The sequence below is a fragment of the Protomyctophum parallelum genome (assembly GCF_964188405.1).
Source record: "Protomyctophum parallelum genome assembly, chromosome: 5".
In the NCBI taxonomy this organism is placed as follows: Eukaryota; Metazoa; Chordata; class Actinopteri; order Myctophiformes; family Myctophidae; genus Protomyctophum; species Protomyctophum parallelum.
Window position 1 is genome coordinate 42,398,936 of NC_139702.1, and position 144,179 is coordinate 42,543,114.

The window sequence follows — 144,179 nt, forward strand, 5'->3', positions numbered from 1 at the left end:
TCACATTTGGTATCAGCCATTAGAAACAATGTGGAGTTATTGGAATCAATGGAGATGCAATTTTACACATTCACATTATGATCTTATAAACAATTTAGATAATTGATAGTTTACAAAATCTGCAAATACAAAAACCTGGGTTAGTACTTCAATCTTCCCACTTTGCAATTGGATCACAAATAAATACTTATATAAAACCATGCAAAATGGGAATGCTAATACTTTAACCTGAAATTTCTAACTTGAAACTTTTAAATTATTCCTATTACTAAAATTAGACTGGAAAATGATGGCTCAAATAGCAGCACCAGCCATAATCCCTTCCCTCTTAATATGAAAAACATGAAAGAGTGAGACCACTCTTCAAGGAGGTGGGTACTTAACCTGGTCAACTCTATTAGAAAAAATATTCAGTCAAGAATTTCCATGCAGGCAGATCTGAAGTCATGACAATTGAGGCACCAGACAGAGACTGACGAGGCTAGTTTTGTGCAGTCGTTTCTACTTTTGTAGTAATGTATCACCAGGATTAAAAACTTAATCAGTGCTGATCTGCAGCAATAGTTACAGATCAAGTGGAAGCAGGACTTAAATATTTCAATGCTTGATACTAGCTACTGATTCTTCAATGAAGGTAAGCCATATTCCATTGATTACTGTAATTGACACTATTAAGGGCTTAAACAATTCACATGAAAAAAAAAGCACTATTAGAATTACTTAGATTTTTACTAATTAAGTATTTGTGCTGTGGGCTTTGGCATAGACAGTATTTGTAATAAGAACAGTAATGAGGAAAAGAAAAGTAATGGGCTACTGTAGATAGATGTTCTCTTTTTGTTTACACTTTACAGCCTACATCTCTACAGTCTACAGGAGTTTCTCAATGTGTATACTATAATTGAAAACATATGAATACACAACATTACAGCCTATGGCTAATATTCCTTGTTTCCCTTGTTATTTTACCAGTAAGGGCAAGAAGCGACCTCGCCCTTCACATCCGCCTAGGTGACAGCAGACTGCTGGGCGAGCGCTGGCACTTTGGCATGGTGGGTCAGATCAACATATGGAATGAATTCTGTACTGGCTATACAGTATATGGAGTGTGTCTTGAGTGTACAGTGTACAGGGTTTGATGTGGTCAGATCAACATATGGAATGTCAGAACAGGTCAGCTCCATATGAGATCTAAGGGTGGCAGTGGGGGCAGTGTCTTGAGTGTACAGGGTTTGATGTGGTCAGATCAATATGGAATGTCAGAACAGGTCAACTCCATACTGCATATGGAGATCTAAGGGTGGCAGCGGGGGAAGTGTCTTCAGCGTACAGGTTTTGATGAGGGCACAGTTGGGGCCGGGCCTTAATTTTCGGGCCTGATGAGAACTGTAAGTGGCAGCGGGGGCAGTGTCTTGAGTGTACAGGGTTTGATGAGGGCCCAGGTAGGGACGGGCCTTCATTTTCGGACCTGTTGAGAACTCTAGTTTTTGCCGGCTGCCGGGCGCGGCTGCACTAATAACTTTGGGGCAGGCCCGTCTAGAGTTTAAATGGACAGGTATCAGTCAAAAGGGAGACATTGAAGAGGAAGGATGGATGGGGAAGGATCAACATATGGAATGTCAGAACAGGTCAGCTCCATATATGGAGATCTATAGGGTTTGAGGTCAGATGTAGAGTTGCTGGCCAATATTGATGACATCAGAGATCTCCATATATGGGCTTAATATTGATGACATCAGGGATCTCCATCCCTGATGATGTCACATGATGTCACGAGAGGTGACCAACCAACTGACTGACTGACTGACGGTTAATGCACGATTTCATAGTAATAATTTGTTTAAAAGGTATTCAAAAACATTCCTAGATGCTTGCCTTAACGGCTCAGTGGAAAACCTGACATTCCATGTCTAACATGGAAAAATCTAATCTTCCAAAGCATATAAAGTCACAGGGTCACTCAAAGCCCAGACACAGAGATCACCCGCCTGCCATGCTGTACTGGCATTTCCATGGCAACGAGGTAACTGTAAGTTATTGCCTTACTAGGAAGCAGAAAGTTCTGGCTGCGATAGAGTGTGAAGCTGTGTTCCAACAGTCTCTACACATTAAGGTGGTTTATTGACAACCATGTACTTGATTGATTGATTGAAGTATTTATTAACAGTTTGCAGAATGGGTACATTTCACATGAAAGCACAACTCAATACAAAGATACTGTGGACGACACACTGATTTACACTTGTTTACAACAGGGTCCACCATTTTCAATTCATCAGAACATTTAGAGACGTACAAATATACACTTCTATAGAACAGGAAATCATGTAAGTTGGTAACAAGGGAAAGGAAACATACAGTAAGGGGATTCAGATTTTACGGGGGCCAGTTTCGAGTACCTGTGTGACACCCAGTGGTGGAAAGTAACTAAGTACATTTACTTAGTACTGTACTTAAAGGACCACTTCACCACTTTTCAACTTATCTTCATATAATAGGTCCTCACTAATAATCATGATAAAATGGCACGATTATTTTCTACTCAGTCTCATAGGAGGGCTGTGGGCAGTTCAGAAACTGTCCTCCAGTGACATCATCATTAGGCAGATTTATTTTTAAACAAGATATATTTACAAAAATGTTTAGATTTTCATTATCGTGAGAACGATGGCTTCCACTTTTGCATTGCAACTTTTCAGGACTAGAAAGCCTGCAGTTTCTATTAGCTTGTATTCCCCATCGATGATGTCAGTGTAGGACGTTTTCTAAACTGCCCACAGCCCTCCTATGAGACACAGACAGAGTATAAAATATTTTCTTTTCATGATTATTAGTGATTATTGATTGATTCAGTACATCCTGTGATATTTTGTGGCCAGATGTAATTTCCTGGGGTCTAATAGGACTAAAGTAAATTTAATCTTTGACTTAATCTAATAACAACCTAAAACATGAACCTTGGTTGAAAAAAAACTAAAGCTAATTGTCCTTTAAAGGTAGATATCACTTCTTTTTTGTTTTGTTGTGATAATCCTCCCAACTATAGAGTGTGCTGATCATATAAGGAGTTCCTCCCTGTCCCTTAACCCCTGGGGTCAAAAAACCTTAGGTTTCGTTTTTGGCTAGGTGGCCCAGCCTTCATCCAATGAGGATAGAGAGAGGCCTTCCGCAAATCATAATCGAGCGGGGACGGGCCTTGGTGCACGTGTTGTTGGCCTGTTGCTGTCCCCCCACTGTAGTGCGTGCATCTGCACATCTTGTTATCGGGACCGGGGGGGTTTCCAAATCACCCAAATCACTGAATGCTCAAAACTTTTGCATTCAAACTTTTAATAGGGATTATTTATCTTGAAATGATACATAAACAACAATAGCCACTTTTGAATTGGCCTAAACTTTGTGCACCAGAATATGAGTTCTAATTTGAATATAATCTTTACATGAATATTCCCTGGTTATCTCCACCAGGCCGAAGGCATGGGCAGTGAGTATATTTTGTACTCCGTCCGTGTGTGTGTTTGTGTGTTTGTGTGTGTGTCGGTGTCCGTGTGTCTGTCCGTCTGTGGACAGCTAATCTCCAGCACCGTTGGCTTGATCGCAGTCATACTCTGCACACACACTCCCTGAATGCCACAGCTGAACCTCTGCCCCAAGGTTTTCACTTTGGCCTCTTATAGCGCCACCAGGAGGCCGCTTTGTGCAAAAAAAAACTTTGGACAGTACACCTACAGATTTTGTCCAAACATTACGCAAATTTGTACACAGTCTCTCTAGAGCCATTCAACGAAACGGGTCTTTCAGATTTTTCAGACTCCATCCTGATTGGCTAATATGGCTTCCAAAGTTTGCAAGAGTGCAAACTTTGTATGCACACTCCCTATAGGACAAGGAAAAACCTTTGCCTGGAATTTTTCACATCTGCTCTTTATAGTGCCACCAGGAGGTCGACATATGTAAAACACATTTTCTAAATATTACTCCTTTTTTATCCAAATTTCATGCAAATCGGTACACATGCTCTCCATAGTCATGTGATCAAGACGGGTTTGTTTGATTTCTCATAATCCATCCTGATTGGCTACAATTGGCTTATAAACTTTTCAGGAGTAGCCCACTTTGTACCCGTTTTGTACAAATCGCCACAACTCCTCAACGCAGCGTCCGATTGCGGTGAAACTGTGCATGCATATTCCCACTAGGTTGAGGAAGAAATGCCACTTGACAGTTTTCAAACCGGTGTCATGGTGGCGCTACAACAGGCCAAGTCTCACACACACACACACACACACACACACACACACACACACACACACACACACAAACATGTTTATATTACTCCTAAACATTTTGCCAAACATCACACACACTCCTGTCCTCCTGGTGGAGACCTTTTTCTAGTTTTGTTTTGCAATATAGCCTATAGTAGCCAAAAAGTGAACCCGGACATGTTGAGTACACCAAGGTTTATGTTACTGCTGGATGCTAACTTGCATAATGTTGGGCAATTTTCATAATTGGCATAATATGTGACCATACCATTAACAACCTATAGAAGGTAAAATATTCAAAATGTCATCATGCTTTATCTAGCATGTGATGTGTCAAACTAGGGGGTTTTCATGATGCTGAATCCATTCCAAGCATTAGTTTTGCAAAAAAACACTCATTAGCACTTGCCCAAATGTGCTGACATCATCAATTTGTGATGACGGCATCAATTTGTGATGACGGCATTGGCTGTTTTTAGCCCAATGAGTGTTTTCTTTTGCCAAACTAATGCCTGGAATGTTTGCATCATGAAAACTCCCTAGTTTGACATGTCACGTGCTACATAAAGCATGATTGATTGATTGATTGATTAAATATTTATTAACAGTTTGTAGAATTACAGTACATTTCAAGCACAAACTCAATACAAAGACTGTTAACTGTGAGTGGATGACCCAATTAAGCATTACACTTGTTTACAACAGGGTCCACATTGTTCAATTCATCAAAACATTTAGAGACATACAAATAGACACTTCTTTGTAGTTAAAGAACAGAACAGGAATTCATCATATAGGAAGCAAAGAGGGAAAAGATACATATACAGTGAGGGGAAAGGGTGGTGGGGATTCAGATTTTACAGAGGCCAGTTTCGAATTGCAGCCATCCGTAGGTGCCCTTTGAGAGCGGTTTTGAAGGAGTCAAGGGATTCACATGTCTTAATGACTGTTGTACATGGTTTGTTGCACTCCCTCTGGTGTTGTGGGTGTGGACTTCGTTTACATTAAGGAAGTATTTAGACAGGTACATGGGTATCTTAGTGGTGTATCGAATCTTGTGGACCAGACCCATTGCAAGATGCTGTACTCTGTCGTCGACCCTAAGCCATCCCAGCCTGTCAAAGTGGGCGTGAGGCCAAGTAGGAGCCTGACCAGTTTGTTTTGGGAGGTCTGGAGCCTTGTTTTAAGTGCCTTTGAGGTGCTGTGGTACCAAGAGGTGGATGCATAGTCAAAGAAACCTTGTACGAGGGCTCCTGTTAAGGTCTTCAAGGTGTTTTTGTTGACCAGTGAGGAGATCCTGTAAAGGAATCTTGTTCTTTGATTGACTTTTTTGATTATGTTGGTGGCCATTTTATCACCGGAAAGATTGGCCTCCAGGATGGAACCTAGGTAGGTAATTTCATCTTTCTGTGTGATAATGTTGTCACCCACTCTAATCAAGAAGCCATCTGCCTTGCTGAGATTACTATTTGATCCGAAGAGAATGGATTAAGTTTTTCCCAGGTGTAAGGATAGTTTGTTATCAGCGAGCCAGGTGCAGATTCTACCGAGTTCAGAGCTGAGGGTCTTTTCAACCTGCAGTTTGTTCCTGTCCGAGACCAGCAGTGCTGAGTCGTCTGCGAACAGGAACAAGTTGCAGTCACAAGCTGATGTCATGTCGTTAACATATATTAGGAACAGTAAAGGCCCTAGTATGCTTCCTTGTGGGACGCCACAGCTCACTGGGAGGGGGGGGGGGACAGCAGTGTTCCGTTCACCTCCACCATCTGTTCTCTCCCCTCCAGGTAGGATTGCATCCAGCTCACTGATGTGCTATCAAAACCAATAGCTTTAAGCTTGTTAACCAGTATGGAGTGGTTCACGGTGTCAAAAGCCTTTTGGAGGTCCAGCATGACCATGCCGCAGTACTTTCCAGCATCCACCTCGTGTTTGATGTGGTCGCTCAAATAGAGGAGGCATGTGTCAGTGGAGTGGGATGTTCTGAAACCAGATTGGAACTCGTACAGCAATTTATTAGTGGCAAGATACTTTTCAACCTGTTCATAGACTATTTTTTCCATCACTTTCGAGATGGAGCTTAGAATAGAAATAGGGCGGTAGTTGCCGGGTTCTAATTTACTCCCTTTTTTGTACAGGGGGGTTACTTTGGCCAGTTTAAAATCTTGGGGGACCTGTCCCTGTTTGATGGAGAGGTTTACTATGTGGGTGATGACTGGAGCTATGGAAATGGCTCTGAGTCTCTGAGAAATTTGGAGGGTATATTGTCATGGCCAGTGGCCTTTTGGGGTTGGAGGGCACTCAGTTTTTTAAGTACCTCCTCAGTTGTTACCATTGCCATTTTAAAATCATTTTTACAAACACCTAGGTTTTTGTAGAAGGCTATGATGAAATGTTTTGAATATTTTGCCTTCTATAGGTTGTAATTGGTATGGTCACATATTATGCCAATTATGAAAATTGCCCAACATATGCAAGTTAGCATCCGGCAGTATACATGCTGGGGACCCATACTAAACATTTCTAACATAAAACCTTGGTGTACTCAACATGTCCGGGTTCACAATGGGGCTCTATGGGCTGGCTACTAGACTAATAGACAGATTATGTTTAGTTCCCAATGATGTTACAGAAAATGGAACGTTTATTTCCCCACAGCCCACAGTAAAATATTGACATTGGCAAATATTAACAAAAACTTGGTTCTGTGGCTGGGGTTATTTGGTCATTTAATTGGTTGAAAATTAGTCAGTCATGTGATGTCTCTCCCAAAATTTGGGATTAAACTGTTAGTCCAGTACCTGCCTGTAGACCCTATCGCAATTTGGTGTTGGGGGAATTTCTCACTTGAACTGAGTCAATGGGTCCCTAGACATGAAAAATCAATGAGGTGCTTGTCCGCCATAGTGCCACGAATGGCGCAATGGCCACATCAAAAATGGCCGCCATCGGCTATGATGAAAATCCAACCTTTTTGTTTTTTAGTGTTTAAGCACATGTAATACATTCATTTTGACTAATTGTGGTGTGTGGAATTCATTTCTGATATTGTTTTGATGATTAGGGGTGATTTTGACCTTGAAAGGTCATAGTCAAGGTCATTTTGCTATTCCACAGACCTTGGCCATAACTTGTCCATTTTTAGGAGTAAGAACAGGAACAATACGTCTATTTCAACTAAATCTGACTCTTAAAATTAATTTCTGATATTGTTTTGACCATTAGGGATCATCCTGTCATTGAATTATTGATGTTAATGTCATTTTTCAATAATTCGATTATGATTCTTTAGTCGCTTTTACTATATATATTTTCATGATTTGTTTTCTTTACATAAACAAATTACATGGGCATGAGAAAAACAACAACAGCACCATATGTGCTGTGTGAATAAGCCCATTGTACAAAAGACTCTGTCCATGGCCCAAATGAGCCAATTCATTGCTATGGCAACCCCATAGTGGAGGTAAGTCAATATATCATAAGAATCGTTCACTTGATGGTACAAGCACCAAATTTGGTACACAAGTGCTTCAGAACCTACTCTCTCAGAAAAGTACGTTGTCCACTTGAAAAAACTAAATGGCCACCATTTTTCAAGATGGCCGCCAAATGAAAAGGGCCTTTTGTGGCAGTTCTGGACAACCGTGGGTCCGACCAACTCGAGACCGGGCACTGCACTCCCTGTGTGTGTGTGGAACGTGTGTGTCGAATTTGGTGAAGTCAGTGGGGCAAACGGTTCTCGGGTTACATGGATTACAGATGTACAGACACACACAGACTTGAATATATGTCAATGGGCAATGCCCATTGGGGTTTTTTTTAGATGATGGGTAAGAAGAGAGAGATGTGATGTCAGGTGGTGTGGGCTAAGAAGTGGTCAGGGCTAAGATAAAGTATATGAGATGTACAGTAAGTGCAAAGAGAGATGGTGAAGGAGGGAGAAAATTATTTGTACCAATTGACCAAACAGTAGACAGTAGTGTAACAGGTTAAGGTGAGTATAGAGATGGAAATGTTCTAGCAAGTGAAGCCAGTGTATTGAGAATATGGGACATATGTGTCAGGAGTAATTTGCCGTACGGTTGGAAACGGTGGCACTGATGAAAAGGAGGCACAGCTGGAGGTGGCAGAATTAAGGATACTATGGTTCTCATTAGGAGTGAAAAGGAAGGACTTGATCAGAAATGACTAAATTAGAGGATCAGCCCAGGTTAGAAGGTTTGGGGATAAAGCAAGAGAGGTGAGGTTGAGATGGTTTAGACATGTGAAAAGGAGGGATGAGGGTACATTGGGAGAAGGATGCTGAAGATGTAGCTGCCAGGTAAGAGGATGGCCAAAGACGAGGTTTAAGGATGCTGTGAGAGATGACATGAAGGTGGCAGGTCACAGAGGAAGATGTAGAAAACAAAACCAAAAGGGGTCCTCCCCTTTTCCCTGTGCGTGCACACACACACACACGGTACTGTACAGTACACTACAGTATATTACAGTACAGTATGGTAAAGTACAGTAACGTGCGGTACGGCATGGTACAGTATGATACCATAAGGTATGGTACAGTACAGTATGATGCCGTACAGTACAGTAAGGTACAGTATGATACCATACCGTACCGTACCTTACTGTATGGTATCATACTGTACAATACTGTACTGTACTGCATGGTACCATACTGTACCATACTGTACCTTACTGTATGGTATCATACTGTACAATACTGTACTGTACTGTACTGTACTGTACTGTACTGTACTGTACTGTACTGTACTGTACTGTACTGTACTGTACTGTACTGTACCGTACTGCATGGTACCATACTGTACCTTACTGTATGGTATCATACTGTACCTTACTGTACTGTACGGCATCATACTGTACTGTACCATACCTTATGGTATCATACTGTACCATGCCGTACCGCACGTTACTGTACTTTACCATACTGTACTGTAATATACTGTAGTGTACTGTAGAGTACCGTGTGTGTGTGTGTGTGTGTGTGTGTGTGTGTGTGTGTGTGTGTGTGTGTGTGTGTGTGCACGCACAGGGAAAAGGGGAGGACCCCTTTTGGTTTTGTTTTCTACATCTTCCTCTGTGACCTGCCACCTTCATGTCATCTCTCACAGCATCCTTAAACCTCGTCTTTGGCCATCCTCTTACCTGGCAGCTACATCTTCAGCATCCTTCTCCCAATGTACCCTCATCCCTCCTTTTCACATGTCTAAACCATCTCAACCTCACCTCTCTTGCTTTATCCCCAAACCTTCTAACCTGGGCTGATCCTCTAATTCAGTAATTTCTGATAATGTCCTTCCTTTTCACTCCTAATGAGAACCATAGCATCCTTAATTCTGCCACCTCCAGCTGTGCCTCCTTTTCATCAGTGCCACCGTTTCCAACCGTACGGCATGGCTGGTCTCACTACCATCGTATACATCTTCCCTCTCACTGGTAGCCTTCTGTCACAAATAACTCCTGACACATATGTCCCATATTCTCAATACACTGGCTTCACTTGCTAGAACATTTCCATCTCTATACTCACCTTAACGTGTTACACTACTGTCTACTGTTTGGTCAATTGGTACAAATCATTTTCTCCCTCCCTCACCATCTCTCTTTGCACTTACTGTACATCTCATATACTTTATCTTAGCCCTGACCACTTCTTAGCCCACACCACCTGACATCACATCTCTCTCTTCTTACCCATCATCTAAAAAAAACCCCAATGGGCATTGCCCATTGACATATATTCAAGTCTGTGTGTGTCTGTACATCTGTAATCCACGTAACCCGAGAACCGTTTGCCCCACCGACTTCACCGAATTCGACACACACGTTCCACACACCCACAGGGAGTGCAGTGCCCGGTCTCGAGTTGGTCGGACCCACGGTTGTCCAGAACTGCCACAAAAGGCCCTTTTCATTTTTTCATCTTGAAAAATGGTGGCCATTTAGTTTTTTCAAGTGGACAACGTACTTTTCTGAGAGAGTAGGTTCTGAAGCACTTGTGTACCAAATTTGGTGCTTGTACCATCAAGTGAACGATTCTTATGATATATTGACTTACCTCCACTATGGGGTTGCCATAGCAATTAATTGGCTCATTTGGGCCATGGACAGAGTATTTTGTACAATGGGCTTATTCACACAGCACATATGGTGCTGTTGTTGTTTTTCTCATGCCCATGTATTTTGTTTATGTAAAGAAAACAAATCATGAAAATATATAGTAAAAGCGACTAAAGAATCATAATCGAATTATTGAAAAATGACATTAACATCAATAATTCAATGACAGGATGATCCCTAATGGTCAAAACAATATCAGAAATTAATTTTAAGAGTCAGATTTAGTTGAAATAGACTTATTGTTCCTGTTCTTACTCCTAAAAATGGACAAGTTATGGCCAAGGTCTGTGGAATAGCAAAATGACCTTGACTATGACCTTTCAAGGTCAAAATCACCCCAAATCATCAAAACAATATCAGAAATGAATTCCACACACCACAATTAGTCAAAATGAATGTATTACATGTGCTTAAACACTAAAAAACAAAAAGGTTGGATTTTCATCATAGCCGATGGCGGCCATTTTTGATGTGGCCATTGCGCCATTCGTGGCACTATGGCGGACAAGCACCTCATTGATTTTTCATGTCTAGGGACCCATTGACTCAGTTCAAGTGAGAAATTCCCCCAACACCAAATTGCGATAGGGTCTACAGGCAGGTACTGGACTATGTAACAAACTGAATTTAAGAAATAATGTAATGCTAATGGCTCCATCACCTGGTAGATATTGGAATTTCACGTGTGGGTGAATATTAGGCTTGAGATTTTAGTGTCCCCTTTTGTCCTCCAAATTGCTCACTACTAGTATACAGGTAAGGATTGTGCTCCCTAAGTAACTCTCTACAGTATCATTATGTGACCCAAACCCAAATATATATTTGAAAGAGACAAAAGCTTTGTCTTTGTCTTTGCATGCTGTAGCTTTCCAGAAGCTGCAAGATGCATCTACGCATCTAACTCCACTTGACAAGGATTCTAGATAACTACATATCAAATTCTATAGCCTACAGATTATAGCTGGAAATCTATTGAGTTAACAGGCCTAGGATGTAATTGAGGAATTAAAGTCAAAGAAAGTGAAGCAGTAAGAGATCATATAGCTCAACTATTGATAAAGCATAGTCCCATAGTCCATAATCTCAAATGTAGTACTTAAATGGAAATGTTGAAACAAATTGATAGTCATAGGAGTGATTGAGGAGAACAGAAGAGCACTTTACATATATAGCAGTGTGGAAAAGAGCCACCAAATTGTTTTTGTTATGCTGTTAGATGTGAATGCTGTATGCCTTGGTGATGCTGCATACCATTCCATTTAGAGTGATGGCATTTCAGCTGAATTTGCCAACACAGCCTGCTACACTTCCTATTGGGGACAGGAATTTATTCAATCAATAACACAGTAGCTACAAATGCTTCTGTGTTTGTATAACCTTTGTATGGTGCCTTTGTTTGATGCCTCTGTCAGCACACTAAAACAAGCTATTCAGCATGCCTTTGTAATTTTGCAGTTATTTTGCTAAAAGTGTCATGTTTATGATTGAGTCCTGAAAAATCGTTAAATCTGTGACTAACGTGTATCTTTTTATAGATGGGGTTATACTTACTTTCGTGTGGGTGTCGTGCTGAAAATAGTCGATCTAAAATCTCACAACCCGCCACAGCTCCTTATGAGCTTGTAAATCTGCTATTTTCAGTACGACACTGGTGTGTAACTCAGACAAAATCAGACTTTAGGGTGAGTTAGTCTAAAGCAGTGGTTCCCAAACCTTTTAGCCTGTGACCCAAAAGAGAAATTATACATTCCCCCGGCCCGGACCCAACTTAGTGAAAAGTTTCATGCCGCGTTGTGAACTTGTAGATCTGCTATTTTCGCTACTTCTTAAACATTTGTGTTCTAATTCATGGAATTTCTTAGATTTTTCTTTTATTTATTCAATAAATTACTTATTTAAAATGACTAATTTGGTATTCATTCATGAAAACGTTTTGGGGAATGTCCCGACCCACTGTTCGGGAAACAGTGGTCTACTCTAGTCTAAAGAATGTGTGCAGTGTGTTAACTCATTTGTCTTTATCTCAATAAAGGTTATTTATGAAGCATCCAGGACCTTGTGACAGCCCATCGAGTATTGGAGTCATTTGGAGATGGAACGTGAGGCAGAAGACCCAGAGAACAATGGTCACCTGCTCACTTGCTCAGATTCAGATAGCTCCAAAGAATTGTGTGTGACAGAGTCCCCAGTGCAATCACACTATAGGGAAAGTGAGAGCGATGCAGATTATTCCGACGACCCACAGGTCACTGATATCCCAGAAAGTTATCCAGAGTCCCCAAAATGTCTTCAGTCACAAAGTCTGGTGTCTATATCAGAGCAGCAGGCTCTTTCTGAACAAGGTGGGAGTCAGGAGGATGATTCTTACCATGAAATGGATAACATTCATAACATTGAGTATCCTGACTTCAACACCACGAAAACGACACTGAACTCGCACTCTGCACGTTCTGACCAAGAGCCAAGAGCCTCCTCTCCCTCCGCTGATGGCCGTGGTGACGTGACCCCGGCCTTGACCCTGACCTCAGAACATTGTCAGGGTGACAGCAGGAGGCAGGGTCCTTGCTGGACTGGGGTGAGGGCCAAGGAGAACTGGACGCTTGACTCTCCAGAGGAAGGAGGGTGCAGCGAAGCACCTCCTGCTCCTATCTCCTCTGGAATGTCAAGCGAGGGTGCTGAGCAGGCACAGAAGTGGAACTCGGAGTCTGACACAGATCTGTGCAGACCTGAGAGGCACAGGGCGAGACGAGCACGTAAGTAGTTATATCCTCTAACCTAATTTGTTCAATTGGAGCACACACTTCTGTAGCCAGAAGCTGTGTGCTACTACTCAATGACAGCTATAGTTATTGTCTGATTTGTGTGCATGCTGAATAATGTATTTGTAGATATCCAAAATAAAGTCATTCTGGCACAACATAGCTTTATGTTAAGACTTTAAATATTTAATGTCTCCTCTACAGTAATGCAATTTATAATCTGGCAAATTGGAAGATTATTATAGGATATAATAATAATAATTAGTGCAAAGGACTGTGGGTGCTGGTTATTTTCATACCATAATATGGGGTCTGTTTGCAGTGGACTTACTGGGTGACTTCCCCCATAAGCTTTCATATAGTCAGTGGGACAAGAATAAAATATGACCATGCCTATGATGAGGCTGGCAGAAATGCATTTGACAGACACCAGCATGTGTCCCCCTGGTCTGTCACCCGATCCCTGTTCCACCCCTAAGACTCGACTGCAATGGAAAGTTAGCTGTTCACTTGCCTCATGGAACCCCCTTAAGTTAGCTGTAAGTAAATATGATGCTTTTATTAGTGTGCTTGCATCAGCAAGTATACTTTCAAAATTGTATTTTGTAAAAGTTCACTTATGTAAGAACCATTTAAAATGTTTCTATATTATTATTATTATTATTATTTAATAACAATAACATGGAAACATCTAATAATAATGTTAATAATAATAATGATCATTATTATAACAATAATTATTATTATAACATGTATACCATCCAGCACTGAAGGGACAATAACAGGTAATACATGGCACCTCAGATGTTCTGTGCCATATATACATATAATGTACATGGTAGCCATTTTCTGTTGGTTCACATTGAGTTGGTTCACCATAAACTGCCATGCCTATGTGGAAATTATTATATGATCTAATAATTGAGTTAGAAGAAACCACTAACTAACTACATTAACTACATGAGAACATTGAAGGACACACATTTCTATAATCTGTATCACTATCACATCATTAGTTCAATGTGTTCTAGAAGATGATCAATGTTCTGATGATTCTGAAGTATTTAAGTATTCTTTCTCTCTCTCTCTCTCCCTCTCTCCCTCTCCCTCTCCCTCTCTCTCTCTCTCTCTCTCCATCCCTCCCTCTCTCTCTCTCCTCACTTAGGTCACACCATAAGTGAATCAGAGAAACACATCAAAGAGACCAAGTCTAAATGTAAGCGCATTGCTCTGACTCTGACTGATGCACCAAACCCTCAAAATAAAGGAGCCTTGCTGTTCAACAAACGCCGTCAGAGGGTCAAGAAGTTTACACTCGTTAGTTACGGAACGTGCAGTCTTGACAGCGAAGACCAAACAGAGGAAGACGACACTGAGGAAGTCAGATCAGTCGGGTTGAACTTTGTGGCAACTAGTGATTCTGAGCCAGAGGAGGAGCGCTCTGTTCATCCCCGAGAGCACTTTTTTAATTTGAACTGGGAAGATCTTGAAGAAATGGAGGGACTGACAGAGACAACAGGAAAAGGGGTGATGATGTTTGCCAAGCGTCGTCAAAGGATGGATGAAATTGCATTAGAGAATGAGGAGATAAGACGTAAGGGCTTACCTGTGGATGGGATTATGCCTGAATATATAGATTTAGAGAATGCTTATGACACAGAACTGTACGTGCAATCCACCCATCAACAGAGTCAAAACTACACAGATGAAAGTATCAAGCAAAGCTTTCAATACCAAGAGGATGTTCAACAGATGAACCACTTGTCCAATGTGCCAAGACCCCTGGTGCCAAATAGAACTGCCAAGCCCTTCCTGGGATTTCAAACTCGTGCATCTGCCCCTGTCCAACCTTCCGGTGGCGTTGCTGGCCCGGTGACAAAGAAGCCTGAACTAAAGTTCAAAGTACCTGTGCCCATTAATACAAGTCCACAGGTCTGGTCCCCAACTGGAGATATTATAGCCTCAAGAGATGAGCGCATATCTGTGCCAGCTGTCAAGAGAGGTAACTTACCAGAGTCAAAGCGGCGAGGTACTAATAAAGCCGCCTCAGTCAAAGTCTCAGATCCTTACCTACAAAACAAAGGCGACAGGAGGTCTTATATTGAGCCAGAGGAAGATTTGTTTAGTTTAGGTGCTGAGGCTTGTAATTTCATGCAACCCAGGACTGTCAAACTAAAGAACCCCCCTCCGGTCGCCCCAAAGCCTACCATCTGTCCTCCTTGGTTGAAGAAGAGTCCTCCTCCTGAGCCCTCCTGTCACCCAACAAGAAGTCCACTTTCACCACCTTCTTCCAATCCTGCTGTGCCTCACACTCAGCCCCACCTGATGGCCAACCACTGGGCACCGGTCGACTCCCCTCCCCAGTCTCAACTTCAACCAACTATGACTAACAGGAGTCCACAGCCAGCTCGATCACCTGTGAGTATTGAGGTCCTCAGTTCAACCTACAGCTCACGTCACCCATCCTCACCCTCAAGGATTAAATCATCTGTTAACTCGGGTTCCTCTGGCCCACCGCAACTAGGGAACTCACACGTCCACTCGTTAAAGCCTGCATCTGTGTCTCCAAAGGGTCAGGCCTCTGACAGAGGTATTAGTGATGGTCCACCTCTGAAGGGAAAAGGTGTACAGTTGTTTGCAAAGAGACAATCCCGTATGGAGAAGTTTGTTGTGGATGCTGACACAGTGCAGGCTAACATAAGTCCAGTTCAAATTCAATCATCATCCCCAAACTCTTCACTCCCTAATTCTTGGAGATATTCCTCCAATGTACGTGCACCACCACCTAATTCCTACAATCCCATGCTTGCCCCTTTCTACCCTCCATCAGCAGCTAAACAGCTCCCTTCCACAAGTCCCAAAATTAAGCCCAAAGAGATCAAACAGAAGCCAAAAGCTCCCCCAAAGCACATCGACACTTTAGATGTGATGAGACATCAGCCATACCAGCTGGACTCCTCCCTTTTTAAATATGATGCACTTGCTGCGGACAAAGTTCCAAGCCCCAAATCATCTCCAGCACCAATATCTAAGGTTACTCCAACCCCTAAACGTAGTTCTGTTCATAGCCAGGCAAAAGCATCAACAAAGTTCTCTGGTCAGTTAAGTTCCCAATATTCTTCTACCCTCCAACATGCAAAATCTGCTGAGTCTCTCTCAGTTGACAAGCATCTTGGTGAAATGCCATCGGCTGCTCATCACATAAGCAAAAGTGAAGCAGCAAGTCCCCTATCTTTTGAGGACAGCTTAGCATCTTTTACTCCTGCATCCCTAATTGCTAGAGGTGCACGTCAAATGGCTCCTCGGCCAAAATTCTCTGCTAAAAAGCCAGCAGTAGCAAGCAAACAGTGGAAGCCTGTTTTCCTGCTGTAGTTGTTGCATGATCACACTTTGATAATGCAATAATGAGATGACTGCTGATGGCATGGATGGAAATAAATTGAGAAAAAAGATTCTACAGTTTAATGAGTTCAGGGTTTTTCACTGTCCAACTGTACATTAGGTCACTCTTCCAGAATTATGTTGAGAATTATATAAGTATATAGGCCTAATGTAAATTTATTTTATTTGGCCTGAGTAACTCGGAATGTCTAGACCACAGAAAGAAAATGAATGTGAAAGTATGTTATGGTTTAATTCAACTGTGTATGGAGACAGTTTCATCTAGCTAGAGATTAGCAGGAGAATGTTATGGATGTACAGTAAGTATCAAAGGAAGAAGGCGGAAACATATGTTTTCAAGTTACAGAAATCAAATCTGCACTTTTAATCTCCTACTTTAACCACATGAACCTTCCTAACCATCCCTATTCTGGGGGGGGGGGGGGGGCGAACATTTGGCAAAAATAGCAGATCTACAAGATGCGTTGTGAGTTTGTAGATCAATTATTTTCACCAAAGAGTTTTATTGTAGAGAGAAAACAGGAGGGGCCTACTGTAGGCCCCTGGGGGACTGCAGTTAAGTGCTTATTATTATCATTACTAGGGAGATGCAATAATGTTCAACAAGAAAATGTGAGGCATACTCACATTTTTTATTTATTTAAAGATTTGTCTTGGTAGAGAGACTTGTCCAGGTGTTGGATCTCTACCTACAAACTGCAAATAATTTAGACTATTTTACTTACATTTTATAATTCAGATATAGCGTCTTAATTTGTGATTTCAATGACTACATACATTATTCTTGGTAATAATCAAGTTCATACATACATTTATTTTTATTCTGGCCTCTGATTGTAGGATATTTCCTAAAAATAATTGAAAATATGATTTCCATATTTCTGATTTGAGGACAATGTGTATGTGTATTTCTGGCTAAATTGTATTTGTAATTTAAATGAGTGTGATTGGGGAGATATATGCACTTCTTTTTAGATGCATATAATTTGCAATTCCTTCAGTCTCATTCCAAACTTTTATGGTATAGAAACAACTCAGATAAGTAGCTTTTGTGGTCTTATGCATAGACTCTCACTACTTTCTTTCTTTTTCCTTTATTTATTCAGGGATGCCCATTAAGAGCAAGCTCTCTTTTTCAAGGACGCCCTGATCACAGCATATAAGACACAATACATATATAATGAAAAACAATAACAAACTTTAAATGCAATGTTTATGTGGATTTGTTTTCTCTTAATTGTCAGTTATGGCCAGTCATTTTAATTGTGAGTAAATTCACTGACGACATACATCCAAAGTTCCAAACCATAATTTAAAAACAGGTGTTCAATTGATGGTGTAAATATACCAACACAAAACGAATCCAAGATAAAAATCAGATGTCACTATCCTCCAGTCTGTCTTTCTGACTGATCTTTGTCTATTTCACTTCTTGTACACTGCACAATCACGCTATTAAATATATCCTTTATTCTGACTTGTGCGTTTCCTCTTTTCTGCATGCACCTTTGCTGTATCTTTCTCTACTGTGGTCTCATTCACTCATTTCTACACAGCACTCACTCATTCATTATTATTGCACAACTAATACATTTCCATATTTGCTTGTAGACTCCCCCATGCCTTCTGCAATAGCATCAAACATCATTCCCAGGATATTTAAAAATATTGTAAATATTGTTGAAGGCAAACACAATTCCAACTCTCCTATTCTTTCTGATTAATTGGAGTGATGAGAGTCTATCCTAGCATGCCCACCAGGCCACTGTGTGAAAGCTTGCTTTTACAATAGGAACCATGTGAAATCATACTGAATAATGATGTTGCACATAAAATATTTATAAATGTTTGTGTTGACCACCATAAGAATTTAAAGGGATATTTCACTTTCCAAAAAACTTTTGGTCATTTGATCGTCTACTCAAGCTTATGTAAACACCCCAGCTAGTTTTGAAGTTGCTCGATTCAGTATTTAATTATTTGATATTCATTTTAGCTGCCCAGCCCCCTTCCTATACAAACCCATTGTAACTTCTAACTCCATTTTAAACATGATAGATACATCGGAAACCCCCAACCTTTTTTCTGGTGACTGATACTGCCCAATACGTGAGGGGCTGTGATTTACTGTTTTCATTTATTTTTAATAATTGTTTTGGAAAAAAATGAGGCAACGCTGAAGGAGACTAAAGAATCAAAACAAATTATTAAAAATAAATAAATAAAAACATTAAATGAAAAACCACAGCCCCCTCACGTATTGGGAGGGCAGTATCAGTCACCTGATAAAAGGTTGGGGTGTTTTCGATGAATCTATCATGGTTAAAATGGAGGTTGAAGTTATAATGGGTTTGTATAGGAAGGGGGGGGGGGGGGAGTTAAAATGAATATCAAATATCTAATTATTGAACTATTGTAACTTAAAAACTGTCTGGGGTGTTCACATAAGCCTGAGTAGACGATGAAATGACCAAAAGATTTTTTGACGGTTGCTGGTAAGCTAAAACAAAACAAAGTGTGCAGAAATGGTTTCGATATATTGCTTATCTTTCACTATATATATATATATATATATTTATTTATTTTTTGCGGCTTACGCCTTTTATTGATTTTTGAAGGGACAGACAGTAGGCTGACAGGAAACGGGAGAGAGATGGGGGGATGACATGCAGTAAAGGCCGTGTCTGGTCCGGGAGTCGAACCCGCGGCACACTGCGACTGGATTACCAGTCCGGTGCCCAGACCGTTACGCTACGGCCTGGGCCATCTTTCACTATATTGTACTATTTATTTCCAATCTTAAGTTTCTCAAAAGCTGAACAGGTACATTTTGATATCGAGTTTATATTCATTGTCATTAGCATCAATATGATAATGCACACTATTTAGGGCATACACTAAGCTACAAACCATTTAGGAAATATGAAAATTGATTAACCACTTCACCACTTTTTAACCTATCTTCATATAATATGTTATATGTCCTCACTAATAATCATGATTTTTTTTTTGCTGTGGGCAGTTTAGAAAACGTCCTCCAGTGACATCATCGATGGGGAATACAAGCTAATAGAAACTGCAGGCTTTCTAATCCTGAAAAGTTGCAATGCGAAAATGGAAGCCATCGTTCTCACAATAATGAATATCTAAACATTTTTGTGAAAAATATATTGTTTAAAAAAATCTGCCTAATGATGATGTCACTGGAGGACGGTTTCTAAACTGCCCACAGCCCTCCTATGAGACACAGTCTGAGTAGAAAGAAATTGTGCCATTTTTATCATGATTATTAGTGAGGACCTATTATATGAAGATAGGTTGAAAAGTGGTGAAGTGGTCCTTTAAGTGGTTTACACATTGTGAATTGCAACAAATACATTTTCTGCAGGTGCCTTATGAACGTTTTTAAGCCATTGAAAATCTTTCACACAAAAAACACAAATATGTATTCGTAGGATGTTGTGATACCAGATGGTGGCAGCAAAGGCTGCAACATTAGTGTCTCATCAATCATATAGCATGTGGATTTCTTTCAGGGATTTGACAGGAGATATTCCCTGAGCCTACCCAGAAGGCTGCATTCTGTGTCCTCTCAAACATCCATGTCCCCTGTAAGCACACCTGGATTCCGGCCATCACTTGCACCACCTACACAGCGGCAAACATCTAGGCAAGAAAATACCTTCAAGCCTCCTTCGCCCTGGGAGGCAGCGTGCATCAGCCCTATTGGTTCAGTTGATGGTGCCTTTGCATTCCAGAGCCTCCAGTCTTCGATTGCCTCTAATGTCAAAGCTGCTAGCCAGCGGAGATCTCTGCCAGAGCCTCCACCTGAATGGAAACGCAGGGTGTCACTGGATGTACCCGCTGTTGGCAGAGGGCCTTATGGTGCAGCCCCGGCTTTTCAGAAGCCATCTATAAGCATTACCTTTCCATCAGAGAAACCAGCTTTGTATGGGCCTCCCTTTAGGCCAGCCCAGCCTCTCACGTCTGTTAATAAGGTACACATTCGACATAATGATAATGGGACATGGTTCTAGTACGTAAAGTACTAGTACAAAGTACTCTAGCTCCCTTGCTCAAAGAATGTATAGTGACACCAGATAGTCAAATATACGGTAGGATACACAATTGATATGAAAGTAAGTGACACATACAGTATGTATTAGGAATGGCCAAGTAAACTATGTTAACCCTGCAAGATTTAAACATGCAGCTGCTTTATATAGAATCCTACTGGTGTTGATGTGGACTGCATCGTTGGCATTGTTAGGTTTGTTAGGTTTATATGAATAGTAATTATCTTTTTTAATGTCCAATCCACATTGTGATTGTTAATTTGAAAAGCCAAATTGTGTGTGTGCGTGCATGTGGATGGGGGGGTGGGGGGGGGGGACCCAGAACCCAGAACCCAGAACCCAGAACTCGTTTGAATATATGAACATAACAAATTATGTACAGTTTGGGTAATGTGATTTAATAGATTTTGAGGTGTAGGCTACTTAGTCTGGGGCTGGGGGAGGGAGTTAACGGATGAGCTTGGGAAGTTGGGATGGGCACAAAATTAATGTTATTATTAGGCAGGTGGTCTAAGAAGCATTCCCTGGGGGGGGGATAGATAGATAGATAGATAGATAGATATCTGGGGGGGGGCAGCCTCAACCCCCCCCCCCCTCCTCACTTGTACTGGTTTCTCACTTGTACTGTAATATATACATTGAAAGTGTATGTTGTCACTATTTTTCTAAATAGCAACTATAGCTCATTTAGCAATGTGTGATTTAGTCGAAGGTGAACTGAATGTATGCAGAGGTTGCAAGATATGTGCAGAATGTTTGGTAGACTGATTTCTTAAAAGTGTTTTGGAGGTGATTCTTAAATATTTGACATATGACTAATATTTTACTATATAACAATATTGTATATTTTATTCACCTCAGCCATTATAGATGTTGCTTATCATGAATTTTCACTGTACTAGTATCATTATAGCATATATGATAATTAATAGTACTGCGTTGGGACTAAGTTACATATAATTGTATAGTACTGTGTTTCACTTGTAGTACTGTAGGTTATTTTTGGCACCTTCTGTTGACAGATAATTGCAAACAACTACCTATAGGAAGTCACAGAGCTTTTGTATACTTTGCACACTCTCCGCAGAAATTATCTATCTTGAAGTGACTGTTGTCTGAAGCTATGCACACATGATTTACAAAAGTTTAAGGTTTTAAAAATGGTCAGTTATTCAATGGATAAGCCCGGCATGGGTATGCATGTGATATACACTATTCATGATGGCACAAAGTGTGTCTTTTCAGTGTTTGTTACTTTATTATTATTATTATTATTATTTAGAGTCCAAATTTTAGACCACAGGTCAAAGTAAAAGTGAGAAGCATGACCATTTTTCCAAATCACCAGGCACAACTGAAACATAGAGGTGGACTGTTTGATTGTATGAAATATTATTGTATTGCACTTTATAAACAGAGTGAAATAAAACAAATAAATACCCTACAATAGTATAAAATGCTTAAATGCTTATATTTCCCCTTCATCTGAAGAGCAGACCAAGTACAGAGTCAAAAGTATAAGATTGTCTAAGTATAAAGCTATAAAGCTAAACATTTCGATTGTATACACTATGTACAGTAGTAGGGGTCCCACCCTGCTTCATCTCTCTCTCAGCTAAGGGATCTTTACTTTGGCCTGAAACATGTTGAAGACACCTGCATTATTATAGAATAAAGTGATATGGTTTTGGTTAGTGATGCAACTTGCTTGGGGCAATGATCTTCGAACTGTCAGAATTAAAACATTGTAGGGAGGGATGGATTTGCGAGTTATGTCCTTAAGTCGGTAATCGTGGGTACATTAACGCAACTTAACTGAAGAGACAAACACAAGATGAGGTTATGCCCACTGTGAACGTGGCACCTCTCTGCGTGCTCATATCAGCAAAATAAAGGTGACACAAGGGGGGCCGGGGCATGTCCTCTTTAAGGATTTAAAAGGTTAGGTAAATGAATGTGTTCCTGGAGGGCTTCCCTAGTGCCTTTGGACATGGGTGTTGTTCCTTCTCTCAGTATAGCTATCATTGTCCATTGGCGTTTGTGAGTGGCGTTGAGTGTTTGGCAGGTTAAATTTAGCCTATTGATGTAAGCTACATTCCTCTGACAACAGGCACAGAGACACACACACTCTCACAGTTTGGCTTTAGTGTCTGGTAGTGTGAAGAGCAGGGAAGATCATACTACCTAGGTTGACCCCTGAGCCCTCCTTGCCTCCCCTCAAGGATACAGGTTACATACTAGGGACTCCATCACAGGTAAGGTCTAGCCTCATGCACCTTACATTTTGAAGTATAGAATATCAATACAAATATCTATATACATTATACACTTATATGTATATATATATATATATTTGTGTAACTTTCAGGGCCATTATAACCACTTGAACTCCAGCATCCCTATTTTGGAGGGAAAGGCAAAAATAGCTAATCTACAAGCTCACAACGGGGAGTGTCGCGGCGATGCAACTCATCCGTTAGAAGAATAGAGAGTTTAAGTGAAATTACTGTATGCTGCACATTCATGATTATTACTGCTTTGAAGGTTCTTTGTTAGGATAAATTCCTTCTTTCAAACAGAAAATGCATTATGCATTTAAAGGCTATGTAAAACAATAAGTTCCTTATTCGAATGATTGGATTAGATTAGTTTTCTTATGCTCAATGGAGGCAGTTTATTTAGTTTTAACGTGGTCATTTATAATCACTGACAGTGATTTACTGTGCAAATGATCACTTAAAATGTTAAAATGTGATTATTGAATACTGTACCAATATTGTACAGATTGTTGTCTTGAGAGGTAGACAGTAATCAATGTTTCTACCGGTATATGTATCAGTATCGCCTAAACTCAAATTCAGCACTGTAAAAGAACGTTTTATATCATTCATTTATTTATTTTGAACAGCTGGAACAAATTTTTATCCTTTATTCACAAAGAATGTTTGTCTCTGAAATAATAAATAGTCAACAAAAACTCCTAGGAAAATAACATAGCCCAGTGCTGACTGTTTGGGTATTCCATACAAAACAAGCAAACAAGCAAACAAATAAGCAAACAAACAAGCAAACAAACAAACAAACAAACAAACAAAAAAAATAAGAACATTTCTAACATTCAGTGTGCTGTATTTACTACAAATTTTTATTTGGCTACAAGGATAAAAGGCACTGACACCTGAATAAACATTCATTGGGAGTAAACTACAACCCTAAAGAATCCCTCAAGTTCATGTTAGACAGTCACTGTACTATACTGTGTCCTTCATTTGTTTCCAGTACGCCTGTGTTCTGCCACCTTTCCAAAAGCCACAATGTCACAATTTTGTACAATGCCGACCGGAGAGAGGAAGATGCATGCCGCAGCTATTTGCAGAGAAGTCCAACAAGGTACCAATGTATGACCTTAGAGCTCTGACATGGAACAATAAACAGAACATACAGTATCGCCACTGTTGGACAGAAACCTTGTATGTCCAAATGTCAACTTTTAATGTTTTTGTTGTTGTTGTTGTCATTTAATGCTCTACTTCATCATACCGTACAAGAGTGTCAAGCATGAGTAGTGAAAATAGCTGATTTACGACGTGTCACATCACAATGCATTGTGCGTTTGTAGATTAGCGCTTTTCAGTCGTGGAAAGTAACTGAGTACATTTACTTAAGTACTGTACTTGAGTACAATTTTGAGGTATGTGTACTTTACTTGACTAATTCTAATTTCTACATTTTCAAAATGGATTTTTTTTAAATGGGACATTCTGCATACAGTAGTTAGCTCTTTTACAATTTCTGAACTTTTTTCCCCTCCATTTCCTGAAAAGCAACGTTTTGGACATACAAGGTTTTCACCCAGACACCGATGATATGACCTAGAGCTCCCGTGTGCAACAATAAACAGAAGCACAATGCCGCTGGGACGCATCCATTTTGATCTTGGTGCAAAATGTCAGGGCTATATTCACTGGCACTTGCCATAAATAAGCTAATAGGATGATTTACAACCTATGGCGACTAGTCCTTTGTAGTTGTCCTTTTCAAAAGGCTATTTCTGGGTGGGCGGGTCAGCGGCCCGGAGTGGGTAGCAGACAGAAAGGAAGGCGTGCGGGCCAACTGTGTAGCTGTTGGATATTGTGACGGTCTGTGACAGCTGTGGTGGTACATTCTGTCTATAGTTGTTTGAGAAATATCATGGTCATCCAATAGTGATGCACCAAAGACTGTGCAGACGCTTATTTCAATCTCATATCGAGAAGATCAAGGTATATATTAGGTAGATATTAGGTTATTTTGAAGCTGCTAGCAGTGTGAAGACACTATAAGACCACTGTGACAGAACTCTTATTTTCCATGGGTGCTTTGATTTTTTTCCATTCCAATATTCAACCCATATATTCATTTTAGGATTTCACTTTTCTTTATATTCTTATTTAACTTTATGAATATTGAACGTGATAGGCAATACTTCTAATGATTTTGGTTTGGGAGTGTGTGGTGACTCAGCCAGTTGGTCCACGTACTCAAGTACTCAACCCCAGTACTTGAGTACTCCTATAGTCAAATATTACTCAATAAAGTGGAGGTTTCTCTATCAAATTTGTACTTTAGTGAGTACTGAGCTTTTTAGATCTGCTATTTTCATCCTCCAAAAATACTCAAAAGATTTAATTAAGTACAGTACTCAAGCAAATTTACTTACAGTAGTTACTGTCCACCACCACACAGGCCAGGTGCCCCTTGTAAGCCACGAGGACCCGAGTTCATATCTGTCTCCAGTGGTGGAAAAAGTACTCACTTATTTTTGTACTTAAGTGAAAGCATTAATACTGCAATGTAGAACTACTTTGTAGTAAAAGGCCAGAATTCAAAAGTACAAAAATATTGGTATCAAGATGTACTTTAAGGTACCAAAAGTAGAAAGTACTCATTGTGCAGTCCCATTTCAAGTTTTCAAATAACCGATCTACAAGCTCACAATGCGTCGCATCGCGACACATTGTGAGCTTTAAATCGGTTATTTTGGAATGACCGAAATGTAGGGCTGAAGTGGTATGTTTTGTAATAACAATCTAAATCTAAAAAGTAACTAGTAACTAAAGTTTTCAAATAAGTGTAGAGTAAAAGTACAATATTTGTATCCAAGATGTAGTGGAGTAGAAGTAAAAGTATTGGAAATTGGAAATACTCAAGTAAAGTACAAATACCACAAAACTTTACACCACTGTCTGTCTCTGTCATTGTCGATCCCCTCTACTGTATATGCCTTTGGTTCCCCTGTCTCTAAAAACAAACAAAAAACAAAACAAAAACATTTTGGTTTGTGCCACTGCTGGATAATGTTGTCATATATATTTCCATGGTGCTGTTACGAAAAGGTTTACTACAGCTATGTATTGTGCAAATAATACCTCTTTCTTTGGTGCACCCAAAGGATCTTTTCATAATACACTGGAGGAAGAAGGATCTTTATCTAAAACTATGAAGTATATTATTCTTTACCCCTTTTGTCTGCCAGGGGACGCCGTAATGGATCTGGGAAAGAAGCTCAGTACTCCAAAAGACATCATGCTTGAAGAGTTGTCGTTGCTCTCCAACAGAGGTTCCCGTCTTTTCAAAATGCGCCAGAGAAGATCTGAGAAATACACATTTGAAAGTATCCAAAATGAGGCAAATACACAGCTCAATGTAAGTCATGTTTGATTGTATGTATGTTGGATGTTTAAATATCCTAATATTGAATACTATCTAATGTCACCTATTGACATTAACATTTATTGTATTTATTTTAGATTTGCAGGTGTGTTGACTGCATGGAATATTTTCCCCATATTACATGTAAATCGGAAAATTGTGCTCTTGGAAAAAGAACACTTCATAAGATAGGAGGAGTCGAGGAGACCTGCCTAATGCCCATTGCCCTCACACTCTTATACTCAGTGAGAGGCTACCCAGGCACTTTGCTACATACTTCCTCTCTTGCTTATCAGTCTATGAAGGAGTGTGTGCGCGTGCGCTCGTGTGCGTGTGTGTGTGTGTTCATCATGGTGGATACATGCATGTGCAAATGTATGCATACAATATAATTACAAAGGATGCATTATTTAACTCAGTAACCCACATTTAAGAAAATTATTGTGAAGCACATGTTTAAGAGCCCCACACCTGTTTTGCAGAATGTTGTATTAACTGAGAATGCAGAAAGTGTCGAAAATAAGGAGGATGATGGAAAAACACCCCCCAACACACCAGCCTCTGGGAACACTAATCCAGATGGTAGTGCCTCAGGTACGTATGCTATATAACATGTAAAAGATATTTAGCTTTAAAAGTGTATTAATATATTACTCATTACGTATTACTAATTATAGTATTCTTGCAGTGATTAAACATTTCATGTTCTGCTCTGTGATGTGGATAAAACCTTCCTTGCAAATGTCTTAAATAAAACTTAAATAAAAGCTACCAGTTATATAATGCTCTCATGTTAATAATAAATAGCAGGTGTCAAACAGTCATGAGAACTTATATTAGCTCATGGCAGCATGACATTTCACTAGGATGGTACAAAGCATTTAATCTAATTGGCAATGATATGACTACTTTCTCATGCTAGCAAAAGTGTATGGCTTGTCAAACATTCAAAGAAATAGTTGAAAAGCATCTGCTTTCAATCCCGTTCAGAGTGATCTACTATAGTCACTAGGGAATCCCAGGAGATGTTCTTGCTGAGTCCCCTTACACATCCTATGATGAGCACACACTTAGAGTATGCTCTATTTTAAGACATCAGATAGTAATGTTGGACACTGTTCTCCAGTTGCTGTTCATAGTAGTTTCCTAAGTTTCCCGTGATTAGGTAATACTGTCAGGTTATGCTGTTTGATATTTTTAAATACCTCCCTATTGACCTATTTACAAGGCGATCATTTTGCTCTGTATATTATACCAGTAAGACGCCCTGAGGGCTTTAGGGCGAGGTCGCATGCACGCATCCGCCTGGGTGACGGCAGACTGCTGGGCTGACGCTTTGGCATGGGGGGTCAGATCAACATATGGAATGAATTATGTACTGGCCATATATGGAGTGTGTCTCGTATGTACAGGGTTTGATGAGGTCAGATCAACATATGGAATGTCAGAACAGGTCAACTCCATATATGGAGATCTAAGGGTGGCAGCGGGGGCAGTGTTGAGTGTACAGAGTTTGATGAGGGCCCGGTAGGGCCGGGCCTTAATTTTCAGGGCTGTTGAATGGACAGGTATGAGTCAAAAGGGAGACATCGAAGAGGAAGGACAGGTGGGGAGGATCAACATATGGAATAACATATGAGAGGTCAGCTCCATATATAGAGATCTAAGGGTTTGAGGTCAGATGTAGAGTTGCTGGCCGGCTCTATATATGCAGATCTAGGTGATGGTCCAGTCTTCTCCATGTATGGCTATCCAGGGTTTGATTTAGGTCAGTGTTGTGATCTTCATATATGGAGGCGTGACACAACCTACTGACGGACGGACATGCTTTGCTAGTTTTCATAGTAATGTGCGACCTAAATTCGCAACAACTGAGAATTGAGAAACTCAACCCCTCCGAGTGAGATCAAAATGCTCACCTTGTTAATATGCCCAATTTGTCTTTTCAAGATGCGTCTGCTGAGAAGCTGAACAGTGTGATCAAGATCTACTCCCCATGGGAGCAGGCTATCATAAGTGACCCTGCCCTGGCTGAAACTCTGAATGTTGGAATGGCTGAGCCTGAGCCTAAAGCTGAGCTTCCGGACTATAAATGCTTTAACAGGTGAGACTATTTTGTTACTTTGTTTAACCACTTGAACCCTATACTTTAGTTGGCTGTGCCCCCCCAGCCAGGGGTCCCCTCCTTTGTTCCCTTCCCTACACCAATCTCTTCGCCAAAAATAGACAATCTAGAAGCTCACAAAGGGTCACAACTTTTTGTGAGCTTGATGTTCGCCTATTATGACATGGGTTGCTAGGGTTCATGTAGTTAAACTTAGATACAAGATATTTATTGTCATATGCACAGTAAAACCACAGGTTCGTGCGTGCGTGCGCGCGTGTGTGTGTGAGTGTGTGTGTGTGTGTGTGTGTGTGTGTGGCTGTGTGCGTGTGTATGTGTGATGACTGCATTCACACACGTCATGTCATTTTCAGGGTTGCCACACCATTTGGTGGTTTTGACAAAGCTCCTCGAGGAATCACATTCAAACTCCCTGAGGTGGACCTGAGTCCCCCTCAGTACCCAGAACTCCAGGACCCAGGTTTGAAGCGGCCCACCTTCAACCGGACAGCTATGGGATGGATATCTGATGGAAAAACTCTTATTCTACCCACTGTATCCCTGGAGCCTGAGGCGATCCCTGAGTCGGATGACCTCTAGTCTAGATTAACAGGATGGAAACTGTCAACATTCGTGGTTATAATAACCTATTGGTCGTTGCTTGCGACAGAGGTCATATACTAGTCCAGATTTAATTTGCACTTGGTTTCCGACTGATCTTATAAATCCATTCAGTCTGATAGCACAAAATGCTAGAAATTATTTTGGGTAATTAAAAAACAACCTACGCAAAGGCCACAGTATTAGTTTTGAAGAGTATACAATGGTAACCAATGTGGCCATGTCACTTCAGTATAAAGTCCTAAGCAGTATTGTGTCACTTCACTTGCAATGAACAATAAGGAGCAATGTGGGCTTTTGTGCTTCAGCTGATGCATTTCCTGTATCTTTGCTCAACAATAACCTGTGTGTTGCTTTTCAAAAATGTTGTGGGGTAGAGACAATAAAATGTGAGCAACATTCAGAAATAGGATTGTTCAAGACGGTTGAAATATTTGCATGGCACTGATCAGCGTGTAAATACAGAATGTGCATGATTTCATCATGACATGATTTGAGAGACATCTCACTACTTAAAATGTAATGTACAAGGGGGAATAATAGTTTGAGTGCCTCAAGTCACCATTGACAGTATTAAGGATACCAGATTAAAGTCTATTTAATATTTAAAGACAAAAATAAATAGACCGTTGAACCCAGATTCCACATGACTGCACTGGTTACATAATAAGGCAGGTAAACAGAATAAGGTGCGTTCATAATGATATTCTCAAAGTGACAGAATTCAAATGTCTTGATACAATCAAGAAAAAACATGGCTGACAACAAAGTATTGGCCTAGTCTAGATTATGGATAATGGAAATGGCCAGTGAATTTTTCACAGGAAGTAGTTTTTTATTATTATTATTATTTATGAAGAAAATAATATTTATTATCATGTCATCTCACGTTTCTAGATCATAAAAAAGCCACTTATGCCCAAATAATTTGTTCTCAACAGGACACAATGCGACACCTTGTGAGATTTCAGCTACATTTTTAACAATGGCATTTTTATATATTCTTTGAATTTTGGGGGATTTGGAAAATGTTGCCCAAAACATGGACACCAGGTTGAAAGTGCTTAGAGAGACTGCAATCTGGCAGGGGTAGGGGATTCTCCCAATAGAGTCCAAAAAACCCAGACTATCTGTGATGTCATGTACCAGATAATGTAATTGTTTCATTCACAATGAGTAGGCCTATAATAGGTAAGTAATGTTATGGACGTCACACACTATGTTGGTGGACTCCAATAGGAATGGTTTTATATTCTTACACTAAATGCTCTTTTTCATAGTTCTACAAGCTCTCACCCATCCCGAAAATAAAAACATGAACGGAACATAAATCTCCTCTTTTCTTTGATGACTGATGGCACTGTACTGACATATGGTATAATACAATAAACTTTAAAAATAAAGGGCAATTACAATGACAAACTGTAGTGTTTCAAAATAAGGCAGCTTTCCTCCTCCACTGCAGCACCATGTCCAGCTCTCTCATCCCTCGTCTATCAAAAGACTTCACACTTGGAAAAGCGCTATAAAAATTAAATTAATTCACTCACTCAACAGTCTCCTAAGAGAGACAAACTTTTACTATAACTAGCAGGCTGTTTGATTTGTATGTCTGAGACACAGACAAAAGGCAATATTTTGATCCAAGACTATCTCTAAAACTAGTCGCCAGATTGAGTTGCCTGGGTTTTGGTGGCCCCCATGGCCTTTATCTGAATTGTATTCCTTTTTCAATGTGTATATCAATTGCAAGTATTATTAATATTATTATTATTATTTCTTATTTTTGCATACATCCAGATCACTGTGACCATTCAGTCAAAATGCAGTTAGAAGTGTTCTGGAAAATGTGTTGTAATGTGGTGGAAAGCATGGGTATTGAAGGGGTGGGCACTGCATGGTTAAACTAAAGAGAGGGTGCCAAAGAACGTGTTTCAACAAATCTGGCAAGAGCTTCAGTGCTCAGAATTATCACACAAAAAAAACACATGAGAGAACGGGGAGGCATTTTTTAACAAGGGTCTTCCATATCAGAATTCATAATGTGTAGCACACATTACATTCCTAACTAAGCAACAACACGCTCGCGCGCACACACACGCACGCACGCACACGCGCACACACACACACACACACACACACACACACACACACACACACACACACGGTAGTGTAAATAATCTGCCAGGTTTCACTTGACACTATATTTACAGAAAGTAAGAATAGCAGCAGCAGCGCAGCACTGCAGCAGATAAACACAGACTAGTGTGTGTGTGGTGGTGAACTGATGTGACTGATGGATGATGGTAAACTGAAAGCATAACTACATCTGATTATGAAACCAAGCCCAAGGCATTTCTTCTCTCATCATTATAACAAGTAAAGTTAGAGGTCTGACCTTCTGCCTCTCTGGCACAGTACTGCACTGGAACTCAATCGCCACGTTTCTCTGAACTACAGCCTTAGAAGACTACAGCAATGCCCTTTAGGCAACACTAGGGGCGGACTTTGACCTCTCTCTCTCAAGTACCAAAACATCTAATCCGAGTCGGACATCCTACTGTAGCTACTGCATATGGACCACCAGCTGGACCACAGGACCAGTGTTCCGGTAGGTTAGAATAATTTTAACACGCTCGTCAAGTGGACCTTACTAATAATTTTACTTCCGCTCGTGGAACTTCAAAATAAACCAACAATTACTAAGTCGATCAAGTCAATAAGCACATTTAGTTCCTAATAATTATTGTATCCCACTTTTTATATTGGAGTTTTATTATTGGAGTAAATATAACTCAATCACAAACAGAAATTAATATTATTCAATACAAATGTAATTGACATCTCCATGATTTTTTATTATTGTTATTTAGGCTTACCCGAAGCTATCATGTATTAGGGGAGAAGTTCTGCGCAGTTATATATTTAATTGATTGAAATGTTTATTCACATATAAATGGGTTCATTTCAAAACGAAGGCACAAGACAATACAAAAACTGCTACAGGATTTTTTATTGTAGAGTAGACTCTTTAAGAGTAGACTAGATGAGAAACCTGTTAGGCTATTCGTGTTAGCCGAGCCCGCAACAGCAGTACATATTTAGTCAACGATCATAACATTACTCTTATTGTGAAGCAAACCAAGAGGAAGTAATATAATTATGCAGGTGCGTTTGACGGGCGCGTTGAAATCATTTAAAGTGACGGAACAGTCTGGCTGGACATGCCAGAGCAGTCCCGTTGTGCAGGACGGCTTTTAATCGTTATAATGGTGGCCACTGCGTCTTTCTGGTAGCATCTGCAATTCTGCATCATTCCTGCTGGTAGTAAAAGAGTGCCGAGGTAGGCGATACATGAGTGAGTATTTGTAACGTTATCGGAGGACTGGGGAGGAACAGGCACGCGCGTATCTATACTGTATGGGCAGGCTATCCACGCCACGCGCACTAAACGTCTGACCATATCTGCAGCGATTTTAGACCATTTATTTACTGTTAAAGGTTGGGGTAGATCAGTGTGGCTGGTGTTGACACAATAAGCTGCTTGGCCGAACACATCATACACCAGAGGCCAGCCAGGAGGCAGATCTCTCCACTCATACAAGGTGAGTGTCTCGGCCATGTTATTTTTTTTGTTGCAATAACAGGCTTTTATCCAGACTGACCATGACCGCAAGTTGCGGCATATTTGGGCTACTGTAGTGAAGTGGTTTCTCCCCGCGCGCATGCGCAAAGACTGATCCACAACAAGCGTTGCTGCGACCCATGGTTGCGACTTGTTGGCTTATAGATCTCTTCTTTTTGACACGCGCACTTGTCTGTAGGCTGTAGCAGCGTGTCTCACAGCATAAATGTAATAATAAATAACAAATAAATCCATATAATATAATGTAATAGTAATTTATATTATAGGCCTACACATTACACAGGAGGAGGACTGGAATGAGTGAGATCTCTTTCTCAAACTTCAAGAATCTAACTTCCCAATGAGTATCAATAATCCATCCTCTTGGTAAACTAGTATTATTAGTATTGACACAAAAGCAACTGCTTTTCAGCGTAAACAAACAGCTAAGTCTGAATGGTTGTTAAAAGAACTATAGGACAAGGCAGGCAGGATCAATGTTCGTACTGTTTTTAGAAACCTTTAATTGTAGTAGGCCTAGTTGTTGAAGTAATTCTATGTGATAAGTTATTCAGTGAGTGAGTTTGTTTTCTACAGGTCAAGGAGGTGGTATATGAAGTGATCGAGTTTTCTGTTGTTTAGGGGTATAAGGAAGTGTTGTATGTTGTTATCTTAATGTAACATTCTCTTCAGTTAATCATAACTATCAAGTCAGACTCATCATTCTGAACAGTAAACGCAAAACTCACACTTAAAGCTTCAAATACACATTTTAATTGACAATGAGTGCTAAGTCTACTCTTAATGTTTTGATCAGGTCTTTAGTGTAGAGTAGACCTACATTTATTGTCATTTTCACATTTAATTTACACATTGGACCTCCATTATAAGTCTGTATTTTCTCATTCACTGCAAGTGTGCATATCACGTTCTGTAGCCTACATAGAGCAGATTACATTACTGATACAGATTGATTGATTGATTGAAATATTTATTAACAGTTTGTAGAATTACAGTACATTTCAAGCACAAACTCAATACAAAGACTGTTAACTGTGAGTGGACGACCCAATTAAGCATTACACTTGTTTACAACAGGGTCCACATTGTTCAATTCATCAAAACATTTAGAGACATACAAATAGACACTTCTATGTAGTTAAAGAACAGAACAGGAATTCATCATATAGGAAGCAAAAAGGGAAAAGATACATATACAGTGAGGGGAAAGGGGGAGCGGGCGGTGGGGGGGATTCAGATTTTACAGAGGCCAGTTTCCAATTGCAGCCATCCGTAGGTGCCCTTTGAGAGCGGTTTTGAAGGAGTCAAGGGATTCACATGTCTTAATGACTGTTGGTAGGGCGTTCCACATTTTGGTGGCATAGGAGCGAAAATAATTTAGTCCCTTGTTTGTGCCGAATCTGGGTTGTACATGGTTTGTTGCACTCCCTCTGGTGTTGTGGGTGTGGACTTCGTTTACATTAAGGAAGTATTTAGACAGGTACATGGGTATCTTAGTGGTGTATCGAATCTTGTGGACCAGACCCATTGCAAGATGCTGTACTCTGTCGTCGACCCTAAACCTTCGGGGGGTGAGGCCAAGTAGGAGCCTGACCAGTTTGGTTTGGAGCCTTGTTTTAAGGGCCTTTGAGGTGCTGTGGTACCAAGAGGTGGATGCATAGTCAAAGAAACCTTGTACGAGGGCTCCTGTTAAGGTCTTCAAGGTGTTTTTGTTGACCAGTGAGGAGATCCTGTAAAGGAATCTTGTTCTTTGATTGACTTTTTTGATTATGTTGGTGGCCATTTTATCACCGGAAAGATTGGCCTCCAGGATGGAACCTAGGTAGGTAATTTCATCTTTCCGTGTGATAATGTCACCCACTCTAACCAAGAAGCCATCTGCCTTGCTGAGATTACTATTTGATCCGAAGAGAATGGATTCAGTTTTTCCCAGGTGTAAGGATAGTTTGTTATCAGTGAGCCAGGTGCAGATTCTACCGAGTTCAGAGCTGAGGGTCTTTTCAACCTGCAGTTTGTTCCAGTTTCATGTTGCAAAGGCAGTTATGGTATTTACCACTTAAACCAGATTTTTACTTTGTGACACAACAGTGTAGCATAACAAAAATATTTTTTTTGGAAGGAAAACATAATAATTGAAAATGTAGTTTGTCTAATGACATGCCCAAAATATGGATGCCAGATTGAAAGTCACAAGTGCAGTTGCGTGCACAGATAGACACTAGGTGGCACTAGAGCACCTGCCCTTTTGCCCTCTGGACAGCAATGTGCCCTTTTGCAAGTTCGTTTTTTGGTACAGTTTATTAATTTATTTTTTGTTTTGTACAGCGTACAGTATGTGTCACATGGTGACATCGATCAATTCTGGATTAAAAGCTTCTAATATATTATCTATGCCCCAAAATCGATATAAATCTCACACACTATTAAGGCAGATTCCATGTGCCGTACAAGGTGCCCTTTTTTCACTTGAGCACCTGCCCCTCAAAAAGTGGTTACATATTAAAGGGCATTTTAATCAAATGGAAATACACCAATACTACACAATAATCTCACTTCTTTTTGTTTTCTAGATCGTGTCCCTTTGTCTCTAAATGCACAGTAGTGCCAGGATAAAGATGCCCTGTGGCTGATTGTGTCAATACTCTTCAATGAAGAACTCCGGAGGTGTATGGGGATGAGATGGGTGGCGCCCATGGCCAGACCACAGTACCAGCTCCTCGCATCCCCCACCATGTCCGGCTGCAAGTCTCCCCACATCTCTGGAGAAGGTACAGCAATTCTTCTGGCACCTGACCAGATAAGTCATTTGGATTGGTAACTTAATGAAAACGGTGTCTAAGCTGAAGTGTGATGTCATCCAGATCTGCTTAACGGGAACGCTGCCACATACCAGTATAGGCCAAGATAGGAAATCGCATTTTCAGTCAAACACACTGTGGAAAAATATGCAGGTGTACATTTTATTTTCTACTTTTGAAGTTTCATAACAATAGGTCAGCTACAGTTCTGTTCAGATCAACAGTATTTACAACAGGGGATCTCCCCTGAATATATAGCTATTTAACACTTATTTTAGCTGAACAATATCATATGCACCACTTTTAACCCATTCAAACCGGGAAAGTCATTTTAGACTTGCCGTGGCTATTTAAAATAGCAGATATTCAAGCTCACAGCGTGTCACTTTGTGCTGCACTGCGAGCTTGTACATCTGCTATTTTTGAACATTTAAAAAAGAATCTTGAAAGCCTTTGAAAAGTGTAGAATAATTTTGAATTAAGAAAAGCTTTGAGAATGATTTTAGAAGGCATTTGTAGAATTGGCCTCAGGTCTCGATGCGTATTTAACTTCTTTTTCATGAAATCCCCCACTGCCAAGGACGTTTTTAACTTTTTTTAAAAGGGGCATTAATTGATTTTTGAACAATTGATTCATTATAATCATGAATTACCGCAAATCTTACAACTCTCGTTCAAAAACATAGAACGAGTCTATGGTGGCACTAGCTGAACTATCGCTCCTGCCATTTGGCAATGGTTGAGTTAATAATATACCCCAAAACTCATTGAAAACATGTATAAGAAGGTGATTCTCTCTCTCGTCAGGCACAGGGTCCAACTCAATGGCATGGGTGAAGATGTTCAAAAAGCCTGGAGGGGGGTTGAAGAAGTCCTATCAGCCTGGGAGCATGCTGTCACTGGCTCTCACCAAAGGTCTGCTGAATGAGCCCGGCCAGAACAGCTGCTTCCTCAACAGTGCTGTTCAGGTGAGCTTCAGTGCATGCCTGGGCCGTAAGACCTCAAATCAATATGTCGCAGTTATTTCAAACTGCCTTGATTTTGATAAATGAACGATTACTTAAAAAAAATCTATTACAAGCTCACAACATGTCACATTGCAACACATTGTGAGTGTGTAGATCACAATGCACATGTTTTTAGTGTTGATTCGTTGATACAGTATATACAATTGTATTTGTCTTTTAAAAAACTATACAAGAAACCTTCATGATTCTTTTATTAACCTACAGTACATGACCAGTATTAAGTTAGGTTTAGATATTTTTGGGGTTAATTGCCCAGTCCTACTTCAGTTACTCAAATTGAATATCAGCTATTTTCACCAATCCGACATATGAGAAGGAGGTCTTTATTTTGAAGAACAAATCAACAAGAAAAAAATGCAAATATAATATAATTGAAATTATATTTTTTATTCAACTAAACCGAGGTGTGATTATTCACTTAATTCTGTATTATAGTGGTGGCATACAGTTGAAAATAGCTTATATTCAATGCGTAGAGTTTGATAAAAAAAAAAAAAGTGTTAAGGCAATTAACCCTAAAAATAATGCACATTATATTATTATTATCTGCTTTTTCCAATGTGTACAAAAAAACAATACACTGTATAAAATAAAATAAAACGGCTATTAAAGACCATACAACTATTATACACAACAACAAAAAAAGCTGTGAAAAAACAATGGAGCGATGTGAGGGCATTAACATTACAGTTGAGTTGGCCTTGATTAAGAACAAGCTGCAAACCCTCGAAGATCTGGTGCAGTACAGACAGGGGCAGTTTGGAAAAGCAATGGAGAGTATTGCAAACATGGAAGAGAGCCTAAGGGGGTACGTAGATCTCAGAATGAGGGAGATGGAAACTCTCATCGACAACTCTATTGAACAGTCACAGAAAAAGTGTTTCATGAGGGTAGATGAGAGATGGAACGGGAAGGCGTCGGAAATAAAAATGGCCGGAACCGATACGCTATCTAACCCTCACGGTCGGACCCTCAGCAGGCCTACTCCCTGTTGTCAGGCCTCCAATGGCCTGCCCTCCAGCACCAAGAAGGCTGAATCGCAATGTAGGGACAAGGGGCCCAAGAACATGCCAGGGAGAGGAGCTCGGGTCGCACCCACGTGTGTCAAACTGGTGCAGCACGTCAACGGGAAGTTGCCACCATCGAGAGTCGGTGGTGGTGCCACCCTAGGGCCTCGGGGCCAAGGTGACCCACCTGAGGTGGAATACCTGTCCCAGAAGTGGCCGGCAGAGGTAACTCTGCGTGGCCTAAACGAGGCTCAGCATGCGGATCCTAAGCTTGGAAGTCTACTGGGAGGTCTAGTCTAGTCCGACCCACGAACCCGTCTCGGTGGGTATGAGGAGGTCCAGGGAATCCTATATCGGAGGCGGCCGACCAGAGACTCTGGACGGAAGCTTCAGGTGGTGGAGCCAGAAAGCCTGATCCGCTGTTTCCTGGAACACTTCCACGACCGCCGGACGAGGGGTCATCCAGGTAGACTAAAGACTCTCCTTAGGATCCTCGAGGTGGCCTGGTGGTCGTCAGTCCGCAGAGACGTGTGGGAGTACGTTACGAGGTGCCACGTTTGTCAGCAGGGCAGGCCAGGTAACTGTAAGCCGTCCGTGATGTTACAGTCTACTCAGGGAGACCGGGCAGGGCAAGGTCTTGGGGTCGACCCGACGGGGCCGATCTCGAGAGGTGGAGAAGGAAGCGCCATGCTGCTGGTCACCATTGGCTACAACAACGAGTGGGCCATGGTCAAAAAAGTTGGACGAAGGTGGGGGAGGGGGGGTGTCTCCCAGGCCAGAGAAGCCAAATATGTTAGAGCCTGGCAGAGACGTGCGCAGTCCCAGCCAGACGCTTTGGTCGGGCCGAGAGCGCAACCTTTTGAAGCATGCTCGTCAAAGCTAGTGCCCCCGAAGTGGTCAGGTTCAGCTAGATGACGAGGCAGATAGGGCCTTTAGTTATACCTTTTGAATTGGAAGGAACCAGAAATCTTTTAATGTGGTCAACCTCAACCCCTCCTTTGGGAGGACTTGGAGAATTAGCTTCCAGCTGGGGGGGGGGGGGACTGTGACAAAATGCACATTATATTATTATTATCTGCTTTTTCCAATGTGTGTGATTGTATACGTGTGATCTGAATACATGCGAAACCCTGTGATATGTGCACTTCCAATTCATGTGGGAGGTAATGGGCCTGATTAGCATGACAGTGATTGCTGCCACAAGTGTGTTGTATTGCCCGATTGATTGATTTAGTTAATAAATACGTGAGTTTCATTGAGCTAAAAACCTGCCGATCCCGTCTTTTTCCTTTAGTTAATAGTCTCCCTTTCTAAACAAAAGGCCGATTGTTACACTGGTCATGTACTGTAATAATATTCACTTTATATTAACCAATAAGGCGCCCTGAAGGCGAGAGGCGAGGTCGTGTGCATGAATCTGCCTTGGTGACGGCAGACTGCTGGGCGAGTGCTGGCGCTTTGGCATGGGGGGTCAGATCAACATATGGAATGTCAGAACAGGTCAGCTCCATATATGGAGATCTAAGGGTGGCAGTGGGGGCAGTGTCTTGTATGCGGGCCGTCTAGAGTTTGAATGGACAGTCAGGTATCAGTCAAAAGGGAGACATCGAAGAAGGTGGACGGGTGGAGAGGATCAACATGGAATTTCAGGTCAGCTCCATATATGGTGATCTAAGGGTTTGAGGTCAGATGTAGAGTTACTGGCTGGCTCCATATATGCAGATCTAGGTGATGATCCAGTCTTCTCTATATATGGCTATCCAGGGTTTAATCAGGTCAGTGTTGTGATCTTCATATATGGAGATGGCCATATATGGTGGCGTGACGTGTCACGATGTGTGACCACAAATGGAGGCGTGATGTCACGAGGCGTGACCATAAATTATATGGAGGCGTGACCGACCGACCGACGGGAGATGCAGGTTTTCATAGTAAACTATATATAAATATCATGTTTGACAAGTCAGAACAGTTAGCCATTTTTATTTTATTTTTTTCATTTTCTCCCCATCCCCCCCCGCCCCCCCTCCACAGTTATCGTTGTCATAATTTTCTTCCGTAAAGACAATACAAAATATGTCAATAAAATACCAAACCTTTACAGGTGCTGTGGCAGCTGGACATATTCAGGAGAAGTCTGAGGCAGCTTCCAGGTCACTTCTGTCTGGGTGATGCTTGCATTTTCTGCGCTCTAAAGGTTGGTATTCAGTGTGCACAGTAGGGTTGTCACAATTATTACATAACGGTTTAATCACAATTATTTGAGATAATCGCAATTATTTCGACATAAGTAGTAGCTGATCTACAAGCTTACAACGCATCACTTTGTGACAGGTTATAAGCTTGTAGATCAACCATTTCCGTACATTTCAGTTATTTGTCAGTTTTTATTTGTCATACCTTTTCATGTCAAAGTCTAAAAGCCAATCAGAAATGTAATTCCTATTCATAATGTTCAATGCCAAAAACACAATTAAATCGTTAATCACAATTATTTGTGACAATTAATCGTCAACTTAAATGTGTAAGCGTGACAGCCCTAATACACAGTATTCAATACATCCAAATAGAATATAGTAGAATGTTTTGAAAGCTGGGAACTAGTTCTCTTTAGCAATTAAAAGCAGACATTCAGCACTTACTGTCTAAATGGTTGTATTGCATCAGATCAAAAGGAGTTCTTCTTATTTTTCAGAGTATATTCAGCCAGTTTCAACAGAGTAGGGAAAGTGCACTGCCCTCTGACAGCCTGCGTAACGCCCTTGCTGAAACCTTCAAGGATGAGCAACGCTTCCAGCTTGGCCTCATGGATGATGCTGCTGAGTGCTTTGTATGTTCACCCTGTGATTTATGATTTACGGTTAAATGTTGATGAAATGCCTATATTGATATGTATTGTACACGCACAATGCTTCGGATGAAACTCCCAGCTGTTTAAATCGTATGTTGAACGCAAAGGGGCAGTGAGCCAGGCCACCCTCAAGACTGTATGCTGTGTCCTCCTTTGTGGCCTTGATGGTAAATGGTAAATGGTGCATTTATATAGCGCCTTTATCCAAGGCGCTTTACAGAGATTGTGCATTACATTCACCCATTCACACACACATTCATACACCGATGGCAGCGGAAACCATGCAAGGCACCAACTAGCACATCGGGAGCAATTAAGGGTTCAGTGTCTTGCTCAAGGACACTTCGACAGTAACTCTGGGGGAGCCCGGGTTCGAACTGGCAACCTTACGGTTACCATCCAGGCACTCTACCCCTCTCTACCCCTGAGCCACCGCCGCCCGTGATGCACCGTGCATGTGCAGTGTGCACTACTTATTTGAAGACAACTTTGGTTGTTGGCATAGGTGCAGAAGTCAGAACTATAATTTAGTTTTTAGAAAGCTTATTGTCTATGATCCTATAATAATAATAATAATAATGTTTTATATAGTGCTTTTCTAGGTACCCAAAGTCGCTTTACAGAACAAAAGGGGGGGGGGGGGTTATGTAGGGAGGCCAGTCTGAAAAGGTGGGTTTTGAGTGTGCTTTTGAGCATTTCGAAGGTGGGGGCAGCTCTGATGTGTGTAGGGAGTGTAGGTGATGGTGAATATTTTGAAATCAATTCTGAATTTGACTGGGAGCCAGTGGAGTTCACAGAGGACAGGTGTGATGTGGTCCCTGGATCGGGTTCTGGTGAGCAGGCGGGCGGCAGAGTTCTGAACGTACTGTAGTTTTTTGAGAACCTTGGTAGTGACGCCATACAGGAGGCTATTGCAGTAGTCAAGTCTGGATGTGACTTACTTAATAGACTTACTGCAATAGTTCCACAATCTTATCTAACAATGCAGAGCTGATTGGGTTCTCACCAGCTGACTTGGAATCAGCCTCCATTCACATAAATGAACGGTCCTTGAGGCTCAGTGAATTAATGCAATATCCTTATAACTTGAATGTCATGAGTTTAGTTTCCACCTCAGTGACCTGTGTTGCATGTCATCCCGCATCAGTAAGCATCCCTCCATATTTCTCCAAAAGGAAATTGAGTCAGTCACCCCAGTGATGTACTGTACGATCAAGACAAATCTTTCACGGGGTCCAGTGATAACGTATATGTATTTTATATTTATTTACTTTTGAGTTTTGTAGTTATTTCTGATTACACTTGTAGAATTTAGAGGATCCTAATTCAGCAATATGGCACAGAATGTTTATATAGCCTCTGTCATTTTCAATATGTGGTAGCATGTAGTCACTTATCACACTGTACCTGCTTTGACTTACTGTACATGTTAGGAGAACATCTTGGAACGGATTCACCTGCACATCGTTTCAGACACTGCAACCGATGCTTGTTCATCCAAATCATGCATAACCCATCAGAAGTTTGCAATGACACTTTATGAGCAGGTACATCTTTTTTCCAATTCATTTATTATTACTTTTGCTTTATTGTACATTGTGCAAAATACAGGATTATTTCTGTTTCAAGACAAACCTTTGTGTAGAAATGAATATGAACTCATTGTTAAGACAATTGAAAAAGCTGTTTGCAAAATAACGACTGTTTTTAACACTGTTGCTGTAACAATAATAGCCTACTGTAAAAGAGGAAATCACATAATTCGAGTGAACTATACTATATGACAAACAACTGTTGTAAATTGTTATAAAACAATGCTCATCCTTTACGTTGCAGTTTGTTTGTCGCAGTTGTGGTGCATCTTCTGACCCCCACCCTTTCACTGAACTGGTCCACTATGTCTCCACCACTGCTTTATGGTGAGTACATATCACTACTTTTACCTCAGTTTAAAAGAGGGAAAATAACATCAGGGCTTGATTGTATTTGGGGAACATTATTCATGTATTGTACACTTTGCATCAACATTTAATGTCCAACTGTCCTTTGTCTATAGACTGATTTAAATCTTACTGTGGGCCATATTCACACATGCAACAGTATTTAATGGCGTGTGTTTGTCCTGGTATTGCTGGTACTACTCTTAATGTCACGTGCTGTAGACAAATCTCAATTTCACAATTTTATTTCTGCCATGTCAACAATAGCATGCTAACATTTCAGCAGTGGCACAAACCGCCTAACCTGACGCTGCCAGATCCAAGAAGCTTGCTACACAAATTTGTTTCACATCTTATTGGGATCTGGGATCGCGGAAGCAAATTTGATGACTGGGCTGTTCCTTTTTTTTCAAGATACTTGGTAGATGATTGGATGGGACCGTTTGTCTATCACCGTGTGGGCGTGCAAACACAACCAATCATATTGACGTGTCTATATAGCTTCACATCCGGTTTCGCACATATCCCGCCCTTGGCTCACGCTGATTGGTTCGGTACGGAACGGATTTGTGTCAGCTCAACTCCCTGAGAGATCCCAGATGAGTGCTGTGTTGGGGAACATGGTTACCCAATACCGCCCTCATCTGGCAGCGTCAGGTTACAAACCGCCACCACCTTCATTCATACATCATCATCATGCCCCATTTTCAGTGATTCTCACAGGTTGTAAATGTGCAGTACTTGTGGTGGGCTGATGGCTGGTGGGGGAAATGTATTGAGATAACAATATGAAATTTTGACTTTGAAGTGCTGTTTATTCACTGTGCAAAATAAGTCAAATGTATAACTATCTATTCAACAGAGAGGCAAAAGAAAAAGACAAATACTGTAGCAGTGCAGAGTAGGAATTTACAGATGAGATATCTTGGCCAATATCAATATCCAATCTATATCCAATATAATTAATTGCTGTTATGGTCGATAACCAATATAACCAATGCCGATATGATCTTAGTTAGGCTATCTTAAAAAATTATAATAATTTTGTCCATTCTGAAAAAAGGCTTTGCTTTGAATAAAGCTATGCCTCTTTATTCCAAAACTAGGGATACACCGTTATTGAAATGTTGGCCCATATCCCAACATAAACAGTTTGAATGTAGTATTTTTATTTAAAAATGTTCAAACTTGTTGACTCTTTTGAAAGCTTCCCCAGAAAACACTGACACTGACAGGCTTTTATTTATTTATTTATTTTTCAACATAATTATTATAAAATAAAATATTTGCTAAAACTGATATATTATTTTGATATCGATTCGATACCGATATTGCATTTTAAATCCAATATCTGCCGATACCGATGTGATGACCGATTAATTGCCCATCCCTAGTAGTGCAGAGTTATAACCAAAAGAGAAATACAATTACATATGTATACTTGATACATGATTATACTGTATACAATGTATACAGCCCTATGTAAAATACGACTTGGACATCAGTGTCTATTTACAGATATTGTATGTAAGTGCTAATATCCTGTATAGCACCTGTCCACTGAGGGTGCATATTGTCTCTGTCTGGCAGAAACCTGGTATGTCCAAAACCGTTTCTTTCCAGGAAATGGAAAAAACAGGCTCTTAATACTTTTCATTGATCCAATATTTATGAAACCCACACACAAGACGGAATCAAATTTCACTCTATAATGTATTTTCTATAATAGAAAAAATTGCTGATCTACAAGCTCACATGCATCGCAATACGTTGTGAGCTTGTAGATGGGCTATGTTCGCTACTTATGTTATATGTGAGTTGTATGACGAAGTAGGGTATTCATTTATGGGGGGGAAAAAACAAGGTTACAAGGATACAAGGTTTCTGCTCAACAGCAAGAATATGCTGTCGCAAACATATATGGACCTCCTCCAGTTTAACTATGATCCACCGGCGACTACACAACCTGTCCTCTGTATGTTCAGCCAACAGGTGGATCGTACAATGGGGAAGAACGACAGGCTCAGATCAGACATGTTTGGAGAATTGCTGCAGGCAGCAAACGCTATTGGTGATCCCCGAAGATGTCCGGTATGTTTCTTATGGTCATCGTTTGTTATTCCCCTTCTATTTCTATTAGCAAAGAAGATATGCAAATGCATAAAGTGGCAACTCTCTAACCAATGCCTTTTCCGCATGCTTTCAAACATCTGCTTGATTTGAATTAAACGTTGACCAGCAATCCGCACAGTGAAGATGGATAGGAGTGACTGTGTTGTTCCATGCAGAGTTCTGGCTCTCTGGGCTTTCTGCTTTGACATTGCACTTGAAGCAGCCGGAAGGAGAGTGTGCCAGACTAGTGTTAGGATATAAATAGCAGTAGGAGCTTATCCATTTTTTCTCTCTCTCATCTGTGCTTGCTACTGCTGTCTCCTACTTCAATGTGAGTCAGATTGGTGTAGCAAAGTGTCTTGTTCCCTTAGCCTTTCTTCTCAAAAGTACCAGCTACTGACTAAAATGTAGTGTGTGTGTGTGTGTGTGTGTGTGTGTGTGTGTGTGTGTGTGTGTGTGTGTGTGTGTGTGTGTGTGTGTGTGTGTGTGTGTGTGTGTGTGTGTGTGTGTGTGTGTGTGTGTGTGTGTGTGTGTGTGTGTGTGTGTGTGTGTGTGTGTGTGTGTGTGTGTGTGTGTGTGTGTGTGTGTGTGTGTCTTGAGTCAAATAAAAACTGGAAGTATATTAATTTTTTTGTGTGATTCTCTGTGTGTAGGTTATGGAATTTCCGATTTTGCTGCATATATAGAAAATATTTTAGAAAAGCACGACATAGAATTCGTGTTGGTGTTGTACTACTGTAGCTATATTAAAAATTGCAATGTCTTCTTTTTATATAATAAATAATTCTGATCTTACTATGTGTTCGGCAGAGCAACTGTGGTCAGAGCATCAAGATCCGGCGTGTGCTCATGAACTGTCCAGAGATTGTCACTATTGGATTTGTATGGGATGCTGAACAATCGGATCTTACAGACGATGTCATTAGGTCACTTGGTCCACGCTTAAACCTGTCCGGGGTAAGAGCAGCGAGAGCTACACCATTTCTCTGCCATTTTTAAACAAACCATGGCAAAAAATAATTGTCCATGGTGCTTGAAAATCAGCCTGGACTACATCTGCTACTTCTCTACCAGCGACCGTAAAGACGACCCATAGTCTGAACGGTGACTTAGCATTTACCAAAGGGAAAAATGTCCTTTTGTCTTTCAGTTGTTCAATCGTGTAACTGACGAGAATGCCAAAAGAAGCGAGTTACATCTGGTGGGGATGATCTGCTTTTCAATTAAACATTACTCAGCTTTTGCCTATCACACCAAATCTTCAAAATGGATGTTCTTTGACGATGCCACTGTAAAAGAGGTAAGTAATTACTTTGTCCTATGGCAAAAGATGGATAACTTTGGAAAAGAATCATATTGGTTGTGTTACTTTCTCTTAACAAATCAAACCTTTCATAATTAACCGACCGTTGTCTCTCAAAGGTCTACACAGGGGCCCCTCCTTTCTCCCCTCTACACAAATGTCAATGAAAATAGCTGATCTACTCCTTCACATTTCACAGATTGGATCGAAGTGGAAAGATGTTGCCTCTAAATGTATCCGGGGACATTTCCAGCCTCTGCTTTTATTTTACACCAATCCTGAAGGGACTCCTGTCTCCAGTGAGGATGCACCAAAACAAACCACCATGTGTTCCCGTTACAAAGCCCAAGTTAATGGAGAAGTGACAGGTAAGAAGAATCAGTGGTGGAAAAAGTACTCAAATGGTTTTACTTAAAGCTGATATATAAAGTTTCCAGTGTTTTTACACAGAATTCAAATAGCTCCACCCTCCCCCCCCCCCCCCTGTCATTCTATTGGCCGAGCCAGGTCACTTCAGGCTATGGGATTGTTGTTGCTGCTGGGAGGGACGCTATGGATATTGCGCTCGTATGGCTAAATATGACATTAAACAATTATGAATTTCTATCGATAGATTAGTTACAACAATGACATTGAGTTCACATGTTTTTTTTTAAGGGTAACTGTAGCATAATCGCAATATCACACGACTGACACGACGTGTCCCATAGTAGTCTCAAGTGAGGAAGTAGCGGAGGAGGAGACTCACTGGCTCTCAATTCAATTATCTTTTATTTGTAATTGTGCATACCGGTATAAAATATATATTGCCCCTCAAATGCCCCATCCATACATCATCGTTTATGTGAACTACTCTGTCCACGGTTATTCATTGCAATGAAGAAAAATCGCTATGATGATCCGCGACGGCTGTCATCGTTGGCGAGCACGGGTTGAATGCATGATTCAAGCCGGCCGGGCAGGCAGTCGCCGCGGCGGTGACTGGTGACATGATACTATTATTCACTTCCACTTCCACCATTTCAACAAATAAGCACATACAACCCACTCCACATGAACGATATTGATGTAACCAGGAGATTTTATGGGGGGGTCTGAGTCCGACGTTCTGTGACTTATAGGATCCTCCGAGGTCTGAGGGGTGCTTGCTGCTGCTATTCACACCACCCAACCATGCACTATACATAGCGATTCTCATATTCAATAGGCTTACATATTAAATCATAAACATACTATTTCACATGAACAATGTTGATGAAACTAAGATATGGGGATAATATTATACATTCATTACAATGAAATCTCGTCGCGTTTTCATTATAATACTGCTGGGTTGAACACACCGTCACAGCCTTGCGCTGCAATTGGCTAAAAGTTCAAATCTCCCCTGACGTCCCGACTAGTAAACGCTAGTCTAGTGGATATAAACAGTCCCTTCAGCCAGAGGGGGCCAAAGGGAGAGTGTGCTGTTGCAGGAGAACACCTCAGCATCATAATATAGCCCCAAAAAATAAATGTATATATTAGATTTTGGCTGAAAACTTGTCTATATCACCTTTTAAGTAAAAGTATCAATACTGCAATATAGAAATACAAATATAAAAGTCTGTATTTGAAAATGTACTACAAAGTATTGTTGTCAAAATGTACTTAAAGTACCAAAAGTAAGATTAGTCATTGTGCAGAAGGTCCCATTTCAAGTTTTCAAATGTATAAAAATCTTTGGAAAATACCCAATCTCACAATGTGTCTCATCGCGACGCATTGTGTGCTTATAGATCGGCTATTTTCAAATGTCCAAAATGATAATATATACTGTATGAATTTACCACTTAAACCCTCGATTCTTAGTGAAACAGATCTATATCAAAATTCTTTTCAGATTGGATCTGAGCTACAACTGTACTGTAAACCTTTGTGAGCTTGTAGATCTGCTATTTTTTGTTTGTCCCCCCCAGAATAGGCATTAGTCCCCAATATTAAGCAGTTGATTTGTTCTTTATACTTTCGTTAATCAGTGATTATTTTTGGACACAATTGGTTCACACACATTTTTATACACATGATGCAGACACACATACTTTCTTTCTCTACGTTCTTTCTCTACTTTTGAGAAATTCACCTTTCCTATGTTAAGCATATTTCTTTTCTATTTCTCTGACTTTTGTTATAGTCAGCCAGAAATCAATTAGGGCTACTGAAAGCACATCGACCAGGCTACAATCATGTGAATCTTTTTGGGAGGATTACGGTGGATTTATTCCACAGCGGATGCAACAGATGCATCAGTGAGGATTACAGTGGTGATCAGCTTCCATTTGTCTAATAAAGTAATGCCAAAAAGAATCCCCAATATTTTTGTAGTATCAAATCAATTTTCTAAGTACTGTACCATTTCAGTAAATCAAATTAAACATGACACTTGAAAGAGTGCTGTAGAAGATGACCATTATTGCATTGGGATTGAGAGAGTGCTTTTAAACCACTCCCCAAACAGAGATTGCCCTGCTTCGTTGTGTGCCGAGTTGAACTTGACATGAGGATGATGCTTCTGTTACATGCAGATTACCACCCACGCCTGGCCCTCTAATCCCTGCTCCTGGGACCCGGAACACTCTTGCATTTGCTCCACAGTGCACAATAAAATCCTCACTGTTAATTTGACGTTGAGATCACAGAAATGGATCAGCAAGTGTCAGATTTTCTTTTGCATTTTCAGAGTTGAATTTGCACTGAGGGTTTTGCGGTGTACTAACTCCTCCCCTGGACATTTTCAATGTTTGCTTCCATTAATGTCTCTGCTTTGGTTTTTGGTAATGGCGCCCTGCTGTTAGATGGATTTATTTCTGCTGTAGTATTGTGTACTGGTACCTCTGTTGGCATGGGATTGGATTCTAGTTTTGGTGACAAAAAGTGTAAGTAATTGATTGGATTTATTACAAATAAATACATTTGATACAGTAGGGCTTTTAATTAATGCTTTTGAACAGAGTTTGACTGTATTTCTGCTTCTTAATTATATTTGTAATTATTCTTTTTTTGTAAGTGTTAATAGCTCTGTACATTACAACAGCAAGCATTTGCCTAGAGTGTTTCCCTGTCTCTCAAGCTCTTAAACAGAAATACATTTTCAGGTCGGGATTATCGGGATACCAGTTTTGTCCAATCAGGAGAGAACTCATTCAGAAGTCAGGACACAGGATAAACAAGAGGAATTTAGCTTAAAAAGTGATTAAGCAAAATTGGAACTGGAGCACTATATATACATTTTAAAACATTATTTACTTAATTCAGCAGAACCACAAAACTATTTGCGTCTGGCCACTGCGAGGCTACCACAAAACCTCCTTTGTTCTTAGATTAATTAAGTGTGTGGGAGACATTGTGAGGTGAAGTGAAGGCATGCTGTACTATTATGTCCACTGTAAGCCTACTTACAGGGAAAGACATGCATCAGATGGTTGACTAATGATGTGGCATCTGTGCTTTGGTCAGATGCGTGCTCTCCTCCTTGCACGTTATGCACAAAATATGTAAGGCAAGACAATGCTAGCTGGTACTTTGAACAGTGGTGGAAAGTACATTTACTTAAATACTGTACTTATTTTGAGGTATTTGTACTTTGTATTTGTACACTGCATCTCAGATCCAAATATTGTACTGTATTTTTACTCCACCACAATTATTTGAAAAATTAGGTTACTCGTTACTTTTTTAATTCAGCCCTATATACATTTCGGCCATTTGAAAATAGCCCCATCTACTGTACATTGTGAACTTGTATCTGCTATTTTCAGAATCATTTTTATACATTTGAAAACTTGAAATTAGACACTGCATAATGAGCACTTTCTACTTTTGGTACTGTAAGTACATTTTGATGGCAATTCCTTTGTACTTTTACTTTTACTCGAGTGCATTTTCAATTCAGGACTTTTACTTGTAACGGAGTAGATGCAGTATTGATGCTTTTACTTAAGTAAAACAATTGAGTACTTTATCCACCACTAAAAATAATAGAGAGAAAAAATGATGACTATTATGGGGTAGTAGGGGGGTCTGGTGGTTTTTGCATGCAATCTGTAAACAGCTTGTCAGGCTCTTTAGTGCCCTCATGTGTGCACGTGTCCAAACATTCTATATGCCTGAGTGAGTGCGTCACAAGTCTCTATATCAGTGGTTCTCTTATTTATATATACTAGTCCTTACCCGTTGTGAGATATTTGCCCCCCCCTTGTGGCCGTGAAGGGTACTGCGCCTGGGTGCATTTGAAATTGACTAATAAATAAATTAATAATCATAATGTGTCAAATCGAAAAAAGGGCTTCGTTACGCCCTCCATATTCATATGGGAGTGATTGGTGCAGGCAGTAAGGAGTTACGGCAATGTTTCTGACAGACACACACACAGACGCACAGACATTCGGTTAATTATAGTATGATATATATATATATATAATTCTTTTTTTTTTTTTCAAAGATTTTCAAAAATAGCCCTTGTACATCTGCTATTTTTGAATAGCTAACATATAAATGGATGAAGTGATAAATTATTGTGACTCTATGTTACTACTGCTGCCGGAGAATTTCACTGTTGTGAGCCTGTGGATCTGCTTTTTAGTTTAGTTTTGCCTATAAAGACATGCCCAAAATAGGTACGCTAGGTTGAAAGTGCTTAAGTGTGTCTGTGATTTTCTTTTTTTAACCATTGAAAAAGTATAAACAAGAGCTTGTGACTAAATGATAACTACATTGGATACCTTGGAACAGCAGCCTTCTCCCATTCATGTCAAAGTAATGTTTTTGGACATAAGATTTCTGCCCGACAGTGACGATGTGTGTCTGCTCTGCACACTGATTTAACACGTCTTGTCTTCTGCAGTAACGAGCTCCAAGAAGCTTGATCCAGGCAGAGAGAATGCAGGGCCACACGGTGCTAATCAGGGCCTCCACAATCATCTGCTACCTCCTCCCTCCACCTCAGGCTTCAACAGAGGTTAGTAGTACAGATCTCTGTAGTACAGATCTCATGCAAACATCAGAATCCCTATTCTGGGGGAAGCATTCTGCAGAAATCGGGCAGAAATCTTGTATATCCAAAATCATTACTTTGACATGAATGGGGGAAAAATAACCTGTGTTCCAAGGTATCCAATGTAGTTCTCATTTAGTCACAAGCTCTTGTTTATACTTTTTCAATCTACATCTACAAGCTCACACTTGTAGTGTTGCTAGTTTCGGCAAAGACATCTTTATTGTAGAGGGGAAAAAGGCACATTTTGCCAACAACACCCGTAGAGTCTCTTTGAAGAGATCTTTTTTTTTAAAACAAACTAACCAACGATACATGTGGCATTGCAATCCCCTTTTCCTCAGTAAAACTCCCTCTTGGCAGTTCCAATAAAATCCGTGAGCCCTTCACGGAGAATTTGCAGAGGGCTTCTGAGGCGCCAAAAAAAGACAGAGGACATCGGCGAACTGACCCTTCTCAACACAAAGGTAATTTCTCAGCAGTCAAAAGTGGTCAGATAGGTTGGCCGTGTGAATTTTCAGAGCATTGTGTTCCGGCTTGGATAAATGTAATGCAGTACACTTTAAGTTCTTATTCATTGGCATCTTAGTGGGGAAGTTCTTGAACAGTGTTTGAATGTGCAAAGCTCATAAAAGCTCATAAAATGTTGAGAACCACTGGTGTAGTATATACTGTATCAGTGTATCATATTGTCTTGCCCGACAGGCGACAGCAGGGACGCATTATAGATACAAGGATCATTGAAGTTAGAGGAAAAGAGCCAGAATAGGTCACAATAATACTTCATCCTGGTACCAGATAAAACATGAAAATTTTATAAAAAATGTGATCCATGCCAAATATCTCCACCCCACTTTTTGTTTTTAAAGATATGGCATACATTAGATCCTCATCTCCAGAGAATGGACTGAAACCACACGCAGAGCAGAAATCAAAAGGCTGTCCGCGAGCTGAGAAATCACTGAGCCATTCGAGCAGAGGATCTCAGGAGCCGCGCGCGTCCGGCGCACAGGGTGCGGGTCACAGCCGGAGGACCAGCGCGTCCCCCAGTCGTCACGATCACGACATCGAGTCCGGCGGTGGCGGTGGTGGAGGAAGCCGCAATGGTAAAGCCAAGTCCACCTGGAGGCCCGTTCGGGAGGTGTTGAACGTGGACAGCGTGCTGAATGAAATGGAGCAGCGTCGTCAGCAACAGCAGCAACATGACAGTAAGCCTTCGTCCCACGAGAGGGTGCACGCCGAACGAGACTGCACCGAGCCGGAGCGGGACTACACCCGCAGCAGCAGAGAAGACCGGAAGCAGAAGTGCTTGATGACCATCTATGAAGATGAACAACGGCACGAAACGGAAAGTCACAGCTCTTTAGAGTCAGAGAGCCGACCCAACCACCACAGCCACAGCAACAGGCTTAAGAATGGGCCCAAGACCCTGCTGCGTAGCGACACCTGGACCATCCAGAGGACAGAGTCTGGCTATGAGAGCAGTGATAGGCTTAGCAGTGGCTCCACCAATCCAGACTCACCTGGGGTAGATGGCTCTGCTAGTAAAGACCAGCGAATACCACCAGAGGCACAGTCACAAAGGTAAAATAATATCTTCATTTATTCATTTAGTCAATTTCCTTCACTATACTAGTATAAAATATGGAATGAAGGAAATGACTGCAAAATATAGAAATCAACATTTCCAGTATCACAAGCAAACTGAACACAACTTCAAAATGGTTGTAGAGTTGAATTAAATTTGTTCCTGGTTAAATTCTGACTTTTCAGATTTTACAATTGACTAGGGGATAACACTAGCAAAATCACGTTTTTATTTTGAGCGAATTGGCCGACAATATATACCTTTTTGGATTACAGTATTGAGTTTCATTATGTTGGTAAAGGTTGTATAATGACTCGAGGGTGTGCTTTACCATCATCATTGGCGCTTGAGGCTCTTTGAAGCTTATTGAACTTTGCACTAGCCTGACTGGCACTGCATCACTGTTGTCTGTTGTCCATAAATAACAGTAAAGCACCATAAATAACAGTAAAGCACCATAAATAACAGTAAAGCACATCGTCTCATCTAGTATTAATCAGTGGTGGAAAAAGTACTCAATGTTTTACTTAAGTAAAAGTATCAATACTGCAAAGTAGAACTACTCTGTTACAAGTTAAAAGTCCGGAATTAAAAATGTACAAAAGTGTTGGCATCAAAATGTACTTAAAGTGCCAAAAGTGGAAAGTACTTACTGTGCAGAAATGTCCCATTTCAAGTTTTCAAATGTATAAAAATATTTTGAAAATAGCAGATCTACAAGCTCACGATGTGCTGTGAGCTTGTAGATTGACTATTTTTAAATGGCCGAAATGTATATACTGTAGGGCACTGTATGTTTTGTAATAATAATCAAAGTAACTAGTAACTAAAGTTTTCAAATAAATGTAGTGGTGTAAAATTACAATATTTGCCTCTGATATGTAGTGGAGTAGAAGTAAAAGTATAGGAAACTCAAGTAAGCAGGCTTTAGTTTAGACTAGTCATTGGTCAGACAGTCATTATTCTGACATCGACAACCTACTGTATCTCAAACCCTAACCTAAACATAACCGCAAGCACGGGAGCAGCGCAGTTCGAGGGTAGTCCGACCATTGTTTCCACATGTCAGACTGTTGGTGTGTCTAATCTTAGTGCGCATCCCAAGTAAAGTGCAAATAAGTAATTTTTTTATTTAAGTACAGTGCTTAAGTAAATGTACTTACTACTTAGTTATTTACTTAGTTACTTTCCACCACTGTAATTAATGGCTTGACAAACTGCTGAGAGTTAAATGTTTTGTTTTCAGCCAGCAGCAGCAGCAGCAGAACAGATGTGATGCAAAGGCAGGTGCAACACGTTCTCCTTCTCATAATGGTAAGCTTCTTTATATGGACATTATAACATTTTGAGACTATGCTCATATATTCATATTAAGCAAATAAAATGTATTTCATCCCTGCATAGGCATGGGCTTTTTTTTGTACGGTAAATGCCTTAGTTTAGTTTTTATAATTTAGGCATTAAGCAGACGCTCTTAATCCAGAGTGATTTACAGTAAGCAAGAACAAAAACATGGTAATGCATCAAATGCATAAAAAATTGTCATCATGAATCATACGTAAGCTAAGAACCTAACCTGTAGTGAGATGCTGTTCTGTATGACTGGGAATGTATTAAGTATTTTAACCCAGGACCTTGTAGTCATAATCCTTTACATAAGCATTATTCCGCTAGCTTTTGTAGATAGGTTGTTTTCTAATAAGGTTTCTCAAATGTTACAGGCCATGCCACTGGCTAAACAATGACCAGATGGAAGTAAAAATAGAACAGGACAGTTTGAAATGTAGAGGATGGATTTAATGATAACAAATATAGTGGAAGTAGGTTGGAGAATGTTCATAATTTAGACATAAGTGTCTAAAAGCCAAGTTAGCATCCCCCAGAGCAGAGGCTGTGCTGCTCCTTCAACTTTCCTTTGAACTTGTCCCGTGTCCTTACAGATCGAACCAATGTCTTTCTTTGTTTCTTTCTTTTAACACATTGTAAACAAAATAAAAGGATGTAAAGTGAAATAGAATAAAGTATCATAATTAAAATGCCACACAATGCCTTTAAAATAGAAAACAAGTGGAAAATATTGGCCTAAGGGTGGCATCAAAATCAGTAGTAGTCATTCTGTAATCCGCCTATGAGATTATGAGATGTTCAAGTGTGCAAAGTTTACACTTTGGCCTTTGGGTGGTGGTGGTTGAGGAAAGGACATGGGGTCACTCAAATGGTTAGGATTCATCTGCCATGGAGCATATGGATGCACTGAACAAGTGTCAAGGCAATCTGACCCTTAGATTTTGTGTGCCAGTGGAACATTTGGCCTGAGGGTGGCACTAGAAGGAAGCAATCAGTATGGATCAATCTACTGATTCCATGGAGATCCAGCTAGTAGTGTACTTTTCGAGATACAGTATTGTGTTTGGGTGGAAAGTGTTGGACAGAGACTGACTGGCCCCCCTTTGGGCCCCCCACAAACAATTACCTTTGAGGTGTGCATCGCCCTTCTTTTAAAAGTTTGATGTAATAAAATAACTTGATAATGAGCTATGTATTTTCTTTTATATTTCACTATTGCATCAGCTCATTAGTCACTAAATTTCAGTATGCCCTAACTAAAATGATTGATATATGCTGATTCAGAATTTAATGAAAGCCACCTCAGCTTGAATGGTGCCACCTCAGTGGTTAGCAATGGTTGTCAGTCCATCACACCTTGTGACACGCTCCATATATAGCCGTCTTCATATATGAAGCTCATGACACGCCTCGTGACACGCTCCATTTATGGTTGTCTCCATATGTCGATCTGACCTCATCAAACCCTGTACACTCAAGACACGCTATATTATGGCCAGACCTCATCAAATGAAAACCTGCAAAACCTGTCTGTCAGTTAGTCCGTCGGTCACGCCTCGCCTCGCCTTGTGATGCGTTCCATATATGGCCGTCAGTCTGGCACACCTCGTGACACACTCCATATATGGCCGTCTCCATATATGAAGATCACGGCACTGACCTCATCAAACCCTGGATAGCCATATATGAAGAAGACTGGATCATCACCTAGATCTGCATATATGGAGCCGGCCAGCAACTCTACATCTGACCTCAAACCCTTAGATCTCCATATATGGAGCTGACCAGTTCTGACATTCCATATGTTAATATGCCAGCCACGCCCGGCAGCCGAGAAAAACAGGCCCGAGTTCTCAACAGGCCCGAAAATTAAGGCCTGGCCTAACTGGGCCCAGGTGTGAAGTGTATATTATTTATTTTCGTGTGCTTTGCACAGCCTTTGCTTGCAAGTTCTAATGCTTTCGTTGTACTGAATCAACTGACTGAGAGAAAACTAATGTTACTGCCGTCGAATTATTATAAACAGACACCATCAAATACAAATGACTGACTGACGACACAGAGACACCTCCCTGACAATATCGCTGAGACGGTTTATTTATTTTTGGACCACAATGCTTATTTGAGACAATTTAAAATGAAACTTCTACGGCCCTGGACCAGGGGAAGAGCGACTGACATCAGGACTTCAGTACAGATTTCTGTCCGCTCCGCTGTAGTGCTGACATAATGAAGTAACATTATTCCGGTTGACTGTCTCAGCCCTGCGGTCGCTTCTCGCCTTTAGTTTAAGACGTCTTACTGGTAGTAATGAAGTCCTGGGTGTGAATGCTGTCCCTGTATTCACGTGGGGTTCCTTCTCACACACCAAATACACATGCATGTTGGGAACAGGGCGTGGCTCCATGTGTGCTCAGTCAACCTACACTGTAAAATGCTCAGTGTTAATTTACCTCCGAGAGTGTACAGATTGATAACAATAACCCTGACTAGCCCTGTATAAAGGTTACTGTGTACGGCTGTACTCTGTATATAGGTTGATAAATAAATGATCTCACCTTTAGCACACTTTGTATAAAGGTTGATAAATTAATGATCTCACCTTTAGCACTATTACACAGTGGGTGTACCCTTGTTTTTGGCTCTCACATCTGCATGTTCCCTGAAGTACAGCCAGGGAATTTATTCTGAGACAATTCAGTCCTGAAATGTTGTGAGCTAATGATTCATTCATGACTGACTATTTTTACAATATTTGTATTTTAAGAAATATATTTGTACATTTGGATGGTTTAAAACTTTAAAATGTAAGGTCTCTGTGTGGTGTATTTAGAGGTGTTCTAGTTGTATTAAAAATGTAAGACAAAAATATAATGATAATCAGAATGCAAGTATGCAATCCATTAATTGGTGTTTTTCTAATGCTTGGGCAAAGCGATGCACCTTTTTATAGATATAGAAAATATAGAAAGTGGGATGCCTTGAATAATTAGATTTTTCTTTAATGGAACACTCTTATTTGTATTGATTACATTAACTGCACCAGCACTTAGATGCTGTCACTATCTCAAGTTTGAATAACAATTGAGGTATTCCTTTATTTCTGAGCTTGGACTGGCTGCTTTAACCTACAGTCGTCACCCAATAAGCCCAGCGCAGTCATTAATCTGACGATAATCCCAAAAAGCTTGTTCTGATAGCACAGCTGGACATGACTGCTGGCATTGTTGTGAATTATATCCTTCCATCATCTATGTAATGCTTTGAGCATGCTCCACGTGACACAATATCAGTTCTCTTGTGAATATAGAGCCAGTGTTTCCAACCATCAGTTAAAGCTTTTATCCTTGCATGGACCTCTCTTGGGCAACAGCAGAGAAAAAAAGAACACATCTATTTTTAAAGTGAAGGAATTCAGCATGCGTGCTGTGTGCTGCGTTTGCGCTTGCGTAGTGCATGCCCGCTGCTTCATGCCCGCTGCTTCACCCTGCTGTGACTGAGAATGTCTTTTGAAATATACACTGTGCTGCCATCATGCGCTCCCAAGGAGGAGCAGTATCTTATTGACCATAGCCACAACGTGGCCATTTTGCGTTTACGTAGTGTGTTATTGGTCTATTGGTTTTTGTTTTGCTTTATTACATTAATACAGTTGTGTACACATTAATTTCTTTACTATATATTTACTATACATGCATGTCTCCTTTCCAAGGAGCATGTTCAATTCATACCATACGGTACATTGTTATACCAGTTAAACCGGGACAGGATCTGTGTCATTTTAGATGTTATGTACAGTAGGCTACAGTATATAGCAACAGGATTTGAATGAAAAATTGTTAGGATTTAGAAGTTTTTAAAATCGGCCTCAGGTCTAAATGGGTTAAAATGAAGATTAGACATGATGTCATCAATTGTCATTTTGCTTCACTCCTAGGTAAACATCAACACAAAACTCAGGGAAAGAACTCTGACCAAGTTTCACATTCACATCTGAAATGTAGTCCAACCTCAAGGTAGTGTGCCTGTCCAATGAATGAAAATGGTTTGCAGTATTTCAGTACATGCATTTTCTAGTTATGAAATTGGGATTAACAGTTCACTGTTAATTCACTTTGTCATGTTTGTTGAACAAAACACCCTTGAACTCTCTTTCTTCACAGACGGAAGTTGAAATACAACACTGGCATCTCCCGGAAAGCAGGGAGCACAGAGAAAGAGACTACTAACGCTGACATCAGGACCGGGAAGAGTGACCAGCAAGAGACGGGCAACTGTAGAGGACATAACGGGGAAAGTGTTACACTGCGAGCCGTTGCAAAAACCAGTAGTTCTGAATGGAACAGCTCAGATGATCTGGCTCTCTCTGAGCCTGATGACAGGGATAGTGCTTACCGCTCCAGCAACAGCGAGGCTGTCACCTCCTCGGATTCACAGTGTTCGCGTCTAATCCACCCACAACCCCTGTTCAGCAGTCAGACAGCAGAACTGACCAATCAACGTCAGGTAGGCACAGCCATGGCACCTCACCTTAGATCCGCCCTGAGAACCTCCCCTCACCAGGGTGAAAGTAGCCGAGCTACTTTCCGCCCCAGGCTCCTTCAAGAGCCCTTTCAAACAAGCCCGCGTCCTTCCACCAGAGTCAACATACCCTATGATAGTCCCCACAGGAAGGGTGACGCTTCATGCCACAGGCCCTGCTCGGAAGCCAGCTCCAAGTCAGGCTCTGACCCCGAGAGGAGCACGCCGTCGTCGTGTGACAGCGAGGAAAGATTACCTGGATGCAGGTCTGTAGGAGTGGAGCAGGCCCCGCCTGCCCAAGAGGTCTCTCTGACCACGTACTTCAATGTGGACAACTGTATGACGGAGACATATCGCCTGAAGTACCATCATCAGAGACCCCTTGTCCTCTCTTCCATGGTGCCAAGGACAGTAGTCGTGACTGAGCACAGAGATGCCAGCCACACACTGCCCATTGACGCACACTCACAAGATGTGCCAAAAAACAGACCTGATACAAGTAAGCCTCTCTAGAAAAACTTTAATGTTCCACAGAAGACAACAGAATAGAAAGCACTTGTACAGTTATTTTTTTAATTATTATTTGATTTTCGGTTTTTCCTTTTTTTTAATGGAATTTTGAAAGTGAAACTTGTTTTCATTTTTCTAACAGGCCATAATAGCAATAAGCCTACAGCAAAATGGAACACAGTGACTGCCAAAGGACTGGATGAGCGTGGTTTTTTATGAGGGTACTTGGTAAGTTCTGTTTACATGTATGGACAGTGGTTACACACACACACACACACACAAAATAAATTAGGTTAGTAATAATTTTATTTATTTTTTCCCACCTTTGAAATTACTTACTTTGTACTGTAGTGAACATACAACTACTGTAACCCTTTAAGTAACATATCATTTAGCACCAAAAGCAACCATGCATGTTGTCATCTAGTGTGGTCAGCAAAGTTCGTGATGCGAAAAAAGAATCATACACATGAGTTTTGGATGCCAAACAAATACAGCATGTGATTGTAGTGTGTGGATATGAAGAAAATGTGCTGCTTCACATTGAATGGAATACCAGTTTAATGGCAACTTGTCGCAGACCATAATGAAATGTATTATATGATAATAGTGTTTTATGGATTGTCAGTTATCAGAAAAGATACAGTAGAGGACCTTCCAATTGTCACCCAACCCACCAATGCCCTCTAGTTTTATAAATGGCATAAGGAACAATAACCTCACATCCTGCACTGTCATGCTTTAGTCAGATAGTTACAATGAGAGAGAGAGAGAGAGAGAGATGGGTAAAGACATGCAGCAAAGAGGCCAGACAAAATCGGTCAAACCCAGGCTGGCTGTGCATGGTCTGAGCCTTAATGGTGTGCACCGGGTCACGCCAATACTCTCACAGTGAAGAATTATAATAAAAAGAGTATATTTGCACAGATGTACTGTGGTTTAGGACAGGTGTTAGTAAAATGGAATCTGACCTCCATCAGATACTGTATATCTGTTCCTGATAAAGGTCAGATAACACAAATATAATATTCAACAAAGCTAACTGTAATTAAAGACGGTATTCAGGACCATGCTTTTGGAGAGAATAACAATGATGGATGTTAATTTGATACACAACTAAAAATATATTTTTGGGGGGCTGCCATTAAGTGAAAATGAAGGCCACTATAAACTATAATATTGAATGCAACATCTTGTACAAATGTACTGGTGCTAGCTAGCTATTTTTTGTAATTCCCAGTGATGTCACCTTGTATTTTTTCAGTCTTCCATGACATATTATTGGATATATTTGTATGGATAGTACAGGAGAGGATTATCACAACCCCAAAATCAATAAGCAAGCAGCACCACACCACATTATCTGGCTAATTGGAAAATTGTTCTGAAACCTGCATGTGGCCTTTATAAAGTGTGTGTGAAATATTAGCATGAGCATGGAAATAATAGACATTGAGTCCAATAGACATCAAAATTCCAAATGGTTTATTGGTAGAGCTTAATTTTATGTGACATTTAATATAAGCAATTATTCATAGTCATACATTATTTGAAGAAGTAGTGTGTGTGTGTGTGTGTGTGTGTGTGTGTGTGTGTGTGTGTGTGTGTGTGTGTGTGTGTGTGTGTGTGTGTGTGTGTGTGTGTGTGTGTGTGTGTGTGTGTGTGTGTGTGTGTGTGTGTGTGTGTGTGTGTGTGTGTGTGTGTGTGTGTGTGTGTGTGTGTGTGTGTGTGTGTGTGTGTGTGTGTGTATATATATATATATAGGCATTATTTTTATGCAAGGCTCAAACTCAGTTTATACTTGAATGTTATTCTGTATCCCCCCCAAGAGCGTCTCGTACAATAGACTATACAAACATATTTTATAAATAGAAAACTTTGATGCAAATAACATTCTGCAAAATGACATGGTATGAAGCTGGGTAATATGATGTTAAAAGTATGTCATTTTTTTTAAGCCTTTGTAGTTTGTATATCCAGAATCCCTACAGTGTTACTCACCATAGAAATGGTTGTCAGTATTGAAGCTTCAGGCCAATGAGCCTGTTACTGTAGGCCTGCCTAATGTCACAATTAAATTGATTTGATTGATTTTTATATTTTTTACAATTGTATCTGTTAAATCTGTGGTATAAACATAAATGGCAATGATACTATACTGTATATATATCTTATGTGCTGTTCCACAATTTAAATGTTTTTGTCTGTGCTTTGTGTAACCTCTCCTGAACTTTTAAAATGCAATTTCAATACTGGGAAAAACGTCACGTTAAATCACAAAAAAGGAGAAAAGTGACGCTAACTTTGAATAATTAATAATTGTATTAGTTATACTATTCTGTAAAGGACCATAGCGGTGTGTTCTGTTATGTTTAGGCCATTGGCTCTCACTCACAGTATACTTGACTTTACTGCCAAAGCATACTGGATTTAAAAAAAAATGGTGTAACAATCAGCTTGCGGAGACTCGACTAGCTTGAGATGTGTAATCCAACACAACATTTCAAAATACCATTATGTTGTCGGCTAAATTAGGTTATCGTTGCGTTTTAAATCCATTTAAAAATGCGGATTGATTTGAAAAGTCCAACAGAAAATAATACCTGGAGAAAAGACAAACTTCAAATGTTCAGTACTTCCTAACCAGTTAGGTTTAGCCAACATTGCCAACACACAATTAATCTGGTAAATTGTTCTCATTTGTAATAGTTAAATGTTTTATGGAGGCCTTTGTAAATGTTTATGTTGTGTATATTGTAAATAATCATTACAAAATGTTATCATGGGGTGACGGGTCATTATGTTCCCTGAGCAAACCAATAGTTGTATTGAAGATCAATCAGGATTTGTATCACTCTCAATGTTTTTGTCTTTACTTGCTTATTGGTTTCTGTATTTAATTTATTTTGTATTTTATGTCAATGACTCTTTCTGTAAATTATGTGTCATAAGGTTTGCTCTTGTTTTCAGTGGCTATATTTTGGATTGTGAATATTGCATTCTCAGTTGAATCAAGAGTGCCTTCACAATGTTGGTGGGATGTGTTATTTGCAAGTGTAAAAACGCATAAAGGGGAAGGATGAAAAGTGGAGGATGTCATTCAAATATTTTGAATATGCAATTCTCCTTTACCCTGTATGCGTGTGTGTGCGTGCGTGTTTGCATGCATATCTGTGCATGCATTTAGAGGCGGGGGCTGATACTTGATGCGTGAGGTCCTAAAGTATTAACCTGCTACATCTGGAGAATGTACAAGCTGAGTTGTGGTTAAAGTCGGGTAAAGGCAACCAGTAATTACGGTGTGATTGTGAATCTCATGTTGTGTGAAATGAAAGGAAGCACGATAATTGCTTTCCCTCAGTCATTAATGGCCATTGAACCTTGAAGGCTTACGGTACTGTACATGACTATCCCAAAAGTATTTATTTTGTCGTGTGTCACATACTGTCCGAGTTGGCATTGTATGAACTATACTCTACAGGTTGTTGGCCTAAACACAATATATCACTTCAACTTAGTGAATAAAAGAGAATTTATACATTGTCACTGGATGAATGATACATTATAGGCTCCTGATGCCTGTGTAAAGTAGGACCTACTGTGACAGGCTGAGTCCAATTGCTATACTTGTGATTAGGTTTTGGCCTTAAAATGAGTACTGAAGTGAGTTGGTGCTTCAGTCAATACTTAATGAATTGTATAAGGAGGGAACCGTTTGAAAGAAACATGTACAGTGTAATTGTCTACACTTTATATTTTTGTAGATGTCAATATATATATTTATTTTTATTCATTGTTAAATAAACTTTAAATTATTATGCTAACACTTTAAATTAGTTATTTTTTTATTATGAGTGTTATTTCTCTTGTGTATGCAGTTTGCAACATTGAAGGCTACAGTGTGAGATCTAATATAAAGAGGAAGACAAAAAACACAGACACAGGCACTCATGAAATTGCTTTAAGTATCAAAACCCAGTGCATCTTACAATTGTTCCACATTATACTGTAGGTTTGAAATTGTGCGTTTTATACGTGTTTAGTTTACTACTATCGTTGGAGTCTTGTCAATCTTGTATGTGTTTGGCCAGTTTGCATCAAGCCTTCTTGAAAATCCTCTTTGCATCCACGCCCTCGTAGTTGTAGGTCTGGAGGGGGAAGTGCATGTAGAGTTAGTTGATTCACTATTTTATAGCACTTTTTTAATCTATGAATACAACTATACTGCTTATCTCTTAACTAATACATTGTAGCTCATGAGATCAATGTGTCACCAATAAAGGTTTCCCAAGAAGCACTGCAGATAAACTGCTGGCACACACACACACACACACACACACACCACCTGTTCAAATATAAATACATGTCCTAAGTGGGAACAACATACCTGTACAAGTTCCCCTCCCTCAATAATTCTGGTGGTTGTCAGCTGGTTTCCGTTGTCCTTTCTCGTGAATGTCCCTGTCATCACATCTCCCGCCAGAGCCCATGAACCCTGGAGTGCAATGAATTAAGTTTGCATGACATTAATATAAAAAGGTGTGGTCGGCTTCAGAACTAACAGACTTATCTGACTATTCTGATTATGCAATAGCAGAAATTCTGCTGACTGGTTAAATAATGTCATTGTTGGGTAGAGATTTAGGTTTTAATGATTTGGACACAATGGGGTAAAAACAATGACAGGCCAGCTTCAATATATTGATCAATAACACAGCTATATTATAGACAAATCCACGGAGGGGTGTCCTGGTCGCAGCCATTACTGAGGTGTACCACTAAGTGCAGCTTTACACCTCAGCACTGATTAGATACGCCTGGCCTTCAGGACACTGCTCCATGGATTTGTATATATGAACTCATGCATTCCAGTGCAATACAGAGTATAGAGTAATACATAAATTACCAGTCTACTCTGAATGCAATGCCTGTTGCCTATACACTTCTACTGTAGTAGTGATTCTAAATAATCAAATGAGTAAATAATTGACCTACTATACAATGATGTTCAGATGGTGTTTTAATTCATGAAAAAGTGCTATTAACTGGTAATTGTGCTGGATTGCTAATTAGGGGTTCAACTAATGTTGCTTGCCAGGGCCCCAAAGGAGCCCTGACAAGGTGTGCAAATTCTTACTTGAAGTTCTGTTCCATCTGCAAGGCTGTACTCAAAGCTCACTCCCAGAGTGAAGTCAATGTCCAGTGTGCGGAAGTTACTGCTCTCTGTGACGTGAAACTTGTCTCCATTTTGTGTAATGGTTACCTTGAGGCCATCATGAGCTGCTAGCTTCCTTTTCACCATGTTAACCCCTGTAATCAAATACACCAAATATATTTAACAGACTTTCACATTGAACAATCATAGGAAACTGATCGTAATCGTTTAATCACCTGGCACATGCAGTGCTTCCTTTAATTGTGCATTGTGCAAGAAGGTGAGTCGGTGCAGAGTTCAAATCACTACTAGGCCAATTGAAAAAATTCAAAACGTCCAAGGTTTCACATCAAATTCATTGGATGGTTGCTAAGTAAGCTTATGTTTCCAACTTAATGTTTGTGTAACCCCCTATAATCATGAGTCGTTGGTTGATTGTCAAAAAAAAAAAAATCACATAGGTGTGAGGATGTAGCCCTACATGTATGAATTGAATTTAAAAGGTGTGATAATGCATAATTGTGTTTAATACATTGCAATAGAGACTGATATTTGAAAAATATATATCTCTCTGATCTTGATCAGACTGACAATGAATGACTAATGATCTTAACGTTACTCTATTGTTTTTAAACACACATGTTCCAGTCATTCAGCAAATATTTCATATCCTTTTCAATTTACTTTTAGCTTTGCCAATGATCAACTCTACGCATGCCTCATGAGGATAACCTTTGTATTCTTCAATAAATACTGTCTGTATACTGTATATAACAGGCTATATTTATGTGCCAAAACACTAGTTTCAAATGTATGTTGCAATGCCTGTTCTCTGTCAAGGACCACAATGGAAATAACTTTCTGTCTCTTAATTATGTTTTATCCTTGATCTTGATCTTTCTATGAGAAACATGTGTAATGTAATGTAATGTATTTATTTTAACGTCAAATCAATCTAATCAAATCAAGTCAATGATCACTCACCCATTTTTTCCATGAATTTGTCATAGTTGTCATTGCGGTCTACTTTCCAGGTACCGTCGAAAGCCATGGTGACAGTGTGGTGACAGTGTGGGGTGGACGACTCAAAACTAGGGAGTGTCTTGCTTTAGTCAGAGCAGTTCCTTTTAAACCATCATTAGTATGTTATCTTTCCCGGTATCTGTTTGCCGATGTGGCTGTTTAAAGCTCGGAAAATTTCCAAGGCCTACAGTAAAATCCTCAGTGCTAGTTTAACTCTGAGAGTGTACTGTAATAATTACTATAAGGGCCCACTTTTACAATCTTCAGAGTTTATTTAACACTGAGTATTTTTTAGTATGTACCAACTTACCATATACGAACAGTGCAATGGCTATCTGAGAGATAAAATGACTTAGAATAGAGAAGTTGTCATGAATTAATTTTTAAACCAGAGAAAGTTAGATGCCCTGCTATATACTAAACTGCTGCTGTTTACAAAGGGTGTTGCTCCATGTGTTGCAAGTGCAGCAGTATATAGTGTGCAGTAATTGAACATAACTTGAAAAAGTACTGGCTCACAATTTGTTACATGCTTATTGTATTATATGCATGCACACTCGCGCATGCACACACAGTCACACACACACACACACTGTCTGCTTCTGTACAGATTCTACACAGCATTGTTTGTAATACAATTTGTGTATAAATTGTACCTGACTGAATCGTATATCTGTTTGACACAAATTGAATATTCATCAGCGGCACACTTGGACCTTCAGTTTATAGAATTAAAAGTTCTTCTGGAAGGCTGTTTTATGCTTGTAAGACGAGTCTGTGAACAGACATGCAACAGACACTTGTCTCTGTCTAATCTACTTTTATCTGACCGATCAAATTATCAGGACATGACATAACTCACCCTTATCTGAGCTGTTGCTGATCATCTTAGATGTGTAAGCCATTAGAAAACGTAATGACCTTTGCCTGCACCTAAAGGTTTTTCTGGCATTAGAGACAGGACATGGCAGCATATGGATTTGAACTCAGATTGTTGTTACTCTCGAGTCTAGAGTCTAGAACAGTGGTTCCCAAACTTTTTAGTCTGTGATCCCAAAAGATAAATTAGATGTTTTCCGGGACATTATAAAAAATCTAGGGTTGCAAATTGCAGCTAGATTCATCCCATTATTAAAAAAATCTATAGTGTTGAAAATTGCGGCTAGGCTAGAACCTGCTGTAATTCACGTAACTCGAGAACCGTTCGCCCCACCAATTTTAAATTCGACACACACATTCCACACCATCACAGGGAGTGCAGTGCCCGGCGTCGAATACCACGGTTGTCCAGAACCGCCCCAAAAGGCTGCCTGGCTCTGGACAGGGCCCCTGCCCAGGCTCCTCACAAATATGTTCTGACATCTGCATATATTCCATATTTGGTCATTCCCGACGAAGAACTCCATATATGGGCATAAAAGGGACACATACTGTACATAATAACTGGGTGGGGCATGCATTTCCAACTTGCATCGTTCCAAGCAGGCCAGTGCCCAACCACTCTAGTATTTTAAATGTAAGAGAAGAAAATGGGATTATTACTAAAGTCGTGACCCATGCAAATTGGTCTGTGACCCAAAAATGGGTCCGGACACAGTGTTTGGGAACCAGTGCTCTTCTAGACTCTAGAGTCTAGTACCAATCTAGTATCTAGTTTTTGGTGATTTGATGATGAGCAATGATACAATATTTGATTAAGTATCAAAGGAGCAAATTTTGTCTTGAACTGTATGTGTGTGTATGTGTGTACGTCTGTAATCCACATAACTCGAGAACCGTTTGCCCCGCCGACAAATTTGGCATAGGCTGGCATTCCATACCACCACACTGAGTGCAGTGCCCGGTGTGGAGTCCATCAGATAGGTTGTCGTCCAGAACCAGCACAAAAGCCTCAGGGTCTGGTCAGGCTCTGCCAGTGGACTAATGAGCCTACAGTAAATCCCCTCACCTGTAGATTCCATTGAGATTAGGCAACACGGGCAGTCTAGTTCTTACAAAGTGCAAGATCAGAATAAGATACATTTCAATTTTCTAATTATGCCATGTTTATAATCCTATAGAATAAAGGTTATACTGTACAATATGTCATCATGCAACATATGATGCTTCTGTTTAGTATTAGTTTGAAAACTGTAGTATTTTAATTGACCACAAGGGGGAATAGTTCAAAAGGAAAAGCTCAGTTCTCAATCTAAGATGAATTACTGGCCCCAAATTGTACTCTTCTTTACAAGCTAATGTCCCTTCAATTCAATGAATAAATGAATCAATCAATCAATCAGTCTGGCATAACAGGAAACAAAACAGGACTTAAACTAGACATCTCAAAATCATTTCACTTTAGTGGCCTCTTTATTGTGTAATAGAATGAATACAGTGTCCAACTACTATAGTTTTACGCAAAAACTAAACTCATATAAGAGGCACTTGGCACACAGGGGGGTTGGGAGGCTTCACAACTAAAAGCAGCAACTGTGGATTGATTACTGCAAGTTCCAACACCACAGCATGAGAGACACCATACAGCAAGAATGTAGTGAATGGAAATTATATATCAAACAGTGCAGAACAATTAGATCATTATAGAACCTATAGGCGTCAAATAGTGTTTTCCTTTTTTTCTCCATAAATGTTTCACAGTATTCTACAGTTTTTATATTTATTTTTGGTCTTTAGATTTGTCCTACCAAGTAATTAATAATAATAATAATAATAATAATAATAATCAGTGCACAATGTCAAGTTACCAAATAAATACATAGATATCTTAAGATAAGAATGATCTCAATGGTGATAAGCACTTAGAAAATGGAAAAAGAAAATATAGCCGCAAAGTGAATGGCATAGCCTACTGTAGGTATAATACTATACTTATACTGCCAAAATATGTATCTTAAAACCTACTATTTAGTGCATAAGATCATAGAATAGATAAATAGATTATAATCTATGGCTTAAGTGTTGTACCATTACGTCTCCATACTTCAGACCTTCATTGTGTCTTATGAAACACACTAACTAGCCATGTACAATAGTGGCACATCAATTGCAGCGCATCAATATTGTACCACACAAAGATTTCCTGGCACGGAGGTTTCACAGGTATGTTCTGATGGAAGATCTTTAAATGGACTCAACTTGTATTTCTAGTGGGTTTTGAGAGGCAGACTTAAGACAAATTGCACAAAACCACAAGGGATAGAAGGACACTTGATGTGGTACTGTCAAATCAAATTCATAATTCCATATTCTTAACCCATTTAGACCTGGAACACCTATTCGTAACATATATTTAGTTTTGAAGAAAAAAAAATCAGAAAATCAGAAGATTTTGAAGGCATTTTTAGAATTGGCCTCAGGTCTAAATCAATGTCAGAAAAAAAAGGAAAAAAAAGATTATAGCACTAAACATCTTATAAAACTAATAGCCTACAATCTAAATGAACATAAGACGCAGCTCCAATAGAGATGATGTCAAAATATAAACTTGCATTTTGGAAGTTGATACAGTAGCTTGGCCAAAACTAAACCACAGGATCTAACATATCAGTGAAACTGATAATAATTTAACCGTAATAGCATTTTAAGAGTGGTGAACACACCAGAATTACCCAACCTTTCTCAAACATTGCTCAAAAGCACAATGTAATATACGAAGTAAATATGTTTCTATGTTCCATTTAGACTACTTTGGCTCACTACAAGTAAGGTATATAATATATATACATAAAAAATGTGGCTGTGATACTCCTGGAAACCAGGAGAGGTCATGACAGAACACGTGACAAGAACAAGCATGAAAAGAAAGGGCTCGCTCAATTCAAAACTAACTTAAAACCTTACCAATCTTTTTCATCATATTGAAAATATCTTCAGCTGTTAGTTATACAGATGTTATAGAAAATACTACCTATAAATACCGGACTTTTTATTATTTGGCTTGGTCTAATATTTCTTGCATCAAAATGAACATCTATTAAAGCTGCAGTTCCCATGTTTCATGCCTGTTGTCATTGCAATGAAGTGGTTTTCAACCCCTTTCATATCAAGGCCCATTATTTATTCTGCATTTGAGCTACGGACCACCATTTGATAACATTTTGCCACTAAAGAATACGTTGTTATCGTTGGATAAGGTTTTGTCCATATAATTCCATGCTGAATTGATGTGGGTACCATAGGAGAGATAAGAGGCTAACGTCAATCACAATAATAATTATTCTAACTCTTGAGAGTGTAAAATGAAACCAAATGGACCGGACCCGTTTACACTATCAAGAGTTAAGGGTCCATTTGGTTACCAACTCTCCATCATTTAGCTGGGGACCACCTGGAACCCCCTCAGGGACCACTGGTTGAAAACCACTGAACTACAAGATGGCGCGCAACTGTCGGTCAATCTGGTGCACCATCTGTTTCAATTAATCTTAATTGACATGCAGTGTCAATCAGCAGGTGTCCTACCCGACAGCAGAGTCAAAACGAGTAAGGAGACCACCTCCAACCACTGCAGATGTGCTAATTAAAACACACTCTGCAATACAGATTGGTTAAAATAGTGTTTTATTCTTTAGAATAATGTCCTGGTTAATAATGTGGATTGTAGCTTTAATAGTGTTTGTTATTATGACTTCTTTAGTGTCGTATGAGGAATCAATAATCAATAAAACATCCCTCCAACTGAAGTTGAAGATGAGTTGTAAGAAAGCACTAAGCATGTTTAATTTTCTGTGTCTGTACTTTTCCTGGACAGAAACCACACCTGCATCGGTTCCTTCTTTCCTTTCATGGTGATCGGTCCACGATGCTCCAGATGGAACTGAGGGTCAGCATTCTCAGCAGACTGCAAACACCTGGGACATGATTTCAACAAACGCACTGCATGAGGCAAACTTCATCAAGTGCAACGTGTCAGTGTCTACACAGGACACCAAAAAAGGCAGTTCTCTTCTTAATTCTGGGTTGTTCACTTATTTAATGGATTCTACCAGGGGATTTCAATCCTTCAGTGGCCAGTATTTAAAAATAAATAATAATAATAACATTAGTCTTGATTACCATCTAATTTGTAATCTATTTTGAAGCTCTCTTTCACAAACCTTAGGGTTGACTTTGTGGAATGGCACCATACAAAACTAAAACTAAACAAATTATCTAGTCAATGCACCATAGCAAGACTATTGTACATGAGCAGATATGCCACATATCTGCAAAGGTAGGTGATCTCACCGGTAAGTGTATTCAGAGACATTTATTTTCCCCTTTTCACCAGTAGTTTCTGTGCGGCTGGTGAGGTTGACTGTGTTTCCAAAAAGGCAGTAGCGGGGCATTCTCTGACCAATCACCCCGGTCACCACTTCTCCCGTGTGGATCCCAATAGTAATCTGCAAAGAGACCACAATACCTGACTGAAAGTGCATTTCATTTCCACTGTGGATGTCGTTGGGGAGAGCCATCAGTTATCATTTGAGAATTAGTATGCCAAAATCTAAATATTCCCAGCTGTAAACTATGGCCAGAGACATTACATACATATACGTATCTGCAATACTGATAATTATGAGGAAACATGCACTGTAGGTGTAATTAGACAAAACACATAGTAGGTGCCGGTGGTAGGTGACTGGTCACTGACAAGCTATGAATTAATATATTTTCTTAAGGCAAAACAACCCTGAACCCTTAATGTTCATAAATAGACTAAAAATGTATTACAATCGGTCAATGTAAAAATTGTGCTCAGAGATAATTAAATAAAAGACATGACAACTAGGCTGTAACCCAGCTTAAGGTCTCCTGTTACTCTTACTGTCTGTTGTCATAAATTACCTCAGATGACTGCTCAGATGTTTTGGAACATTTCGGTGGGTCATCTTAAGGTTAGCTTCTCCATAAATCAGTATTCGGACAAAATGATGCAGTTGGGTTTTAAATCCTAAAGAAATTGTAAAACAACTCTGGTTGTCCTCTCGTGCTATTCAGAGAACATATCGCCTAATATTTACATTTTCACACCGACCGCTTATTGTCTCCAGATTGAGGTAAAAAAAAAAGTTTGGAACAAATTAAATGGGAATCTATTTTTAACCACGGGGTGGTGAGATGATTTGAGACTGTCTCCATGGCTAATATTGGACTCCTCTTCAGCCAATGCCATGGGCCTCATAAACAGGCTTTCGTTAAACAGACATTATTTTTCCAAAGTTAAGTCCCAACAGTCATTGATACAATAACAAACTCAGCAGTTCAAGTTAAACAAAAGTCTGCTGTTTTACATCAAAGCCTTTTCCTGCTTGTTACGTCTGAATGGAAATGTGTTCGGTTGCACAGCCAAATTCAAGACCATTATACTGTCTGCAATCACTAAGCAAAATGGTCCGATGGACAAAGAGCAAATTTTAACCTGGGTTTTAATGAGCCACATTTATTGTATTATGCTTTTCTATTTCCATTTCTAACTAAAACAACAACAAAATATATACTGTGTGTGTGTGTGTGTGTGTGTGTGTGTGTGTGTGTGTGTGTGTGCGCGTGCGTGCGTGCGTGCGTGCGTGTAGAAATGAGCATAGAGTAGGTGATGGTGTGAAGTTTTACATACATAATAACATTTGTTGTTGAATCTATTGTTGTTGAAAATGTTTTGAATGCTGATGGACCACAGCAGTGTTACTCAATTGTCAACATCGGCCACTTCATATACTGTACATTTTCCCCAAATTGCTTTTTATAGATATTGTGTTTGTTTACATTTAGTTCCATATTCAATAGTTACAGGATGTACCTGAAGATTTTTGTGAATTTGTGTTAGCTAAAACTCACTGTACAAGCATCACAATACAACTTGAAGTGAGCTTATAGATCGACTAGTTTAGCTATTCGTCGTACGATGACGTATATGAGGGTCTTTGTGTGTACCTGTACTGGCTCGTCGTCCACTTTGACCTGCCCAGCGATCTCCAACATGTCCAGAGCCAGGTGGCAGATGGACTGGGCATGGTGGGTGCACGGCTCTGGGAGACCACTCACTGTCATGTACTTATCACCCACCGTTTCCACCTGTAGAAAGAAAGAACACCACCGTACAGTTGATTTAGTCAACAAAAATGTATTTTGGCTGTGCCTTGATGTAGTCGATTGATGGCCTGATTTTTTACACTTGGTTGCATGCTGAAAATCTGCAAGCTCACGAGTCACAACGCATCTAGTTTTTATTTGATGACAAAATTGCCAATATATTTAGTCTTAGTTTTTATTTAGTTTTTGTCAGTGAAAAAAGGTAGTCGCCGAACATTTTTCGTCATAGTTTTAGTCGACGAAACCAACACTGCACCACAGCCACGCAATTATTCATCTTCACGCCATCAGCTGGGTGTCATCAAACCAGTTTGCTTTTGTTTCACATGACATCACGTGTTCCCCACCAATGAGTAACAATGGCTGTTCTCCAAACCGTACAGCCACAATCAAACTGAACCATCTTGAGACAAACACTTAAACACTTACGTCAGCTTTAAGACATCCAGGGCCTCTTAGAGGGGAGTTAAAAAAAGAAAAAGAAAGAAACTGGGACCACCTAGTCATTGAGGTTGTAGAGTAAATATTACTTCTTTTGGTGACCCACTGCCTGAAAACCATCCCTTGGAAGTGGCATGGTCTGTTTGACTTCTCAAAGTGCATTCTTGTCTGAAAGCCTAGACTCTGGAGTATAAATCTGCTGCATGAGGACTGTAAAATGGTACAGTCCCTCTGTAAAACTACATTTTGTACAAGTTGGTACAACCTTTCTTGCGACGAGGCATCCAAGTCAGTCAATGAACAAATTGAACATACTTAATGTAAGTCGCTCTGGATTAAGAGCGTCTGCTAAATGCCTAAATTGTAAATTGTTACTGACTTGTATGAGTTCAAACTGCACATTATTTTAGAGCTGGTGAACTAAATGCATTTGAAATTAAATAAACTAAACTAAAATAGCCAATCTAAAAGATCAAAACGTGAGAGTGGAAATAATGTATAGTGGCCCTCTCCATCAATGCTACCTACCCCTGCAGTAGGTCACAGCAGCATGGCTAAAGCACTCAAATTCCCAAGTTTAATAAATATCAATGTGTCTGATGTACATAATCGTTATCAGTGTTGTATTTGTATAGTATAAAGGGTATTCCAATACATATAGGACATTTGCACGATAAAGCAATTATTCTCTCCTACATAGAAATTGCACTGCTGACCTTGTACACATATGGATTCTTCCGAGAGTCTGTCAGGATGTCGAATCGTGTGTAAACGTCATTGAGCAGGTTGACAATCTTAATGGCCCCCTCGGCGGAGGCATGCTTGCTGCAGAAGACATTGAACCCTACGATGCCACTGAAGAGGATGGTCACGTTTTCATAGCGCTTGGCTGGGACCGGCCGCTTGTGTCGCAGCTCGTTGGCCACAGATGGGGGCAGAACGGAATACAGCAGCCTAAAGAAAGAAAGGCCAAGAAGACCGTACATAAGAGAAAATGTGACAGTGCACTCATGCAGACACGTAACACACCAAACCCCAGGGTCTGCCCAGCGCTATATTCGATATTGGAAGGCAACAACAACACTCAACACCTATCACTAAATTCTTAAGACACGCTGTTCCTCTCAGACAGGGAGGGACCGGGTGCTGTTTCTATGGCAACTGCTTAGTTCATGGCAGCCTGTCAAAAGGGGAAATGTCTTAAATGATGCATCAGAATTGAGAAGGTCACATACAATACAAACAAAAATGTGCCACCACGTGCACATACACTTGCTATGCATTTCGGACATGGTACTTTAGATAAATCACATGCTTTCACCATCAGAAACCACGAAAGCACTGAAAAGCAGTGGCTCTTAAATATTTATAGAGGAGCCCAGGATTCTAATCAATGTTGTGAGCCTGAATAATCTCCCAAGGCACTTTCAGCGTAGAGTATGACATGAGGAATAATAATGGATTTCAGCAGCGAGGACAAAGTATTTTCCTACTATGAGAAGATGGGGTTGCAATAGCTCTTGCTGGGCAGAAAGTGCATTCCACTTCAGTCGTGTCCTGCTGCTGTGCCAGTGTGCCAGATTGCCACGACAGATCCTTTATGGAAAGCCAGAGTCAAATGTAGACTCAAAATGACATGGACTTGTGGCATCGTTAATGCAAACGCAGTGGTGGAAAGGAAAGGAACTAAGTACATTTACTTAAAGGTATATTCAGTGATTTCACTTAATTCAAATATCACTTATTTTTTTGTTTTGTTGTGATAATCCTCCCTACTATAGAGTGTGCTGGCCATATAAGGAGTTCCTCCCTGTCCCCAGTTAACCCCTGGGGGTCAAAAAACCTTAGGTTTCGTTTTTGACTCTCTATCCTGATTGGACGAAAGGCTGGGTCCCACAGCCAAAAACGAAACCTAAGGTTTTTTGAGTGAAATCACTGAATATACCTTTAAGTCACATTGTGAGCTTGGAGATTGCCTATTTTCAACAGATCTTTATACATTTGAAAACATAAAATGGGGGGGACCGCATGTAATTCCGACGGAGCATTAGTCCGACATGTCGAACTAGCGTCTGCTCCCGTGCTTGCATAACAAGTACTTTCTATTTTTGGTACTTTAAGTACATTTTGATGCCAATAAAGATTTGTACTTTTACTAAATAAATTAAGTCAATTTTGAATTCCGGACTTTTACTTAGTTGTATAAACGGAGTAGTTCTACATTGCAATATTGATACTGTTACTTAAGTAAAACATTTGAGTACTTTTCCCCCCACAGCTAATACAACATATATTATGTTACAGACTGGACTAATGGCCTATTTAAGACAAAGGTGGGGGGGAACAGGTTCCAACCTATCAGTTTTCTTCTTCTCGTCCTCCAGGGCTCGGAGTGTGTGCTGCAGACGATCAGTCAGGATTTCCAGCTCTTGGGTGAGCTTGTACTCTTCACGGAACTGTTCCCCCAGCAACACCAGGTCACGGGTGGCGTCGTGCAGCGGTATGTCGCTCAGGTAAAGCCCTCGCCGTGTCAGATCATCCAAGTTCATAACGCTAACCGCAAGGAAAATGGAGAAAAATGCACGCACGCACGCACGCACGCACGCACGCACGCACGCACGCACACACACACACACACACACACACACACACACACACACACACACACACACACACACACACACACACACACACACACACACACACACACACACACACACACACACACACACACACACAATTAATTGACATTAGAATCAAGGTCATTAGGTCAGTTTTCCAAAATGGCATAAAGCAGAATGAATGTATCGATTTCATCTTATTACATTTTACATTGTTTAACATTAGGGGCTATACGTTGGCATTTAGAATTTTAGTCTGTGATTTGTTCTAATCTATAGCAGTGACATTTTGTAATTCAAAATGTCTATAGTTATCATTTCAACATCTTCACCCGTGATTGACATACTGTATGTGACGGGGGTGTTGTGTGCAGGGCGATAGGACCGAGGAGGAGACGCCTCCGAGGCCGAGCCATGGAGCTCACCAAGATGGCTTGCGTGGCCGTTCATAGGAGGTGATCGAGGGACAGGAGAGTTGTGCAACTAACCAGGGACAAGACAACCGGATAAACTATGTTATCGCAGCTGTCCATCCGTCCGTGTCCGTGGAAGTTCCAGATTGAGGGTTCCGGCCTGATGACTACAAAACAATGACTACAACTGAACATGACGTAACGATCATCCGCTCCCGACCGGATCATACGGCAATTTTGTAAAACAGACCAGGCTTTCCTCCAAAGTGGAAAGCCTGGTGACTTTTTATAATGGTTTTAATCACAGACCCTGATATCGATTGGACAAACCACATGTCGACAGTACCTGGGTGAGCAGAGAAAAAGGATGTTCTCAGCCTCCGGCAAATAAATCATCTGTCCTTTCAGCCTGAGACAACTGATCTCCACCCCGGTAAGCTCGTCCTCATTTTCCACAGGCGCCACATTCAGCAGGCCCTCCTGTCAGGGTTACATCACATTTTCAACAGTGGTGGAAAAAGTACTCACTGCGATATAGAAATACTCCGTTACAAGTAAAAGTCAGGAATTCAAAATGTACTAAGTAAATGCACGTATATACGGTATGGGAGCACAAAATGGTACAGTATGTGGACTTTTCACTGTTTTTGTTCCGTGTCTCTGTCAGTGTGTGTGTGTGTGTGTGTGTGTCTTTATGAGTGGGCGTGTTTTGGGCGTAGGCTTGGCACACCTGGTTCCAGTTCCCTAATCTCCCTCACCTGCCTGGCATCAGCTAATCATGCTCCAGTCTATAAATGTTTGGTCTTCTCTCCGCACCAACGCCAGATCGTTTCACAACCTCATTGCGTGCTTCTAGTCAACCTCTCTAGTGTATTTCCTTGTGAATCCTTAGTGTTAGTTTTTTTGTAACCTTGATTTTCTGCTTCTCGTGATTTTTGATCCTTGCTCTTCTCCTTTTTTCTCAGCGATATTCCGACCAGCTTCTTTGCCTTGCCTGCCTGCCTTAGCCTTAGCCTGCTCGACCACACCGAATATAGCAGATCTACAAGCTCCTTTTTCCTCCTGTTTTTCAATAAACACCCTTGGACTTTGGCTTTGTTGTGTTCTGCTTTTGGGTCTGCCAGTTTTTACAAATCGTGACAATCTGACACCCAGCCTATTAGGTGAGTGTCTTTTTGGCCGTTTATCAGCCTCTGTTTGTTACTTAGCTGTTAGCTTTTAACCACTTTAATTATTTTAAACTTTAGATATTGGAAAATAGCAGATCTGCTATTTTAGAAAAATCATTAAAGGACAACTTTAGTTTTTTTTCAACCAAGGTTCATGTTTTAGGTTATTATTAGAGAAAGTAAAATATGAGTGTTAATTCTTTTTCATTTGCTGCTTTCTTTCGTTTTAGGGATTTTAGCTGTTTTTGACAGGGGGGGCGGGGGCATTCAAGCATGGGGCTAAATATGTATTTTTTTACAAAATATTATGGCGATTTATTTTTTTATTATTTACTATAGTCCTAATAAACCCCAGGAAATTACATCTGGCCACAGAAGATCACAGGATCTACTGAATGTAAAGGAGGCCTACTGGGGGGAAGCCACACTGTGTCATAGACTCAATATGCAGTTTGACACATTCAGTAGATCCCGTGATCTTTTGTAGCCAGATGTAATTTCTTCGGGTCTAGTAGGACTATAGTAAATAATAAAAAAATAATATTTTGCAAAAAAAGACATATTTAGCCCCATGCTCGAATGCCCCCGCCCCCTGTACAAAACAGCTAAAATCCCTAAAACGAAAGAAAGCAGCAAATGAAAAAAAAAATAACACTCATCTTTTACTTTCTCTAATAATAACCTAAAACATGAACCTTGGTTGAAAAAAACTAAAGTTGTCCTTTAAATTGTGTGCAAATCTTTTACTATATACATTTACTTCTTCTGGGGGTCCCTGGAACAAAGTATTTTGAGACCGGGGTCTGCGGCCAAAGAGACCGGGGTTTGCGGTCCTTGAGATGAAAACAGTTTGAACAACATTGATAATATTATAGCTACATAGGTTTTTCAGAAAGGTTTTAGAAGACATTTGTAGAATCTGCCTCATTTAAAAGAGAATTTCAGACTAGAAGGCTTTCTTACCTTATTTGTAGTCGTTACGTCCCACCAAAGAGGTCCAGGTTTTATTTTGTGCAAAAGCGCATTATTGGCTATTTCCCCTACCATAAGCCCTCAATGAATTGAATTGAATGGGGCATTGGGTTGTTGTGCTAATTCGCTTATTTTCATCCCTCAAATATTTATTTTGTATATATCCTCTTCATAATGTAAATAGTAACCCTAACCCAAGCGGCACACTTTACTACTTATTTAGATGGAAATAAGCAAAATAGCACACAAACCCAACCCCCATTGAGGGCTTATGGTAGGGGAAATGGCCAATAATGCATTTTTGCACAAAATAACACCTGGGCCTCTTTGGTGGGGACGTAACGACTACAAATAAATGTAAGAAAGCATTCTAGTCCGAAATTCTCCTTTAAAATAAGTTGTTGAAAGCTAGACTAGACCAACTAATTCAGTTCAGCTGCTTTTATTATGTTTTTTTTTTTTCCTTTTTCTTCCTTCCCCTGCCTTCACATTTGATTTTATGTTGTAATCTATGAACCACATTTCCATCATGAAAAGATATATTTCTCTCATGCATAAGGACTCTGACAGATTTTATGGCCAAAGGACTTGGCTTTTAGCGTCCACCCCAACAAATTTCTCTAAAATAACCGATAAAATAAAAACCAACTAGAAAAAAAAGTCTGACAAGTGACCACATTCCATTCTGTACAATCAAAACATTCCTGTAGACACTGTTTGGATTAGTGGTGTATTTTCAACATTCAAGAGGGTTTGATTTGTCACTCACTTTACATTATAATTATATACTGTAGGTACAACCAGCAAAATGTTGGTGTTCCATGTTCCACAAGACAGTGTTAACAATACAATATAACAAGATAATAGTAATGATGATAATACTGGATGTTAAGAAAAAATAATGAAGATTACACTTCTGTTGGCAAGTAATCCCAGGTTTCAATGTGGCATTTATACAGTACCACACTTAACTATCTTGATGTAGTATTTTATAATCACCCCATTAATCCCAACTTCCCAACAACCATCTTCATCGTGGTATGTCAGGATATCCTGATGACGATGGTTCACTGTCGAGACATTGATGTCATTTGTTGATTAAGGGATTGCAACTGTATAAGGAGTTACAGTGAGTGTGTGGTATTTCCTTGCTGAGACTATACTAGCGAGATAAGTGGAAGCCACACACACACACACACACACACACACACACACACACACACACACACACACCAAATTGCTTTTTCTCTTCCCTGATGCAAGCAATCAAAAAGCCACAAAAATCCAAATGTCAAGGAAGTAAGCAGGGATTGAAGCAAAAAAGAATTATCTCAGTCCCAATCCCCTGAAAGAGCACGAAAGGAGCCCCCACACTTGTGTTTCCTAAACTATTAGCATAATATGTACAGTAATACTAAACTATGATACTTCAGTAATATCAATATGTTCCTGTGGTTCCACATACAGCCAACCAGTTGTAGAAAAATAAATCACAGACTGAAACTTTAACCATAAAACATCCATAAACTATCCGCACGGCATTGATTTGATTTCCCCCTCTCTGCCCGGCTGTTTGACAGCCAATCCTACCTACCTACCTACCTACACACACACACACACACACACACACACACACACACACACACACAGTCACGGCCCGCCCCCTGGCCCTGTCATGACAGCCTCTGCAGCTCCGCTGCTCTCCCACCACAGACCCACAGATAAAGCGCACATTTGAGAACTGGAGCCTGTCTATCATAATGCGGGACAACGTCTCAATTTGCGGGACGCATGAAAAGTCATTGAAATGCGGGACAATCACGCACAAATCGGGACATCTGGTCACCCTACCTATGGTACCACATCAATACCGCATGGAATTGTGGACAACATTTTATCCAACCATAAATTATTCTTTAGATTTGGGTCTACGAGGCAAAATCCTATCAAATGGTGGTCTGCATCATTTTGATGACTGTTTGATGCCCATACGTACTAGGCCCTCAGGGTTTTAACTATACTAGTAGTGTCTTTAGTTTTTGCTCCACATTAAATATCTAAGCTGAAAATAGCCAATTTGCAGTTTTCCTGCGAAAGTTACCCCCAGAATATGGATGCTGGGGGTTTGAGTCGTTCCCTATCTTGCGTCAGATGCACTAAATCCGTAATTTGGGGGATTTAGCATTGCGTTCCCCCGTAAAAGAAAAAGGTATCTTGTACCCCAGCCTGCCATAAATCCCTAAAACACCTCCGCTACCCGTTACATCATGCATACTTTAATGTAGGTGTGGTTTGGGACTTGCCGTTACAAAAATGAAATTGTTTTGTGTGTCCAGTAGCTCCTCTAGTATCTATCATCCACTCCGCGACCAACAGTCTCACTCGCAATAAAGCAGGGACTTTATGCCCATGTCGTTTTTTCTTCTTCGCACACAGAACCATATAAGAAGTTGAACACTCGTTCTTTCATTATGCCATAACTCCAGGTTCCAGTTTGCATTTGGTATATAGATCGTGATTGTATTGTCTCTCTATGAAACGGTATCAAGCGAAAAGCAAAGTTCAGAAAATCTGATTAATTAAACAAACTTGCACTGAACTGAGGCAAAATAACATTGGAAATGACACCTGTTGCTTCCTTCCTTACCATCTAGCCTTTAATTGCATTTCAATAAAACCACATTTGTTTGACACAAGTATCATCTATCTACGTGTTAACAACCTGTGTGGGCAAGATGGCAATTTCAAGGAAAGCACCCCCGCTCCCTGTCAACAAATCGCTAAAAGGGGGAAAAAAGACACTCATCTCTTACTTTCTCTAATAACAACCTAAAACAAAAAAACTATCCTTTAAAGACAAACATTATGTACCTTACTCCGTAGAACGAAGACGGTGTTGATGTGAGACAGGATGCCGTTGTAACTGAAGTCGATGTGTGGACGCACCAAGGAGAACACTGAAGGGAGGTTACAGGTACCAGGCTGAAGCTATAGGAGATCCAATCCAAACACATGTAGACATGGATTAAAGCAAACTAAAATATCACGACGGAAACAGTGTGCACCCACACTACTGTGCTGTTTCCTAAACAATTAACACAATGTAAATTAAATTATGATGTTTTAGTGATATTGCTCCTGCCGTTACATACTGCCAGTCAGGTGAGGAAATCACAGACTGAGACTTTAATGTTTGCTTTTATATGAAATATCCGAGACAATTAGGGTTTTATGGAAGACGTTTCTGCAAATAATGCTAGTTCGGAAATGATTGATTGTTACTTCCGGTTCACCAAATCAGCTGGTGGCCCTTCAAAATAAGGGCTTACGTCTGAAAAGCGTGGCATGTGAGAGCTAAACTTGACTTTAAACAAGGCACTTAACTTATATACTGCCTCCTGCTGGACGCAGAGCCAACCGCAGACTGCCGAGCCGATTTCAATGTAGCACACGCTGGACTGACATCCTGTCTGGGCGTCCTTCTTTAATGCTAAATAAATGGCGTCGATGCTGGTGAACTAAAATGACGCCATCCTTGCTCTAGAAAGCGCCAATGTTTCCATCTAAACCACCGGATAATCAGCAAAGACCTTTTATCCAAACCATGGAGAGCTCCGTAGATTTCGAGTTATTCCGCTTTTTAGTCAGCCTGTATAATGGGAGGTGGACGGCAGCGCAGTTGTGCAATCGGGTCTAGGATCGCTAAAGAAGGAAAGGCCAAGCCGAAATAATAATTAAAAAGAAATCGGCGATCCGGTTTATCCATATCAATAAAAAAGCTTATCAGACGGAACATTACGCCAGAAGCAGTTGCTGGTTGGATTCCTTATGACGGAACATTCCGCCAGGAGCAGTATAGCTGTTAAAATCCTCACCTGTGGCAGCACGCGATAGATGGCGTCGCCGCACTGCGTGAGCATGAGGTCCCTGTCGAACATGAGGTGGAAGGGGAAGGCCTTGCAGAAGGTGTAGGGGCTGATGCGTGTCTCCTGGGTGCCGTTCTCCTCCACGCCGTCCAGGTCCTCGTAGAGCGCCTCCTCCTCCGACTCCTTCTCCTCGATCAGGAACTTGATGTGGTCGCACTCCTCGCTCTTCTGCTGCACCACCTGTAGTGGTGGAAAAAAGCACAAATGTCTTCTAAATCATGACAGATTTCTGAAGAACCTGTTTCTAATGTCAGTCGTTCTCAAACATTTTCATGTCAAGGACCCCAAAAATATATGTAATAGGCCCGCCGACCCCCATCTGAAAATGTTGTTCCAGGGACCCCCCCCTAGATGCAAAGATTTGAGTTAAAAATGCTCGCTCTGAAAGAATATATATTTAAAGATTTGCGACACATTTTCAAAATGGGTTTAGTAAAACTTAGTGTCAAAGCTGCAATGTAGAACTATACTCCGTTGCAAGTGAAAGTCTGGAATAAAAAAGAGTGAATGCGCAAAAGTATTGGCAACCCAAAGTACTCATTGTGCGGAATATCCCATTTCAAGTTTTCAAATGTATTAAAATATTGTGGCAATGCGACGCATTGTGTATGTATGTAGGGCTTAAGGGGTATGTGTTGTGATAATAATCAAAAGTAACTAGTTTTCAAATAAATGCAGTGGAGTAAAAGTTCTATATTTGGATCCTAGATGTAGTAGAGCAGAAGTAAAAGTACTGGAAATTGGAAATGCTCAAGTAAAGTACAAATACCTCAAAACTGTACTTACTGTAAGTACAGTACTTAAGTAAATGTACTTGTTACTTTACACCACTGTATATAGATGTACAGGTAGTTACAGGTAAATATGTTAGTCAATTATGTTTCCAGGATGTACAATGAAACATGCTGATGTCAAGATGCCGTCTGCGTCCTGTTGCCTAGGTCAGTGTTTCCCAACCTGTGTGCTGTTTGATATGTCCAGGTGTGCCGCCTGATTTGACAGCGGGTAATATTTCCAGAAATGAGGCCGTCCATCTCTTGTAATTTTTCAGGTTGGTTGGTTCATAGTCTCGCGTAGCCAGACAACCATGAGCTGAGTAAGGAAGCTGCCATTTCCGTCCACGAAAATATATCTTAAAATATCTTTACATTTTATTTTTGTATTTTATTTTCTGCTAAGCAACAAGCTATATGTGCTTGGATGATTTCTATTTATATTAGAATAAATTAGCGCGACTGTAAAGACAAAACGGAAGTGGGGAGGAGGCTCCACTTCCGCGTTATATTTTACTCATGACAGCTCTTCCGTTGGTCCAGACTGTATGATGAAAGCATTTGGAAATTGCGAGAGTCAACAGTCTGGTAACGCGAGAATATCCATCCATTCATCCATCTTCAACCGCTTATCCGTACTCTGGTCGCGGGGGCAACAGCTCCACCAGACTGCTCCAGAGTCAGACTTCCCTCTCCCGAGCAACATTAGTGACTTCCTCCTGGGGGAGTCGATGTGCTTCCTCCAACTGCGCCTTGGTCTGACCCGGGGTCTCCTCCCAGGGGGACGTGCGTCGAGGACCACCCTATGGAGACGCCTGAGAGGCATCCTAACCAGATGACCGAACCACCTAAGCTGGCTCCTTTCCAGGTGAAGGAGCAGCGGTTCTACTCCGAGTCTCTCTCGTGTGACTGAACTTCTCACCCTATCTCTAAGGGAGATGCCAGCCACCCGTTTAAGAAAACTCATTTCGGCCGATTGTATTCGCGACCTTTTTCTTTTGGTCATAGGTGAGAGTAGGTACGAAGATTGCTCAGTAAACCGAGAGCTTTGCCTTCTGGCTCAACTCTCTTTTCGTCACAACAGTGCGGTACAGCGCGCTCCGATTCTCCGGCTGATCTCCTTCTCCGTCCTCCCCTCACTCGTGAACAAGACCCCAAGATACTTGAACTCCTTCACCTGGGGTAATGCCTCATTCACGAGACTACTTGGTTCATTACACGTGGAGCTTCCTCTTAGACGGTGTGATATAAAACCACATCCTCTAAAATCACCTGCTAAAACAGGCAAACAGTGATGGATCGAATGATAGATCGAATCCACAGTTATTGGTCAAGGTTATTGTCTCTAATATAGGGTATGCATATTACTGTAATATGACTATTAAAAACTGGTGGAGCTGTATCGTCCAGCGGCTAATGTTGATAATGACATGGATCAGTCAAAATCTAATTGTGTTGAGATGCCAGAGAATAACTCCAGAGCTACGAAATGAATGTCTACAGGCAAGACAAATGATCTAACAACATGCAATTGATCCAAAAAACTGTCCGACTTATATTCCTGAGCTGCCAGATCCTAACTCGGATCTAAATATATGCTCCGACTAATCATAGACATTAGCCAAAAGCCGTACTTAAACTCATTGCTGGATTCATCATTGGAGGGTGCTTTTATCTGGAATGTTATTGTAAGTGTTCTGAAATATTATGATTTGAGTTTTCCATTACTTCCCTTACACACACACACACACACACACACACACACACAAGCTTGCATGCATCAAAATGAAAGATTGCACTCACTAACCACATGAAGGGTTAATGACTGTAGGGTTAAAATGTGATTGGGAACAATCAAGTCATTCGGGAGCACAGCAATGTATGACGTTATCAGCTTGTGATGTTTTGTGTTTGACTTCAAGGTGCTGTAAGCTCTACATTTTGATAGTAAGAAGCTGTCTCTCCAGATTTTTAATAAACACAAAATGTACTTTCAGGTAGGTAATTTCATCGCTGCTCCTTTTTTGTTTGTTTTGTCACTTCCAATTTTACTTGTTTATCTATAGTTCTCTGTCCTGTTTGGACAGCCTGAAAGATTATTTTATGTTTACTAAAGAGCTGGAGAGAAGGGGAGACCCCTGTTACTGAACGAACACTCTATGGCAATCATTATTAAAGTTCAGATAGGATCAGCACCCTTCCCCACCCACAAGGCAAACCAGACATACTTGATGAACTGGTGGACGTGTCCACATAAAAATAACATTTTAACATACTGTACACTTTTTTGAAAAGATTCTTCCTCTTTACTGTATATAATAATAATAACACCTGATGATCATGTTTTAGGGTGGGGAAAGAAACATCTTTAACAGAATATAGAGCTATTTAACACTCGTTTTACAGACTCACTCTTACACCACCTTTCAGTAACAAGAACAAATAATATAGCGGTAAGCAAGCAGACCTTCATCTTTATCTCTGTTCCATGGATTTGTTGAGCAACAGTCTTAATAATGCCGATGACGATGTCCTGCAGACCTTCCCTTTCTGAGTAGTAATGCAGGATCAGGTTGTTCCCCTTCTCTGCATCTGTGCAGCGAAATGAGGGAGCCCTCATGCCTGGATAGATGGTACCCAGGTGGTCGTGCAGGGCGTCCAGATTCTGAAAATCAAAGAATAGCAAATCATGTTTATTTGTCCCTAGTATTTTGGGTATGTCATTGTCTCCACCAGGCCGAAGGCATGGGGCGACCCCCTATGTTGCACCCTCTCCGTCTGTGTGTGTGTGTGTGTGTGTGTGTGTGTGTGTGTGTGTGTGTGTTTTTTCACATTTTTCACATGGGCCTGTTATAGCGCCACCAGTAGGCCGATTTTTGCTAAACATGTTTTGACAGTACACCTACATATTCTGTCCAAACATCACGAAAATCGGTAAACCGTATCTTGATAGGCCTATCTCACAGCCATTCCCCGCCCCCTTTCCAGACCTAGTGGTGTTGACATGACGTCACTCCATAGACATTACATGTTAAAAGACTTACATTCAGCGCTTTTTCTGAAGGTAAACTTTATTCTATTTGTTTTAGCTGTCCTACCATCTTGTTTTCTTCATAATAATATTGTTCTTTTACATTATAACATTTGGAAACGGCCTTAAATGGTGCAGAGAAAGCAGGTAGGGATGTAGCTATACTCATGGACCAGAGCTACACCGATCTGGGTAAAAGCATTTTTGACATCTGCCCTTTATAGCGCCACCAGGAGGCCGACTTATGTCAAATGTTTTTTATATTTACATGCAAATCGGTACACATGATCTCTATAGTCATGTGATCAATACGGATCTGTTTGATGTTTCATATCACATCCTGGTTGGCTAAGATTGATCTAAAATTTGCAGGAGTGGCCTGTTTTGAACAAAACGATGCAAATAATCTCCACAACACACCTGACCTGTTGGTGACCTGTGCTCCGAGGAGCACTTTTTCTAGTTACTAGAGTGGTGCCTGTTGGGCACTGGCCTACTTAAAAGTTGAAAATACATGCCCCACACTACAGTTATTATGTCTGTGTCCCTTTTATGCCCATATATGGAGTTCTTTGTCAGGCAGAACAGGCCAGCTCCATATGTGGAGATATTGGGGTGATCAGGTCCAGAGCCCGGGCAGAGGCTTTTGTGCTGGTTCTGAACAACCGTGGGTCCAACAGACTCAACACCGTGCACAGCACTCCCTGTGGTGGTGTGGAACGCGAATGTCGAATTTGGGTGGGGGGATCGGTTCTCAGACTTACAGACTTGGTGCATTTACAGATAGATAGATATGTGTTAACCCTCAAAAATAGACCAGGCGTATATGCTTCGCTTAGGTCAAAGATAACTATGCATTGCATTGCAATGGATTATGAGCTAATTGTGCATGCTGTTTTTATTTCATTTTCAACTATAAATCAGGAGTAAAGAAGAACATGGGTTAAGTGGTTATGGTTGTGTTATAATGAAAACGGCACAAATAACACTACGGTTTCTACTTGTATTCAACTCTCCTGCAAATGCCAGATATGAAAAGCCTGTACTTACTTGTAGGAATTCACGAACATTAGACCCCAAAACCCGCAAGATGGTATCGTATCCTGATTCTTGGCAAAATTCAAAGAACATTTTCCCAAACATCTGCAAAATTTCCCCTGCGTTGATCTCTGAAAAGATATGCATTGCTCATCAGTCTATAACTAAGGTAGCCAGTTATAAGAAAACAATGTTTCTATACAGTACCAGGTGCATTCTGTTATCTGTTTCACCCTCACCAATATTTAGTTCAGTCAGACAACTCTTAAAGTGAATTTAGAATATATATTTATTGAGCATAATTGAGCATAGATATATGAAGCATAGATTGGCGTCAGGGCTCTCTCTGTCCCTATTCATTCCCTGTAACATTAACATTTAATATGTTATATAATAACTGGATGAAATGGGAGCAGACGATGGAGTGGCGTGTCACCTGGAAGGATATCTAGTCATGGAATCCCCAGAGGATCAAGTTCTTGATTCAGGGGGTCTATGACGTCCTTCCAAGCCCATCTAACCTGTGCATATGGGGCAAAATAGAAACACCTGCATGCCCCCTGTGTTCCAAAATAGGGACACTGGAACACATCCTGAGCAGCTGCTCCAAGGCACTGGGTGAGGGCCGGTATCGATGGAGGCATGACCAGGTCCTCAAAACCATCGCTGAAGCAATCAGCAAGGGGATCAAGGGCAGCCGATACACCCAAGCCACAGCTAAGGCCATTAAATTTGTCAAGGAAAGAACATCAAAGAACTGCTCTGCTGGTTTGCTCTCCACGGCCCGAGACTGGGTGATGACAGTTGACCTTGAAAATTCCATCACACATCACCCAGACCAGACTGAGACCTGACATCATCTTGGTCTCAGAGGCCACAAAACAACTCTGCTTGCTGGAGCTGACGGTTCCCTGGGAGGAGAGAATGGAGGAGGCGCAAGAAAGAAAGAGGGAGAAGTACCAGGAGCTGGTGGAGGATTGTCGGCTGGAGGACCAGGTGTATGCCAGTAGAGGTGGGCAGTCGTGGATTCGCCAGCCACTCTCTGAGCAAAGCCTACGGTTCACTGGGCATAACGGGTGCCAACCGAAGAAGAGCCATGGACAACAACGTGGAGGCTGCAGAAAAAGCTTCCAGGTGCCTCTGGTTGAAGAGGGGAGAGCAGTGGGCGAGGTAGCATGCCACTTGGACACAGGCCGGGCCTGATCAGCCTTGGTCGGGTCGCCTGGAGGAGGGTGTCTGTTGAAACACCCTATGATCCCAGGAATTAACACTGATGATGTGTCCAAGTCTGTGCATCAGTAGATGTATTGTTAACAACTATAAGCCAAATAGAATTACAGGGAATGAATAAGACACCCATGCAGGTGGATCTAGAAACAGAGCCTACACAGGTGGATGCTGGGGAGGCGGTGGGATTTGCAAAAACTTCATGAGCAGCAGATTAGCAGCAAGCGAGGCAGGGAGACAGCAGCAGCAGCCAGCGCACGTCCACACAGCAGGAGAGAAGCCAGGAATGAGCAGGTAGGCAGGTTTAAATGGCTGCTCTAATCGGGTAAAGAGTGCATGAGACTAGTCACCTGATCAGGTAGGCTCGCTCACGAGTTGTCTGCCTGAACTAGCTATGAAAGCTTCGCATCATATATTATAGATATTATAGATTCAGATATTATAGATTACTGAGACTGTATATCAAATTGTCAGTACTTTTACTTCTACTCCACTACATTTCAGAGGCAAATATTGTACTTTTACTCACTACATTTATTTGAAAACTTTAGTAACTAGTTACTTTGAAGATTTTGGTTATTACAAAACATACATTAACCACGTCAGCCCTGTAGATTTCGGCCATTTGAAAATAGCCGATCTACAAGCTCACAATGTATCAGGATGCCGATACTTTTGTACGTTTACTCAAGTAGAGTGAAGATAATTCCGGACTTTTACTTGTAACGGAGTTCTACATTGCAGTATTGATAATTTTACTTAAGTAAAACAATTGAGTACTTATTCCACCACTGGCCACTAATATGGACACTGCACAAAAGTGATGGATTACAAAATTCAACGTGATTAGGACACTTACTAAGAACTTTACTTGCAGCTGCAACAAGGTCGTATGTTTTGGAATCATCATATATGATTCTAACAAGGAATTGACCCTCAACATCAAGCTGGGCTTCCCTCCTGAAAGAAAGTTCAGTTGTTTCATTATTTTGCATCACAGAATACAGATACATTTTTGGACAGCTCAGATAGGGAACTTTGATTTGACTGATGTCGTACCACATTCAGACCCACATGATTAATAATTACACTCACTATGGTTTAAATCTAGCATTAAGAGTAGTTGTGCCGCACATCCACTATAGTGTCCCAGTGCAGGACAAACAAGAGATCAACATAAATTGTACTCAAAAGTCTGCGCATTGGTAGATATATGCTTCCACATTTTAATGTAACCTCAGTTCAATGTTGGATCATCATCAGGAATGCATTCCTAAAAACATTCTTGATTGAGATCCAGACGGGAGTGAATCGTTGAACTGAGCTTGCAATGAAAAGTGGGAGCAAGCAGTGTTCTGATTTAGGGCTGGGCAATCAACCAAAAGTATATTGCAACCAATATAGAACCAATAACCAACCAAGCGTATAATGGAGAATTACAGGTTTTCTTTTTTTTATAGTTTTTGTCAATGAATTGATACGAAACAATTGTAATATATCTTTTATAATTCACAAAATGTTGTCTTATTATTTACTTCATTGCACAATGCTGCCGTAAACAATCTAACTACCGATCTACAAGCTCATAAGGCGTCGCTTCGCAAAGGGATATGAGCTTGTAGATGTGCTATGTTTTCTATATTTTTTTTAAATAATCGTTCATTAATCGCAATCAAGGCAAACGTTTGAAATCACCGTGATATAGATTTGAAGTCATATGACTTGCTGGGCTTATTCTATTTTTGTTAAAATAGTGTTGAAATGTTCCTATTTTACAAACTATTATATATTCATTCAAAGCAAAGTAACCTGGTACAGTTGGTGAACCCACAATACAATGTACTGTACAATACATCGAAATGAGGTTGTGATTTCAACAGAAAAAACAGATTTGAAGAGTTGACAAGCAGCCTGCACCACTTTAACAGAACTGGCAGTAACAGCTGAATAAACATATAAAGTGTAGAAACAGTTCTAAAAATAAATCAAGCCTGATGAATTGCATATGAAATCATTAAGAGTTACATTGTCAATGATAACATTATGGTGGTATGAGGTATACCTATTCAGAACGTTTACACAAGGCAGCCACTGCTGTTCTCTCAGCTTGGGTCAAGTCTAGGACAGCCCAGGCAGGCAGCAGATGAAAAATAAACTTGGCCTTGACCCAGTCAAATATTTAAGTTCTTTATAGAAAGGATTAATGACGAGGAATGCATGGTGCAATGTTCAGCCCAGGTTTGAAGTAAGGAAAATCAGGCAGTTATCAAGTTGTGGGTTTTTATTCTTTATGGGGGGCTATTGTAGGCTATTGTATTGTATTGTATTGTATTGTATTGTATTGTATTGTATATTGTATTGTGTGACAAACTGATAGCGATTACATTTGGTTTCGAGGTCTAAACTAATTCACAGCATAGGCCTATATGGCTTAAATCTGCAACAGATCTGATCATCATGAACACTACTGTAGATGTTTTACGTATAGACTGCAGTCTATACGTAAAACATGTAGTCTACACTAGGGCGCAGTAGGCTATAACTAACTTTTTTGTAAATATACAGCCTACTGTAGCCAGATGTGTTGTCTCTGGCTTCGTCACTTCATTACAGAAAAGCAATTCAGAAACTTACTTGATGTCTTCCCATGCTTCTGTTCCATAATTTCTTAAAACCAGGAGCTCCAAGGCGTGATTCACAAAACCATACTGAAAACAACAGAGCGATGATCATTCTACTGTACAGCGAAAACTGTTTGGAATGTGAGTGTATAGACACTACTGGACCTCATATGCCCACTGATTAAAATAAACAGATTCACATCTCGATGTTGTTCATTCATAGGCTACACATAATAACAATAATTGAAAAGGTAGAATCGGCCTACAGACAGTCATAATGTAAAAGGTTGAAAGAATGATCAAATCATAGTGGTTATAGAAACATATTGCCTAGAGCACCAGACCAAACAGTCGAAGTAAAGACATTTGCGTGCGTCATATAAAATCCATATGAAACATACCATTGCGCACGCTGTTCTTCGCCAATCCTTTTCTTAATTATTATTTATTAGCGGTCGGTAAGTTTGTATATTAAAGACGCTTGCTTCATGCCTTGTTGATGCTGCGTTGGTTGCTGTGCGCCCGTTACCCTTTTCCTCAATCAGGGAATGACGGCGAGTCTGTCCAATAGTAGATCGAGGAGCACAATACGCACGACAATACTGGCCAATGAAAACACGGGGTCTGGTCCTTCCAACTGCTACAGGCACAGGCAGGGTAAAGGCAGAGCAGTGATTCTTAAAAAAAAATCTCGACCTTTTTAATTGCAGCAGGTCCCTCAGTTTTATTTTATATGTATGCATTTGGGGTTCTCAAACATTTTCATGTCAAGGACCTTGGATCCCCAAACTGGAATGTAAGTAAGCCTATTAGACTGCGGACCCCCATCTGGAAAGATTTTGTGTCTGGGGGACCCCCCTTTTTTAATCTAAATTGTTCACAATTTAGAAGAGAAGATTTATGCATGTTAAACCATTTCTAAATAGATTTTTTTTTTTAATCCAAAATAGCAGATCTTTAAGCTGACACCAAATGTGTGGCATCGTGACAATTGTCATGCTAGATTGTTTATTTTTGTGGTTAAACTGATTGTGATCATAAATTATGTTAACAAATTTAGCTGGGGACCCCCTGAAAGCCCTTCAATGACCCCTGGGGGTCCCTGGATCCCATGTTGAGAACCACGTCTGAGATAGGCCATACAGACCCTTTTCATATAATAATTATTACACTCCAACACTGTAAAATCCACAAATACAACAAAATGGATCCGTGGCCTAAACTCAGACAATGTTGGGCAATATTACTTAGGAGAGAGTAATATGTTACTTATTACTTATTACTCCTTAGAAAAAGTAATAACATTACATTACTTTCAAGACTAATATATTACATATTAAATATTACTTTTGCTTCCCCCCCCCCCCAATGTATAGAAAGTCTATTAGCCTATTATTGACCTACTCCCACCAACAATATCACTTTTTAAAAACTGGCATAACAACCATCCATCAGGCTGCAGCTGAGCGGGCAGCGGAGGTTCTGTCCGTCCGGGGCCTGCATGTTCTCTGAACTATCTCTGTATTAATAGCTCCAATATTGCTCCTATAATAATAGTTGTAGGATGGCCTAAATGCAGAGGACAACTTTCCCATGATGTGCAAATATACAATGAACAAAAATACCCCAAAGAAGTGCATGGGGACCAAATTATTATTATGGGAACCTTACATACTGTATATGACTGCATATTACGATTGTAGTATAATTGTTGAAAAAGTTATCACAGAGACACATGTTGGTTGTCGTATTTATTGTGCTTTAGTTATATTGCAATTACAGTAATACTACTACATCAATTACATTCATTAATTTAATAGCTAGTAGAACATTCATTACAGTTAGTATGGGTGTGAGGCTGTGAGCTGATAGATTTGTGCCATGAAACTGATAAATATGTGTTCTGTGAAAAACTAAAAAGGTACCTAATCTATTTTAAGAATAGTGTTTTTTCTTATGTATAAGTCATAATGTACATATATCAGTTACATTGAATTCTAAATAAAATAAAATAAAAAGTGCACTTGTTTAAATCGCATTGAAAGAAAAATCCACCCCAAATAAATATGATAATATTTGTGGTTATTGTGCTCATTCAGTGTCATGATGTTGTAAATTGGAAATACAGAAAAGAAAATAGCATTTCCCTTTGGGAATGAATAAAGCAGTGCTTTATGCAGGAAGGAAAGGTCGATATTACTACGGGAAAACATATAGAACATAATATTTGGGTTGATTTGTCCTTTAATCTCTTTCCACGCTGCTACAGCAAATGCCTATGCAGACACAGCAACCATTAGTGAATATGAATATTATACTGTTTTACAAACATTAACAAACATTATGCTACAATTTTCATAAAACCCAAGTTTCATTACAGAGATTATAAAACCAAAACTGACCACGAAACAATTCAGCAAATGATTGCTTTATATGCACGATTAATTATCCCTTAAATAATCTAAACTATTAAAACAAAATGTCTCACTGATAAGCACCAGACCTTAACAAAGCAGAGACATTGCAGCAAGGATTCAAATAATTTCCATGTGTCACCCATTTTGAGTTTAGTTAATTTGACAGACGATTTCCTCCACACAAATTGTACAGATGGTTGAATTATACAAGGACTAGCCTCAAATATTTGACAACAAACTCACATCCCCCTCAACGTAAGCAGCTGTCACACTTGGATGGACTAGTATCTCTTGACACAGTCCCAACCAAAATATACAGTGGCTGTCACCACTGGACAAATGTATGTTTGCTCAGGCATGTAATTTGTGGTATACTGTAACAAGCTTCCATCATATCTGAGTTTCGCAGGAACGTTTGTCAAAAGCCTCCAAAAAGTAACAAACACCAGGGATATCTGCTGGAAAATTGGCTGGAAGATCCTGCTTAGTCCTGGGAATGAAGACAAACTCTGGGCGATCTTTTAGCAGTCTGGGAAAACAAAACAGAACAAAGTTAATGAGTAAATGGTCTGCATTTCTATGCCAAATGATCTGTTAATAGTTGAGTATATCTGTATATCTGGCTGCTATGCATCTTTCACTATTGGACTCATAATTATCCCTGCTCTATGGTCATCGATCCCACCCATATGTCTCCTTGTTTTTGAGTGGTGCAACCACTCATATAGACATATATGTGTGTCCCTGGGTCCCTGGCTGTGTCCCTGGCACACAGACACATACAGAGAGGCCAGCTTGTACAGTACAGTACAGTACAGTACAGTACAGTACAGTACAGTACAGTACAGTACAGTACAGTACAGTACAGTACAGTACAGTACAGTACAGTACAGTACAGTACAGTACCACTCACTTCAGACGGGTCTGATATTTTAGGCTGACATGCGGACGCATCTCGGACTAGCGCCTGCTCCCGTGCTTGCGGTTATGGTTAGGTTAGGGTTTGAGGTGGGTTGTCGTTTTTCGGACCAATGACTAGTCGAACTAAAGTACTGCATCCCTGATCGGTTGGCACTTTTAATTGTGTTGTTGTACAAGTTACAATGACAATAAAGGCCGATCTATCTAAACGTTCCAAAGGGATCATTTATTTTACACTTGTTCTGTATGATTGCATCCTGTTACAGTAGGTCACCTGTTAGGCTAAAATACAATACAAGCAAGACTGACAAGTGCAGTGACTCAGATAGCAATGAGGATTTGACTGGATTGTACAGAAAATCAATGTTAGCTCACCTGTGGGTTGTAGGGCTGATGTTGATTTTTCTAGGCTGGCTACAAGACTCAAACTTGTTTGCCAATGTGACATTGTTACCAAAAAGGCAGTAGCGTGGCATCATAACACCAACCACACCAGCAAGTACTGAACCAGTATGGAGGCCTATTCGCATCTGTAAACGAAATAGTTTGGAAACAATGTAACATTATTAATAATACATTTAGTAAATTGCTGTCTGTCTTGAGAGTACTGTAGAATGTTTCTTTTGAATGCCTTTGATTGCTAGGAAATAGGTTTTTGAGAAGTTGTTGACTTCTCTAAACAGATAACAGAAAGTTGTTGACTTGCTATGTTATCTGTTATGGTTACAATTTAGGAATTTAGCAGACGCTCTTAATCCAGAGCAATTTACAGTAAGAAAGAACAAAATACATGGTAATACATCAAATACATAAAGATTGTCATCATGAATTATACGTAAACTAAGAACAGTGGAATATAATTAAACTATGACTATACACTATAAAGTGCTATGTCTACATAAAATACTATCTAAGTTACATAAGTTGAGCCTATATGCATACGCCTGTAAGGTCGTTGAGGCTAGGGCAATTGTAGCCCCTTTCGGTTAAACTTTTCTGAAGTTTGGACATGGCTTAATCGTATAGGGTCCCTAATCGCTTATTTCACTCTCCATGGGAGACAGATGTACATACCCTCCGTTCACGCCGAGCGGCGCGCCGCTTGAGTGTTGGTGAGATGTTTCAAAGATGCATAAAGCGGCTATAGGAGACAGCGGAAACGTGGGAGAAATCGCATTAACCACCAATGTCGCTTCTCCGAAATTCTCTCTTCCTAACTTCCCATGTCCCGCCTCCCACGACACAACAGCATTATAAACATCCTGCATATACGCGGTCGGCCAATCAGAGGCAGTAACTACTAGGACGTGCAGCTAGCCAGTCGCCGCTCGGGAGGCGGTACAATGGGAAGTCAACAAGGAAGTCAAGGAAGTGAGGAAGAGATACTTAACGGCATCGGTGGTTAATGCGATTTCTCCCACGTTTCCGTTGTCTCCTATAGCCACTTTATGCATCTTTGAAACATCTCACCAACACTCAAGCGGAGCGCCGCTCGGCGTGAACGGAGGGTATGTACATCTGCATCCTATTGAGCGCTTACTAACCGATCAGGGACCCTACGGTTAAGCGATGTCCAAACTTCAGAAAAGCTTAACCGAGGGTTCCGAAAGGGGCTAGGGCAATTGCTACAGCAAGTGCTACGGGTGCTAAGATAAGTCTGTCTGAAGAGGTAGATTTTCAGACTACAGCAGAAGATTGGTAGTGAGTCTGCAGTTCTGGAAGTGCATTCCTTAGTTTTGGAGCCAGAAGTGAGAAGAGTTTGGGACGTGTGGAGCGTTACCTGTTCTGATGTTATTGCATAAAGGTCTTTTCATAAATTAGTAGGCTAATGCGTTTCAGGTCATGCAATGAATTCAAGGAACACCTTTAAAATCTTTCAACCATATCTCCGTACTTGGGTTACTCACTGTAAGGTGAGGTCTGAAGCTATAAGATTGTACTATTCCATCTACTTGCTCTCTGTCTCAGAGGCGTGTTGTGGATAGCTTGGTGAGATCAACTGAATCCTAATCTAGTCCATGACAAATAATTATGTTTCTCAAAAGGACATTTTTTATTCTTTGAATTTAAGTAAAATACAATATAAGCAGGCAATCCTTTGATCTGAAACATTATATTTTACTGTCTTTGGAAAAGCTCAGAATTGCTTAGGGTATTGTATAAGAAAATTGCATGATAAATAGCTCTACATTTCTATAACGCCATTATCCAATGCACTGTACATTGTGCATACATTCACCCATTCACACTGTACTGTAGAGTCAAGCATGCAAGGCATCAACCTGCTCACAGTGAGGAGTTAGTGAGCTGTGTCTTGCTCAAGGACGCTTTGACACAAATCCAGGAGGAGGCAGGGATCAAACAGCGAACCTTCCGTTTCACAGTTAAAGGTATATTCAGTGATTTCACTTAATTCAAATATCACTTATTTTTTTGTTTTGTTGTGATAATCCTCTCTACTATAGAGTGTGCTGACCATATAAGGAGTTCCTCCCTGTCCCCAGTTAACCCCTGGGGGTCAAAAAACCTTAGGTTTCGTTTTTGGCTCTCTATCCTGATTGGATGAAAGGCTTAGGTCCCAGCCAAAAACGAAACCTAAGGTTTTTTGAGTGAAATCACTGAATATACCTTTAACAGTCTGATAGTACAGTCCAATAAGATAATGCTAAAAGCATAAGACAAAGACCTGTGGGGCTTGTTTCCATTGTGGTCCATAATAGTGAATCTTGCTACTGCTACCAATGATATAGGCCCACTGCATACATATGGTCTGTATTCAAACAAAAGTATAAATAATAACACTGCTAGTGTAGTACTAATTGTTTGTTTATGCCTCTGAGTTGTCTCATTGTCTATGATAGATAGTTATATTACCTCATGTTTTGTACATCACTTTTGGTCAAGGAGGAGAGTTCTGCTTCATTTAGAAACTAGAATATTGCGCTCCTCAGAGTGCAGGTCTCCTACCCAGGACCCGCAAACTTGGAAGGCAGTTACTGGTATAGACAATTGGAATGATATGAGTAATCTGAGTAATACATTTTAGGAGTTGTAGCAAAATGTGTTTTGAAGAAAACGTAAAATGGCATGTATAGGCTGGCACAAATGGATGGTGAGTTGCGTCATGATCCAAGGAATCCTGTGGGAAATGTGTGATTGTATGACCCACTGTCATACAAATTGTACCGTCTCTCACTGGTCTACAGCCCTAATCCGCACTCGGTGTCAGTGCTTTATGCTGAATTCACACCAACAGCGTTCATTATGTTCATTATTTGTCATGGGCTTCACTTCTGGGACACAGAGCGAGTAGACAGAAATTGTACTGTTAGGTTGATAAAAGTGTTAACTGGGATAAGTAATGATAGTCACCTCTATTGGCTCTCCAGTTGGTGTCCTGACCTCATTCGAAAGTTCCATCATCCTTAATGCCATGAATGCAATTTGGACAGCATGAGTCTCACTTTCCTTGTGCAAGCCACCAGCTACACAGTAAGCATCGCCAATCGTCTCCACCTAAATAGGGTGCAGAATCAGAAAAGTGATTTGTGCATCACCAACTCTGTAGTCTTTAGGGTTTTGTCAACTTCGCAAGAATGCTTTCACTCACTACATTCAAATTCCATCGTCTGGCAGCAGGACAGGTACATAGTAGGTAGCAGGACAGGTACATAGTAGGTAGTTTAACTGAGTTGCGTAATTATATTCAGAAGCTGTTCTGCAATAATTACATAAACTCCTTGTGAACTGTATGGGCGCATTTAGTGTGGTGTGTGTTTTGGAATTATTTTGGAAAGAATAACTGAGCTACTGTACTATTATTTAGAATTGACAAGGACTGACAAAGGAATAATGACAAAAACAAATGTAATGGCTTAAGATGCTCAACCCATGGGGCCCATAGGAGAAAAATAATTGATGCCTTTTAGGTTGTCTTTTTTCCCTTGAGTGTAAATGTGAACAGGAGAGCACTCAACAGTTGTGTGGCATAGACAAAGTGAAACTATTTTTAGACACACACACACTTCAAAATCCTGAATGTCTATTTAACTCTGAGAGTGTAAAGAGTGTACACTCTCACCGTTAAATAGACGCTCAGGATTTTGCAGTGTCTGGAGTAGAAACAGGGTCTCGATGGAGCCTCAGACTTCCTAGTGTTTTACGAGATATTTGTCAAACATTGCTGCTCTCTCTGTTATGCTTCTGTGACATACTGATTACATTAGCCAACCTCCCTGTAGATTAGCAGCAGTTGGCAGAATGTAGTACCGTAGTTGGTTGAGGTACAAGGCACAGTCTGTCAAACATGTAAAACAAGATAAGTTAGGGGACTGTGTTATTTTGTACAAAGTTTGGAATCAATATATTGCTAATCTATGTTGTTGTACTAATAATAATCTGGAGCAAGCTGCTTAGAAATGTCTGTCTGCGAGTGTGTCCTGGCGCAGGGCTAATCTTGCAAACCACTTTTTTGTAGTGTAGTGTAGTGTGTGTGTGTGTGTGTGTGTGTGTGTGTGTGTGTGTGTGTGTGTGTGTGTGTGTGTGTGTGTGTGTGTGTGTGTGTGTGTGTGTGTGTGTGTGTGTGTGTGTGTGTGTGTGTGTGTGTGTGTGTGTGTGTGTGTGTGTGTTTAGATACGTCATAAATAACTAACGTCATAGACAGGCCACGTGAGGTCTGAGATTCACATGAAGCTAGACCCAGACCTGTTTTAGGAGCCTTTTATCTTTTTTCTTTTTACTGTATACAGCCCCCTTATGGGTGAACTATAAAAAAGAGAGTCTGCGCAAGCTAAAGGTGGCTTATAATGATGCTCTCAGGATTCTCCTGAAGAAGCCTAGGGGTGGCAGCTAGTGCTAGTCAGCTCTTCTGCGACTCTGGTCTAACCACCTTCCAGGCTCTCTTGAGAAACCTCATGTTCAGCTTTAAAAGCAAACTTGATGGGTCACATAACGTGATTAAGGTGTTGACTAATCCTAGGTTTAGCACTGTTAGATACCGCTCTTTGATGTGGAAACATTGGTATGAGTGCCTCTTATAGAGTTTTAGAGTTTTATGAACCAATGTATTTATTTGTAACTGATTTGTATGTTTTTAATTGTTGTTTGTCATCTACTGGCTACGGCTGTCAATAAAGTTTCATTCATTCATTCTTTTGCAAAGAAAAGGATAACTTGTATAGAATTTAGTGGATAAAGTGCTCTAAAAGTACTCGCCTTGCCTCAAGCCATATACTGTAAACTAAGGTTCAACTTATTTTATCACTCTATGGTGTTTGAAAATTAACTGCCCTGTTGTTAACGGCAGTCACGTGACGAGACGACCACCATATAAGGGAGTTTATCATATACTGATTACTATCACCTGATGAAGGCCATTCACGGCCGAAACGTTGTGTCCTGATTGAGAATGGTGTTTTAAAACAATAAACACTGTTGGAGCAAAGACTGTGTGCGGACCACTCTGTATGTATCTACCTTTTGTCCAGCACCAGCAAAGAACTGGATGTGTGCAAGCCACCTGCTTCTTATATACTGTAAAGGTCCCTGCACACTTCTTTTAAATTTTATCTGTGTTTTTCCTGATGTTCTGAAAAACGCGTCCAGTCTGCAAGGACCTTAACTGTTTAACAGGATTTTCAAAGAATTTACTGTTCCTGATGAAGGTCTAATCGACCGAAACGTCGACCCAATAAAGAGCAACATTTTGGCAAGTGTCTGACAGTGTGCGGGACCTTTTCTTTGTTTTTCAAAGATACCTTTTTTAAAGAATTTACCGTGACATGAATATAAATCATACATTCATTGGAAAGGATAAAAATATCCACAAACATTCAAGTTGCTGTAATAAAAATGAAAGTGCTACACTGTAAAATCTGAAGTGGTAATTTAAATGGGCCCTTACGGTTCCATTTCTAGTTAAATTAACGTTCACAGTATGTGCTCGTAAATGCAATCACTCTCTCATACAAAGTAAGAAATAAATTAACCTTTATCTTTAGTTTCTTTTAAAGTTGAAAGTTATTCTCGAGTCATCTGACTAAACTGGTGTTAAATGAGCCATTACAAAGGCCTGTCTGGAATTATAGCCTCCATGCCAAAATCTCATCATTAAACTGGCTCTCTTCTTCTCTTACTGTTTGATGGAGCACTTGAAATAAATCAATCTAGACATTCAGTACTGACAGCTAAAATATTACCCTTGAAGCTGTTATTAACTTACCTTATAAACATCAAGCTCCCCACAATGGTGGTCAAACCTGGTGTACAGCTCACTGAGCATGGTGACCACTTGCATTGGCGTACATCCTGAGCACACAGCTGTGAAGCCCACCAGGTCCGAGAACAGCATCGTAACGTGGTCAAACTTCTTGGCCTGCACTGTCTGGCCCTGCCATAGCTGCTGTGCCACAGGGGCAGGAAAGATTGTGAAAAGGAGGTCTTCCGTCTTCTTCTTCTCTTCCTCCAGTGCTTTGTGTGTGTTCTCCAAGGCAGCTTTGGCCTTCCCAAGGCGCTTCTTCAAACCATCTTGGGCCTTGGCTTGCTCACCAACAAGAACCACATCACGGAGTGCATTGTGAATAGGGATGTCTGACAGGTACAGGCCACGGCCTGTTAGTTCTTCTAGCTTGTCCACACAAGGTGAGCCCAAGAACAGTATGGAGTTGGACTCAGAAGCGTATATCATCTGACCTTTCAGATCCATGAGCTGAAAGGACAAAAGGGAATGATAATAAATTAAAACTAAGTCTAACTAAGTGTAACTATAACTAAGATTATCTATCGACATCCTGCCGACAGGCAAGAGACGGCAGAAATCTGTCCCGACGTAAAATCGTGAACGAATCGCCGCAATGTGGAGTTGCAGGCTTTACACAGCAGTATTTTGAAATTATAATTATACATTTCAATAGAATTTAGAAATATTAGGATACCTAGATGTCATTCATCCTTAGCTTTATAATCCTATTTCCATTGAATTTGGTCAAACATGTCTCCCTTAGGAGAGACTGTCCCAAAATGGGGGCACTAAGTGCCGCTGACAATAATTCTTTGATGCTTATTATAATAATAGTCTACTCATATTTGATTATTTTTCTCTTTTTTCCCCAGCTGACTCTACAGCCAGTGCCAAAATAGTGCCATCAATTCAAATTAATTATAATATTAATTATTCAGTATCCATCCACACTTTTCCTTTTTTTCCCCTGTACTCATAAATAAACAGCATGAGAATCATAACATCTTTGATGGATGAAATGGTTTGACATTTTCCTCTGAACTCCTCAGGGGGGGTTACTGTTGATCTCTTCCCCAAGTATGTCTCTACGTAGCCCAAAACTAATAAGCTACTTTATCAAAATGATACTATTTTGAAAGCATTCAATTTGCTATTGATGTTCTTGTCACTGATGTTTATTTTCATGTCTTGACGTACAGCAGAGGAACCTACCTTCCCTGTGTTATCTGGGTTGGACGCCCCATTTTTAATCCGAATGATGAACTGCGTGTTTAACATGGTCAAAATGCCTTGAAAGGTGCACTTGATCTGGGGAGAGACAATAGAGAAGTGCTCTTGGAATACGGAGGGCCGTCTCATTCCTTCTGTCCTGCTCAGCCTCTTCCTGAGCCCATCTCCTATCTGTACCAAGAACAAGTCTTTGTCCAGGAACAAATGGAAAGGAAAGACGCTGGAGAAGAGAGAGGTGGGAAGGGTCCCTGCCGAAGTGGCCCGGAGAGGACTGGGACTCAGACTCTTGCTGTCCTCCACTGCCACTGTGTAGAGAAGACTGGGCTGTGGGCTGGACTGCAAGATGCAGTCTTTGGCCACAGCAGGGAGGTCCATCAAAACGTCCACGGTTGTGTGATACAGCAGAGAGGCAGCTGCTTTGATGACTCCAGGGAAGAAGAGCTCTGTGGTCGGGCTGGGATTGAAGTAGTAGACAGTAAGCAGGCCCGGATCCTTGTCTAAGCACAGCACCGAAGGTTCGTTTACAGAATCCGCTCTGTCCGGGGTTGGCAGCGCGCTGCTCTGTCTCAACAGGACATTGAAGCTGTTGAGGAAGTTGTGGAGGGCTCCCCCCACCACCCGCAGAATATGTTCATCCTCCTCATAACACATTTTGAAGAGTTCCTCACCAAGGGTTATTTTTAATGCATCCATTTTGATACCTGGTGGTTACAAGAAATGAAATGTAATGGGGGTTGGACATTACAAATTACCTTTAAAAAAATAAGAATAAATCAAATTGTGTGTGTGTGTGTGTGTGTGTGTGTGTGTGTGTGTGTGTGTGTGTGTGTGTGTGTGTGTGAGGGTGTGTGTGTGTGTGTGTGTGGTTGGTGTGTGTTGGTTTTGTGAAAGTGAAATATCTGGCATTACCTGTTTTCCTAGCGTAAGTCTGCATTATGTCATGTATATGAGCTGGATCACTGCAACACTGATAGTCTGTATAGCACATTGTTGAACTGTAAAGACAACGAACATTAATTAATGCTAACCCAGAAAGGCAATAATGAACATAGTTTTTCATTATGCAACATATAGGCCTATACCTGAATGTGGCATATTTTGTAGCTGCATATACTTGCCCTGTATTGACATACAATAAGAGTATCATATTTTATTTGTGTGTGAAATTAATGTGTTCAGTGTCAAGTGTAATCAGTCTTCAGAAATGTCTGTTGAGAGATGTCGGTAACTATCAACATCAAAACATCCTCTTGACAGCATTGTCTGCAATCTTGTGAAGTTGTGACAAGCATTTTTCAGCAGAACTATGTTTATGCTTAATCTCATATTCATAATCATAACCTAAATTATATTAGTAGGTATCGATGTAACTTTTTTGTACCTGTATAGACTAGGCCTATTGCTTATATTGAATATATTGAAAGTCAACATAATTGACATTTAATCATCTTACCCATCATTGTCCAGTCTATGTGATGTTATCCTCATCATTCGGTGAAGGGCAGTATGTAGTCTTTGAAGCTGTATAACAAAGTGTTCTGCAAGTTAAAGACCATCATCTTGCCAGATAAGGCTAAAACAACCTGCTGCATTACATTGAACCTTAAAAAAGGCGACCTCGACAGCTGTCACGTACATTTCATTTCATGTGAGTGTACGTTATAGGCTACTACAGTATACCTAGAACTATTACCTCAATTTGACAGAATACCCCCGACAAGACGAGACATAACTTAATTAGTTTTAGGTGATCTTCGCAATTTATATTTAAATTTAACAAAACATAATTAAGGTTGAATTATTTAAACCTCAAACCTCACCTCAGGACATGCCAATTTGCGGATGCTGTCTCCAAGTGTATGAAGATTAACTTTCGATCTGCTAATTTTCCGTTGAGGGGGATCCTCAGATATTTTTCCATGCACATCCTTAGAAATAGGCAATGCATCCGCGGCGTCAACTGAGCAATCCTCAAAGTCCCCCAGCTCATTTTTGGCGACGTTGGAGAAGGGACATTCTCCGGATATTTGCAGTTCTTTCAGTTTTGCGCAAAACATCTTACTATTCTATGTCTATAGGCTTATCAGATACCTATCCTGTCTCTCGTAGAAATTCCACCATTCTCCAAAAACATCAGTCCATGCGCTCATCCTGTGTACCGTCCTTCCTCTCTGCATACTGTCAAATGATCTGACTGCCAGTGCCAACACATTCTGGGGGGAAAAACCCGCATAAAATATTAATTTAAATTTACACGGTCAAACGATGAGAGTGAACTATACCATCAATGAGAAACTAACGAAAGCACCAGTGAGCCAATCCGTGCGCAAGTAGGTTGGCATCCCAACAACCTATCATCAGCATGGCATCCCGGCAACCTATCAGCTGCAGACAGTGAATTGGTTTCAGGACTCATCATCCATCGCGTGCAATGGGCCGTTTAGAGATAACATTGGAAGTGGGATTGGCTTGGAGAAGACTTTGCCCCGACATAACGGTTTAAATAATTATCCACAAACTCATCGAATTATACATTTCTTTTAAAAAATAGGCCTAATTCAACGTTTTTTGTTTTTTTTCTTGTTTAGTTTTTTTGGACTAGCAGTCCAGACAATCTGCAGACTCTATAGCCTTGTTATTGTGCCTGTTTAAGATAAATACAATATTATAACAGGGCATATGGGTCTAACTTTTAATTTTGTGTATATAATAGGCCCTAATGGTTTAATTAATCCATGACCTAATTGATCAATTTTAGAATATCAACTTTTTAATCATTTTTATCCCACGATTTTGTAACCCATTTTTCACCCCTGTGTCAATTATCTAATGTGATCCTGGGCTGGGCTCTGCACACCCTCCGCCAACCTGGGGAGAGCAATGGACTTATAACTCATGCTTCCTTCATGAGTGTCCAAGTTGCTCCTTTGCACCTGACAGGGGGGAGTTTCCCTGGTTGGACGTAACACGTGGAAGGAACACGTTATTCCAACCAGTTCCTTTCCCCTCCATCAGGCGCCCCGGCTGGCCAGGGGGAGGCAGTTTGGAGACCAGGATTACTGCATGTTTTTTGTGAGGGTACCACCCTAGGGCACACGGGGAGAACATGCAAACTCCACACAGAAAGGCCCTTTTGCCAACCCCGCCTCGGGTATGGGCACTGATGACGCAGAGGAGAGGACACGCCGCCAGCGCCCACAGCGTCCCGAGCGGGAATCGAACCTTCTAGCTGTGAGGTGACAGCACTACTGACTGTGCCACCGTGCCCCCTAGAATATCAACTTTTTAAATAAATGACTTTCGTGGGTTGCTGATGCAAAGGAGTAGCCTAGTCATGACAATGACTTTTTATGAGAATATTTTATTTAGAAACACCAAGCACCAAACCAAAGGAATATAGGGAGGGGTGTGTGGTGCCTCTAAAATACTAGGCTGATATAAACAATATAACAGAGAGAGCAACATAACACATAATTCCCCCCAAATCACAACTTCAATATGACAATAAAAAAGTGTGTGCGCCCCGAGGTTTACTGGGAAGTCTCCCTCACTAAAAGCCCACTGATCCCAGGACGCTATACACAGCCCATGCACCTGAGGGGGTCCATCTGTACCAGTAAGTTAGTAACCTATACTCGCCCAATAGAAAGTCCAGAGGTCCTGAGATGCTGAGGCACGGTATGGATGCTCTAATGCCCCAATGATGGGGCATGATTTGAGCCTGAGATTCAAACCCAGGTCTATCCTTGCCCCACACGTGGCAGTGTAGCAGTGGCTCAGAGTCTCTGCCTGATGACCAAAAGCCTAATTTCTGATATCTAGGGGAACTCCCCATAGGCTAATGGTTATTGATTGATTGAATATTTTATTAGACAGAATGTATAAACAGCAGAGTACAGTCAAACACTAAAAACGATTGTTTCCATTTAGGCCTCTGAACGATTGCATTCTTTGTTAGTTATTTTCTAGTCATTGTTTTTCGCTCGATGTGCACACCGTATACATTTATAGAGGCATCTAAACATCGCCATGTATCGTTTCTGGAACAGAAACATACTTTGTGCACTTTAGATATTTAAATAAAATGATACAGTGTACACATCAAAAGAAAACAGATGTGTCATATTTGTTCTATTTTTTGACCGAGTATTTTAGAAATGTCGCAGTCATTCAGAAATAGTGTTGGTTCATAAGCTGGTCCATGCACCAGGCTCTCATTCTCCAATGTAGGCCTATTCCACCAAAGTGACCAAACTCACAGCTGCATAACGTAACGAGTCTGCTGTCTGGAATTGCTGGATAGCTAAAATGAGGACCATACCTTGGTTCGAATCCTGGGTGTTACACTGGAGCTGTGACCCGGAATGGGTGTCCCGTGGGGAGGTCAAAAGGTCATCAAGCCTCTGCTTGACATGACATTATACTTGCCGTCTACGATTATATAACATATGCCTTGCTGTCTTTATCTAATGCTGCTACTGCAGACCATTGCATTTTTTATTGGCCACTTTTATTTGGAGCAGTCCTTGGCCTTGCATCTGCACCTACTCTCTTGTCACAGTCTGAATCTGAATCATTGTGGATGGCCACAGTGGAGAGATGGTGCATTGTGGGCACCAGGCAGGGTTCCTTGGCAGATCAGTGAGCTGGAGCCTGGATGCAACCTGGAGGGGAGAGATCAGATGGTGAAGGTGAACGGAACACTGTCTGACACTGATTCACTACACCACCAAGATACCCAAATGTATATATACCCATGTACATGTCAAAATACTTCCTTAATGTCAACGAAGTCAACACTCACAACACCAGAGGGAGTTCAACAAACTATATATGCCATATATATGCCACTAAAATGTGGAACGCCCTAGTACCAACAGCCATTAAGAAATGTGAATCCCTAGACTCCTTTAAAACTGCTCTCAAAGAGCACCTACGGATGGCTGCAATTCGACAATGGCTTTCGAAGAGTCCCCCCACCCCTTTTTTCCCATACTGTATACATGTTTTTCTCTTGTTTACTTTCTTCATATGATGATTTCCTGTTTTTCATAGAAGTGTGTATTTGTATGTCTTTAAATGTACTGATGAATTGAAAATGTAGGACCCTGATGTAAACAAGTCTTTAGTGCTTTTCATGGTTTCAGCCTCGTAGCAGTTGTTTGAAATGTACCCATACATAGGCTACTGTGACTAAAAAAATCAATCAATCAATTAATCATTCAATGTCGATATAACCCTTTGGCCTGGACTATCTGTATGGGTGCAATTGGTGGTGTCTGTGTACTCATGCATGGGCATTGGTTCTATTCAGTAACCTAACCTGCCACAAGTCCCAGTTTTCCATGTCAATGTGAACCATATTGACTGTCAATATGGTTCACCTATTTTGTGTGTATGCTGACCTATTTCGTGTGCGACACTACTAACTCACGGTCACCTGCCAGTGGGGAGAGCCTGGAAACCAGAAAAAATATATAGCCCTCTCCCCTCAGCAGATTTGCTCTGGCACCAATCCGTTGTGATTGGATTTCACTCCCTCCGAAGTAATGCGGTACCATGGCAATGTACATACCAGCTAGTGAGGAGTCCCCACCACAACAATGGGGGTGTTAATCCGACATCCCGTTAGTCCAACTACGTGGCAGGTTAAGACTCACCCGTGGCTTCTGCATGCGGTTAGTGTTAGGGTTTGGGGATAGGGTTAGTATGGGGCTATATGATTGGAAAATTGGGTAGTCAGATTTATGGATGTCGAATTTATTGGGACGTTGGACTAAAGCACCCCACAACAATATGCGAAGTATGTGCCCCATGGCATCCTCATCCACTAACTGCCCAGGACACTACAATAGGTTTATATATTTAAATTTGACTCTACCTGATGATGAAGTAAACAATGGATGGGACAGATACAGTTTCCCTTACCAAAGAATGGGTTCACACAAGACAGGATATTTTACAGTGTTTAGTTCAGGTTTAGACAAAGCTCTGGCCTTCATCAGTGTCTATGAAAATAAAAAACACTAATGTCTTTTTTAATGTACAAATCGTATATCAACAAGCAGTGATGAGGCCTGCAGAGGACTGAAATACTTTTGGCCAGAACTGATTTAAACATTGTAAATTATACTTGCTAGTGTTTTGAACTGACTTTGTCCAAGGATTATGCACTATTTTATTCAGCACACAGTGGGCTGCATTGTTTTCATAATATCTATTTTTGAGAGGCTCTACCCCCTCCGATGTCTGGCTTTCACGCATGTGGCAGCCAGGTCTATGGACCCCCATGTTTTAAGCTTGCCCCATGTGACGTCATGTGTCAGTCACAGTAGCCTGGGCACCATTTCATTTAGGGTATATGATCCGGTCGGGAGCGGATGATATCGTTACATCATGTTGTAGTATTGTTTTGTAGTCGACAGGCATGAACAATCAAACGGAACTTCCTTTTCCCTCAAACCGATTTTTCTCAATAAAAGCTACAGGCTACGAGAGCTTTTATTGTTATTCCGGTTTGAGGGAAAAGGAAGTTCCGGAAGATTGATGACTACAAAACAATACTACAACATGACGTAGCGATATCATTCGCTCCCGACCGGTTCATAAACCCAAAATGGATTGGTGCACAGGCTACAGTGGTAGTGACTGGCACATTAGTGGTATAGTAGAATCAATCTTGAGATATGGTATGTCCAGCTGGTTTGGCAATGTAACTGTGAAATACCAATCTCAAATAAATAGGGTAGCAAATGGAAGATCATGGGCATGTCCACCCCCCCATCACCTTCCAGGCCATTTCTGAACAAGCAGACAAGACAAGCTTTAAGACAAGCTCGGAATATTGTATCTGACCCTTTGCATGTATTGAACCGAGAGTACGAGCTTATCTTTCTCTCAAGTTAGTTCATCTGTTTCTATGGCTTCATTGTGCATATTGCGTATAGCTTTCTTGCTTTTATGGCTTGGCCCCGTCTTATTGCATAATTTTATTTGGATTAGTACTATATATTACATCACAGACAGACAGACAGACAGACAGACAGACAGACAGACAGACAGACAGACAGACAGACAGACAGACAGACAGACAGACAGACAGACAGACAGACAGGGGTAGAAGTAACAGCGTCTTCGCCATATTTGGCGGCTACCGATAGTAGAAGAGATTGCACAGAATTTTGCAAGCCGTTTAGCTGCTTTTTTGGGCATCCCAAGTTGTTGCAAGCCTCTTACAGTTTATGTCCTAGGCACAAGTAGATTGCACCTGTAGCCTAGCTCTATGATGGACTGGAGGAGCGGCTGGTATTTAATGATTTTGGTCATAAAGCTAGAATCAAAGGTGCAGGCCACTTCAAGAATGAAAACTGATCTGTTCTCTTCATTGACAACAATAACATCTGGTGTGTTGGCAGAGAGATGTGCAAACAATTCTGGATTTTCAGTACCGAGTTGAAACATGGAAGGTTTGACACAGGAATGTTTGTACATTCTCACAGACAGTGTAAAATGTTTAGATAGCCTATGTCTTTTGTTATGAGATCAACTATTCTGTCGTGGCGTGCTATGTAAAGCCCTTTATAGGCATAACAGCCATTCAGACAGGGTTGGGAGGGTTACTTTTAAAAAGGAATCCCCTACAGTTACAAGTTACTTGCTAAAAAATGTAGTCAGTAACATAATCCTGATTACTCCATTTAAAAAGTAACTACAAGTTACCTTCAGTTACTTTTGGATTACTTTTAAGTAAAACTAAATTTAATTAGATAATACAAGTTTTACCATTGATAGACAAGAATGTTGAGCCTATGAAATTAAGATAATAGGACAACAGAAATATGGTTAAGGTCATTTAATTGTTTTTTAAAAAGAATTTGGCCTCTCTGAACAGTTACATTACTGTAAAGTCATTGTGTCAACTAATAACAGATCATAAGAAAAATGCATCTTGACCTACAGAACCATTTTGATTGTTTGACAACAACCAACAACTTTGACAACCAACAACTTTGACAACCAACAACTCCATCCATGTGTGGTCAAAGTGGCAAATAAAAACTATTTTTGACATTCCTGGCTGACACTCATTTAGATAGACATGGCATGAGTTTAAAACATTGACTAGACAGTAAAGACTCATTTATATAGTCTACAAAGAACTCAGCCCTATACAATTATATTATATACTCTTTAAATAAAAAGCCTAATTGTATTTGACCTAAAAGAGAAGACTGCGCTACCCATTATTTATCCACAATCCAATATATCATATATGCTCTCCTATCTAGTAGCCTATCTCTGCAGTGTTGCCTGGTCTGATTATTATAAGCCACATTGGGCTTATTTTTCTGAAGTTGCTTGTAAATAATGGTAGAACGGTTGTGAGCTTGTATATCGTCTATTTTCAAATAGCCAACATATATAAATATGCACATTGTTTAATGGACGATATATATAGCTTTGAAGTGCTCGTCTGGCCTTTTATAGTCGCTTCTTTTGGGCTTGTTTTCATAGACCTGGTTGCTTATTTCTCTCGCAAATTGGCAACACCGCCCTGACGCAGCAGCAGCCTCCACTGTGAGGATTTTACACAGTCAGAGAGGTGCACGCTGCGCTCAACTCCAATCCATTCCGTTTGGTGTTATAATAATTTATAACTTGTTTGTCAAATTAATGAGGGGAAGGGGAGAATGTAATCCTCATGTAAAGACTTAACTGTAAGTGGACGACCCAATAAAGCATTACACTTGTTTACAAGAGGGTCCACCTTGTTCAATTCATCAAAATACAACACACACACACACACACACACACACACACACACACACACACACACACGCGCGCGTGCACGCACACGCGCACACACACGTTACATAATATGGGATATAACACTTAAATATTTGTAGGGACTAGGGAGTGCGTCTCCTTCAGACAGTGGGTTTAATGGTGTATATATTTCACATCTGCAATCTTTGTTCTCCCTTTTTTACATTTTTACCATGATTGGAGTGAACATAAAAAGACTTCCTTTTATGAGAAGTCAGATAATTCTCTTCCAGTAAACTTGACGTTAACAGTTAATCTCCATAACAAACCAGACAGCACAAACACCAAGGATGTCTTGTATTCATCATTGATGTATTTTCTTTCTTTAGTTATTTATGGTATCATAAAATGTCATTAGACAACATAAATAACTAAAGAAATGTATGTTCAGTCTTTGCATGACAATAACTGGCATCGACTCAATCATATATCTCTAGTCTCAAAGTGACAGGAAGGTCTGTTCAGGCAGGATTTAAAGTATAATAAATATAAGGTTCTGCTAAATGCCATGGGGAAAGTGCAATACTTCTCAAGTGTGACTGATGCACAAACCATGCATTCTCAACACGTTTTGGTTGTAATTGTGATGGCTGCCGGATTCTCAACACGTTTTGGTTGTAAATGTGATGGCTGCCGGATTCTCAACACGTTTTGGTTGTAAATGTGATGGCTGCCGGATGTCATCCTGCTCTAATGCTCTGTACAGCACTCTTCGATCTGTATCAATTCAAGTATTTAGTAGCCTATAGTAAAATAATTACATCCTAATTTCCCCCCAAAATAAAACCAATCAATAAATAAAAACGTAGTGATTGTTATGGAACTCCAAGTGAATGTATAACTGGTGAGTCTTATCAGCGTTGTGATCATTGTAAACCACTAAAACTTTTTACAAAAAATGAAAAGGAATATGCTGTTTGCAAAGGTAAATCCTGCACCCCTATCACTTTGGTCTTTGGCAAACATCAATTTGGTTTGGTACACATTGTAACCTTCAGAAGCAACTTAATTAGTTGAACGTTTTCAGAATGAACAATCACGGATTTCAATATAATAATCTGATATGAATAAAATAGGCCTATCGTATATGGGTACTTGTAGATAAATGTGATAGGCTACAGGTGCGGATGAATCCACAATCTATAACAGACTATAGCACTAAGGTATAGCCTTTCCCGGCCCTCACTGTAATGTATGTTTCTTTCCTCTTTTTTTTTTACCTCACATATGATGATTTCCTGTTTTTTGCTATATAGAGTAGGCCTATATTTGGTCTCTAATTGTTATGATGAATTACAATTTACAATTTACAATTTAGGCATTTAGCAGACGCTCTTAATCCAGAGCGACTTACATTTAGGCAAGAACAAAAGCATGGGAATACATCACATAAAAGCATTTATCATGAAACATGCGTAAGCTAAGAAGGTAACAGTGGAATATCTATATGATGAAACTATACATACACTATACATAATAAACTATACATATTCACTACTATGCTATACATATGTACTATGGCGTGCTATGACTATATACAATACAATTATAGTGCTGTCTACATAACATGCTATAAGTCTAAGTCAAATGCTATCTAAGCCAACAGAAATTCTATCTAAGGGGAATTGAACATGCATTGAACATGGTGGGCCCTATTGTAAACAAGTGTATGCTTTATGGTGTCGTCCACTGCAGTTAACAGTTTTGTTTTGAGTTGTGCTTGAAATGTACTGTAATTCTCTGTACATCTGTTAATAAATTCATCAATCAATCAATCTATCAATCAAAAGCACCATTTTCTAAAACATTTTTTTGTATTCTTTTTTTTTATGTACCCCCCCCCCCTCTCCCCTCCTCGCCTGCTCCATCAACACACACGCACGCACTCAATTGCTGCCCTGCATTGATATCTAGCGTTGTTCCGACCTCTATCACCATCTAGTGATAGCAGAGGGATGACGATGGCGACGGCGTGGAGAGATTATATCGTCAGCAACAGTGTAGACAGTGACTGTAGACTGACGGAGCCATAAGCGAATTGTTATTGTAGTGATACGTAAAAAAAGGAACATGCGACATGATATATTATATTAAGTAATGTTAAGCCTTTCAGAAATTGGAACTACTGAATACTGATTATGTGAGAAGATTTGGTTTGGTCTTGAGCTGTGAGCATGCGCACATTTAAACCCGGAACTGACCTTTCGGGTTTCCCTGGGTTACCGTCGTCAACAACCACAACGGGCTCGCTGACCGTGGTCTTTGTCGTTGTTTTCAAAGCTGCATTAAAGCCATTTACATTGATAGTGATGATTTTCTGGCGTGTGAGGCGGACAGAACTTGTGTAGCTTAAAAAGCTAACGGTAGTTGTTAGCTACTCGTCTCAGACCATAGTGTCTTAATTGTCCTTCTTGGTCTTGTTTTGAAAATGACCGAGAGAGAGATCAGGACAATGGCTTACACCAAAAGCCCCAAAGCATCAAAAAGAACAACGTTTCAGGTAAATAGTAAATTTGCCTGGACAAGCGCTAAAAGGAGAGGAATGCATCTACTGTTAGCATTCTTGGTGTGTTTATTGTTACTTACTATTATCAAATGTAGTTAACTTGTCTTGTTGTGTTGTGATATGGTGAAATACAATGTCTCTTTCTAGGATGAACTGGAAACTGCAGTCTCTTCTAGGTCAAGGAAAAAGACCACTCAGTACACCTATTCAGATGAAGATGATAATGGTAAGAAGATCACAGAACGCACGCGTTTATCGAATCGAACACATCCGCTCGAGGTGACGTCCTCATGGGGCTAGCACGCAACAATCTTTTAACTGTAACTGCTTTAAATCCACAAATTTGACAATCTAGAAAATACAACATATATTAAATACTTTCAGCATTTCCGTCAGAGTATTTCCAGAGCATTTACAGTCAGCGAGTGAAATCATTTATAGGCCTATTATTGCAAACACAGTACTGTTAGGCTTGTTAGCAATTAAGGCATTGAAGGCAATAGGTGGCTGATACCAATAGGCGTTCATCCTGAGAAAGCTTGTTTGGTTGTCCTATATTACTACTTAATTACTACTGAATGAATTGTAGTAATAGGTCGTTTAAAAAAAGAGGTGGCAAAGCTGTCAATGCTGACTGAAAATAAATAAATCAATTATGTATATAGCAAATATGCATATGACAAATACGACCATGAACAATATAATTGAATTGTTGCAGATGCATTTGGGAAAACATGGTTTGCTCTTAATAGTTCCTTAACCATTATAATGTTCTCTTGCAGATTTCTTGAAGGACCTTCTTAAATCAAGAAAAAAGAGGATTGATGCATTTGCAGCTATGAAGAACATGGCCAAAATGAATGACTTTGACCTGTCAGATGATGAAGGTGAAAACAGCAGACCTAAGAGAGTCTCATTCCTGAAAACGCAAAGAGTTGTCGCCTCGTCTGAAGATATCATGGTGTCAGATTCACACAAAGACGAGCATCTTCCTGAACCATCCAACAGTAACCAGAATGACTCATCTGACTCCGTGAGTGCTATGGATCGTACCCATTCTCAATCCCCAAGTGAAAGCCCTGTATTGCTCCCTGGAAGTTCTGAGCAGATGAGAGACTCCGTTCATGAAGAAGGAAGTAAAGCCAACAGTCCACAGCCATTGGAAACGAGCTCTGCGCACATCTCAACAGGTCTGTTTCCACAACTTACAGTACTTTGTCATGTCATAAAGAATCATCATCATCAGGTCTCTTGCTTGGCGACGGGGGCGACACCATGCTTATAGACCCAATCAGCTTCACCAATCTTCTCAATTTGGCTAGTCCAGTGCTAGGGGCTCGGCTTCAGCTAGTGACAAGCCCAGTTGGTGATGGCACCAATCCATCGGGTGCGGGGGGCATCGCGGGGGCGTTTCCATCTGGCAGATATTGGGTCAAAGTGGAAGATAACATGAGTGGGGTGTTCAGGGGGGAGTCTTTTGACGTGGCCGTACCTACCAACGCATCTGGCGCTCGGCTGTGCTGCCAGTTGGAACGTGGGGGGGGCTGTTGGGCAGCGTGTTGTTGGAGACCTTGTTGGAGATCTTGCCATTTTATCCCCTCTATTGTGTGCAGTGCTCTGGTGTCAATTCTGGCAATTCTTGTTGAGAGGCCAAGTTTCTGCTTCTTAGAGAAGGATGGAGAGGACTGAGGTGTTGTAAATCCTTAGTTTGGTCTCTTGATATGGAGTGGTGTCTCCACAGCGGCTTCCAAAGTGTTTTCATGGCACTGGAAAAATATAATATTGCCTGTAAATATGTCACAACATTGGCTTGTTGAATGTTCAGCGTGTCTTTTTAATTAAAAAATAATTCCCATTCTTTTACAGATGCCATCGTTGAGGGGGAGCAGCCCACACCCAAACCAAGGACAAGAACCCGTGCCCCGAGATCACAGGGAATAGTGGACCAAACTGAAGAAGACACAGGATCTCCACAAAGCAGGGCCATGACTTCCTCTGTGTCTATTCCCCTCTCAAGTGATACAGTCAGCAATTCAACCACAGCCTCATCCCCTCGCAAGGCAACTTCCAGAAGCTCGAGCTTACCTGTAAGTGTCTTTGGTCTTATTTGTGAGGGGTTTTAAGACAGTATTTTAAATGCTATTTTCTTCAACAAACTGGTGCTATGTTCTTTTCCCACCTATACTGTAGGTGCCTGGAAGAGACCAGGTAGACTCAATTATGTCTACCGAAGCCAGAACTGAGCGGTCAAGGTCACTACCAATTTCCACAGTAGATTCTGGAACTAAAGGTACCAGCTGTAGAGTGTCACATTATCTGGTATAAACCCTTTCTATTTATTTTTGAGGGGCGCTAGCCCCTCCTATGTCCAGCTTTGATGGTTTGTGTAAAGACAAACATTGTCCTACTCCTAACACAAACATTGAATGCCATTGACAATGAATGGCCAGCTTTGAGTGTTTGTGTAAACACAAACATTGAAGAGGACGCAAATTGTGATTGGCCAGAATGAGATGATTTATGATGATGTTGATTTATGACGATAAGAGCACCCCTCACTTCACACAGGTGTGATCTTTTTGCTTTTAATACACATTTTTGAGGGGCGCTAGGCGCTAGTCCCTCTTATATTCAGCTATTAGTGTTGATTTTCGTCTTACACAAACATTACATTTTACGTCATAGTGTCTGAGCAAATCGTCTATTTCTGTTTTACACAAACATTAAATTCCCATTGACAATTAATTTTACGTCATGGTGTCTGAGCAAATCGGCTTAGTATTTACTTTTGTCTTGCACAAACATTAAATTCCCATTGACAATGAAAGGTGAACTTTACATAACAGTGTCTGAGCAAATAGCCACAGTGTCTATTTTACGCCTTGATGATGTGATGATAAGAGTGCACCTTACTTCACATGGGTGTGATTTGTGTCCCTATAGATTACCATACTTCAGATGACAGTAAAGCCCATGAGGAAAAGTATTCAACGTCGTTTGAAGAATTTCATGTAAGACATTTATCACTGGATTTGAGGATTTTGTACATTGTCAGGCTTCAGTGCCTATGGTTAAATACTATATATGTATTAGATTGTAGATTAGATTGCTACTGTAACTAATCCTTACTGCTGTGAGCACTTTAAAAACAATTATTCTTATTTAGGGAAATTCAGAGGATCACTCCATCAGTCGACTCAGTCATGGCCCTGAAAACTCCTCAGATACCAGGTAGGCAAATGCTTGTAGTATCAATGGAAAAAGGTACTATTGAAAATATATTTTTTTGACAAATATTCTTGTTTAAAATAGGACATCAAGTTTACGTACTAAATCCCCCCGGAGATCCCAGAGTGTGTGTTCCTCAAAAGTAACATCCAAGTATATGGGAACACTGAAAGTTCTGGATCGAAAAGTGCATTTGGAGGACTCACAGCCAGAAGCAGCAGATTCACTCAGGGCTGCCATTTATCAGGTCAGATTACAGTTTCATTATATATTCTGTTTTGTGTCCACAGAATCAGAAAGACTTTATTGTCACTCCATTAAAATACTTTGCTGTAATACCAAAACCCAGGCCCCTGGTATCCGTAGAACAAAAATATCAAATAAAAAGCGAGATTGGGAACCAAATTGGGAATCAAAATTTACAAACAGTTATTGGTTAGAAGTGAAGGTGAATGGGAAATCAGAAGAGGGTAACAGGCAGAGCTCAGAGACCGAGTTTTATTGCTGTCAATTGGAACGATGCGTTGATGCAGCAGCTATAATGGTCCGGTCAAGCCGCGTCTAGTGAGTGTCAATTGAGGCCAGAGATGGAGAATTAACTATTGGCAGCTGGTCACCAGTAAATGCTACATGATGGATTTAGTGGGTAAAAAAACCGAAAAACTGGGCCGTGGCTCAGCGGTCCAGGCACCTTGGCTGGTAATCCAGTCTGGCAGTGTGCCTCAGGTTCGACTCCCGATCCCGACGGCCTTTACTGCATGTCACCCCCCATCTCTCCCCATTTCCTGTCCCTCCATAAAAACTATAAAATAAAGGCGAAAGCCAAAAAAAAAACATTTAAAAAAAACGAGGCAGAAAACAGTTTGTGTAATCAACATACCGTAGGATCTAGCATCTTCTCAATGCTTTTGTCTTTTTATCAGTAGTTCAGCAGGAATTTGACACTCATTCTACATCAGAGTATTTGTTGATATAATACACTATCTGGTTTTCTTCATTAAACAGGAATGGCTGCAAAAGAAAAAGGAGAAGTTACGAGAGAACATGCAACTCAAGACACAAGAAGACAAATTGAAAGAAGAGAATAAGAAAAAGGTAAAAAGAAAAAAAAGAGGGGAAATATACCTTCATATACCTTCCATGCGCCGGACCTCCCAGTCCCGGCAGAGTAGTTTGGAGCGGCGGACGGTGTGGCCCTGGTCTTTCCCTATTGGGAAGCTTTTCGTGGGTAGCTACTGGGACGTAAGTCGGGACTTGATCACCCCGGCTGGGTCACCTGAGTGAGGGGTATGATGTTGCGAGACCCGAAACCCTGATGACCTTGGTGACCATCACTGAGGATACGTCCCAGGTGCATCCATGCAATGTTTTTTTGTTTTGTTCATAAGACATATTATTGAAAACTATGGGAAATACAAAACAATGTTGATGACCATCACTGAGGATACGTCCCAGGTGCATCCATGCAATGTTTTTTTGTTTTGTTCATAAGACATATTATTGAAAACTATGGGAAATACAAAACAATGTATGTTGCAATATGTTCTGATAATCTGAAAATCATACAATCAAAACGTCATGGCACAGGCATTTATTGTTTTACATTTATTGAGTATGTCTTGTTCCTATGACACCCACCTCCCCCATATTTGTATATAGCTATGCTCCGATCCCTTCTTTCCCCATGAACTATGTGACAACGAACCTGAGTATCAATGTACTTCTCCCATGATACAGTATAATGCATTAGACTTCTACAGTATCTTAGAAATAGTGTCTCCAACTCCTCAACATCCTGAATGATCCAGAATTCCTCAACACTAATTGGTTGTCTGTTTGACACTACAGCAAGAACAGGATAAAAGGGAACATGCCATTGCATCCTATAATGCTTGGAAAGAAAAGAAGTCAGAAACTCTCAAAGCAAAAGCCAAAGAAAAGCACGCCACCACCAGAAAAGAGCAAAGAGCGATTGAAGAGAAAGAAGAAAAAAAGGAAGCTGCCATAAAGGTCTGTGGTGATTTAATTGTACATTTGGGTTCATGGTAATATGCAATTGTTTGGCTGAGTAATGAGGGTAGATGTTTTTTTATATTCTTTACAGATGTTTGAAAAATGGAAACAGGAGCATGATGAACTGCTCAAGGAAAAGTACCGACAACAGAGAGGGGCTGAAAGTAAATGTAAGCTGAAAAAGCAACATACGGAAGAGGAAAGAAAGAAAGATAGTAACTCTGCTTTTTCAGCCTGGTGAGTGAATTTACTGTAGCACTTCTTTCTGACCATAAAGCTTTTTATACAGTTTGAGAGGTACTAAATAAGTAAGTGACTTTCTCCTAAACCATTGTTGTAAACAACCTTAGCATCCCCATTAATTTAATTTGAACTGTTGAATGTCAATCAAGCTTATCAGAATATTTATTTATGCTGCCCCCCCCCCCCCTCCTCTTTCTAAATACTTTTAGGAATGAAAAGAAGAAGAATTTTGTCATGAAACAAATGACTGAAGAGCACAAGGAACATAAAAATAAAGTAGAGGAAGAGACCTACTTGAAAGAAGAAAAGGATAAAATGGCATTAGAGATGTATGAAAAGTGGTTGGTAAGTACAGTAGACAGTTGTGGTAATAACCGATACAAGTGTACACAAGGCACAAGGTTTCGGTTACCGTGCTACTTTTCTTCTTCTTTCTTTTTTTTCAAACAATTGTTAGGTGATGTTGTTGATCAATTACTGCAGCAAGTCTCTCTCCTCTAAACTCTGTTCTTGGTGAAATTTCAAACTTTGCAATCTCCCAACAGATAAAGAAAGAACGGGAACAAAGAAGACAGAGAGAAGAAAGAAAAATACAGGCTATCCTCGATGATGAGCCACCTCCTCCTTGGAGCCCTCCCAATAAAACCATACCATTTAGAAAATAATGTCCATCTTTGTGACATCTGTTAAGCCTGTGTGTTTTATTATACTAGCTACTGTAATCATTTCTAGTTTGATTCTTCAGATATTAGTTTAGATTAAAATTAGATTATTAGATTTTGTTTTAGTCTACAGTGGCAGTATTCGTCGGTCGTAATGTTTTACATTTTTACACATCCTTGTTTTCCAGAGGTAAGATTTTGTATATTTGAGCCATATTTGTATAGAAACATCTGTATGTTTTGTAATTGTTAGGTAAGCTTTGTACTGGATGTAGAATCATTTGCAATAAAATGCATTTAGGCTTATAATGCAGTCAGGAATAAAAGGTCGCACTCTGTTTTACTTTGTTTTGTTTCATAACCATGCTCTGACATTTCTATTTTAAAAATAGAACCATGCTCTGACATTTCCTTCTTTGTCCTATCTATCTGTCAGACCAAACACACAGACATTCAGAATAATGAAAAACAGGCCTGTATTCTGTTGTTTCATTTTATGTTTAAAAATAAAATATTTTCTTGTTTTCTCAATTTTATTTTGAAGAGAAAAACAAATGATACGTTAGAGTTAGACCATCTCCAAACAAGATTTGTGTTGTTAAAATATTTCAGATATACAAATATATTATTGTAGTTTTTAACAGATTTTCAAATGGCCTATGTAAGGTTAAATTGGGAAAACTGATTTCGAAGCTACAGTAATTCATTTTTCCCAGTTACACAAAATGCAGCAGTGGGCGGGGATATGGGGCGGGACCAATTTCTTCGTCCAATAGAATGAAGCAAAAGGGACACGTACATGCATCACGAACAAACATGTCAGCTGCCACTGCTGCAACATTACTACATTAGCTCAATTCATAGTGTAGCTTTGTTATTGTCATCCACTTGTTTTCACCATGGTAAGTCGGTAGCAGCGTTAAGTGGTGTTTTCTATTTTTAACTATTCTATTCATTCAACTACTGAAGCTATACAGTAGGTACTATAGTGAAGGCAATAACTTTGAGATGCTGATGTTTTCTCAGCATAGAGTTGTCAGCATCTGTCACTTTTTATGTTTGAATGGTAATATATGGTCAATATGGTAAGACATGCTCCTAGTCATAACTGCTTAATTTGCATGTTTCAATACAACTACACAAATTGAGACTGGATGGACTTGACCATATGGAGGTCTTGATTCTCTCTCAGGTGCTTCTTGATTTATCGTCCCCTGAGACAGGGACCATTATGCGTGTAAAGGGGGCACTGGAGTTCAAATGTCAATTTGAAAGCACTGGCGGTATGTTTGTCTAAGTTGTTGTACTCAATTATTAGTTCATCTAGGTTCATGTTCCAATTTTCAAAGTGCTTTTTTCCCCCTTTTTTATTTTTGACATAAAACATTTATTACATAAATGCTATATAATCCTTTGCCTTAGACACCATTATAACATATTTGTTTCAAATCCCTCGTGCTCAAATCCTGAATCCATACCTAAGCTAATCATGAGTATATGTTTTCTTCTTCCAGCATCTCTTGTGCACAAGGCAATCTCGAGAACATTTGAGACTCTCCGCTCCCAAGTGAAATCGAAGTCTGTTGTTTTCTTGGTCTGTGAAAGTCCTGTTATTATTTGGCCAAACCAAGATGTTTATGCAACACATGAAGAGATAACCCCAAATACACTGTGGGAAGATATCCTACAATGGATAAAGTAGGTTCTCAATTTTAGATTTTGATTTCACTGTGATCTCTACTCTGGCCTTATATGCCACTTCATTATATTATACAATCTTTTTATAGGGCAGATGAACAAGAGGGCACTAGCAAGAAATCTACAAAAAAGAAAGTCAAAATGATAACGGTGAGTTTGATATTTCTGTTCTTAGGGTTGATGGGGGGAGTTCATATGAGAGGTGTTTATTAATAATTGTATTACTCTTCTTGCCAGTTTGCCATCTTGTACATCCATGTTTGTGTGCTGTAAATGTCTACACTTGTGAATTAGAGTGTCATCAATCTACGCCTGATGATGGAGGTGACAGAGCCAGGGCAGGTGGTCTTTGCCCCAACCCTCAGCAGAACGATACAGAAGCAGCACTTCCTCAATACAACTCTGCCCATGGATTGTGTTGTCCATGTACCCAGCAATGAGACCATGACGTTGTACGTACACACCCCTTTGCCAACACCGCTAGGGGTGTAACGATATAGTAACTGCATCGACAAATCGATTTTAATTTCAACAATCGAAGTATATCGAAATGTATCGAAATGTAAACAGCAATGTTGACTATGTATTGTTTACGGTATCGAATTGTTTTGCAATGCAAATAATTGATTGTATCAAATACTAATTACTTGTGCGTTGTACTTAGCAATTTTAAGATTTTTTAAAAATGGGTTTAAATATTTTTCCATTCAATATCGCTACACTTGTCTTGAACTACCAGGGTGAAAGTGGTTAAAGAAATAAAATATGTCATAAATAAATAAATTATACTGATACTGTATTACGCCTAACTATATTCTCATCCTCATTCTGCTGTTGCAGTGCCTGTGAAAACATGTTGGAAAAGCTAGTAGGGCAGCTTCATGAGATGGAGAAGGTTGTGCTGAGGTACATCAAGGGAACAGCTCTGCTTGTGCCTCAGCCACTCCACTTTCTCCTTCCCAAGCCAAAAGGCGGTGAGCTGGTGAGCATAGTTTTCCCAGCTGGACTGCCTGACAGCCAACTGGAGACACACCGCAAGGTAGGAGTTGCTTTTTTAAACATTGCATAGTTGTTGGTATGTTATCACCAGTGGTGGAAAGAACTCAGCACATTTGCTTAAGTACAATTTTGAGTTTTGAGTATTTCCAATTACTTTCAAATACTTCTACTTTTTTTATAAATTTGAAAGCTTGTGGGACATTCTGCACAATGAGTACTTTCTACGTTTGATACTTCAAGTACATTTAGATGCCAATACTTTTGTACTCAAGTACATTTTGAATTCCAGACTTTCACTTGTAATGGAGTATTTCTATATTGCAGTATTGATACTATTACTGAAGTAAGAAATGTGAGTACTTTTTCCACCACTGGTTATTACACAGAATACTAATCATACAATACTAATTACTAACCAGTAATCACACGATACTAATTATTAATGAATTCTGTCTGTGTAGGAGTTACATCAGAGATTTGAGCTGCCAGAAGACAGGCCGTATTTCAGAAGAGCTAATGCCTATCATTTTCCTGATGAGCCCTATAAAGATTACCACATCCGGAACCCCCATCTGGCTCTGACGCATCCCAATCTGGAAGATGGCAAGGTTGGCCTTATTCCTACACTATAGCATTAATTAGCAAAAAATAAATGCAGACGAGAGAACTGGATCATAAATAACTAAAACATTGGCATACATATTCTGAAAACAAACATAAGATACTAACTAACCGTATTCTCTTCCTATGTTTTACTAGTTGTACTTGGTCCAGGGGATCTACAGCTACCATCACTACTTGCAGGACCGTATGGAGGACAATGGCTGGGGCTGTGCCTATCGCTCCCTCCAGACTATCTGCTCCTGGTTCCTGCAGCAAGGCTATGTCGACCAGCCTGTACCCACACACAAGCAAATACAGCAGGTACCTTTATAAAATGTCTTAATTTAACCCATTAAGACCTGAGGCTGATTCTACGAATGCCTTCTAAATCAGTAGTTCTCAAACTAAAAAAAATTAGTCAAACTTAAAGATTTCTAAAATGTCCAAAAATAGCAGTCAAGCTCGCAGCATGGTACGAAGTGACACGCTGTGAGCTTGTATATCTTACAAGCGGTTTAAACAGGGTCATACTGCATGTACAGAACCATATTATTTCCACATGTGATTGTTATAAACATAAGCATGGTGGTATTTGTAACGGTTGTATTGTCGCTCTGGATTAAGAGCGTCTGCTAAATGCCTAAATTGTAATTGTATGCATATTTGTTTGTTTTGTTCTTCCCTCATCCAGGCTTTAGTGGACGTTGGAGACAAACAGCCATCGTTTGTGGGGTCACGGCAGTGGATTGGATCTTTTGAGGTCTCAGCGGTTTTGGACCAGCTGCTTGGGGTCACTTCAAAGATCATGTTTGTGAGGTATGTTATCTGGTCACGTTATATGTGTGATATCATACTATGTGGTGATAATATGCATCTGATCACATCTGGTTACACTTTAGTCAGGGATCTGAGATGGCTTCAAAAGGCAGAGAACTGGCAAACCACTTCCTTACTGAGGGGACTCCTATCATGATTGGTGAGATGTACTATCTATGAAATAAATTATTACAATTTATAATAATAATGTATATATTTGATGTGTTATTTCCCATTAATCCAAACACCTACACTAGGATATAATGTAATAATGGTGTATACTACACCAGCAGTTAGTCTAGTATATCATCCTATTAAAATTATGGATTCATGTTAATTTTGCTAATCTTATTTGTCTATCGATCGATTGAATCGGATGGAAACTTCACCTCATCCCTCACTCTATGCTGGGTTGTCCCTTCCAGGAGGAGGAGTTCTGGCTCACACTATTCTGGGGGTTGCATGGAGTGAGACGACGGGGCTGATCCGCTATTTAATCCTAGACCCACATTACACAGGAGCAGAGGACTTGCAGGTTATCACAGACAAGGTAATGTTATTGTTTGTAACCGTTTGCATCATTTTTGTTCAGAATCTGTTTCTGTGCATCACACTGACATGGCAATGTGTGTTTCTTTTTGTTTTTTATTCAGGGTTGGTGTGGCTGGAAGGGACCTGATTTTTGGGATCAAACTGCTTATTATAATCTTTGTATGCCTCAGAGGCCCAAGGCAATCTGAGTTCATAATGGTTTTTCCTTTTTGCAATTACAGTACAGTACAGTATGTGCATGTAAAACATTGGAACCATAAGTTTATACAATGATGTATTATAAGATAAATGTTTATTTATCCCCATGTCATAAGCAGAAAAAGCAGTATTGGGTACAGGTAGGAATGGAAAAAATAAGAATAAGATACATTTAAATAAATAGATTAGAGGTCCCTGCACACTGCTGCGTTCTTCTGAATTTTAGCAGCGTTTTCCCGCCGGTTTTCAGAAAAACGTGTCCAGTCTGCAAGGACCTTAGGGGCTCGATTTTCGTCGCTGCTGTTACCCGCGACGCGGCCCGCAAGTCAGCTGCTGCCCGAAAATTATGAGTATAGGAGCTCGCTCTGTCCCTTAATGGGACAGAGCATCACCCGCTATCTATTTTGCCGACACCGGTAGTGGAGTTTAAAAGCAGCCAAAAAAATGTGGAAATGCTCCTGACCTTGTTAACAATCCTCAATGTCTGTGACTTGACATGGTTAATTTAGTCTAATATCAGGTGACTTAAGATGTTCTGAGATGGGGAAGTTGTGTTTACACATCTGCAAGACTGCAAATATTCACTGTAACATTCTAGAAGAGTTTCATCCTATTGTGAGTGTTATATATGAACTGCCCTTTATTTTGTATTTTTGTAATTGACAACATAGTTATAATTATAAATGCAATGTAATAAATAAATAAATACAGTAGTTTGTCATAATTTTACTTCAGGATCTTGAGGACTTGATTGATAAACAAAAGAATACAGCCCTATGTCCTCTAATTGTCTGTTGCTCAGTGATATGCTCTGTATTTGTAGAAGGTCTGCTCTACAATATGATTGAACAAGTTAATATTACAACATGGTATTGCATTCCAAACACCAGTTAAGACCACTACAAGCTAAAACAACAATTGGTCAGACAAAAGTGAATTTAGATTTTAGGGAAACTTGCGTTGACTATGTCTTTAAATGGACAACATTACCCTTGTTGTCCACCTTTGTCCTTGTAGTATCCTGTGCGGTGATGGTTTTATACAAGTGTGTGGCAGCCACATCCCTTCCCCTTGGGGTGACCTGACAGCCATGCCAAGTGGTTGGGGTACATACATATACCACATGGGTGCAAAGTTCTTCCTGAATGACCCGTCCCGGTTTGTTTCCCGACCAGCTGCGGCCAGACCATTTGCTGAATGTCATTTCCCTATTCTCCACTGTCAAGAAAGGATTCAAAATACCCGAAAATGTATTTAAGAAAGAAATGCCTCCCTCCCCTTACAGTATTTCTTCCAGCTCTACCTCCCTTGCATTGGCATGCAAATTCCACGACAGTGACCAGACAGGTTTATGTGGTGTATTCCTTAAAGTCCTTTTGTATGAGGGCATTGGCGTTTCATTGCTGCGTGTCAGTTCTAGGGTCTAACTAGGTTATTACGAAACCTCCGTGACAAATTGTGATTTCAGGGGACGCGCCTCAGACTAATCCTTTTCTTGTTAGAGATGCATTGGGAGGGCAGTTACTTTGACATAATAGAGCCACAAGGGAAACCCAGCTGATATGCTCTCATATGCCTTCACTAACTGACATGAGGGCTCATAAATATATCATATTTCATATGGAAATTCTGTTATAGTCAATGTTTTTCTACATTGTTGTAAAATCTAAGTTGGACTAAGCAACCCAAATTTGGAACACAATAGATCTAGTGATGCTATTGCATAAGCACCCTTGTTCAGCATGACACTGCCTTTTTTAAACAGATTGTGGTAGGTTAATATGTTTGTGTAACCTTAATTTTAACCCCTTAAATCTAATCAGGACCCCAGGAAGACTAGAGGCCCAGTCATGTGTCTCTAATAGGGGTCCTTCAATTAACAAACAAATATTGTTGGGTGGAATAATGCGGTTCACGACTTCAGGCCTTGTAGACCGGTGCACAAGCTCACAAAAACGAAAGGCCTATGTCTAATCTTAATGGTTTATTTTAATTATTGTTTTAGTAAAGGAAAAAAAGTATAGAATTGTGGTTTTTGATCATGCAAATGGCAAATATGGCATCATACAATTTGGTGTGAATATTCCTACGCCTATGTTGTGGACTCACTCAGGATGGACTAGATCACTATAGATGACTGACTGACAGATGTATAGACTATCAAATGTCAAGGAAAACACTGACAGTTCAAGACCCATTGATAGAAATACTGTATTTTTTTAAGTAGAAAATGAGCTATAATAACCCAATCTCAAAAATGCTGTGTTTGTGTGCGTGTGCGTGTGCGTGTGTGTGTGTGTGTGTGTGTGTGTGTGTGTGTGTGTGTGTGTGTGTGTGTGTGTGTGTGTGTGTGTGTGTGTGTGTGTGTGTGTGTGTGTGTGTGTGTGTGTGTGTGTGTGTGTGTGTGTGTGTGTGTGTGTGTGTGTGTGTGTGTGTGTGTGTGACCAGTTACCAGTTACCAATTATAACTCTATGGGTACTGGTCACCAGTACCCGAGAGAAATTACTATAATCACCCGCCGTTAGAGTAGACACTTATTTGGACCAGTAGATGGCGGTAATGCAAAAAATAATGCCGCGTGCAGCCGTAAAAATAAATAAATAAGTGCGTTGTCAGGAAGTGACGTTCCCTAGCTACACGAGTCAGCTTCAACTTCCTTCAAGCATTATTTCCTGATAACAACAAGCAATGTCGATGTAAATCAAATTGTTTAGTGAGTCTTATATAGCTTATATAACTAGATACATACAATATATAGCATCGTATAGGATAGCAATATCTAAAAGAGATGAAACGTACATTGTTTTCTTTGCGGACCAGTCTATGGTGAGACACAGTATACTGTTAGCCAAAATTGTTTTCATACACTGTTACCTACCTTAGCTTACCTTTAACCAAGTAAAACGGGCATGTTGTTGTTTTAGCAGCACCATGAATGAATCATATGCTGTCTTGTCACTTGATAATGAGACCGTGGGAGAGTGGTGGAATGCACATGATGAAAGAAAAAGATGATGATTATGATGAGATTACCTGTATTTATTTGACAGGTAAAGCTTCTGCGTTTCCTCTACTGAAGTTGAACTAGGCTAACATGTTCAACCCCAAGGTAGTAAAAGATGAAGTGGACCACTCGTTTTTTGACAGTGACTACGAAGACGTCGGCATCACTAAAGATGGAGGGATGAAGGTGGGCAAGGATTCAAAGGATGAAAAGGGAGGCTTGCCAGTGCCCGAGCCTCTATGTGGCAGAGAGAGCCAGAAGACAGAGGCTCTTGAAGGTAGTGGGCCTCCAAGGACAGATGAAGCAATGGTTCAATCATGTTTAACCAAAGGAGTGGAAACTAAACGGGTCAACTATGGATCAGAGGTAGAAGATATAAGTATGGCTTCAAGCATGTCATCTATTGGCTGCAATTCAGATAAAGTGGTCCACACCGGAAGCGACGTAGAGATGTCAAGCATGCACTCTAAAAGCCCCAATGAAACATTCCTAGTTTGGCCAGCTAAAGACAGCGCGGACGACGACGAAGATGGCTATCACCAGAGTCAAGATGAGAGCGACGAAGAGGAAGAAGGTCTGCCGTCCACTCACAAAGCATCTGGCCTAAAAGCGGGAAAGGTAAAGACCCCTAAGAAATTCCTGAGGAAGCGTCACTCCCGAACTTCATCGGACACAGACACAGACACAGATAGCTCCTGTGGCAGCAGCAGTAGCAGCGAAAGCTGTGCTCTGGAGCCCCCCGCCTCGACCAAGGCTAAGACAACGCCACCCTCCACATCCACCAGAATGAGGTCGTCTAGTGTGGGCCCGGCAGAGCCTAGAGAAAGGCCCCATACTCCTCCTGTGGCGGAATCAGAAGACTCGGTCACAGACGTGACGCCCCTCTCCACTCCTGACACCAGCCCGCTCCAATCTCTGGACCTGACGCAGGCAGTGGTGGAAAAAGTACTCAATTCTTTACCTAATTAAAAGTATCAATGCTGCAATGTAGAAGGCTGGAATTCAAAATGTAATTGAAGTATTGGCATCAAAATGTTCCAAAAGTAAAAGTACTCATTGTGCAGAATGTCTCATTTCATGTTTTCAATTGTATAAAAAATATTTTGAAAATAGCAGATCTGAGGGGTACAGTGGCACAGTTGGTAGTGCCTCACAGCTAGAAGGTCCTGGGTTCGATTCCCGCTGGGGACGCTGTGGGTGCTTGCGACGTGTTCTCTCCTCCGTGTCATCAGTGCCCATACCCGAGGCGGGGTTGGCGAAAGGGCCTTTCTGTGTGGAGTTTGCATGTTCTCCCTGTGTCCCCCTCACAAACAACATGCAGTAATCCTGGTCTCTAAAAATCCTGCCTCCCCTTGGCCAGCCGGGGCGCCTGACGAGGGGAAAGGAACTGGTTGGAATAACGTGTTCCTTCCACACGCTATGTCCAACCAGGGAAACTCCCATCTGTCAGGTGTAAAGGAGCGACTTGGACACTCATGCATGAGTTCAAGTCCGTTGCTCTCCCCAGATTGGCGGAGGGTGTGTAGAGCCCAGGATCACATTAGATAATTGACACGGGTGAAAAATGGGTTATAAAATCGTGGGATAAAAAAACTAATTAAAAAAGAAAAGAAAATAGCAGATCTGCAAGCATCGCGACACAATGTTGTGAGTATGCCTTGTAGACTGTCTATTTTCAAATGGCTGGAATGAATATACTGTAGGGCTGAAGTGGTTACTGTATAATAATCCAAATTTACAAAGTAACTAGTAACTCAAGTTTTCAAATAATCGTAGTGAAGTAAAAGTACAATATTTGCCTCTGAGACGTGGTGTAGAAGTAAAGGTATTGGAAATTGGGAATACTCAAGTAAAGTATGAATACCTCAACATTGTACTTATAAGTACAGTACTTAAGTAAATGTACATAGTTACTTTTCACCACTGGACGCAGGGATCATCCAAAGTCAACGAGGCAGAGGACGGAGGTCTCCGAGAGCAGCAGCAGCCAGAGGACGGGCCATCTAGCGTCATTAGTAGAGCCGAGGAAGATGAAGAAGATGAAGCCTCGGATATGGATAAATGTGAGTCATGATTATGGATTCAGTACATATATTATTTTGTTACCCTTCAGCCTTTATCGGCTTGCTGATATGCGTGCTGTATTAAAATGTTATTTGTGGTGTTTTCAAATGGTGTACATGGTGGAGCCTTGGCTTGTAGACTTATGGACAGGATGAAATTGGAATGCATGCTTTTGTTTTTGGTAACTGACAAACAATATTACCAAACCAGGCGTTTCCTGTCTCTTCTAGAATATGCATGCTTGAATCAAAGAGGCATTCAAAGAAAACCATGTTTTTGTTTTAACGTGTTTCCATTATTATTTTGTTAAGATTCTTTTAGTGTGGAGAGTCAGCTGGTGGATGAGCTGGTCTTTACATGTCCTGGTGGGAGGAACAGGAAAAACTACTCGTTTTCCAATGATGAAGTCCGCCGCATCGACCGTGAAAACCAGCGGCTTCTGCGAAAGTTGTCTGCCAGGTCCAGACCAGCTAGCTCAGTGGGTGTGAAGAGACCTACAGCTAGCTCAGTGGGTGTGAAGAGACCTACAGCAAGCACCGCACCTGGACCAGTACGTGTCAATCACAGTGGGCTCAACCGACACCGGGAGCAGCAGCGTATTGAGAGGGAGAACCTGGTGAGTTTTGAACTTATAATAATCCTCTGATCTCTAAAAACGGACCCGAGTTGCACTGTAGGCTACTTGGTGCGCTCTTTTTTTTCTTAAAAAAAATCTACACCAAATCTCTAGTTGATCTACAAGCTTGAACACGTTGCATTGTGAGCGTGAAGATCGGCTATTGTTTTTAGCAAATGTTCCCCGCAGAATAAGGATACTGGACCCGTCTGAAGTGAGTGTTACTGTACTGTACTGTACTATACTGTACTGTACTGTACTGTACAAGCCCTCCTCCCTGACCTGTGTGTGTCTTGTGTCTGTGTGTTAGGCTGTCCAACACTTGGGTGGTGAACAAAGGCTATAACGCTATTTTTGTGCTCGGACACAGGGACCCAGGGACACACACAAATAGCTGTCTCTATAGGAGTGGTTGCACCACTCAAATATTATCAAATTGTGTATGAAGGGGAGGAAAATATTTTCTTTTGACTGTGTGGGGTGTGGGGTGTTCAGCAGTCTTTTCATTATTTGTTTTTTTAATGCCTTTTTCATGCAAACAGTAGACCTCAGATCTTATGTTGTATCAGTGACGTAGAGTTTGTGGGGGCCACGGGGCCTCTGCCCCCATGAGGATTTGGACCTGAATATATATATATTCGCCCCCATGACGATTATAAAAACATTTGTCTCTGTGTTGTATTGATTGATTGATTGAAATATTTATTAACAGTTTGCAGAATTACAATTCAGTACATTTCAACTCAATACAAATACATTTAACTGTGAGTGGATGACCCAATAAAGCATTACACTTGTTTACGAGAGGGTCCACCTTGTTCAATTCATCAAAACATTTAGAGACGTACAAATAGACAATTCTATGGACAATTCTAGGATTCTGATTTTACGGGGGCCAGTTTCGAATTGCAACGGTCTGTAGGTGCCCTTTGAGAGTGGTTGATTCAAGGGATTTGCATGTCTTAATGACTGTTGGTAGGGCGTTCCACATTTTGGTGGCATACTAGCAAAAATAATTTTGTCCCTTGTTTGTGCCGAATCTGGGTTGCACAAGGTTTGTTGCACTCCCTCCCTCTGGTGACTTCGAAAAACATATCCCCCCCCCCCCCCCCTCACCCCACCCGCATAAAAAGAAAAACAAAGTATAGAGGATTGTATTTTATATCTGGGGAGTGACTGAGGCAGGGCTTCGATGTGTATCACAGTATGAGCTAGTAAGTTTGGCATTACTAGTATCTGGTAGATACTGTACAGCAGGGGTTCCCAAACTTTTTTGGACCAGGTACCCCTTTTGGGGTAGATATTTTTCCAGGTACCCCCTCATCCTCGCAACACAGATAACAATATATTTACAACCACAAGCAGTGTTTCCTGCAGGAAAAAGCTTTGGCATGGTGCTGGGCGCAGGCCGCAGGGTGCCTTCTTGCGTCGAACATTTTGATGAATTAATTAATTTGATTCAATAATTAATGAATAAGATTAATAAATTAAGATTAATTTGTATTATTGCTCTTGTATTGCTATTGGAGACACTGGGGGGACACTGGGCAGGCACTGGGGAGGCACTGGGGAGACACTGGGGAGGCACTCGGGAGGCACGCAGGGGGACACTGGGGAGGCACTGGGGAAGCACTCAGGGGGACACTGGGGAGGCACTCAGGGAGACACTGGGGAGGCACTCAGGGAGACACTGGGGAGGCACTCAGGGAGACACTGGGGAGGCACTCAGGGGACACTGGGGAGGCACTGGGAAGGCACTGAGGGGACACTGGGGAGGCACTGGGAAGGCACTGAGGGGACACTGGGGAGGCACTGGGGAGCATGGGGAGGCACTCAGGGGGACACTGGGGAGGCACTGGGGAGGCACTGAGGGGACACTGGGGAGGCACTGGGGAGGCACTGAGGGGACACTGGGGAGGCACTGGGGAGACACTGGGGAGCATGGGGAGGCACTCAGGGGGACACTGGGGAGGCACTGGGGAGGCACTTGGGGAGGCACTGGGGAGGTACTGGACATTTCATATCACACACACACCATGATTCACTAGCCCCTTTTTTTTTTTTTTTTTTTTTGAGGGGGCTTGGGGTACCCCCTGGCTATGCGTCGCGTACCCCTAGGGGTCCGCGGACCCCACTTTGGGAACCGCTGCTGTACAGGACAGCGGTGGCCTAAAGGAGCATTGGTTCCCAACCTTTTTATACTGAAGCAAGAAAATATTAACTCTGCATGTACCACCATAATAAATAACAAACTCTGTCTAATGACTAATCAGCACAACTGATAATATTTCTAATGTGATTAATCCGTTCTCAAATCTTCTATTAACAGCTAGGTGTGCTGTCATACTCAATTCAGCACGACTGGATAGCCTATTTCAACCAATTTCTTGGTCAGAAGAACTTCCTGTAGTAATATAAATATTTCATTCCACTTTTGTCTTTTTTCTCCTTTTTTGGGCGACTCCTCTGTACCACCAGAGGGGGGCTCAAGTACTACTAGACTAGTGGTTTGGGTTAGAGGAGCGCACTTGTTGCTGGAAGGTTCCTGGTTCGATTCCCCAAACTGTCAGGAAAAATAAATCTGGGGTAGTGAATGACATCACTTACCCCTCCCCCAACACCACTGAAGTACCCTTGAGCAAGACACTGAACCACCAACTGCTCCAGTGGAGCTGTTCAGTGGCTGGTTGTACTGATTGATTGTCATGCTTCCGAAGGAGCCGATCCCATATGGACTTACAGGACACTTTTTACAGTTTACATAAACAATGACAATAAACCAACATGAAAGTTTGCAGACAATGATCAAGTGAATACTAAACTGACTAATACTCCCCAGATCCTTACAAGGCATATTACATAATATACAACATACTGTAAAAATGCACCATTAGGCCTATAACAGGAAACACATGTACCTACTTGAAGATTTTCTGTCACATCCGCAGGTTTGCACATGGCAGTCATGCCTGATGTCCCCAGCGACTATTTGGTTATTAGAATTGTATATACTGTCAAAGTGTCAAGTGTATACTATACCTATTTTGTTTACATATTTAGAAGTGAGTTAATGATCAGAGTCATGATCTGCAATCGCCTTCCACCTTCGTGTGTCATATTCACACAAAGGGATTAGCAGTGATGGTGTTCACCTGCAAACAGACACATGCACACAGACACTTGTAAAGTGATGCCTTTGCTAGCAGCAGCAACATTAACACATTAAGTTATCATTTGGTCATAGTTACTGAATATCATAAAATAAAACAATATATGAAGCTTTTCCAGGAACCAAATTTTGATATTCCCCTTAAAAGTGCAGGTTAGAAATCTGTTTGACTATTGTAGAGGCAGTCAAGCAGACCTCAAGGTGTTATCTGGACCCTATTGGAAACCATTTTAAGTTCTCAAAATGTTTTCCTGTCTATATGTTACAATGGGCCATGTCTAAGCATCACCCTCACCTTTTCCAACTAAGATGTACAGTAATCAATAAGACTAAGCCTAATAGTCTGACACAATCCTTATTCAGAAGATTACCTTCATGACCATTCCTTCCCCATCCAATTAATTATAATATCCACAATACAGGAGACTTTGTAGCAATGACCTCTGTTTCCCAATTAACCATCAGATGTGAAGCTTTCCGTACTCGGGGTCCAGAACCAAATAAGTTACAAGTGGCAAAGACAGTCATTCTATGATTTCCTTTAAATTATGTTCATGTTTGTTGTAGCTTGTGTCTGTGTGAGAGACTACGCGGTGGTCCTTTCTAGCTTGGTGCCAGTGTGTGAGCGCCATCAGTGAAAGTGGACACGGACGGACATGGACAGATGGTAGCAGGTGTCGTGAAGCAGCAGCCGTGGAGTGACATTATATCATAGTTCATCACCCTACGTCACTCTCCACCAGGCCCTTAACCCCAGACTTTAACTCCTCTTGACCACACAGTGGGAGTGATGTTTACTATCTCATCTTTTGCATGCTAATTTATGTCTAAATGTAAAATGTATCACATATTCTGCTTTCTGACAAACTAATTCAGCATAGGGGTTCATCTATTGCTCGTCAATATTGCTATTGATGCATGCTATCGTGGAACATGTTCCTAGAACAGACTGTTCTCTCTGGGGGCTCACTGTCTTTCACCATCAGTTCCTTCGCCCTCGCTTCTCTCTATTCTTAGAGTGAAGTAATTGAATATGCTGTGTGTGTGTGTGTGTGTGTGTGTGTTTGTGTGTGATGATGATCTTTAGATTCATCCCACACGTTACATGTGTAAGACACCTCATTTTCAAGCATTAGAGTACGACTGTTTCTATTGATTTCAAGATTTATAGTTACATACAGTATTCTGCCATACCATGTCAATATGGTCAAACCTATCCCAGATAGATAATAGTCCTGACCTCTGAAAGGCCAGTTAAATTATATCATATATCGGTATAACAAAATGTCAAAATGGTCAAAGCTTTCCCAGATAGCCAACAGTCCTGACCTCTGAAAGGCCAGTGAAATATAAGTCTTTCCAGTTTCCAATTGCCTCTTTCCAGTTGCAATGCTTTCTGAGGGGTTTCGCTTACCAAGGAAATTCCAGAGGGCTTGCATATGGGGGTGTGACTGCAAACTGCATATATCACTTCTGAGCCTCCAGCCCACACAAGTTATTTTTAACTGTCTCTTTTCAGTCCTGCAGCGTGCAGAACCATTCATTTTTATTTATTTATCTTTGTCGCCACCAGGCCGAGACTACGCTTTGTCTGTCTGTGCGTGTGTACGTCCGTCTGTGAACAGCTAAGCCAGAGCAGAACCTACTCCCCAAACATTTCTGATCGGCCTATTATAGTGCCACCATCTTTTTTTTATTACTGTTTTGTCCAAACATCAGGGAAATCAGTATTTCTATGGTCATGTGATCGAGATGGATCTGTCCGATTTTTCATATTCCATCCTGATTTGCTAAGATATGCATCTAAAGTTTGCAAGAGTGGTTTCCACTTTGAACAAAATGCCTCAAATCATGAAGGCATGTGTGTGAAAGTTCACACATGCCTGTTTTAGCGGCACCACTAGGCTGATGCATTCCGAACATTGCTGGTCCACAATAACCTACCTGACCTAGCGGAGACCTGTGCTCTGAGGAGAACGTTGAAACAACTTGAAATTAAGTGTAAAATTATATTTTATTTAAAATGTATTATTTAAATTAATGTCTAAAAGACACTGATATCATCATACTGTCTTTAATTTTTTTGCAACTTTGATTGATTGAATACTTTATTAGTCAAAATTGTATACAACACATGGTACAGTCAGACCTTTAAAGCATAACACAAAAAAGTGCTGGGGACTTGTTTCCATTGTGGTCCAATGTATTCAATTCATAGTAACACTCATAGTAACACAATCAACAAATACACAACACTATAATGTACAAAGGAGAAAAAGGATCTGGAGTCCTGAGAGTTGATTTGTCAGGATAGTTTTCTTTTGAAGAAGAAGAAGAAGAAACCACAGTGCTTTACATCTTTTACTTGACTATTCCAGGCTTTCTTAAACACAAAACACTCAATGTGTTCCAAATTGTACATAGAGTGAATAATTCCGTTTCTGGGCCTTTAAACTAAATTAACTAATTAACGCCATACAAGCCTGTTCAGCGTTCACAACTGGCAGGAGCCTGCTGGTTGTTCCTTGATTCAGATTAATTGAAGGATGATCAAGCTCTGGGAAGACCTGCCTGAGCCTAGGCTTGCTAAAACAGTGTCTTGTTTTAATTCTCTTCTTAAAATAAGAAAAGGCCTTTCCATAATCTATCTTATTTTATTGTTTGATACTCTTAATGTTTTCTTTCTCAGTGCACTTTGTATTTTAAATGTGTTATTGTGTTTTATTTGAATATTGTATAGATTCTTCAGTGTAACTGAACTGTAAAGCACTGTAAGTTGTTTTGTAAATATCTTGATATATAATGGTAAATACTAGTATCTTTCTACCATTGTATGATCCCTCACTTAAAACTATTAAGCGTCTGATCAGATGACGTGTTATTCAACTCACGGAAATTGAGGCTGTTTGTATAGTATTTGTGGTTAGGAAAATGACTTGTACCATGTATTTTCTTGAAAGGCTTTCTTGAAGAAGTTGGAGTCCATTAAGCCCACACCTGGCTTGAGGCGCTCAGAGCAGCTTGATGACTACCAACGCCAAGCTACTTACCTGGGAAATGCCTCAGTCTCCATCTACAGGCCTGCCACTAAAAAACAGTCATCCAGCACTTCCCCTCCAGGTAGGTGATTTGTGACTAAAGTTGTTTAGCTTAGCAGACCTTTTATCTAAACAAAAAATGCCAGGCTAAATTGCATGTAGGATAGGCTTGAGTAACATTGATGTCTATTTCTTTATGAAATCTTTACACATGCATTTATCCCTCCTGCATTTGCATGGAATGATATCTGATCCTCAAAAGTCTTAACATTTTGGAATTGGTCAGCGATTTCCACACCTGTGCCTGTGGTGTTAGCTCTCTGCTTCCAGAATTGACGTCGGAATTGTGAATGCTTTACTCTGATTCACTCATTTTCAATCACGCATTATAGAGGGTATGCGCATGCATAAAGTGAGTGGCAAAGTGAGTTTAACGTTGTTTAATGCAAACAGATAGGACATTTCTGTTTGGATGTATGGGCTGTCAAGGCCAGAAAGTAGTTTTTTGCCACTCAAAGTTCAACTTCTGGGTACGATGGTGTCACGCGCATACCCTCTAAATACCCTCTGTTCTGGTTCCTTGCAGGTAAGGGTCCACGGCGTCCAGGCAGTGTTGTCCATCACACTAGGGCAGCTTCTTCGTCAAGTGACTCCACCACCAGACCGAATCCCAAGTCCAATAAAGTCAGTGTGCCACGGCCAGCTTGGAGCTGAGAGCAGTACTATTAATAGAGCGTATACGTGTGACATCATCATCATACCCGGAACGTTATGCGGGAATGCCGACTAAGTGTCAAAAAAATATTCTGGGCTTGACAGCCCATACATCCAAACGGAAAAGTCCTGTCTGATTGCATTAAACGTTAAACTCACTTTGCCACTCAATTTTCTACTCACTTTATGCATGTGCATACCCTCTATTGCCAATATTCAATGGATTATGTGGGGTAGAATGTCCTCAAGTCTATTTGATGGTACTATTTCTAAAAATTAAAGTCTGGGACTAGGAGTTAGCAAAGCTTGGATCATTTAATGAGATCAGCATTATTTGAATGATAATGAATAGCTCTGATTATTGCGCTTTTCTAAGTACCCAATGTTGCTTTATATAAAAGAAGAGGAAGGACTCCATTTCTTTTTTTTTTTTTTTTTTTTTTAAATGTTTTTGTCAGTTTCTGTTTTACTCAAAGACTTTGCCCAGTCCCCCTAGTGAATGTGTTGTAGACGCATTCATCTGTAAATTCCAGGACTCTCTGTATGTCTGACTTTCCTCGCATATATCAAGGGCCGTTCATTCGATCAACTTCACACTTATTGGCGAACGTATTGCTGCCCAAGCAGTGGTGAAGTACATTTACTTCGCTACATCTCGGAGACATGTACTTTTACTCTCCACTACATTTATTTAAAAAACTTTAGTTACTATAGTTACTTTGTAGATTTCGATTATAATTATGAAACATACATTACCCACTTCAGCCCTATATTTCGGCCATTTGAGAATAGCAGATCTACAAGCTCACAATGCGTTGCATATACATTTTGAACTTGTGGAATGGGACATTCTGCATAATGAGTACTTTATATTTTTGGTACTTTAAGTACAATTTTATACCAATATTTTACTACTTTTACGCAAGTAATTTTTGATTACCACAATTTTACTTGTAAAGGAGTAGTTCTACACTGCAGTATTCATACTTTTACTTAAGTAACAAATGTGAGTATTTTTGGGTGAGTACCCAAGGAAGTGCAGGATAAAAGCAGTTCTCCAGAACCATGCAGCTTGCTCAGAACATTCCGGACAGCTGCATACTGAGAACTAGCATTCTAAATAAAGGGTTGGGCTGTTAGCTTTTATTTTGAAAGGTTGCTCATTATAATATATATTTGCTATCATTATAATATATATTTGCTATATTATTATACATATAGCCTGTATAGTGACATCTCTGTTGAAGTGGCAAAGGTATGACATCTGTTGCCAATTGTTTACAGTTATTCAGAGTTTCACTTACAATGATAACATGCGCATAATAGTCCTACATGCACTCTTTGTTTCATTAAAGAAAATGTGCGATAAATTTGTACGCTTTGTAATGCATATTGAGAGCTATGCTAGTGCTATACTGAAATATTTTAGATAAGAAATATTTATATTTTGATTTTGTGTAATGTTTTCCATTATCAAATAAAGCTTCTGCTTGGCGACATCTTGCTTAATGGCACTAATTTTCCATTTTCACAGCTTGAAATCTGTTAATTATTTTCACAAATTTCATTTGGGGCACTATTACCACTTCTCCCCAAAACATAGGTAAATCAAAAATGGGGTTACAGGTGTCCTATAATCTAGCCTGTTAAATTCTAACTGAGTCACAACAATGGCTGTGAATGGCTAAAAACACTACATTACATGGGGCAGTGTCAATGTTGAGGTCTTATACAAATATAAGACGTTAAACTTCAAAACGTGTAAGGGTTCATGTCAAGGGTGGGTATTGTGTGTCCATTTCTAGTTGCAATTTCATTGGCAATCAATGAATAGCAGTGCAGCAATTAGTCAGGTTTCCAGGAGAAAATATATGTTGACAACACAAAACAGAATTATTTTCACGTTTATTCTTATTAAAAGAATGTATGAGGTCAGGATCAGAATGAACATAAGAAAATGTGGGCCTCTATAACTTTTACAATCCAACTACATTAACTGTATGAGGAGAGGCGATCCACAGTCCCACTGTGCAACCAACCTGACTTACTTAGCCTTTTGACACATCTTAAAATAAAATATATACAGGTTTCCGGCATGAATCCGGGCCAAATAGGCCCACCTTTCCTGGTCTGTCTCAAAGGGGTACATGCATACTTTGATTCACCACAAGTTGTTATCAATCTATATGAAAATAATTAAGACATAGGCGACAAGAAGGGTTTCCTTGGGGACTAGGAGGTTTATGTGCGCTTCTTGATCTCATCATAGAGCACCAACACGAAGGCACCACCGGCACCTCTGATCACGTTGGACCAGGCACCCTTGAAGAAGGCCTTGCCTCCCTCGTCCTTCGCGATCTTCTTCCAACAGTCTATTGTGCCCGTGTACATGATGTCCGCTGGAAAGTGACATATGGATTAACAACCTATACACCGCCCATTGACAGGTAAAATGCGTTATGACGCCAAACTTAACAAATGTATGGAGTCCTAAAACACAAGATTGGATGAAGTCACTGTAAGATTTGTGATTTCATGGTGTGACTAATGGGATACTCACCTCCTTTGCGTCCCGACTGCATCATCATGCGACGTCTGACGGTGTCGAAGGGATATGAGATGATTCCAGCCACAGCAGTGACAGACTGAGCAATCATCCAGGTAATCAAGATGCTGGTATTCTTGGGATCAGGCAGCATACCTAAGAGATGAAGTTGGATCAAATAAATACATTTTTTAAAAGTCAGTCAGTAGTAGGTATAACATCCTCTGTGTCTGTTTTAACCCAATTAGGCCTAACTAATTCTGGCAGGTTTGCACTTGATAAGAATAAATGTCCCAATCTTAGGCCCAAATCACCTTTAGCTGTGTCAAAGCATCCGAAATAGGCCGCTCTGTAAATGATAATGCCCTGAACAGACACGTTGAATCCTTGGTAGAGACCACCAAAGCCATCGCTTTTGAAGATCTTAGAGAGGCAGTTTCCAAGGCCAGAGAATTCTCTTTCAGCTCCGGCTTTGCCAACGTCGGCAGCAAGCCTTGTTCTGGCGAAGTCAAGGGGGTACACGAAGCAAAGGGATGTTGCACCAGCTGCGCCACCAGATGCCAGATTTCCAGCGAAATAACGCCAGAACTGTGTTTTTGGATCCACTCCACCCAGGAAGACCTTCTTGTACTTGTCTTTGAAAGCGAAGTTGAGGGCTTGGGTGGGGAAGTAACGGATCACATTGGCCAGATTACCTCTCCAAAAGGAAATAAAGCCTTGTTCCTTTGGGATTCTTACAATACAGTCTATGATTCCCTTGTACTGGTTCTCCACTGCGATCTGCTTGCTGACATGTTGCACCTGTATGCAGAAGGAAATTAATGATAAAGTTTGCCTATCAATCTTAGCCAAATATTTGCGAATAGGAACTTAATTGTCACCCAACTGAGCAATTTTTTTGTTAATCATATTACTATAGTTTAAACAACAAATCATTTTAAGTTGAATAACTTTAAGTAGCAGGCTAGTTGTAGACTACTTGCTGGCTACAAGAAGGTGCCACTTGAGAAGAGGTTGTGCATATTGGGTTACATGCTTGGAAGTTAAATTTAGGAATTTACTTACACTGACTTACAATATTACAGAGGTGACCTCTGTAATATTGCATATGCAGAAAGACTAATAGACTTAATTCAAGCAACTTACACTTAAGCTACACAATCAGGATTCAACTATAGGCTATAGTGCAAGTATTTGACTAAACCAAGTGTGTATTAAATCACCATCTCAATAAAAGCAATAATTTAGGGCAGCAACGAGTCGCATGCCTAAAACATCTCAATTCTCCACACAATTTATGGCGCACACCTCCAGCAATCATGAATTATCTCACCCAATGACACTAGACTTAAAGAGGAGCTTTGGGAGGCTTGGATCCACAGAAAACTAGACATTTCCACCCTGATTTTCTTTTCTTTTCTTCTTTATTTATTTATTTACTTTATTGGTTGTTATGATTTTCTCCCCCCGGTTTACCAGTTTTACGCACTTTACGCACAGACCAGATCCACTGCCATCGACATTTGGATCAATTATCTTACCTGCAGCAACAACTTGACTCTCTCAATAGGAGCCACGGCTGTCTTTGAGACGGCAGCAGAAATGCCACCAGCCAAAAAGTCCTTAAGGAAGCTCATCGCCGCGTCCGACATGGCTGAATCTTGGATGTTTCTCCTCGTGCTCAAAAATCACCAAGGTCCTCAAGGAAACCCAGCGGCCGTTCAAGTGAACGACGCCCCCCCATCTCTCCTAATATATGAGAGCTCCTTATCGCGAGAATGCGGGGTGATGGATTTGCACGTTGTCGAACAGTTTAACGAGGCTGAATAAATATCCTAGGTTAAAGTTCAAAACGTGCGCCATGTTCAGGAAATACATTTTCGGCTATAATGCCCAGGGACATTTAAAGGGCATATTGTGCATCTCTTTCTTGAAACTTGTCTTGCAAAATATATATAGACTATAATCTCATTCCCTTTATGCCTTTAAATTGGCATCAAGCTGGTACAGCAATTTAGCAAGCATCCTTCTCCATTGGTCCAGGCGGTAGGGTAGTGGAGCCTAAAATGAATGAGTCTTGGAAGGCATTCATGAAAATGTGATTCAGGCTGTCAGCAGTCGAATTTACAATGAAGGTTAGGAGGATGCGTTATTATGGATCACCTGAATTATTGGTGACAAACAAATTAACAAACAAACAGGGCCTGTATGTATCCATACATAGGCATGGATGTATGGGCCTGGCCAGCACCCCCATTTACGCACGTATTCCAAGAGGAAGCCACGTGGATACATTTTGCGCGCTGTGGTGTTGGTGCACGTTAAGAATTCCCCTTGAGTTTCAACACTGGTTTCAAACGCTTCCTGTCCCTTAATTGATATACTATTTGATCGGTACGTAGAGCTCGGTACTCCCAGTCCCTACAGTCCTACTTTTTTTTTTGTAGCGTGTCCAGTTTTGGCACCTGTTGCTGTTGTAGTAGCGGTAGCCTATGTGAAGAGTGAGGAAGGGTTGTTAGTGTGGAGGCAAAGAGCAATGTGATATAAGTCAAGATATCTGCTTGCCTTTGACACGTTTCGTTGCACTACTGGGATTGAACTCGGCATGGCAGCACCACCATTATGCAAAATATGCCACCAAAGACAGTAATGTATATTTTGTTTGTTAGTTACATCTTGCGACCTCTTATCGTCAATGATTCATAATAAATACTTGCAGATTATGCAACACAACAGTGACAACACACAAGTTGCGATTTGGTTTTCACACTATGCGTGTCGAGAGTAAATAATTCCCTCCAATACCCACAGCTTCCCTCCCAGTATTTCTTTACACTGCGGGAATAGCTGAGGGCTGGTTTCACCCAACACCACTAGAGTCCAACGAGCTCCTCCTTTTTGCTTCCTATATGATTAATTCCTGTTCACACATAGAAATGTCTATTTGTATGTCTCTAAATGTAAACAAGTGTAATGCTTAATTTCGCTGAAATTTGTTATTCGCCAGTGTGTAGTAATGACCTTTATGCTTAATTGGGTCGTCCACTCACAGTTAACAGAGTTTGTGCTTGAAATGTACTGTAATTCTACAAACTGTTAATAAATATTTCAATCAATCAATCAAAGGTAGGCAGCGCTTCGTTAAATTACCACAAGATGGTGCTCCTTCACCGAATTGATCGAAGTTAACAGTGGATAAAGTAGGCTGCGCAGCACCTTCTCCTACATTTCCCAAATGTATGACCAATCATTGACCAATTGACCAATCATTACTACTTATTTATTTCAGTAGGTTTTATGTGATCTTTCATATTTTTAATATGAATATAAAACTAGAAAAGCAGTTCCTGCATAAACTTGCAATGTAGGCTATATGATCATGATGTACACTACAGTATAGAAAATGTATTTAAAGATATAGAAAGAACAGCGTATGTGCATTGGGCATATGGCATATAGCCTATAGGCCTATAAAATTACATCGATCAGGGATCTCCATGTGTGGGCAGCGACGGCTCCAGAAAATTGTGACTGGGGGTGCTATGGGGGGGCTGGCTATAGAGGGGGCTAATGAATCTTGGTTTACATAGAAGTCAGTCAATTGGGCTTGTTTTGAGGGGGGGGCTCCACCAGAGGGGGACAGTTTTTAATTGCAGCGTCCGTAGGTGCCCTTTGAGGGCGGTTTTTTAAGGAGTCAAGGGATTTGCATGTCTTAATGACTGTTGGTAGGGCGTTCCACATTTTGGTGCCATAGGAGCTCAATTAATTTGGTCCCTTTTGTTTGTGCCAAATCTGGGTTGCACATGGTTTGTTGAACTCCCTCTGGTGTTGTGGGTGTGGACTTCGTTGACATTAAGGAAGTATTTAGACAGGTACATGGGTATCTTGGTGGTGTATCGAATCTTGTGGACCAGACCCATTGCAAGATGCTGTACTCTGTCGTAAAGTTAATACTTATTTTAATACTAATATTTTGTATTTATTTTTAACTCAAATTAACCAATAGATCTTTGTTGTATGGAGCTGGATAATCTGGCCAGTGGGTGGCAGCAGAGAGCTATAAACTCTCTTCATTATTAATTAAGCTGAAATGCTTCTTGTTCATCATCCTGGATTTATAGTTTCATGTAATATAGTGTCACTCACAGAAAATAACTATAGGTTTACTAACTGAATATCTCTAATTATCAATGATAAGCAAAATAGGCCGTTTGTTGTGCAGCTGTGGTGGCCTATATAGATACACACACACGTGCGCGCGCACACACACACACACACACACACACACACACACACACACACACACACACACACACACACACACACACACACACACACACTAAGCCAGGCTACACACACACACACACACACACACACACACACACACACACACAGTTGTGAAAGGATATACGGTGTGACGTGTTGGTTTGGTGAGATCATTGTTGGGTGTGTGTGTGGTGGGGCGGGGGGGTAGATTTGCATTATGAGTATGCAGTGCCATGACGAAGAGCTGCAGGTGTCAGACAGACTGTTAACACCCTCTGTCTTCAGCAGACACACAGACAGACATACGCGTACACACACACACACACACACCCACACACACACACAGACACTAATGCATATGGACACAGTACTCACACACTCACACATACATAGAGGGACGCGCGCACACACACACACACACACACACACACACACACACTCAGATGAACCACCATCCACGATACTGCCTCTTAAAAGGCAACAATGGCAACAATCTTTCTATTCCTAGCACCCCCTACAGTCTACCTTAGATCAGTAGAGATTCCAGGATAAGAAGGATTATGAAAGTCAGACAGGGTTAAAACCCACAGTCATTATAGGGTCATAACTCACCAGCATGGAACCACCGCTGCTTCTGACTTCAGAATAGAATCCAGGTTGAAGCTCAGCACAGAATCTAACAGCTGCCTTTTCACTATTACACAAAGATATGAGCACAAACACTCTGTAAAATAGTGTTAATTTCACTAAGAGAGTACAAATGGCTAACATCAACACTGTGTACTTACTGTGCATGTACAACACTGAATTGAAAATAATAAATATTGCAGTTGCAGACATGTATTCCACCCAAAGAACAAATAGTTTCAGTTCACCAGCCAACAATTCTCTCATGATTACTGAAGTAAACGACATATACCGTTATACCTGGATGTTAAAATCTTGTGTGTGTGTGTGTGTGTGTGTGTGTGTGTGTGTGTGTGTGTATGTGTGTGTGTGTGTGTGTGTGTGCGTGCGTGCGTGTGTGTGTGCGTGCGCAGCGTTAACGATAACTGTGGAGTATCTGGCTCACATGCACAGCATAACGGCAGTGGTGTAAAGTAACTAAGTATACATTTACTTAAGTACTGTACTTAAGTACAATTTGTATTTGTAAGTACAAGTATTTGTATTTTACTTCCAATACTTCTACTTCTACTCCACTACATCTCGGATCTAAATATTGTACTTTTACTCCACTACATTTATTTGAAAACTTTAGTTACTAGTTGGTACTAGATTTTGAATATTACTACAAATCATACAGTAACCACTTCAACCCTATACATTTCAGCCATTTGAAAATAACCAATCTACAAATGTGATGTATTGTGAGCTTGTAGATCAGAT

At 40.5% G+C, this 144,179-nt stretch overlaps 10 protein-coding genes across 13 annotated transcripts; 6 read left to right on the top strand and 4 right to left on the bottom strand.

The window, feature by feature from the left end:
• Positions 1-12,495: 12,495 nt before the first annotated feature.
• synpo2b (synaptopodin 2b) lies at positions 12,496-18,041 on the top strand (the record flags this gene model as incomplete). Its single annotated transcript, XM_083764494.1, has 2 exons — positions 12,496-13,156; positions 14,328-18,041. The coding sequence occupies 2 exons, from the start codon at positions 12,496-12,498 to the stop codon at positions 16,532-16,534; spliced, it is 2,868 nt and encodes a 955-aa protein (XP_083620620.1). The 3' UTR covers positions 16,535-18,041.
• Positions 18,042-22,761: 4,720 nt separating this feature from the next.
• Positions 22,762-30,375, top strand: myoz2b (myozenin 2b). 3 transcript variants are annotated; one of them, XM_083765913.1, is made up of 6 exons: positions 22,770-22,895; positions 23,920-24,030; positions 26,156-26,325; positions 26,814-26,925; positions 28,282-28,435; positions 28,810-30,375. In XM_083765913.1, the coding sequence occupies exons 2-6, from the start codon at positions 23,955-23,957 to the stop codon at positions 29,033-29,035; spliced, it is 738 nt and encodes a 245-aa protein (XP_083622039.1). In that variant the 5' UTR covers positions 22,770-22,895; positions 23,920-23,954; the 3' UTR covers positions 29,036-30,375. The 3 variants fall into 3 exon arrangements, with proteins under 3 accessions (XP_083622040.1, XP_083622039.1, XP_083622041.1); XM_083765914.1 differs by lacking the exon at positions 23,920-24,030 and having other exon boundaries at positions 22,762-22,895; XM_083765915.1 differs by lacking the exon at positions 22,770-22,895 and having other exon boundaries at positions 23,985-24,038.
• A 1,959-nt stretch (positions 30,376-32,334) lies between these two features.
• On the top strand, positions 32,335-69,742 carry usp53b (ubiquitin specific peptidase 53b). The gene is made up of 19 exons (XM_083765268.1): positions 32,335-32,661; positions 35,273-35,470; positions 36,308-36,468; positions 39,640-39,732; positions 40,231-40,365; positions 41,820-41,933; positions 42,223-42,305; positions 44,312-44,417; positions 45,249-45,395; positions 45,589-45,738; positions 45,941-46,109; positions 50,624-50,737; positions 51,118-51,240; positions 51,643-52,357; positions 53,608-53,675; positions 57,646-57,724; positions 57,872-58,728; positions 58,882-58,967; positions 69,671-69,742. Exons 2-18 carry the CDS (start codon positions 35,371-35,373, stop codon positions 58,956-58,958), a joined length of 3,291 nt encoding a protein of 1,096 aa, XP_083621394.1. The 5' UTR covers positions 32,335-32,661; positions 35,273-35,370; the 3' UTR covers positions 58,959-58,967; positions 69,671-69,742.
• On the bottom strand, positions 62,685-64,980 carry fabp2 (fatty acid binding protein 2, intestinal). Its single transcript, XM_083765271.1, has 4 exons — positions 64,879-64,980; positions 63,877-64,049; positions 63,127-63,234; positions 62,685-62,887 (listed from the first exon to the last, which is right to left on the bottom strand). Exons 1-4 carry the CDS (start codon positions 64,943-64,945, stop codon positions 62,837-62,839), a joined length of 399 nt encoding a protein of 132 aa, XP_083621397.1. The 5' UTR covers positions 64,946-64,980; the 3' UTR covers positions 62,685-62,836.
• gucy1b1 (guanylate cyclase 1 soluble subunit beta 1) lies at positions 67,247-90,759 on the bottom strand. Of its 2 annotated transcripts, XM_083765269.1 has the most exons (13): positions 90,625-90,759; positions 90,237-90,310; positions 88,462-88,562; positions 86,388-86,506; positions 84,774-84,971; positions 81,483-81,713; positions 80,479-80,595; positions 75,813-75,946; positions 74,788-74,985; positions 73,149-73,386; positions 71,833-71,973; positions 70,147-70,301; positions 67,247-69,770 (listed from the first exon to the last, which is right to left on the bottom strand). In XM_083765269.1, the coding sequence occupies exons 1-13, from the start codon at positions 90,625-90,627 to the stop codon at positions 69,638-69,640; spliced, it is 1,842 nt and encodes a 613-aa protein (XP_083621395.1). In that variant the 5' UTR covers positions 90,628-90,759; the 3' UTR covers positions 67,247-69,637. The 2 variants fall into 2 exon arrangements, with proteins under 2 accessions (XP_083621395.1, XP_083621396.1); XM_083765270.1 differs by lacking the exon at positions 86,388-86,506.
• A 1,997-nt stretch (positions 90,760-92,756) lies between these two features.
• Positions 92,757-103,086, bottom strand: gucy1a1 (guanylate cyclase 1 soluble subunit alpha 1; the record flags this gene model as incomplete). Its single annotated transcript, XM_083765940.1, has 8 exons — positions 92,757-93,169; positions 93,937-94,091; positions 96,934-97,077; positions 99,782-100,267; positions 101,012-101,730; positions 101,939-102,024; positions 102,483-102,550; positions 102,850-103,086. The coding sequence occupies 8 exons, from the start codon at positions 103,084-103,086 to the stop codon at positions 93,031-93,033; spliced, it is 2,034 nt and encodes a 677-aa protein (XP_083622066.1). The 3' UTR covers positions 92,757-93,030.
• An 8,952-nt stretch (positions 103,087-112,038) lies between these two features.
• map9 (microtubule-associated protein 9) lies at positions 112,039-118,835 on the top strand. Its single transcript, XM_083764727.1, has 13 exons — positions 112,039-112,355; positions 112,509-112,587; positions 113,144-113,551; positions 114,228-114,448; positions 114,552-114,651; positions 115,305-115,372; positions 115,528-115,592; positions 115,674-115,836; positions 116,595-116,684; positions 117,438-117,599; positions 117,694-117,839; positions 118,055-118,190; positions 118,391-118,835. The coding sequence occupies exons 1-13, from the start codon at positions 112,284-112,286 to the stop codon at positions 118,508-118,510; spliced, it is 1,830 nt and encodes a 609-aa protein (XP_083620853.1). The 5' UTR covers positions 112,039-112,283; the 3' UTR covers positions 118,511-118,835.
• Positions 118,836-119,297: 462 nt separating this feature from the next.
• Positions 119,298-124,035, top strand: ufsp2 (ufm1-specific peptidase 2). Its single transcript, XM_083766174.1, has 12 exons — positions 119,298-119,409; positions 119,700-119,790; positions 120,022-120,205; positions 120,295-120,355; positions 120,500-120,657; positions 121,046-121,244; positions 121,666-121,812; positions 121,964-122,128; positions 122,499-122,623; positions 122,707-122,783; positions 123,049-123,173; positions 123,277-124,035. The coding sequence occupies exons 1-12, from the start codon at positions 119,407-119,409 to the stop codon at positions 123,361-123,363; spliced, it is 1,422 nt and encodes a 473-aa protein (XP_083622300.1). The 5' UTR covers positions 119,298-119,406; the 3' UTR covers positions 123,364-124,035.
• A 2,007-nt stretch (positions 124,036-126,042) lies between these two features.
• On the top strand, positions 126,043-137,735 carry cfap97 (cilia and flagella associated protein 97). The gene is made up of 6 exons (XM_083765415.1): positions 126,043-126,200; positions 126,425-127,323; positions 128,312-128,441; positions 128,754-129,058; positions 135,188-135,347; positions 135,852-137,735. Exons 2-6 carry the CDS (start codon positions 126,469-126,471, stop codon positions 135,977-135,979), a joined length of 1,578 nt encoding a protein of 525 aa, XP_083621541.1. The 5' UTR covers positions 126,043-126,200; positions 126,425-126,468; the 3' UTR covers positions 135,980-137,735.
• Positions 137,736-137,867: 132 nt separating this feature from the next.
• slc25a4 (solute carrier family 25 member 4) lies at positions 137,868-140,260 on the bottom strand. Its single transcript, XM_083765416.1, has 4 exons — positions 140,066-140,260; positions 138,839-139,325; positions 138,540-138,680; positions 137,868-138,378 (listed from the first exon to the last, which is right to left on the bottom strand). Exons 1-4 carry the CDS (start codon positions 140,174-140,176, stop codon positions 138,221-138,223), a joined length of 897 nt encoding a protein of 298 aa, XP_083621542.1. The 5' UTR covers positions 140,177-140,260; the 3' UTR covers positions 137,868-138,220.
• Positions 140,261-144,179: the final 3,919 nt, after the last annotated feature.

Excerpts from the sequence above, each read along its gene's own strand:
- gucy1b1 (XM_083765269.1), bottom strand. Across the intron at positions 81,714-84,773 it reads GAACAGAGATAAAGATGAAG|GTGGTGCAGCAGAAGAGCGA; the intron begins GTCTGCTTGCTT and ends CCACCACTACAG. Across the intron at positions 75,947-80,478 it reads TCTTCGTTCTACGGAGTAAG|GAGGGCCTGCTGAATGTGGC; the intron begins GTACATAATGTT and ends TAACCCTGACAG.
- ufsp2 (XM_083766174.1), top strand. Across the intron at positions 121,813-121,963 it reads CCAATCTGGAAGATGGCAAG|TTGTACTTGGTCCAGGGGAT; the intron begins GTTGGCCTTATT and ends ATGTTTTACTAG. Across the intron at positions 122,129-122,498 it reads CACACAAGCAAATACAGCAG|GCTTTAGTGGACGTTGGAGA; the intron begins GTACCTTTATAA and ends TCCCTCATCCAG.
- myoz2b (XM_083765913.1), top strand. The coding sequence starts at position 23,955 with ATGTCACAATTTTGTACAATGCCGACCGGAGAGAGGAAGATGCATGCC. Across the intron at positions 24,031-26,155 it reads TTGCAGAGAAGTCCAACAAG|GGGACGCCGTAATGGATCTG; the intron begins GTACCAATGTAT and ends TTTGTCTGCCAG. Across the intron at positions 28,436-28,809 it reads GACTATAAATGCTTTAACAG|GGTTGCCACACCATTTGGTG; the intron begins GTGAGACTATTT and ends TGTCATTTTCAG.
- fabp2 (XM_083765271.1), bottom strand. The coding sequence starts at position 64,945 with ATGGCTTTCGACGGTACCTGGAAAGTAGACCGCAATGACAACTATGAC. Across the intron at positions 64,050-64,878 it reads CAAATTCATGGAAAAAATGG|GGGTTAACATGGTGAAAAGG; the intron begins GTGAGTGATCAT and ends ATTTGATTACAG. Across the intron at positions 63,235-63,876 it reads CAGATGGAACAGAACTTCAA|GGTTCATGGGCTCTGGCGGG; the intron begins GTAAGAATTTGC and ends ATTGCACTCCAG.
- cfap97 (XM_083765415.1), top strand. The coding sequence starts at position 126,469 with ATGTTCAACCCCAAGGTAGTAAAAGATGAAGTGGACCACTCGTTTTTT. Across the intron at positions 127,324-128,311 it reads CGCAGGCAGTGGTGGAAAAA|GGATCATCCAAAGTCAACGA; the intron begins GTACTCAATTCT and ends CACTGGACGCAG. Across the intron at positions 135,348-135,851 it reads ATCCAGCACTTCCCCTCCAG|GTAAGGGTCCACGGCGTCCA; the intron begins GTAGGTGATTTG and ends GGTTCCTTGCAG.
- usp53b (XM_083765268.1), top strand. The coding sequence starts at position 35,371 with ATGGGGATGAGATGGGTGGCGCCCATGGCCAGACCACAGTACCAGCTC. Across the intron at positions 39,733-40,230 it reads GCATTTTCTGCGCTCTAAAG|AGTATATTCAGCCAGTTTCA; the intron begins GTTGGTATTCAG and ends CTTATTTTTCAG. Across the intron at positions 42,306-44,311 it reads GTCTCCACCACTGCTTTATG|CCAACAGGTGGATCGTACAA; the intron begins GTGAGTACATAT and ends CTGTATGTTCAG.
- slc25a4 (XM_083765416.1), bottom strand. The coding sequence starts at position 140,176 with ATGTCGGACGCGGCGATGAGCTTCCTTAAGGACTTTTTGGCTGGTGGC. Across the intron at positions 139,326-140,065 it reads GAGTCAAGTTGTTGCTGCAG|GTGCAACATGTCAGCAAGCA; the intron begins GTAAGATAATTG and ends TTCTGCATACAG. Across the intron at positions 138,379-138,539 it reads GCAGTCGGGACGCAAAGGAG|CGGACATCATGTACACGGGC; the intron begins GTGAGTATCCCA and ends GTCACTTTCCAG.
- map9 (XM_083764727.1), top strand. The coding sequence starts at position 112,284 with ATGACCGAGAGAGAGATCAGGACAATGGCTTACACCAAAAGCCCCAAA. Across the intron at positions 112,356-112,508 it reads CAAAAAGAACAACGTTTCAG|GATGAACTGGAAACTGCAGT; the intron begins GTAAATAGTAAA and ends GTCTCTTTCTAG. Across the intron at positions 113,552-114,227 it reads CTCTGCGCACATCTCAACAG|ATGCCATCGTTGAGGGGGAG; the intron begins GTCTGTTTCCAC and ends ATTCTTTTACAG.